This window comes from Ursus maritimus, unplaced genomic scaffold (assembly GCF_017311325.1).
Source record: "Ursus maritimus isolate PB19 unplaced genomic scaffold, ASM1731132v1 scaffold_15, whole genome shotgun sequence".
Lineage (NCBI taxonomy): Eukaryota > Metazoa > Chordata > Mammalia > Carnivora > Ursidae > Ursus > Ursus maritimus.
In genome coordinates this window covers 11,250,857-11,395,035 of record NW_024423897.1, presented here as the reverse complement: position 1 = coordinate 11,395,035, position 144,179 = coordinate 11,250,857, and positions in this window count along the sequence as shown.

Below are 144,179 nucleotides of genomic sequence, written 5' to 3'. Positions count from 1 at the left end.
TGGTTAGTATAAAGTTGAATTGATAACATAAATATCTCCCAGCACAAAATACAAGGAGCAGGTATTTAGATTAGATCTAATAAAGTGTGCAGCTGTTCAGTCTCTTTATGAATCCCAGCTAAAACAATAATCACAACTTTCAATATGGGTTCTCCTTCAGTAGTTCTGTGAAAGAAAAACTCTGTTTTTTCTAAATGAATGGACACATACCTTATTACAATTTGCTTGCCTGTTCTTATCCTAAGATTGTTTTTGCTTGGTCAAGACCAGTGTTATCCAGATTTCATGGGAATTTTGCCTTAGTCAGCATTGTGTAAAAATTATTCCATTTTAAAGTAGAAGCATCATTTATTCATTTGTGTTGCGGAAGAGAGGTGGTGTGAGTTTAATGCTGAAAGAATATACTAAGTTTGTGGCCTTAAGCACATTTTTACAAGTATTACCTTTCCTGGGAAAAGGAGAATTCAAACCTCTGCTCAGAAGAGAGTAGCTGACAGTGCTCGATGAGGTTTGTGGAGATGAGTGCAATGTAGGTCCTTGATGTGGATCTAGCTTCTGGACAAAAACAAAGTGGCAGAAAGGAAGGGGAGGGAAGACCTGAGTGATTTTGGAAATACTCATGCACTCAAAGGAAAACACTAAGATGCTTTTTAAAAAGTGACCAAATTAGGTGACTCAGCACATCTGAGGTCCAGCTACTTCGTGTTGGAAGAGATTTTGTCTCTCAGAATGCCTTTTCTTAATTGTAAAATGAAGGGATTAGACTATAATAGAGAATGCCAAATAGTGGTCTGTGGTCTGGATCAGATTCACAGAATATTGTGTTTGAAATGTGTTGTGTTTTTAAAAAGCATGAATTCGTTGCTAACATAAAAAAAAAAAACCCTTTCATCATAGACAAATATGTATATATCCTACATGGATAAAGGATCAGCTGTTAGGGGAAGATAGATGAGACTGATAGACTCAGTATATTGATGGGAAACATTTTTTTTTTCCTGGATTACTCTGCATGATAATTTTTCAAGAATTCCTTCTGGCTTAAATTTTAAAAGTCAGAAGATTTCACCCAAGAACCTGGATTTGTGTATCTGTTATCTACTACCACGGTAATGCTGCATAGCAAACAACCACAAAGCTTCAGTGGGATGCAGAAATAAGTTTATTGCTCATGTGTCTAGGGTGAGTTGAGGATTAGCTGTGTGGCTTCCTTGATCTTGGTGGGCTCACACATCTGTCTTTCAGCTAGGGCAGTCTGTCTTTTCTCTATATCCTTGGCTCTCATACACATGTGGTCTCATGCTGATGGTAAAAATAAAATAAGAGTATGAAGAAACATGTAAGACCACTTAAGCTCTAGGCTTAGAAGCTCTGGCATTACTGTCACTTGGACTTCATTCTGTTGGTCAAAAAAAAGGCATAGGTAATCCCATAGTTAAGAGTGTGAAGGCAATATATAGTTATAAGCCAAAGGGGATAGACACAGGAAGGGGGAATATTTTTGGTATCTTATCACATTTTGCTTAAAAATTCAGAACATCTCACAGTATTGGAATCACATTTCAGGGGTGGCACTAATAGGTAAGGCTGGGCAGCAGCTGCCAGCTTTAGATTGTCATGCATTTGCCCGTTTGTGACAATGCCTAGCCATGCTTTATTATCTCTCTGAGACTAAGACCAGTATTGCTTTGTCATTTTCATTGCACTTTTATGGTAACATTTCTTAGGGAGAGTCTTTTCTGCCTCCAGGCCATTATGAAAAGTGGGAAAATGAGAGACAGACCAAGATGGCCATACAATTTTTTCCCACACATATATCACTTCATTTGCTTATGCTCTTTGCCTAGATTCTGGGGTCATCTGAGTTTGAGGTTTGATCCAGACGACTTCTAATTTGGAACATTCTTCATTACTTTAGAATAAAGGTAAAATACAGACATTGGAACTCCTGACAAAGCCTGACCAAACGGAAAGTTCATGATAAAATTGCAAAATTGTAAAAAATATTCCTGTGAGAGCTGGGAAGAGCTATTAGCATTTATGTGAACACAGTGCAACCATTCCTAACTGATTTGCTCCATAAGCATTCATTTAATTTGCATCATAGACAAATATCTGTATCTTACATGTATAAAGGATGGGTTACTAGAAAAGGGGAAACTAGTCCAGACCAATATACTCAATAAACATAGAAAACATGTTTTTTCCTTCCCCAATGACTCTGCATGATACTTCTCTAAGAACTGCTTCAAGCATGAATTTCCTCAAAATTTCCAATACCTCCACAAAACATTTCTATTTTTACTGTTATCTAGACAGAGGAAGGTATGTTCCTAAGTCCTCTTGAAGACTATTCTTCATTTCTTCTTCTTACCCCTTCAGGACCTCACTCCATTTACTATTGTTCCTTCTATTCTTCTCATGCATCCTTTTGAATATGTATGAGTATGTATATGTTTGTGTGGGAATATATATATGTATATATATCCACAAATCTATATACAATGTCCTTGCATCATCATCATCACTATGGATTGTATCACATTTGCGTTTTTTGTGGGGTAGAGAGAAAAACAATTAGGGCAAAAGAATGAACTGAGGGGAAGTTAAATTGGTTAAAGAGGCAGTCTCTTGGACAGTTAGCCTACCTTCCTGTCTCAGTTTTCTCATCTCTGTAATGGTGTAATGGCTTGTAATGTAAATAGAATAGAATGCAAATCATTTTCTTATCTGTATAATGAGAATAATGGCTTGTAATATATTTGGAATAGAACCTAAATCATATCATGAATAATAGTCATATTATCCATAATAGCCATGAATATTATGAATATTGTTGTTGTTATTTCTGGACCTGTTGCTATAGAAATACAAAGATAGAGTTAATATGATTTGGATATATGCTTTTAGCACCTTTTTATTCTTTCTTTCTATTTGGACATTCCTCTTCCCTCTGTTTTCCTATTCGGGAATATTTCTTTGTTATGCCCTATATTAGGGAAATTTTTTTTTCTCTTTTTGGGGAGGAGGAAATTTTGCTTTTCATAAGTGAATATCCTTTAAGAGCTATTTTTTTTTCCTTCAAAAATACATATTCTACCACATTACTAGGCTTTGGGAGGAGACTTGTGAGAGGTACTTCCTCTACCCCTCTACACCCTTCCAGAGTGAAGGAGATTGTTCAGTTAACTAGGGCTTATTTTTCTCCAGGAAGGTCATGCTTGTGGTAAGCTCAAGATTCCTTTTTTTTTTTTTTTTAAAGATTTTATTTATTTATTTGACAGAGACAGCCAGCCAGCAAGAGAGAACACAAGTAGGGGGAGTGGGAGAGGAAGAAGCAGGCTTCCAGCGGAGGAGCCTGATGTGGGGCTTGATCCCGGAATGCTGGGATCACGCCCTGAGCCGAAGGCAGACACCTAATGACTGCGCCACCCAGGTGCCCCAACTCAAGATTCCTTTTAATAGTGATGTTTAAATATGATGCCCTGGTAAATCCTGTACATTGCTGAGGACGTTAGCTTTCTCCTCAGATTAAGAGTCATCTGATCTTTGATGGTCTTGGTGCCAATATAGTATTTTTGTGTGGTGCTTTCACCATAATTATCACCATTTTAATGCCCTCTGCGGCAAGAATATTTCGAGAGGGATGTGTTATTACTCCTTGCTTGGTGATTTATGAAGAGTAAATATAACCATGGAAAACACTTTTTGTTCCCTTAATATGTCCACAGGCCCTCCATTATTATCTACAGCAGTGTGTGTTCTGAAGATAACCTGTGTAGTGTGCTGTTTTGCCAAAAAAGAAAAAAAATCCATAGTCAAATGTATTTGTGAAGTGTTGCAAACTGTTCGCCCCAGAGTGAGTTCATTTCAGACAAAGGACCTCTGGCTACCAAGCCTGAGTGGAATTCATAGAAGGATTTGGGAAGCTCAGAACATCCAAGGAAACCTGAATCACCAGACCTTGCAAGTCAGGGGAAGCCCATTAGTAGGAATAGAGCAATGATACTCGAGGGCACCAATTTTGTATCCTTGTGTCCATCTGTTAAAGCAGCCCATTCTCAGGAGGGAGAAGCTGATTGGCCTGGATTTGGTCACTTGTCCACTAATTTGGGAGGGGGATATAACCTGAGCACTCCAATGTGGAAAATCCCAATGCAAGCAGATATCTTGCTCCCCAAATGAAAAGTAGCCAGGTGATGGGGAACAAAGGACAGGTATTTATCACACACCTCCCTTTTGGAGTATCACAGTGCATGGTTAGCTTTCAGTATTCTCAGCAGGAAAGAAACTTATAGAACCACATGTAATCTGGCTGTTTTTCATATTTATTGTTTTTATGTAATATTGATTACCCTCAGGAGAGACTAGTACTCCTTTGAATATTCTCTGGAAATGATGACTTGGGTATCTCTTGGGTATCACACTTTAATCTTCGATTGGGTTCCTCTTATGCTGTATATTACAATTTCCTAATCCTTTCATAATTATCCTGACAATGTCTCATATTTTAAAATATCAACTACTGTAGGTGACATGGGTATTTGCTTCTTAGTAAAACAAATATTTCCAAAGATGCTACTTTGGAGCTATTCATCTTCCTTTTCTCTGTGCCATTATCTTGGTCTGTGATCCGTCTCCCATTTCTGAAGTTGCTTTCCTTTGGAATGTCCTTTGTATTCTTGGCTCACCTTTGAGCCCACACTACTCTGAGCTTTTAGGCTTTATCCCTATATGGCTCCTGACAAAGCCTTCTTTGTTATGGCTTTCTGTTTTTCTAGTTGTTGTTGACCTTGAGCCCTTCCTTGCGCCTCAATTGGACATATTCTGTAAATGCTGCCACTCACAAGATGGCCCACACCTGCCCTGCATCTCACTGCTGTCTCATTCTTTTGTGCATGTGTCACTTTACTTATTGATTATTTAATCTTTCTTCTTTTTTTTTAGTATATGTGCTGCCGAAGCGAGCACTATTTAATCTTTCTTCTATCCAGGGTCCCTTAGTTATACTTTTTCAGGTTGTTTCAGCATTTGACTTGTAATAGCAAATTCTGAATTGGTACAAACTCTGGAAGGAGAGAGAGATGATTCACACAGATTTCAACAGTAATAACTGTTTACCAAATGTGAGGCTACACGGTAGTCTGGGGGATAACTCAAAACATCAGATTTCACAATACAGGGGAACATGTGGTCTTAACTAAAGTTTGTGTAATGGTTGCTTACTTATTCTACGGTTACCATTAAGTAATCATGTAGCTGGTTAATAAGTGGTGATCATCTTTTATGGGGGTGGTTTTTGTGCATATCCATCAAACTCTTTCAAAAGCTTTCCTTTTAGATTTCTTTTCTGTCATTTTCCCACTACCCATCTCCCATTCTGCCCTTGTCTTTCATTTCTTTTCCATTAAAATTGGAAAGAGCCACATGAATTGGCTGCAGGAAATGGACACCTGTTTTATTTCTGTCCTCAAAGCCAAGATAATTTACTACCACACCCACTGCCTTTTAAAAAATTATTTAGCAAAACTCCCAGCAACAGGAAAAAAAAAAAAAAAAAAGGAAAAACAGAAAAGCCCTTCTCACTCTGATTTCTGGCAGTTGCCCAGTGACATTCTCTATTTATTGTACAGTGACAGATGATGAAATTGAAAGGACTTCCTTTAGTCCTATCCTCTGGCTTTATGCCATATGTTCTATCTAATCTTTTCTAACAGACATCTAAGCTTTGTCCACATCACATCAGTAGATGCAGTTTTTCAATGTCACTCTTTATATTCTCTCTGTAGCTCTTCTTCCATTGTGGTTCCTGACTTTAGTTTGGGACAAGGGAGGGGTTGTTGGAAGATAATGGACAAACTAGAAATAGGCACAGAGAATTTGATACTCCTGACTATTCTTTGTGACACTTTAAGCAAATGTCATCTGTGTATGATTCTGAATATAAATGACAGCAAACATTTATTGGATCCTTTCTAGGCTCTTGTTACTGAGACAAGACTGTTACACTTAACTTCACATTTAATCTTCTCAACCAGCTAAAGAGGTAGAGGTGGCAACTCACTAACTAGTTGTCTGCCAGTATAAATTCTCTAGATTCCCCTTTTCTTCCTTTAGTAATAGTAACCTAGCTGTAGCTGGACACATGACCATCCATTGAAAGACTACATTTCCCAGCTTCCCTTGCAGCTACTATGGCCACATGACTAATAAGAATAGAAGTGATATGTGTGGGATCCTGGGTCATAGCATTAAAAGGAAAGTTTTCTTTTTTCTTTTATCACTTGTTGCGTAATAAGCCATCCCCAAATTTAGTGATTTAAACAACAATAATTTAATTTAACTCATAATTCTGCAGGTTGGCAGTTTGGGTTGGGATCAGCTAATGGAGTTTTCTGGAGTTATCTGAGTTTACATCTGTGATTAGCTATCAGATTGGTATGGGGCTGACCATCACCAGAGGCAGTCACCATCAGCTGAGGCTACATGTCTTTCTTTATCCAGGCTAATCTGGGCATGTTTACACAGTGCCAGTCAGGGCACCCAGAGATTAAGTGGAATAACTTAAGACTTACTGAGATCTAGATCCAGAGCTCATATATGTCATTTTTGGCATTTTCTTTTGGTTAAAGTAAGTGACAAGGCACTCATGCATTCAAGGGGTGGAGAAATAAACTACTTAATGGAAATTACTGCAGAGACACCTTGTGAAGAGACATAGAGACAGGGAAGAGTGGAGAATGGTGATTATTTTTGTAGTGTACCTACAACAGTGTACCTACCTTGTAGTGTACCTCCTCTGTTATTCACTTCCACTGGCTGGTGAATGGATATGATAACAAGAGCACAAGCAGCATTTTTTTTTTTTGACAAAAATATTGAAGCTGTATATTGAGGATGGCAGAGCAGCATGATAGAATGAGCCCTGACCCTGGCACTATAAAGCTGTTCTATTAGAATGGAATGCTTAGCTTGTCATTTGAAAGAGAAATAAACTTCTATTTTGTTTGAGTCAGTATTATTTTATAGTCTGTGCTATAGCAACTGAACCAGAAACCAAACTATTACTATACCCATTTTGCACATGACAAAATTGAGCTTTAAGGGGACTGAGGAACTTGCCCATGGTCACCCAGCAGACAAATAGAAGGAACTCATTTGAATTTAGTTTTGTCAGATTCCAGAGCCCAATGTTTAAGCAGTCTTCTGCATTTGAATATTGCAATAATATTTGCTTTTACTTATCTATAGGGAGTAAGACTTGGAAGATCTGTTTTTCATCTTCAGTAGGAATTTATGGCTCTGTCAGATGGGTACAGTCAATTTAAGGTCTCAATCAATTATTTGTAGTTCAAAATGTATTTGTCCTGTATAATTGAAGACAAAGATATATCTATTGGAGGTTATCTATCTGCCTTTCTCTTTAGACATGCAAATATTAGTGTTTTGACCAGTCAGCTTTTGTACTTTATCCCCCAAGTTTATGTTGTATTAGTTAAGCCAAATTTGAATGATCAGCCAATCAAAAGTGAAAATATACAAAAGGTCAAATAATATTGGGTGCTATGTAATTGACGTCTAAAGCCAAGTGACAAGAGATAGAGAGCATTTATCTATTCTTGGGATAGAAATTACAAAATAGGGGCACGTGGGTGGCACAGCGGTTAAGCGTCTGCCTTCGGCTCAGGGCGTGATCCCGGGTGTGGATCAAGCCCCACATCAGGCTCCTCTGCTATGAGCCTGCTTCTTCCTCTCCCACTCCCCCTGCTTGTGTTCCCTCTCTCGCTGGCTGTCTCTATCTCTGTCAAATAAATAAATAAAATCTTAAAAAAAAAAAGAAATTGCAAAATAGATACAAATGGTACAAGCATAGCAGTCAGTCTGAGGCATTATGAATATCTATAGTTAGGAACAACTTAAATATATGGAAATTAAATCATCCCTGGTTTAAAACTGTAATCGCACATTCCCCTACTCTGAGTTTGAGACTAATCATTTTGGGTTGTGTTGAAATTGGAAGTGAGAAGGTGCTTGTTGAGGTTTGATTTTTGTCTGGGTAACAGGTAAAGGGAATTAGTGATCCGGAGCAACTGTTCACCAGTACTTTGCTTCCTTATACCTTAGGCCATTGTATTGTTCCTTTGGTTTGCTCTAAAGACTTAAAACTAGATATTTTTATATTCAAGTGAAGGTTTTTCTATGTCAAGTTATTAGAGGGGAAAAAAAAAAACACCACTCAATGCTGCCCATGTAGAGAACTGAGAATCTTCTACAATTTCTTTCAATCCTTTGTGTACATGATGAGCTAGAATAACCTCACTGAACTGAATTATCCTTCCATGGTATGGTTCAGTGAATACCATTATATTTCAGCACAGCTTGAGTGATTTTTAATGCCAAAAACATCAGCAAGAAATACAAATGTTACAAAAATATTGAAACAATACCATAAAAAAGCCCAGGATCATAAATACTTTACTTTGCAAGGTCTCAGAGGTCAAAATAGCAATACCATGGAAAATTAAAACGCTCTCTGTATGAGTGCCTTTCAGGGGAAGACACACACCCACACACACACCCACACTCACACACACACATATGTACACACACACACACACACACACACCAGTGGTTTACTATCAAAATGCTCAAAACCATTTTCCAACTTTAGGCTGATTATCAAAGAAAAAATAACCACTTTTCAGGATAAAAAAACCTATAAAGTTATTCATCTGCATGCTTCCTTATTTGGTTTTAATTATATTCCAATTAAAGGAGAATTACAGCCTGTGAAAGAAAGATGACTTTTGTATGGATTACGTCTTTTACCACACAAAGGAACATGGCATAGGGGAAGAAGTTGGCTGAGGATTTGGATTTGGATTTGGATAGTTAAGATATAAAAAAGCCTAAGAAAAAAGGCTTTGCACCTGAGAAATCTCCTCTCAGTGGAGTGCTCTTTGAGAGACTATGCTGTAGACATATAGTGAGTCAGGAAAAAGAAAAAAAAATCTTGCAAGAAAAAAAAAACACATCTTGCAAGATCTGTGCACAGCTGTGTACAGCTGTTCTTTATTCACCCTATGGTGTACTGGTTCCTAATGGATTTACCCACCATGGGTTAAATCCTTCTCTCTGTTGCTTTCCCAGGTGATGTGTCAGGTTCAGTTTACTCGGTAAATTCATGGCAAAAGAGTCCAACCTGGTATTTCCAATCAAGAGAAGTGGCCCAGTGGAAGTAGCAGTTCAATGAAGAGGGGTGGCTCTGTGTTACTGTATAGGGCATTGCATGTTTTTAGAGCCTTCAGTGCTCTTTGTCAAGCCTCTCTTTCGCATCTCCTCATGTATTTGTTTGGGCTTCTCATTTCTCATGTGTATTTTAGGTAGCTTGCCTAGTAGAACTATAGTAAATTCCATTGTTTTGTAACGTTTTTTCGTATACAGGATATACTCCTGTATATCCGGGAGTTCCGAAACAGTCCTCTCTATATGGCCAATTAATTTTAGTTAAAGGTGCAAAGGAAATTCAGTGGAAAAGGAAGAATTTTTTCAAAAAGTGGTGCTGGAATAATAGGAGATCCATTTGCAAAATGTGAACCTAGACCTATATATTGCATCTTACATACACATTAACTTAAAATGTTTCCTAGACCTAAATATAAAACCTAAAATTATAAAATATTTAGGAGAAAATATAGGATAAAATCTTTGTGATTTTGGATTAGGCAAATATTTCTTAGATATGACATTGATGACAGTCATAAAAAAGAAAAAAAAAAGACAAACTGAATTTCCTCAAAATTAGAAATGTCTGCTCTGTGAAAGACACTGTTAAGAGAATGAGAATATGTGGGCTGAGAGGAATCTTTACAAAACACATACCTGATAAAAGATATACATTTAGAATACATGAAGAACTTTCAAATTATGATACCAAGAAAATAGCCCATTTGAAAATGTGGGCAGAGGTTTTGCAAAGGTACTTCATCAAAGAAGATAAATGAATATAAAGAAGGACATGAGAAGATGTTCAATATCATTAGTCATTAGGGAAATGCAAATTAAAATGATATTGTGCTACTATATACCTATTAGAATGGCTTAAAAAATCAAATATGACAAAACCCAGCGCTGGTGGGGATCAGAGCATTGGACTGCTGGTGGAAATACGAAATGGAACACTTTGGAAAACTGCCAGTAACTTATATAGTTAAAAACATGTGGTCCAGCAATTCTACTCCAAAATACTTACCTAAGAAGTATGGGTTTAAACTTATATTCACCCATAAACTGTAATGTTTATAGTGGCTTTTCTAATATTTGAGAGAATCTGGAAATAACCCAACATCTTTAAATTGATGAATGCATAAACAAACTGTGTGATGCATCCATACAGTGGAAAACTACTCAGCAACAACAAAGAATGACCTCTTGATACATAGGTCCACGTACGTCGTATGCGAAGGAATCTCGCATGCATTAGGCTAACTGAAAGAAGCCAGAGTCAAAATACTGCAGTCTGTGTGATTCTATTTATAATGCATTCTGGAAAAGGCAAGACTGTAGAGACGGAAAACAGATTAGTTGTTGGCCTTGGCTAAGGGCTGGGGAAAGTGGGGAAGAAAGTGATTAAAAGGGGCACAAGGACATTTTTTTGGGGGTGGTGGAGCTGTATGTACTGTATTGTGATGGCCAGGATAGTTATACAACTGTAGGTTTTTTCAAACTTGTAGACCCCTTACACTAAAAAGATCTGATTTTACAAAGTGTAAATTATAACTCAATAAATGAAGTATATCAGACAATCTGTTGAGTTGACATTAGTGTTAATCATCATGATAATAAAGATTCCAGTCTGTTGTAATTTGTATGTTACCGGATCATTAATAGGTATGGATTGTACTCATTGAATACCTTATTCTGGGCCAATTTTACATTTCTTTTTGTATATTTTGGGAGTGGGTGCATTGAGGCATTGAGTGTTGGAGGAGAACATAATAGCAATCACCTACGGTCTTTTCCTACATGATTAGACACATAGTTTAGGTAGCCACTTTAAATCTCAGAAGCTAAGATCTAATATATATCCATACTCATGGGCATGTACACACCCACACACATACATACACATATAATAGTATCCTGATTTATAATCCAGCATCATCTCTTATTTCTCCTCTTATCCTGTGTAATACTAATAATTCAAAAAGCCCTTAATGGGCCTTACGTTCCAAGCCTCTGTATCTTCTCCTCCCTCGAGGTCAGCCTGGAATGCCTTTGCTCCACTGACCCGTCTGGTGAGTTCCGCCTTACATTTCAACCTCCAGGTCAAGCTTTCTGTCCTCACTGAAGCTTTCTGCCCCTCAAGACAGTGCCCAGTCACCTTTGTTCTAGCATACTGCTCTTCCTTCTTTGTTTCATTTATGGCACTTAAATGTGAATATTTGATTCCATGTTTATCTTTCCTAGTAAATGGTGGATTACTGAACAAAATTTACTGTTTTATAAAATTTTATATCTCCTCAGCTCCTAGTACAGTGTATAACATATAGTGAGCTTTCAGTGCATTTTTCTTTAGGGAACTAATGAACAAAAGCATGCTTTCTTGGAAAAATATAAAATGTTTGCCAGTTGTATTACATGTTTGTGCCCTTTCAATGCTGGCTTCCAAATTGAATTGTGAATATATATACTTAGACTCATATTCTCTCACATGTATTCATATAGGATGTAATTTCTTAAACTTGTATTCTTTACTATCTAATCTTCAAAAACAAAACAAAAACCAAAACAGAAAAGTGAAATGGCCACTTTTAAATAGGCTTGGATTCTGATGTCTTTGCATAGTTGGAACATTAACTTTGCTTTAGTTTAGGATAATAAAGATAGGAACATACTTCTCAGAAGTGGTACTATTTTTGTTAGTGTTAGAACTTGATGATCAGTTTTTTGGACAGTATAAGCAATCGATTGACATCTTTATTCGTTTGTGTGTATTAAGCAGAGCCTGGAAAAAGCAAGAGATATGGTTACTTACAACCACACGTGAAACATGGAATTTATTAATCACGGGTCATATCATTATATTATGCTTGGGAACAAAAAAGAGTTCAACATCTATTTTTGATTTGTGGCCAAGGCTCATGAGTGTACAAAAGGGGTTGACAGCCCTTGACTGGTGGTCATTACTAATTTAATAAGTAGTCTTCACAGCTCTTGCAGATACAAAGGAATCTGAAGTTACATGTGTAATATGCAACGTGCACAAAATACTTAATTCTATTCACTTTGAAACCTAGAGGACAGTTATTAAAATTGTATAGTGCAAATTAAAATTTAAGATTAAAATACAAGATCAAAAGAATCTTTTTTTTCCCCTCAGTGCTATTAAGGATCAGCTTTCTGAATAGAGAAACTCAATGTTCAATGTCGTGTCCTTTCCCTCTGGAGAGCCAGATTAGAGCTAATCAGAAGTGACTAGAGAAACGTAACTTTGTATTTTTTTTCAAGTGGGAACACTTTTTTTTTTATTACTTTTAAATATATAATGTAATTGTAGTCACAGGGTAGAAAATACAAGTCAAATAAGAGTATGGACAATTTTGGAGAAAGAAGTATGATGTGAGAGAAGATTTGCATTCAATGACATTCTTAGAATTCTGAAAAAGTACACCATCTCATTACATAACAAACACCTGCAACATGAGTGATGCAGACTCACAGGCAGGTTCATCTTCTCTCTTACCTACTTATGAATTTAAAAATAAACTGATAGTGATTTTTTGTGAGCCTTTGTAAATGCTGCAGTAGCATGTAAGATAAATTATGAGGAGTGATTAAAGCAATCAATAGCAAATTTCTTTAGCTTGTGGTTGTGAGCTTACATCCCTAGGCCTGATCACATCTCACATTAAATGAAGGTATTAGGGCAGAAGGGCAGAAGTCCCCTTGTAAGTGGAAGAATTCCCATCCTTACTTAGTTGTCTTTTTGGCCACTATATAGGAAGGAGACATGTACTCAAATCCCTTTTCTCACATGGGAAACAGGTAAGTATACTCAGAGGGCAAAAAGCTTCTAAAATTAGCCATGTTTAAAATTTAGTGCTAGTCAATAATTTTTATTTCATTGACAGAAGGAAGCAGTCTTAATAATTAAAGCAACTCTTCTAATTGTAAAACCTTACTTTTCTGAATGTGAAAATACTTAGAGTATTCTACTGAATTTTTTGGGGGGAGAAGTGCCAAAGGGAGAGGGAAAGAGAGAATCTTAAGCAGGCCCCACATCCAGCATGAAGCCCAACATGCGGCTCCATCTCATGACCTTAGCCGAAATCAAGAGTCAGATGCTTAACTGACTGAGCTACCTGGGCGTCTTTCTTCTGCTGTATTTTTGAAAGCAGCACATGACTTTCCATAACATAAACTCGTCAAGTTATAGACAGGGCATAAATTCTTGGCTTCACCATCATTTTTTTAAATTGTTAAATGGTGCATTTGAGTGCCTAGAGTTTACTGGCACTGTACTTGGCTATAGTCTTGTAAAATTAGGTGACTATATAATTTGTCTAAATTAGGACACTATTGGGGCGCCTGGGTAACTCAGTTGGTTAAGCATCTGCTTTCAGCTCAGGTCATGATCCCAGGGTCCTGGGATTGAGCCCCATGTTGGGGCTCCCTGCTCAGCAGGGAGTCTACTTCTCCCTCTTCCCCCTGCTCATCCTCTCTTTCTCACTCTCTCTCTCAAATAAATAAATAAATACATAAATCTATCTTTAAAAAAATAATCTAGGACAGTATTTAAGGTGAAGGTGGGACTATTAATATATTTGCCTCCCTCCAAAATAGGTATAAGCCAAAATAGGTATTGTATCACAGGTAAACTAGAATGGTCTCCCTACAAATAATGATTACTTGTTTAGAATTGAGCCTGAAGCAGTGCAGTGACCCTGAAGCACTTTATATCCTTAAAATTATTACATTATATTTAGTATGTGTTATAGTTTATCACATGGTGTAAGGCAGTTCAGCAGAGCAGTAGATAGTTTAGCTCTGGAGTCTTAGTTCAGATTCCTGTGTGTACAAATTGTTAGTTGTGGAACCATGGAGAAGTTTCTAACCCCATCAAGTTTCAGGATCAACATTTGTATTCTGAAGATAATAAGAGTGTATTGTGTATAGTAGTATGTTGCTGTAAGAAGAAACTGAGAAATCCATGAGAGGTGCCTGGTGTAAAGTCTGCCACATAGACAAATTGGTAATTATTGATGTAGTGTGAGTTCAGTTCAGGTCATCAAGTTGAAATGAGAATTACCAAGCTATTCTCACTGTAGCTGTCTAATCAAGCCAACTGTGTGGAAAATAGGTGCTTAATAAATTCTTTTTGAATGAAAGAATGATTGAAAATGGAAAATAAAAATTAAACAGAAATAATCCATAATTTCTAACTATTCTAGATAAATAGAAGTTTACTGGATATTTGTTTTTAAGTTCAAAATCTCAAAAGTGGTTTAAATAAATAAACCTGATACTAAGATAAAATGATACAATGTTTCTGCTCTAATTCACTAGATAAGGATCTTGCTTTCACCTTAACATCACCCTAGAGTGTTTTAAATACTTACACAGGGGCCCTACCCAGAAGTTCTGATTTAATTGGTGTTGGGTAGGATCCAGGCATTGGATTTGTCTCCCATAGTATCCCCAGGTTATTTTAATGTATAACCTGGGTTAAGAACCACTACTCCTATAGTCTGTGCTAAATATTGTATTTTCTATTGGGTGCCATATTTTCGGAGAGAATGGAGCTAGTACAAAGAAAAGGAGTTGAGATGGCAGGAAGTTGAAAAATTACAACCCAGATGGAACTGTTAAAAGAATTCAATAAGAGGGGCACCTGGGTGCATCCAACTCAGTTGATTAAACATCTGACTCTTGATTTCTGCTCAGGTCATGATCTCAGGGTCGTGGGATCAAGCCCTTTGTCGGGCTTCACATTCAGCAGAAAGTTTGCTTGAGATTCTCTCCCTCTCCTTCTCCCTCTCCCTCTGCCACTAGCCCTACTCTCGCACTTGTTCTCTCTCTCTGCAAATAAATAAATAAATCCTTAAAAATAAAGAAGAATTCAGTAAGAAATTTAGGGGAATAAAAAACCTGGGTCACATACTCAAAGCAATATAAGATTGAAGTAGACCAGATGAGGAGTCCACATTCTATCTAGGGTAGCAAATTATTTCATTGTGACAGTTTTGTCATATGGGCCCATGTTGCCAGATCTTCAGATTTTATAAGAGGAGACAGAAAGTAAGGTTTTTATGTAAATTCTCCTGAATTTTAAATGTAAGATTATTATTATTTTTATTTTTATTTTTATTTTTTTTTTTTAAAGATTTTATTTATTTATTCGACAGAGAGAGAGACAGCCAGCGAGAGAGGGAACACAAGCAGGGGGAGTGGGAGAGGAAGAAGCAGGCTCATAACGGAAGAGCCTGATGTGGGGCTCGATCCCATAACGCCGGGATCACGCCCTGAGCCGAAGGCAGACGCTTAACCGCTGTGCCACCCAGGCGCCCCAATATTATTATTTTTAACTACTTGGTCCAAAGTATATCTGTAGGTCTTGTCGTGTTGTTGTGCTGTCTGTTGGCTTATGCCATGAGTCAGCAAATTTGACATAAGGGCCAAATCCAGCCTTCCATTTAATTTTGTATGGCCTAATAGATAGGGATGTTTTTTACATTTTATTAATGGTTGAAAACATCAAAAGAAGATTAATACTTCATGATGTGAAAATTATATGAAATTTAAATTGTAGTGTGGAATATAGCCATGCTTACTCATTTACATATTGTTTCTGACTACTTTCATGCTACAAGAGGAGAGTTGAGTATTTTCAAGAAAGACCATATTCTCATCATGTTCATTGTACCACAAATTGCAATGATGCTGTTAAGTATAACTTAACAGCATTTCAAAATGCATATTATTATATACTGTCTTATTTATTTTTATTATCAGTGCATACTCATTATATCAAAATGAGGAAGCAAATTGGATTATGTGCAATAGGCAGAATATCTCAAAAGTGTCCATGTCCTAATTTCCAGAACCTGTATGCTACCTCATATGGCAAAAGAGAGCTTATAGATGTGATCAACTTAAAAAGTTTGAGATGGAGAGATTATTATGATTATCTGGGTGTGTCCAGTGAAATCATGAGGGTCCTTATAGGAATGATGTAGGAAAGTCAAACCTAGAAGGTGAAGTGATGACAGAAGCAAAGATTGGAATGTTGCAAACTATAAGCCAAGAAATTCCAGCCCGGTGTAGAAGCTGGAAGAAGCAAGGAATGGATTCTTCCCCAGAGCTTCCAAAAGGAACTGACCCTGCTGATACCTTGATTTTTGCCCTCTGTAAGACTTTTTTCAGACTTCTGACTCCCAGAACTGTAAGAGAGTAAATTTGTGTTGTTTTAAACCACTTAATTTGTGGTCATTTTGTTACAGCAGCCACAGGAAACTAATACAGAATATCATACTTGTGAAGTACAGTGGAGTGTGAATTACTTTATTATTGAAAAGATGCCCCAAATTGTGATTATTATGCAGTGACAATAGAGATATCCTAAAAGACTGTTAAAATATGTGATGATATTACCAGAATAAGCACACATCACAATATCCCCAATGCAAAAGGAAACAATGGGCAGAAACATTTTAAAAAATTATGAGTATATCTCATCTCAGCAGAAATTCTTCACAACAATGATAACTAAACAGGAAGCTGCAAACAAGGTAAACTTTCAAATGGCCCATTTGTTAACTAAGCAAGAAAAGTCACATACTGATAGTTAGATAAATTGATTGAAACGAAGAAATATATTCAGAGAAAATTTGTATAAGATTGTTAGCTTTTCAGCAGGAACTGTTGCTTAAACTGTTGAGGACATTTGGAACAGTATCAATAGTAAATCATAAAACAAGACAAATAATTTTGAATGGACTTCTTTCATTACTGGTGAGTTGACAGATGTTACCATATTGCTAAGTTACTTGAGGAACCAGCACTAAGTTTGAAGAGACTGAAGAATTAGTCAGTGTGGAACATGTACAGGTAAGAATTTTTTCAAAGACTTTAAGAAAGCACTAATCCAGTACTACCTGAAGTGGAATCTGCTAAGATGTATTATAACTAAGGTGATAAAAATATGTGTAGAGCAGGAATAGGATTAGCTGGACAATAAAAATAGGAGGTGTTTAAAGCCCATAGTTATTCATCATGTATATTCATTGGCAGGTAATTTGCAGAAAATATTTGAATCTATCATGTGTTATTGAACTGGTGGTATCAGTGGTGAACTTTATTCTCCTGGACTTACCCATCATTAGTTTTGTGAATTTTTGTCAAAAATAGAAGCTAAATATCGTGGCTTGTCTCACTACTCTGCAGGTTAAGTCTGGTGACTTAACAGGAATAAAGTTTCATTTTAATTGTTTGGGTTTAGGACGGAGATCGAAAGTTTTTTGAATAAGAAAAACCGTCTTCAGTTGTTACGGAACACTGCACATTTTGGAAATTAATTTGATTTTAGTGAAGACTTGATAATTTATATAAAAAATTAAAACAAATTATAAAACAAAACAGCACTTAGCATTTGAAATTTATACTGCAATAAAGGTATTTTAATAATGAACATCGAATCAAAGTAATGTCAAGCTTCTTTATATACTTCTTGTACTATTAAGAGTTAAAACAAGAAGTAAGCTATTCAATTCCACACGTAATTATGATAGATACACTTTTTAAGCTAAAAATAAAGATCTAGCAGGATTTTTTTGGACTTCAATGCCAATGGAAATGGAATTCCATATTGCAAAATCCATTTAACTGTACAACTGAGGAGCTTCCACTTAACCTTTGATTGGAGTGATTCATCTGCATTGTAATGACATGCTGAAAGACAAACACCAAGAGAAGAATCTAATAGAATTTATAAATGTATTACAAATGGCAAATATCCTCAATTAAAATTATATGCTCATGAATTAGTATTGGTACTTGACAATACCCATCTGTGTGAAAAGTCATTTTGGGAAAGATGAAATTGGTATAGAATGTCATTACAGATCAGCATTAACAGATAAACATTTGCAACTGATTTTTATTATAGGGGTGCCAACTTTGAACACCCTTTAAGTGAAATGTTTTCTCTCCCTCATAAGAAAAGAATTCTGTTCTTTTCTTTTGTAGGCCTCTATTATAAAAAGTATACTCAGTGATTTTTCTATTTTGAACTTTGTAAAAAAAAATGTGTGGAAATTTTTTTCCTCTTATTATATTACTGCCTACATAATGTTCTTAATTTTGCCTCTTGCTTCACAAAACCTAAAATAATCATTATCTGGCCTTTTACAGAAAATGTTGATACTTGCTGTAGTTTTTTTTTAAAACACTTAAATTAAATTGCTTGTGCATATCCTGGTTCACATGGACTGGAAAATATGTATGGGGATGGGGGGCAGTGGGGTGGGAGGGGAGGTGGGGTTAGCTGGATTTGGAAAGTTTAGTGATTGCCAAACTGCAGGCCTTTTTTACTTTCTGCTTTTATGAACCCTCCCATTAAATGAGTACACACAACTAGGCATTTCAATATATGGAAATAAATAGAAACATCCAGTTCCCCTGTATAAGCTCCATGTCATTAGGTCCATGTTATCACATAGGGAAGAGGAGTAAGGTCATCATCCAGGTGTTCTTGAACAAACATCTCAGCTTCCATTTTCCATCATTTTTTGGAAATCATTTTTCTCAATTACACATTTGCCTCACTGGACCATATTAACTGTAACTTTTCTCTCATTACTTGAAATATCTGATGAAAAAATTTCCATGAGCTTTTAAATCAATTACTAGACTCAATTCTGTTTTATTTATTTTTCTGTTTAGCCCTAGATTGTATTGGTACCAATCTCTTTAAGTAGAGCTGCTATCACATTTTTCTCTGTAATGTCTGGTTTTCTTTTCTGACCCATATTTCTCAAGTATCTTCTTTATATGTTTGCATGAATTTTTCCTTTTAATTAATTAATTAATTAATTGATTTTTAAGGAGGCTCTGTGCCCAGCATGGAGCCCAGTGCGGGGGTCAAACTCATGACTGAGATCAAGACCTGAGCCAAGATCAGCAGTCAAGCACCAATTGACTGAGCCACCCAGGCACCCTGAGTTTTTCTTTTTTATAAATGGCATTGGGTGTTCTTGACCAAGTCTGATTTCATTAGTATGCATGCACAGAGAAAGGTCATGTGAGGACACAGAAAGAGGATGGCCTTCTGCAAGCCAGGGAGATCTCATCAGAAGCCAATCCTGCACCACTTATCTTGGACTTCCAGCTTTAAGAACAGTGAGAGATAAATTTCTGTTGTTTAAGCCATCTAGTCTGTGGTATTTTGTTATGGCAGCCTGAGCAGACTAGTGCATATACAGACATACCTCATTTTATTGTGCTTTGCTTTATTGTGCTTCACAGATACTGCATTTTTTATAAATTGAAGGTTTGTGGTAACTCTGTGTTGAGCAAGTCTCTTGGTGCCATTTTTCCAACAGCATTTGCTCACTTTATGTTTCTGGGTCACATTTTTGTAATTCTAGCAATATTTCAAACTTGTAGTATTCTACTTGTTATGGTGATCTGTAATCAGTGATCTTTGACGTTACTATTTTAATTATTTTGGGGTGCCACAAACTACACCCATGTAAGAAGGCAAACATAATAAATGTGTATGTTTTTAACTGTTCCCCCATCTCTCTTCCTTTCTTCAGGCCTTCCTATTCCCTGAGACATAACATTATTAAAATTAGGCCAGTTAATAACCCTACAATGCCTCTGAGTGTTCAAGTGAAAGGAAGAGTCACACATCTGTCTCTCACTTTAAATCAAAAGCTAGACATGATTTAGTTAGTGAGGAAGGCATGTCAACAGCTGAGATAGGTCAGAAGCTAGGTTTCTTGCACCAGCTTCCCAAGTTGTGAATGCACAGGAAAAGTTCTTGAAGGAAACTAAAAGTCCTACTCTGATGAGCACACAAATGATAAGAAAGCAAAACAGCTCTATTATTATTGCTATTACGAAGAAAGTTTTAGTAGTCTGGATAGAAAATCAGACTAGTCACAACATTCCCTTAGACCAAAGAATAAGACTAGAGAGAAAGGCCCTAACTCTTCAATTCTCTGAAGGCTGAGGGAGGTGAAGAAGCTGAACATGAAAAGTTTGAAGCTAGCAGGGGTTGGTTCATGAGATTTAAAGGAAGAAGCCATCTCCATAACATCAAAGTGCAAGGTGAATCAGCAAGTGCTGATGTAGAAGCTGCAGCAAGTTCTCCAGAAGACGTAGCTCAGATAATTCATGAAGGTGACTACATCAAACAACAGGTTTTCAATGTAGATGAAACAGCCTTATATTGGAAGAAGATGCCATCTGGGACTTTTATAGCTTGAGAGAAGTCAATGCCTGGCTTTGGACCTTCAAAGAGGGAGCTGACTTTTTTGTTAGATGCTAATGCAGCAAGTGACTTTAAGTTGAAGCCAGTGCTCATTTACCATTCTGAAAAGTCTAGGGCCCTTAAGAATTATGGTAAATCTACTCTGCCTGTGTTCTATAAATGGAACAACAAAGCCTGGGTAACAGCACATCAGTTAACAGAATGGTTTACTCAGTATTTTAAGCCCACTTTTGAGATCTGCTCAGAAAAAAAGATTCCTTCCAAAATTACTGCTCATGGACAATGTGCCAGGCCATCCAAGAGCTCTGATGGAGATGTACGAGATTAATGTTTATATAAACTTAGTTGATAAAGCAGGGACAGTTTGAGAGAATGGACTCCAATTTTGAAAGAAGTTCTTCTGTGGGTAAATGCTATCAGTGTTGCATACTACAGAAAAATGGTTTGTGAAAGAGACAGTCAATTGATGTGACAAACTTCAGTGTCTTGTTTTAAGAAATTGTCACAGCCACCCAACCTTCAGCAAACACCACCCTGACCAGTCAGCAGCCATCAAAATTAAGGCAAGTCCCTCCACCAGCAAAAAGATTGTGATCCCTGAATGCTTAGATTATTGATAGTTAGCATTGGTAGCAATAAAGTATTTTTCTAGTTAAGGTACATACATTGTTTTTTTAGCTATAAGACTATTACACACTTAATTGACTACAGTATAGTGTAAACATACATTTTATATGCACTGGGAAACTAGAAAATTCATTTGACTCCTTTTATTGCCGTATTTACTTTATTGTGCTCTGAAACTGATCCCACAATATCTCTGTGGTATGCTTCTAGTCGGTGCTTCTTTAGAGTTAGCAATCCACATATCACTTTCTTCTCTCATCACTCCTTCCCACTATTCATTCCTTCTGAGTTTAACTTCTTCCATGAAGTACATCAGTGGTTCTTAAAACAAACCCTTTCTCCCCCCCCTTATTTTTGGCTGTTTCATTTTTTTTTCTTATTCTGGAATAGTAGTTAATAGTAATAGTTGTCCATAATTTCTTTTAATACTTTAATGTAGTTTGAACTTCATTGTTGCTATTGAAATTTTTATTAAAGATATCATTGTCTTTTTTTTTTTTTTTAAGGGTAGTCTGTTTCTTTCTCTTTGGCCACTTTTAAGATGTGTTCTTTGTCTTTATATTCAATATATCCAACTGTGGATTTTGTTTTACTTTTCTTCTCTTGTATTCTGTATATTTTCTCAGGCTAAGAATTATTGCATTTAGTCAGTTATGAGAAATTCTTAGTTGTAATCTTCAGTATATCACCTTTCCCCATTCTTTGGATTCTATTCTTTATATATTCCTATTAAATATGTATTAGATCTTCTCATTTTATCCTCTACATTTCTTAACTTTTTTTTCAGATGTTCTTCTATTTAAGTGTGCTTACTCTTAGATAAATTTTTTTTTAGCTACACAGTTTACTGAATCTGTTTACAGTGATTTTATTTTATTTCCAGAACTTAACTTGTTTCTTTTTCAATTTTGCCAGGCTTTTTTTTGTTGTTGTTGTTGTTTTTTTGTTTTACAATTTTTTAAAAATTATGTTGAGTCTACTGACTTTCTTTGTGGTCTGTTTTTCCTCGAGTTTTCTTCAACTTTGTGTTCTACATGTTGGGTTATTGCTAGAAGGCCTTTATCTGTGATAATTCATCTTTTAAGGAGATTTGCATTTGCTTCTACCAAATGCCTTTAATGATTATCATTGTCCCTCTGATGTTAATATTTCGTCTAGGTAAGGTCCATATCAAGCAAATAGTTTTGTTTTGTTTTTTGGCTTATATTCTAGTTAGTTGACAAACAGTCCTATATTGGTTTCAGGAGTCGAGTTCAATGGTTCATCATTTACATAAAACACCCAGTGCTCATCATAACAAGTGCCCTCCTTAATACCCATCACTCATCTATCCCATCCCCCACCCACCTCCCTCTGTCAACCCTCAGTTTGTTCTGTATCCTTAAGAGTCTCTCATGATTTGTTTCCCTGTCTCCCCTTTTCTTCCCCCTCCAATAAGTTCATCTGTTTTGTTTTTTAAATTCCACATTGAGTGAAATCATATATTTTTCTTTCTCTGATTGACTTATTTTGCTTAGCTTAATACACTCTAGCTCCATCCATGTCATTGCAAATGGCAAGATTTCATTCGTTTTGATGGTTATTCCATTTGTGTGTGTGTGTGTGTGTGTGTATACACACCACATCTTCTTTATTCATTCATCAGTTGATGGGTATTTGGGCTCTTTCTATAGTTTGGCTATTGTTGATTATGCTGCTATAGACATCAGGGTGCATGTACTCCTTCTAATGTGTATTTTTGTATCCTTTGGGTAAATACCTAGTAGTGCAACTGCTGTATTATAGGGTAGTTCTATTTTTAGCTTCTTGAGGACCCACCATACTGTCTCCAGAGTGGCTGCACCAGCTTGCATTCTCACCAGCGGTGCAAGAGAGTTTCCCTTTCTCCGCATCTTCACCAACACCTGCTGACTCATGTGTTGTTAATTTTAGGCATTCTGACAGTCATGAGGTGATATCTCATTGTGATTTTGATTTGTGTTTCCCTCATGATGAATGATATTGAGCACCTTTTCATGTGTCTGTTAGCCATCTGGATGTCTTCTTTGGAAAAATGTCTATTCATGTCTTCTGCCCATGTCTTAACTGGATTATTTGTTTTTTGGGTGTGGAGTTTAAGAAGTTCTTTATAGATTGTAGATACTAACCCTTTATTAGTTATGTCATTTGCAAATATCTTCTCCCATTTCGTAGGCTGCCTTTTAGTTTTGTTGATTGTTTCCTTCACTGTGCAAAATCTTTTTGTCTTGATGAAGTCCCAATAGTTCATTTTTGCTTTTGTTTACCTTGCACCGGGCAATGTGTCTAGTAAGAAATTGCTATAGTCCAGCAATTGTTCACAATAGCCAAACTGTGGAAGGAGCCGAGATGCCCTTCAACAGACGAATGGATAAAGAAGATGTGGTCCATATATACAATGGAATGGAATGGAATATTACAAATGGAATATTACTCAGCCATCAGAAAGAATGATTACCCGACATTTGCATCAACATGAATGGGACTGGAGGAGATTATGCTAAGTGAAATAAGTCAAGCAGAGAAAGACAATTATCACATGGTTTCACTCATTTATGGAACATAAGGAATAGCAGGGAGATCATTAGGAAAAGGAAGGGAAAAATGAAGGGGGGGTAAACAGAGGGGGAAATGAACCACGGGAGACTATGGACTCCGGGAAACAAACTGAGGGTTTTAGATGGGCAGGGGGTAGGGTGATGGGCTAGCCTGGTGAAGGGTATTAAGGAGGGCACATTGTATGGAGCACTGGGTGTTATACACAAACAATGAATCATGGAACACTACATCAAAAACTAATGATGTACTGTATGGTGACTAACATATAATAAAAAAAAAAAAGAAAGAAATTACTATAGTCGAGGTCAAAGAGGTTGCTGCCTGTGTTCTTCTCTAGAATTTTGATGGTTTCCTGTCTCACAGTTAGGTCTTTCATCCATTTTGAATTTATTTTTGTGTATGGTGTAAGAAGATAGTCCAGTTTCATTCTTCTGCATGTTGTCCAGTTTTCCCAACACCATTTGTTGAACAGATTGTCTTGTTTTCATTGGGTACTCTTCCATGCTTTGTTAAAGATTTGTTCCCCATATGGTTGTGGGTCCATTTCTGGGTTTTCTGTTCTGTTCCATTGATCTGTGTGTCTGTTTTTGTGGCAGTACCATACTGTCTTAATGATTACAACTTTGTAATATAGCGTAAGTCTGGACTTGTGATGCCTCCAGCTTTGCTTTTCTTTTTCAGGATTGCTTTGGCTATTTGGGGTCTTTTGTGGTTCCATACAAATTTTAAGATCGTTTGATCTAGCTCTGTGAAAAATGCTGGTGGTATTTTGATAAGGATTGCATCGAATGTGTAAATTGTCAAGCGAATAGTTTAAGTCTGAAGCTCTGGCCCATGAATTTTCAAGAAAGACTTTTTTTTTTCCATCAGAATTAAACCTTTAATTTCCTTCTCACCTCCCTGTATCATTTGTGGGATAGTAACTCATTTAGTAGCACTTTACTGATTTAGTAACTATTTAAGTGATCTGCCTTCATCTGAGAATCTGTGTGATAATATTTCTTCCTCTTCTCTACCATCATGATCATTAAATTCAAAGTCCCTTGGTCTTGGTTATGAGAGCAGAAACACTCCATACATTTTCTGTGGCGTTAGCTCATTTGCCAACCCCTCTGCGTTCTAGTTGTCTTTTAGTTTTTGTCCCTGGGATATCCAAATGCGGGTACAAGACATATACACGTAGGTATGCGTTTAAAGGACTGCTTGTTATATTTCTTCCAGAGTTTCTTTGTATTTTATAACCGAAGATTTTCAGTCAATAGTACTATAGAAGTGAAAGTCTGTGGTGGTGGCCACATAAATTCCAAACTGAATGGGCTACCTTGCAAAAAGCAAGTTCTTAGTCAAAAGAGGTATATGCAATCAATAAATTACATGGGACTTTGCTGCAGTTTTCATTTCAAAGCAGGTGAATGTTTACCTTGCATTATTCTTCCTGGAAACTGCACATAGAATTTTAATTATTTCCAAAAAGAAGATACTGCTTTCTTTAGCGGGAAAATTATCAGCTTCTCTTTTTCTATGCAGAAACTTATCTATAAATAAAAATAATGTCTTTGCCAAATGGGAATGCTAACATTTTCTGTAGAATGCATTTCTACATAAGCATGGGGGTAAAGTAGTAGGTAATGCAACATCTTTGTAATTTTCGGAGAAGAAAATGTTTAAAGGTGTGAGTGCAATTGTTCCAACTCTACTGTTAGTATTTAACAGATAGGTTTTTTACTCAAATCAACCTTGAATAATAAATGATAGCTTGAATCCTTTTACTACTCCAAAAAAAAGAAAAAGAGGTATATGCAAAAGGTAAAGGGCCACTTCATTAGAAATATATAGAAAGTTGACTATGATAATTTAAACTCTGAGATTCTTTGTCAGAAATCTTACTTTAAAATTCATGTAAAGATATTCTGTCACTGGTATGCTAAAAAACAGACAAAAATAAATGAACAAAACCCTCCAAAAGCCCTATTTGTAGTGCTTGCTAATTTCTATGGTATAGATACTGTCATAAATGGCTGATTTCAGACTATCAACAGTTTACCAACTAACTCACAAAATTCCTGAAAATTTAGTAATTGGATTTTGGAAGCCACTGTGAGCCAGCTCCAGCACATCTCTGCATTTAATCAGTATTCTTGGGTAATTTCTGTGGCAGATACGGCATTTTCACTTTCGCTTGGTTCTAGCTCTCTTGTCCTAGTTTGTTGCTTTTCTGGTAAAGGAAAAAGAAATAATAAGTTTAAATTTCAGATTATGCTTCGGAATAGGGAACAGCAAACTTTTTCTGCATAGTGCCTGGTAATAAATATTTTAGCATTTGCTGGCTGCATACCTTATCTTTTGCATAATTCTCTTCTTTTTCCTTCTTACCTTTTTTTTTTTTTTTTAAACAACCCTGTAACAATGTAAAGACCATTCCATAGCAGGCCTTTAGCTGGATTGGATTCAGGACGGTAGGTTGCTGACTTTTGCCTCTAATCTACAGGCTTGTGATTATTGCTGCCTTAAAACACAATTTGTTGAAATTTCTAAGAAATGATAAGAGAATCACAGCTCTTTTTCCTAGTTTCTTGAATCATTTCTACAAATATCAAACCAAGAAGTTTTCTCTAGCATCATTGTGCTGAGACAACTCTATTTTGATTCTGATTCTTTGAAACTATCCTTACAATAATTGAATACATATGCCACTGGAGGGAAAAGATTTAATTTCCAGAATTTTCCTTTCAAGGTATCTTTGAGTTATTTGTTTTTTTCTTTTTGACACTTTTGAAGGCTCCCCAAGTAAACCAAAACGTTAGAGTATGTGGATTATTTTGTCCTTATCCAAATGCTTGAGGTTATTAATTTTTCTTTGTATAAAAATGTTTTTACATCCTTCCACACAGGACTTAAGCTTACTTCCAGTGGTAGGTAAGCTTGAAACCCCATGGCTTAACTACTTTATATTATTTTAAGGACTGAAGAAATTGATGGATTATCATCAAGAAAATGAAAACAGTTTTCACAGAACTACTTTGCTTAGAGAATTGAGCCTTTCAAAGCATATCCCCTCCTCAAACACCCAAGTATTATGTGGTTTAAGCTCCTGTTATTTCTGCAAAGAGCTTAAAAGACTGACTGACCAGCGTGAAAAAGCAGTAGAGCATTAATTGAACAGATTTGAAATAATTGAGTTCTACATTTGTTAAGAACATAATAAAGGATGTTATCAAAGTTTCACATGTGGATATACCATTCCCAAAACTGCTTATGAAAATAATAGACTTTGATGCTAAGAATGAAAAAAATATATGCTTAAAAAATTCATTAGGAAACCCCCATAAAAATGAATCATAGAAATTTCTGCCTTATTATAGAAATACCTTCTGACAGGCTGCAGTTATCAGTTTCTAGATGTGTGTATCATTGAAGCAAAATTGACGAAGATACAGGGTATTATAGATTGAATACAGAAAATTCCATTTCCTAACAGAAGTCAAAAATAGAAATGAGATCAAATGAGAGAAAGAGGGCAACTGGGAGAAGGAAAATGGAAAAGAAAAATGTTTTTCTTTTATCTGTAAAATGAGTCTAGGCAGCGGAATGGAGATGGTTGTCAGGATAAACAACAAGAAATCAGAGTTGAAGGCACATTATATATACTCTTTGTTAACTGATCGCTGTGCTAGCTTATTTTAACTCAGTAATGTAGTCATCACAACTTTTCAGATGATAACTATTTGGTGTAAACTGCTATTTGAGCAGTTGAGAAATTTAACTATTTTTTTTAAATGAGCAAGAGCTTTAAGGTAAAAATCAATACTTCCATAGTTCTGATAATTATACTGAATTTGGTAATCTCTTAAAAGCTCATCAAAAGATTTTGCTCCTGCCTTGGTGAATACTGAGGAGTAAGCATCTATTTTTGAAGAGTGGTGGTGATAATTCACCTAATGTGTATATTCTAAAACAAATAGCAATTTTTACATCTCACCAATGGCTCCCTTCCTTATGGAAGGTTGTCTCTAGGTTATCACACATGGATGACTAAAGTCCATGGTTATTACTCCTATTTATGATAAAAGAGCAAGCTAGTTTACCTTTTAAATAATATGGCAGGTAAGGAAGTTATTCATCCATTCAAAGAGCAAATATTTAATGATTTTCTCTTTGGTCTAAGCACTAGAAATAAGCAGTCCATGCTTTCATGGAGCTTATAATCAAATGTGTTGGGGGTGGTAGGAGGGAAGAGACGGTGAACAGAGGACAGATATGAAGTACATCAGTTGGTGATAAATGCTAGAAAGAAAAATTAGAGTAAAGGATATAGAGACAGAATATGGTTATGACTTCATATGAATTTTTAGAGATGTCCCATCTGATAGACTATTTCAGAAAAAACTGTGAAAGACTGTGTGGTGATTAATTTTATATGTCAGCTTGACTGGGCCATAGGGTGCCTAGATATATGGTCAAAGATTATTTTGGGTGCTTCTGTGAGAGTATTTTTGGGTGAAATTATCATTTGAATTAGTAGACTGAGTAAAGCAGAATACCTACCTTAATGTTGGTGGGCCTCATTCAATCAATTGAAGGCCTGAATAGGACAAAATGCTGACCTTTCCATGACTAAGAGGGGAATTCCTCATGCCTTACTGCCTTTGATCCAGGACCTGTTTTTTTTTTTTTTTCTTGCCTTCAGACTCAAATGAAATATTGGCTCTTCCTGGGTGTTGAATCCGCAATTTCTGTATATTGTGTATACATCCTGTTAGTTCTGTTTTCCTGGAGTAGCTTGACTAACAGAGACTGTGAGCAAATGAGACATTTGTATCTGGACAGTAAGAGAGCACTTCAGGCAGGGAGAAAACCGTGCTGAGGCACTGAGTGAGTCAGGAGGCAAAGAGGAGATGTTAGGTTGTGTGAAGGTAGCTGAGGCAAAACTACATTGATTCCATAGGTCATGGTAAGTGGCTAGGTTTAATTTTTAATAATAAGGTAGGCCTTTGGGGTGTTTTGAGTAGAGAAGTAATATGATTTATGTTTTTAAATGGATCCCTATGGCTCTTATTTTCTGAGATGGGGAGGACTGGGAGAACAATAGATATGAGCTCTTATGAGTTAAGTGTTTGGTACTGCATATGTTAATTTTGAAATTTTTAGTAGACACCCAGTCACTATTATGTAACCAGCTGATGAAAGTATTTCTGAGTGTAGGGGAGGTTGAGGCTGGAGAAACAAAGATGGTATTTAAACAGTGAAACTTGATGATGATACATAGAGTTTACTGTGGACCAGAAACAGTTTTAATGCTAGGAAAAACCTTACAGGATAGGCATTATTAATATTTCCATTTTATGGAAGAGGATGCTGAGGCACACGAGGTTATGTTTCTTCCCTATAATCTATTTACACTTAGTAAGTAGTGCTGTTGGAATGTAAATTCAGGTAGAATGACTTCCAGAATTATGCTATATAATGCATTCCATGTGAGATTCTCTGGAAACTATGTATACTTAGAACTCTAAGAATTTTCTTAGGGTAATCCAGGGAACAAAGGTCAGGAAAATGAGGAAGAACCTTCAAAGGAGACCTAGAAGGAACACCAGTGAAGTCAAAAGAGAACTCAAAAAATGTTGTCTAGGAAGCCAAGTAAGGACTAGAGTTCAAGTGAGTGAATCAAATCCTATGTTCCTGCTGGGGCACATGTGATGAGGACTGAGGAAGGATCATTTGATTTTCCAATATGGAATCTCTTATTAAGACTGAGTATAGGTATTTCAAAAGAAAATAGTCTTTGTCTTGATTTCTAAATACCATTTTCCGCTAAAAGGAACAAACCAGGACTCTTTAGAGAGATACCTGATTCCAGGTACAAAAAGTAAAAGATGAACCTGGAATATCATGTAGCAAAAAGTGATGATGTACTTAGTGATTGATGTTTTCAAAAGACACAGGAGCAAGTTTGAAGAAACATTTACAAGCCAAATCTTGGACAATTTAAGCATCAAAATAACGAATGACAGTAAAGGATTTTAACATATTGAATAACATGAACCCATGAATCCAAACTGTTGTAATTAACTAAATAAATAAATGAAAGAGAAATCTCCTCATAATTAGCAAGTTATCATTTGGCCATTGTAATAATAATAATTTATTCAGACAAGAATTATTCATGGATAAAAAAGCCAATGGGTGAAAGTTTATGGAGTAATAGAATATTTACATTTATCTCCTCCTAAGAGACTTACCAATTACAAAGGGTAAAACAACTAACTTTGCAGTAGAGAATCCTGGCAGACACCACTTTAACCAGCTAGTCCCAGTTATGGGAATAATTAGTAGCATATACCTCCTGATATGATGTATTAAGAAGAGCTTTATATCATCTTGTCACCTCTGAGGTGTTCTTGCCAAAAGTCCATAATATGAATATAATAATGAAGAAACATCACATGAATCCAAATTGAGGGACATTCTACAAATAATGGACTGTACTCTAAAAATATCAAGGTCTTGACATATATAAAGACCCGGTAACTGCTCAGATGAAAAGACTAATGTGACATGACAGCTGAATGCAGTGTGTAGTCCTGGATATTCTTTTGGTAAATAGTATTACTAAGATAATTGGCAAAATCTGAATAAAGTCTGTGGGTTAGAGAATAGTCTTATGTCACTATTAATTTTCATGTTTTAATAATTTGATATGCCTTAAAACATTTGCTATGCTTTAAAATAACATTGAAACTGAAACTGGCATTGTTTCTAGGCACATACTCTTTATATTTGCTAGATGTCAAATGTCAGTATTATAAACTTATTGTAATATCTGTTGAGAGTAACTGCAAATGAAAGACTTCATATTATCATCAAGTTTATTGAATATCTGCTTTTTAGATCTGACACTGCCTTGGACCTCAAAGTTACAAAGATATGATGGGGTCATTACTTTCAAGGGCTTTAACACTTTATTTAGGAAGATAGGATATACGTAGGAAATTTAAATATCAGTGCAAAATAACGTATAATAAGTGCTGAATGAATGGTGCATGCACACAACATGGTAAGAATTTAGATAAAAGAGTGAGACAAAGGAATGAGGAACAAGTGGAAAAAATGAACAATGAAATCCAACTCTGAATAGTGTGTGGAGTTAGCTAAGTTACTTGTCTGTTCTAGGCCTGAGTATGTCCATCTGTGACACTGAATAATAATAATGCCTACTTTATTTTTTCTAAAGATTTATTTATTTATTTTAGAGAGAGAATGAGAGCATGAGTGGAGTAAGGGGCAGAGGGAGAGGGTGAGAGAGAACCCCAAGCACATTCCCTGCCAAGACAGAGCCCTATGTGGGGCTCGACATGAGACTTGATCCTAGGACCCTGGGATCATGATCTGAGCCAAAATCAAGAATTGGATGACTAACTGGCTGAGCAACCCATGCGCCCCCCAAACGCCTGCTTTGTAGTTACTTGTTTCTCTCCTCATCTGCCATAATGCCCTCTATGAGGGCAAGGTCCCCAAGAGCTTCTGTCAGCATTATGTTATCACACTGTAGGCATTTGATATGTGTACTGAATGAATGAAATTTATGAAAATTAGAAATGATTTTTAAAATTTGATGTTTTAATACTGAGGATGAGAATTGTTATATAATGAGGATATTCTAAGCACAGTATCTGTTAGATAATAAGAATAGCTCTATTTATTGAGAAACTGATATCATTACCATCACCAAACTCTGATACCATCTGTGGAAATCTTGAAGAAAGGGTGATGCTTCTAAACGCCGAAGAGAGGAGTGAACAGGCAGGAAGAATGGTATAAGCAGGGTTCCCAAGGGAATGGTGACATCTTGTTCTTGCAACAATAAGAAGTTTTTGACTGAGACAGCTTATCCAGTGTAGCAATAGAGGATAAATTTAGAGAAGTAGGTGGGCTAGACTTGTCAAATCTTGTGTTCTGAGTGAGGAGAATGGACTTTATCCAGTGTCTAGTGAGGAAACATTAGATTCTGAGGAGGAGGTGATAAATCCTGAGCATTAAGAAGATTAATTTAATAATAAAATAGTGACGTTATCAGAGGTACAACAAATAGCTAGGGTATTATTGAAATAATATTTCATTATTTTAATGTAGCTACAGCTACCGCCTGTTAAATATATGTGAAATTTTTATATTTGCCAATAACAATTTATTTTTAAAAACTCCTTATTATATATAATTATCTTGTCAAAGACTGAGGTACATATGACAGAAAGTATGCCAGGCAAATCTTGACAGTGGTTTATCCTAAAGGGTAAGGTGGATTATGTGTAACTCCTAGCATCCTTTTATTTATTTTAATTGCAACTGAGACATTCAGGACATTTCCACCAACCACTATATTGATGACCATCATAGTTATGATTACCTGGAAGCAATAGATATGCCCAAGGAAACTTATTACTTTATAAAAAGTTCATCTCCGAGTGTCTTCCAGACATGATGAAACATTTGGGGTCTTGGTTATGTCTCAAGAATATAGCAGAAGTATAGTAAATGGACTTAGAAAATGCAAAATTGCTACATTTCAGATGGTTGCCATAAGTCATCTGTTACATGCTGACTGCACCCATAAAATACCTCAATTTTGTGTATATCCTTAGGGAATGCCTCCCTTCCACATACAAATAAGAAAGAGATTGGTTTGGGAAAGTTGTAACAGATGATCAAGCAAGGTGGTAAATGCGAGAAGGGTGCAGAAACTGGGAACTCTATATCATACAAATGTTTTCCTATTCTTGCCCATTTAGAGGGTGGGGCCAACAGAAGTCCTGTCAGAAACACCTATCTGTTATGTTTCCAAGGCCCTTAATAGCTTTTTTAAAAAATAAATGCCTATTATGACCTAAAATACTTAGTTGGTTCATTTTTCTAAACTCACAAAATTTCTATGACCTATCTGTGTTATGTCGCCAATGAAATAACTGGACTGATTGGATATTTTGATGTGAAATTGTTTAGACACAAAGTCAGCTGAGCCACATACTATGAAGAATATGGAGAAAATTAATAAAAACAACAAAAACAAAAATCCTAGCAAGATTATATTCATACTACTGACTGCTTCTACATTTTAAATCTCAATTCGAGGAAAAAGTTTCAATTATGGCATCTCCTTCCCTTCCAACACTATACATGTACCAGAAAGATGTCTGATAGAGCTCTCTTTTCTAGAACTATGTATTCACCTTGAGTTTTAATTTTACATTGATCATTTAGAAAGAATGTTAGAATTCTGTAGTTTTAATTAATTTTGATTCATTTCCTGCAAGGGAAAATAACATATAGTAAATTCATATTTTAATATGCATTTTCCCCTCTATGAGAAAACCCTTGTGAATATAGTTTAAAGACTATCTTATACTGAATTCTTCTGTGAGACAGAGCTGAGGTGGTAATGGGGGGTGGGGAAAACACAGATATTTTATGTTTATTTTAAAGGCCTCTTTCAAGGAAGCCGATTGCAGAGGGCTTTGGAGGCAGAGGTGAGAATTCCTGGAAAGCACATTTTGGCTTGGTAGAGAGTGATACTCTTGCAGAGAACTTAAATTTCAAGTCTGCAGTAGGTGATTGGTGACTTAAGAGCCTTAAGGGAGGCGATTTGTCACTGAATGTCAAGTGCAACTCTCAAAGAAACTAGCTTTGAAGTGGAAAGATATCATATGATGTGCCATCTTTGTTCAGAAGGTTTCTAAATGAGAAGTTGTTCTGAAGTCGAGTTGTGTATTTAGGAGTGGTTTTGCCACTTACCTGGAGTCTTGCTGAAACATGGCACAGTGGTTATGTTTTTATTCCCTGGGAAGAGAATGATAAGAAAGCTGATAGTTCGTCCCTCTTTTGCAGGCATGTTTTTTTTAGGAAGCTTGATTTTGCCAGTGCTGTTATTTTTGCCTCTGTTTTTATAGAAGGTGCCATGGTGGCAGACGTCTGAAGAAAGTCTGACAATTTGGCACTTATGGTATATTATATTTCTTTCTAAGATAATTTATTATTTTTTATATCTTAGGGGGAAAATTAAGATTGAAGGAACAGTGTGCTCAATTTTCTTCTACTAATTCACATTAGTAGTTACACACATGTTTATATCAATGGCCACTTAACAGCAATTTGTTTTACCTATCTCATTAACAGTGTGCATGAGTCTATAATCATATAAAGAAAAATATGTAAGTACATTTTAATAACTATTCAGCCTGTGTTTGTTGATGGAGGAAATGGATATTCAAATTGTGTACTTTTAGTTGAGGAGGTATGGAGTTCCTATAAAAACTTTATCTTCTTTATCTTCTCTACTGTCGTCTTGCAAATACCAGGAATTATACCAAGAGGTACTTTCATTTGTGATATTCAATATTGTTTTCTTAAGATGCCTTGAAAGCAGTAATAAACACCAGAACACTTCCTTTAAGGGAGGAGTGGAAGAGTCCACGCAAAGGCACTGGCTACAAATTTTATGATATATTAAACATGTCATTTCTCACTGTACTTTGAATTAATCTATATCTATCTATCAGTCTATCAAGAGGGAGAATGTTTGTGTCTCCAGAATTTATATTTTGAAACCTTAATCCCAATGTGATGGTATTAGGAGGTGGGGCCCTTTGGAGGTAATTAGGTCATGAGGGTGCAGCCCTCATGAATGGGATTAGTGCTTTTACAAGAATAAGCAAGAGAGCTAGCCAGCTCTTCTACTGCCATGTGAGGACACAGCAGCAAGAGTAACTTCTGTAAACCAGGAAGAGGACCCTCCCCAAGAACCCAACCATGCTGGGCCCCTAATCTTGGACTTCCAGCATCCAAAACTATGAGAAGTAAATGTTTGTTGTTTAAGCCAGCCACCCAGTCTATCATAATTTGTTAGAGCATCCCAAACTGACGAAGGCAACATACATATATATTAGCAGTACCTCAATTTTATTTTATTTTTTTAAAGATTTTATTTATTTATTTATTTATTTATTTATTTATTTATTTATTTATTTATAAGATTTTATTCCCATAATGCCGGGATCACGCCCTGAGCTGAAGGCAGACGCTTAACGACTGAGCCACCCAGGTGCCCCTAAAGATTTTATTTATTTATGGCTTTATTTATTTGACAGAGAGAGACAGCCAGCGAGAGAGGGAACACAGCAGGGGGAGTGGGAGAGGAAGAAGCAGGCTCCCAGCGGAGGAGCCCGATGTGGGACTCGATCCTGGAACGCCAGGATCACGCCCTGAGCTGAAGGCAGACGCTTTAATGACTGCGCTACCCAGGTGCCCAGTACCTCAATTTTAAACCTACTCCACTCTATGTATACATTTTTGGGCCTTCTCCTGTAATTCTTTCTCTCTCTCTCCTTTTTTTTTTAAGATTTTTAAAAAAAGATTTTATTTATTTGAGAGAGAGAGAGAGAGAATGTGCATGAGTGGTGGGGAGGGTGAGAGAGAGAGGGGGAATCTCAAGCAGACTCTGTGCTGAGTGCAGAGCCTGATGCTTGGCTTGATCTCATGACCCTGAGATTATGACCTGAGCAGAAACCAAGAGTCAGATGCCTAAGTTACTGAGCCACCCAGGTGCCCTGCTTCTCCTCTACTTCTTAATGGTTTGGCAATGAGCTGTATTACTTTTACTTTTAAAAGGGAACGGATTATTTGAGAAGTGCACATGGGATGTTTGGAGGAATGTAATTCCCTATAAAAAGACACCTATTGTTCTCTAGGGGGCCTGTACTATGGAGATCAAAAATCAGCTTATGGTTAAAAGCAGCAATGTGCAACATGAATAAGTAAGATTTTTCTTTTTGCCTACCTTGAAGACTAAGGCAAGATGAGTAAAGTATAAAGAGTCAAGAGGGAAATAAGTCCTCCTTTTATTTTTTATTTTGGCACTAAATGTTTGCTTAAACAAAAAAACAGTTTAAAGAAAAGTGAGAACAGAATTATTAAGATTATCTCTTTCAAGTAAATGCTCAGCCAGATAGAAGAACAAAATGTAGACATTGGGCATAGATTTCCTGCAATCCTGGGCCAAGTGTTGGGGCAATAAATCATGTAAGTGGCCACATAGCAAAGCAGCATGAAGCCCAAGTATGTTTACAAAGGAACAGTCACACCAGGCACTGGCATCTTGAACTTAATTTCTACTGAGACCTAACTGATTGATGAAAGATGATTGCTGGAAGGTGTTATTTCTTTATCTTTAAAGAGTGACATACTGTACTGCAATGCAAGATATTCAAAAGGCCAGGTCTTACTTTGCTGTCCAAACTACCCGAAGCTGAGTGTGCAGACCTGGTTTATCAGCTCCCCAAGCAGATTGGCTCCATAGGGCATGCATCTGATTATGGCTAATGTAATTATTGCTTCCAAGGGGGTGTGAGATTTGACAAACCATGTGGTGCAATGGGCCTTACTGCAAGGGAGGGTGTGACTGCAGTCTGACTTTATGATTCCCATCATTTCTTTTCTTGCTCCTGAAGCAGCCTGAAACTTAACCTGCTTTTTTTTTTCAATCTATGTCCAAGCTCTTCTCCATCCCTTTCAGTTTTTTCTCTTTTTCCTTTATTCCCCCTTTCTCTTTTTCCTTTCCCTCCCTCTCTCTTTCCTTCCCTCTTTCTTTCTCAATCTCTCTTTTCTCCTTCCTTCCTCCCCCCCCCCTTCTTTCTTTTGAGAAAGGAGAAGCAGGAGCTAAGGATTCTTTTTCAGGGGTAGAGATGACTACTTGATGTTTATGCTGCAAGTACTACAAGAACACTCACCAAACAAAACTGATAAACTTTAATTCTGTAACAATTCATCAAGAAAGCAGGATGTTTTGTTTCTCTTGCTCTGAAAATACTTTACTTAATTTTTTGTTATTTCAGTTATAATAACAGATTTCCATTGTGAGCAACAATTTGCTGTCCCTGTCCTCTTTCTGTTTTTACACTGCATGTTGAAGAAGAGAGTCTATGTTACAACCAATTTTATGAATATTTTACACTAGAATAATCACACATAACCATGAAATAAGATTCCTTCCTTCCTTCCTTCCTTCCTTCTTTCCTTTCCTTTCCTTTCCTTTCCTTTCCTTTCCTTTCCTTTCCTTTTCTTTTCTTTTCTTTCTTTTCTTTTCTCCACAGCCAGCGTGGAGCCCAACACAGGAATTGAACTCATGAGCCTGAGATCGAGACCTGAACTGAGATTAAGAGTTGGACGCTTAACCAACTGAACCACCCAGGCGCCCCCATTAAATAAGTTTATCTTGTCATTCTTACAGAGGAGAGCAGGTCCTAGTAGATTCTTAACAATATTCAAGCTGAGCATAACTATAGGGCATTTATTTTTAGGGATATGTAAATGTTCAAAACGGAAATGAGTCCTATGTACTCATAAACATTAATAGTGTTTATAATACTAGCTAGTAAGGACTGTATCAAAGTCTTGATTATGTTTATAAAGATATTGGAGGAAAAAGAACATAGCCTTGTGTTTGAGTTTTATGTTTATGCTGATCGGGATTCTCAATCATCATATAGGTTATGGAATAATTTTACATTTTCTCTTTTGTCTGGGCTTTTATTTATAAGTATAGACTTCCTTTTCCTGTTTCCCTGTCAAAGTAACTTACAGTCTCATTGTAATACAGCAAGCGGAACTAACTTGGAGGCAAGACAGTTTTCCTAGTAAGGTATTAAGCAACACAACATAACACATTTTGCAAACTCTTCCAACTGTCAAATCTCCTGTAATGCATCAAAATGAGAAATACACAGTGATTTTGTTATTAATTATGAAGAATAAAATTGCAATTGCTGAAACATAAAATGCTTTTACATCTTTAGGAAAAAATGTCTCAGGAAGAAATGATAGTAAATTTCAATTAGAGAATAAATCCCACACTATAAATTTGGTTGTTCTAAAATGAAAATATACCTAGCATGACTGCTACTTTATTGAATGCAGCCATATGTTGAATGTTTAACTCATGATCAAGGAGATAACTGGTTTCAGGAGGGTACTGCTGTGAGTAAGTCAAGGGTTGTTGTATACACTGCAGATTTCCTATCCTAGGGCAAAGTTAGGAAAACAATTTCTTGAGGATCTATCAAATTGAATGTTTTGATAAGCATTGGGTTGAAAGTCACTATGACTTTGAGATGTGTCACAGGGGTTAGTGTTTGCTAAGCTCTTCTCTGTGTTCATTTATCACTGTTTGGAAAGCTCATGTCCAAATATCTTAAGCAAGCTTGGACTGTCATAACATAATACCACAGACTCTGTAGATTTAGCAACAGAAATGTATTTTCTCACAGTATTGGAGGATGAAAAGTCCAACATCAAGATTTTTCTCTTTCTGGCTTGCCTTTTTGTTATGCTTTCACATAGGGGAGAGAGAGGGATGGGGGGAGCCCAAGAGAGGGATGTCTTTCTCTTTTCTTATAAGGCCCAGTCCTATCAAATTAAGATGACATTCTTATGACCATGTTTAACCTTCATTACCTCCTAAAGATTCTGTCTTCTGATATGGTCATATTGGGGGTTGGAGCTTTAACATATGAATTTGGGGGGACACAGTACAGTCCATAACACCAGGAATTGATTGCTTTTGTTCTGTTTCTGTGTATGTACGTATTTATAGGAGAGGTGTTGGAACTTTGAGTAAAACTGTGAGACTGATATTAAGTCAAGCAAAAAACACTTCTTGCGTATTAGACAAAAATGCTGTGAATTTTTTTTTTAATTATTTACAGTAAGCAGGGTTTTTCTCAACATTGGCATTATTAGCATTTGGGCCAGATGAGGCATTTCTCTGGGGGTTGCTGTGCATTGTATGATGTTTAGAAGCATCCCTAGCCTCTGTTCTCCTGTTGCCAGGATCTTGGACCTGCAACAACTAAAAATATCTCCAGATATTGCCGAATGTCCCTAAGGGACAAAATCCATGCCCCTTCCACCATGTGAGAACCACTGTTTTACAGGAAAGTTTAACAGTTTTTGAATTTTGAGGGTTATAACAAACAATTACAACACAAACTTTTTCCTTCCTTAGGGCCTTTGCACAAGCTATTCTTTCTTTCTAGAATGTTCTATACCCAGTTTTTGTATACTCCCTCTCGTCATTCAGGTTTTAGCTCAAATGTCACCTGCTCTGAAAACACATTTTTTACCACTCTATTTAGATGTCAAATTCCCACCACTTACTGTCGTTTCCATTGTTAGATTCCATTGCTACTCCTCACTGCATTAACACTATTTGAAATTATGTTGTTTGCTTAGTTTTTTTCTATCTTCCCCCTCTCCAACTATCTGTATCTCTTTTGAATGTAAGCTATATGAAGGCAGGAGTTTTGTCTGTCTTGTTTACACTATTGTCCTCAAGATGCAGGACGTGGCTGACACAGAATGGACACTTCCTCTACATTCGTTCTCGGGGAAATATTTGATTAAAGACACCTGTAGAATATCTCCTAAAGTCTATTGTTACTAAATGTAACATATATTCAGATATATGTTTGCATACCTCCCTTCTCTTTGGATGCCATTCCAAGGGAAGATGAGGAAGCACAGTACCCCCAAAACAAAGTATTGGAAATATATTTGTACTCCTTTATCTCAAACCAGTTATTAAAACCAAAGGGGGAGGCTTAAAACACACAAATCCCATTGTTTTCCAAAAAAAAAAAAACATGTACTCTAACACCTTTGCGAATGTATCACCTGAGATTTCAGACTTCAATGAGTAATTTTTAGCTATTAACTATTTTATTTTCAAGATATGAAAATATTTTAAAGGAGAGAATATCCACATCCCCCAGCCTGAAAGCATTACTGATACCACAAATACTTGCAAAGCAGAGTAATAGATAAAAACTCCACAGAACTAGATTTTATTTGACCGTCCTGCGGCTTTTTTCAATGACTGCACAAAAGCGTTAAATAGAAATGGCCTAGGGATAGGCATTGAATCAATATGCACCAGTAAGTTTGTGAAATCAATTTTTTGCTCCTCAGATACAGGAAAATTGATGTAACTGATGCTGTGTAACTCCTATTAATTGCTCACAGTGACAGAAAATTTATCAATTACTTATTGACTTCTTTGAGACCATGGGAAAATGGCAGTAACTCCAAGGTTAAGTGTATGCTATAGAAGCCTTCCGTAGCTGAATGAAGGTAACTAGAAAACAATCAGATTTTAAAGTGTATATCTCTGTGTTTGGTTTCACATTATTATAAGTCTCTGCCCTGCTCATGTCTTGCTTTCAGCCGTTAGGTATCTCAGAGATGTCTATCAGTTAAGGTTTATGATAGAATTCCTGATAATAACATTAATATTAGACATTTTCTGGCATTTACCATGTGCTAAGCATTGTGTTAATCAAAAAACATAGGGATTGGTACAATTATTATCTCCAGATAGTTATCAGAAGAAGAAACTATTAGAATGGGGTCGGCTGCAAGCAGTGGTAAACTTAGAAAACAGGAGCTTAAGCAAGTGAGATTTAGTTTGTAGGTATGTGTCCAGAGCTGGTGCATTTGCTACATCGTGTTATATGAAGTCTTTTGATCTTGCTACTTGGCCATCCTTATTGTATGATGTACTTCCTCATACACAATATAGCTGCTGCTCCTCCAAGTATTACGTCTGTATTCTAGATAAGCTACACAGGAGAAGGGTGAAAAACAGAGGATCAAAATGGAATGCCAGCTGGCTCTGACCTTATTTGAAAGCTTTCTCGGAGGCCCCACACAGAAGCTTCCTCTTCTCAATGATGAAAGCTAAAGTTGAGTATTAACTGGGAACATCGATACCCAAAACTAATTGGCATTTATATCTAGGGACAAGGGGAGAATAGATATTGAAAAGGCAACTTATAGCCATTTGTGATTGAAACCGAGACCAACTAAGGTAAAGTAACTTGCCAGAGTCACAAGACAAATGACAGGAAGGGAGACCTGGGCTTTGGGAGGGGTTTGTCAAATTCTAGAGCATGGCTCTCTGCAAGTTGTGTTTGCTTTGTGAGTTGAAAATGAAGTTGCTTGGCAAAAAAATATGAGAATTGTTGAATTCAAACACTCTTGGGGAAAAACAAATTTGACTTATTTGTTATTGATCAGGACAGGACCAGGAAATAAAATATTTTACTTAAAATATTGGTAATAGGAACAAAATTAGAAATGCAACTTAGGAATTTGACACAATCTCTTGTTCTGCTATGGGCACTCATTTTTTTCCACTGTAGTATATGCAAGTATGGCAAATATGTTTATATATTCTTTCCTTTTGTATTTTAAAAATATATAGACTAATGAAATGGGTTAAATTTAATTTCTAAAAGTTCTATTATTTTAATTTAAAAACTATAATTGTCAGAAACATTAAATATAACCCAAATGTTGTAGAATGGAAGGCAGGTTGGAACAATCTAGCTGTTCTTGCTGTGCAGATGGGAGTTAGCTGAGCCAGGTGGCGTTTGGCTGAGGGAGGTTAAGTGTCCAGTTTGAGGTTACCCTGCTGTTAACTGATAGAGCAAAAATTTGACCTAAGATCCCCCATATCTCTTTTCTACTCTCTAGATTTACTTGGGTTTTTACTTCATTTTTTAAACCTCATTATTTCCTTTATTATTTCTACCATTTTTTTTATGTTTAGTATTTCCTCTTGTTTTTCTAGGTGCTCAGTTAATGTTCGTTGGATAAATAAATTTTAATCTGGCTATTTTGGGTATATGGAATATATATATGTGTGTGTGTGTGTGTGTGTGTGTGTATGCACATATATATCTCATGCTACGTTTTACTCTTTTTTTAAACATAACACCTTGGCATATAATTCAGTTATCATATAATTCACTCATTTTAAAGTATACAATTTGAAGTATATTCACAAACTTGTACAGCCATCGCCACAATCAATTTTAGGATATTATCATCACTCCAAAAAGAAACACCCTTTCCATTAGCAGTCACTTCTCATTCCTTCCCCCTCCCTGTCCCCCTTTCCTAGGCAACCACTAATCTACTTTCTGATTCTGTAAATCTGCCTATTCTGGATATTTCATATAAATGGAATCATACAATATGTTGTCTGTTGTGACAGGCTTCTTGCATTTAGTATAGTATTTGCAGATTTAATCTGCAATAGCATGCATTAACACTTCATTCTTTTTTTATAAACAAATAATATTTCATTGTATGGATATACCACATTTTATTTATCCATTCTCAGTTGATGGGCATTGGGATTGTTTCCACTTTTGGGGTGCATTAAATAATGCACTCACAAGATTTTGGGTAAATGCATGTTTTTATTTCTCTTAGATTTATACTTAGGAACGGAATTGCTGGTTCATATAGCAATTCTATACTTAACTTCTTAAAGAGCTACCTGATTGTTTTCCAAAGTTGTTGCACTGTTTTCCATTCTCACAGTGAATGAAGGTTCTATTCCTCATTGTTTTAGTGTTGTTTATTGTTAAATATGTGCTTTTCAGGAAACACTGTATAACTTTTGGAGGAAGTCTTCCTAGGAAGAAAAGCCATTTTCCCTGCAAAAAAAATCTTGGTTGGTCACAGTTTGGTCAGGAAAGGATTCTGACTGATGAGATCACTCAGTGAACATCAGGAATGACTGGAATCTTTTCCAAAGAGAGTCTGAGAGGAGAGCTGTGAAATGCCCAAAGATATGTTTGAATGGCCAAGGACAAGCATTCATGGATGGAGACTAGCTAGGTGATGCTCATGTTTTCAAGAGAGGTAGAGTTTGGTTTAGTTATCTTATGTCAGAATACTCCCTATGGAAAACACTTTGGAGTTTTACAGTGTTTTTTAATAGCCATTAACAAGTCTAGAAATATTATTGATTGAAGTTAAGCACAGATGGGGCCTACAAGTTTATCTTTAGTGATGACTCCAGATGTCCTACAAAGCCTCAGCATTTTGACCATGGTTGTCTGAAAATTTCCTGGGCAGAATACCTTAAAATGCAGGCCACAGTACATTTTCCAGATCCATTGTTGGAAGCTTGAGCAATTGGATTAACTTAAAAGAGTGTTGGACCAAATGACATTAATGAAATTCAACATGCAGAACATAGGCACATTGCTTATTTTGTAAAAGCCCACAAGGAAAGAATAATTTTATCTCTAGGTGCCCTGAAATCTGGCAGTGACCAAATTGTATGTTTGTTTTCTTTGAAGATGGAGATGCCACAAGGTTACTTTTGTTGCAAGATAGAAAAGAGCAGAAGCAACAGCAAACAATAAAGAAAAATGATCTCCAAATAATTCTGTAATAAATGTATAAACAGATACTGTGAAATGGTGTTTATTTTTATCTATAAATACTATGTGACACTATGCTAAAGGTAGATTTCTCCTTTGGAACATACATCTTTTCAGGAGAGAATCTCCTTAACAAACAGAGATCAGAAGTTTTCTTTGTTGTTACTTTTGCAAATCTTGCCCCCAATTTTTCTACTGGACTACTACAAATTCAAGGAGTGACTTAAATTTGGATAGCACCTTTTCCTTTCTATTGTTGTCTTAAAAGACATTTACAGATTCTTTTTTCTTTCATCAGAAGACAGGAAGATATCACTTATAATTTTATGTCCAACTAGTCTTCCTGCTTTAATCTGTGGTCTCTTTTGAACACCTCTTTGAAGCACTAAATCCATTTAATACCTTTTCTATGAATGCACACTAACACCTTGTTAAGTAAGACCATCAAGCTTTTACCATTTGCCAATTTTTCATGCCTTCTAGTGTGTATAGGCTAAATTTTACAAACTGATTGAAAAGTAATCCTTATAATACGATTTTAATGGTAACAAATTATATCTGTGACACTCCTGTATAACAGTAAAAATCATCAACACTTGAGTTTGGGATCCAGGATATATAATATATTCAAGAAAAAATTAAAAACAGGTATTTCAGGACACAGTTCATTGGTGATGAATGAAATACATAATGTATGTAGAAATAATTGATTAAAGTAGTGCTTAGAGGGGAGATGGAGATGGAGTTAAATGTGAGTTACTTAGGGGAAAAAATCCTTTTATTTAAAAGTCTTGGGAATACCAAATAAATAGCACAATCAATAATTTAAAACAGCATCAATAATAAATGCACTGAATAGAAGGAAAATAGCCAAATCAAGTCTAGTTGTGAGATGTTCCATAGTAAATAGAACTTTATGAAGAAAAAAAAGTAAACATGTGGATGTTACTGATGATTTCAGTGAAATGTTGTGATGTGGGTTCTATTCTCTTGGGTTTGGAGTGTATAAATGAAATGAGTAAGCCACAGGGAGAGAAAATTAGAAATGTGACTCTCCCACGGCACCTGGATGTCTCAGTTGGTTAAGCATTTGACCCTTGATCTCAGCTCAGGTCTTGATCTCAGGGTTGTGAGTTAAGGCCCTGAGTTGGACTCTGTGCTGGGCATAGAGCCTACTTAAAAAAAAAAAAAGTTTCAGAAATGTGATTAATTCATAGAACTCCTTAAAAAATGGTTTGGTTAAGAAATTGTTCTGTTGGGGCGCCTGGGTGGCACAGCAGTTAAGCGTCTGCCTTCGGCTCAGGGCGTGATCCTGGCGTTATGGGATCGAGCCCCACATCAGGCTCCTCTGCTGTGAGCCTGCTTCTTCCTCTCCCACTCCCCCTGCTTGTGTTGCCTCTCTCACTGGCTGTCTCTATCTCTGTCGAATAAATAAATAAAATCTTAAAAAAAAAAATTGTTCTGTTGCCTTTGATGTGATTTTTATTTATATACTATTGTTCTTGTGTAGTCTTAAAAAGGTAATTTCAATCATCTGTGTAATAAAGTTCTGAAGTTATTCTCAAATAAAACACTGCCCATTTTCCATGGTCATAATGGATTATGTAAGATGACTGTATAGTACATGGAATTCTTAGAAGTTCTTCTGATTAAATTTTATTTTATAGATCCAGTCAACTGCTGTAGTAAGTGGTGAATATGCTTGGTCTTTCATTTCAGAAAATAATGTATTTGTAGATTGTATAATCTGATTTTTACTTAGGTTTACCACATAATATATCCTATAAACCATGTCACTTTTTAAGAGTAAAATAGAAGGGAGCACTGTTAATAATTATGCCAGGAAAATACGTGTAGAGTGGGAGTTAGGCACTTAACCCTATGTATGAAGATTTTAGTCCTAATGAAAATCCATATTTAACTTGATTTGTCCAGATTGAAAACCACAAAAATGGTCACCAGTTGTGGACTGGATACATAAGTTGTGATGTATTTATATAATGGAATACTATACAAAAAGAAAAAGAATGAAGTACTGCTACATGCAGCAGCATGGATGAAGCTCATAGGTTGAGTTAAAGAAGCAAGTTTATACTTACATGATACTCAAAATGGACAAAAAGAGTATATAGTAATAAAAGTGAGCATAATGTTTTTTGTAGTAATACTTATAGGCAGAGAGTATAAGAAAGTTTTCTGAGGTTCTAGACATATTGACCTGATTGGTAATTACACATTTATACATTATAACAATTTAGTATCTTACGACTTAATGCTATACTGAATTTAAATTATACCTCAAAATTTTTGAACAAATATAGGGGATAGATCGTATTCCCAGACATATTAGAATAGAACACTCTCATTAAAATAAGGTAAATTGATGCTGGTCAGACAAAAATAGCAAAAGTGAGGCATACATATGCTTACTCCCTGGGCCTCTGTCGGGTAAAGTCCCCACACAATACCTCCCAGAGGTACTTTTCCAGCTAACCCTAAAGTTTTTGCAGTCAGAGATGCTCCCTGCTCTTTTAGTTTTATTCTTCCCCACATTATAGGAATTTGCTTGTGCTGAATTCTGTTTCTTTCTTTCTTTCTTTCTTTCTTTCTTTTTTTTTTTTTAAAGATTTTATTTATTTATTTGACAGAGAGAGAGAGCACAAGCAGGCAGAGTGGCAGGCAAAGGGAAGGGGAAAAGCAGGCCCCCCCACCGAGCAGGGAGCCCAGTGTGGGACCCTATCCTAAGACCCTGGGATCATGACCTGAGCCAAAGGCAGACACTCAAACAACTGAGCCACCCAGGTGTCCCTGAATTCTGTTTCTTAAGTACCCTCTCCCTCAATAACAACCTGTCAAATCTTCCTTATTCTTCCAAAAACCCAGCCCACATATTCACTGTGTGATTTTTTTTCCTCAGTCACACTTAGAGACATTTCCTCTGTTTTTTATTTTTTACCCAGTTTTGATTAATCTTTCCTTTTTCCAGTTTTAAATTAAAAATGCTTCATTTAACAGTGACATGGGACCGTATGCTTGGAGAAGAGAATACATTGGTGCATGAGACCAAGGCTTTTTATCTGGAGAAACCCATAGCTTAGATAATGGTCCTTTCCATATTATGTCTTCTAATATAAGTATTTTGTGCCCCTATCAAAAGTCCCTCTAAGCTCTACCTAACTAGATTAAAACTCTTTAAAGGTGAGGAAAAGGAGGAGCCAAATCTTACTCATTTGTGCATGACCCATAATGCCTCAGCAAGAATAAAAATAGATACTCAATAAATGCAGTGAATTGAAATAACTTCATTTGGTTGAATTGCTTAAATTTTCTGTGGGAAAATAGAAAGGATTTCACACTTTAGCTAACAATACGTGGCTGATAAGATTAGTTAGTGCTTTTAATAACTCATAATCGTACAGAAAATAAGCCACCTATAATTTAAGCCTTTCCCCAATAAAATGACTTCACAAGGTTTCAGCAGAGCATGTGCGAATTACGTTAATGTAGTGTGAATGATTTCTGCTTCCTTCAGTTTTAAACATGAATTCTTTTACCATTTGGCATAGGGTAGATAGGATCTGTCACCAAGACGCCTAGGAGGTGAACTTTTGTACTCCATCCTGCTTCACATCCAACATGCCCATGTGTTATCCTGAAGTCTTGGGCCAAATACAGTTTGAATTAGATTCAAGTCACAGAACACTTTGGGGGAGATAATTTATAAATTTTAAATTAGATGGTTTTGTTCCTATTAGACTTTTTCTGAATTATTGAGATTTGTATTACTTTATTTCAAGGATGATCTGTCAGATACCATGATGTTTTATTTTGTTGTATAATACTTGAGATTTAAAAAACTATTTATAGTCAGTGTTACATTTAGAAAGAACCCCAAGTTCTGTACATATAAAAACTCATGTATGGGTATGGAACATTACAAATAAGAACAAGTTTAGGGGTGCCTGGGTGACTCAGTTGGTTAAGCGTCCAACTCTTGGTTTCGGCTCAGGTCATGAGCTCATGGGTCGTGTTGTTGAGCCCTGCATCCGGCTTCTGCCATTCTCTCTCAAATCAATCAATCAATCAATCAATCAATCTTAAAAAAATAAGAACATGTTTACCTACACTTCTGATTCAATATACAAATCGTTTAATGAGTGAACTAAAATTCATCGTTCCTATATATTTCTTCTTTTGTAGACACAACTATTCAGTGTATTTTAGGACAAAGTATAGTTATGAAGATGATCTTTATCTGGGACATTGATGTTCTTCCCTTATGAAAATATTCCCTATTTTTTAAAGCAGGTGAATGCAAACAAAGAATACGTAGTTCAATGAATATATTCTAGCAGAGATTATATAACCGTCTGTCACAGAAGCTATACAAATAATTGTTACCTTGAATAAGAGGTTGGTCTCAATGATCTCCAAGAATGTTTAAAACTCCAAGTATCTAAGAAAAGAATAGATATGTGTCATGGAATTTAGATATTTGAACAAGAATGGCCTATACTGATTAGGATAAAAATACTAATAAAAGCTCCAGTTTATTTAGCACATGCTATTTTCCAGGCACTTTGCTAAACAGATTTAAATTTCTCTCTGATGATCTTCATAAAATAAACACCAAGTTATTTTTCTACGCAACAAATCTAAGTTGATGGCCCCACTTCCAACATTGGCCGGAAGTCCAATTTCAGCCATTTTCCATTCGTAATCTTTTTTCTTCCTGTGTAGTGCATGAAAATGGGAAGGGTTTTGTTTTTATTTGTTTTTATTATTTTTAAGGGTATTTATTTATTTTAGATCTTATTTATTTATTTATTTATTTATTTGAGAGAGAGCGCATAAGCAGGGGAGAGGGAGAAGCAAGATCCCTGCTGAGGGCTCCATCCCAGGACCTCGGGATCGTGACCCAAGCCAAAGGCAGACGCTTAACTGACTGGGCCACCCAGGCATCCCTTAAAGGGTTTGTTTTTAAAACCAGACTTGCCACTTTGGCAACTTTTCTTTTCCCTGGGCCAATGTGGTCATTTAAGGGTAGACTTTTCCACTGATCATTACTTCCTGTAGGACTACTCTGCAACATGGGTTTCAAAAAGATGCCAAGACTACATAGTCTAGTCTTTATTGCTGCATCAAACTTAAATCTTTGCTACATCTGGTACCTTAAGGAAATAGCTTTTAGACTGGTTCAGCTTTTCCTCTGTTCACAGTGTCGGGTTCTAGAATTGATGCCTCTATTCTTTCACCTTTGATTCCCTAAAAGAACATTCCATTGCCAGTGGGCTTAAAGGCCTGCTAGGGTTTGACTTCTTGGCCTAAAAACAACTTTAAAAAAATACCCTCTAGAGATAAGGAAAAACTTAGAACTTGGAGATATAGGCCTGAATACTCTCCTGAATATTGGAGGGAAGATATAGATAGATAGATAGATGATAGATAGAGAATGAAAAAGGAAATTAAACATTCTGTTTTGTTCCTTCCTACTACATCTTTAGTAGCAAGAAACAACTTGTCAACAAGTTGTTGAATTTCTCAAGAAATGTCCTACTACATGAATTTCTCAAGAAATGTCCTACTACATGAATTTCTCAAGCAAATTTTTTTCTACTGTGTTTTACAAATATTGAATTTAATACTTACAACTGTATTATTACATAGGAATTATTGCCCAGTTTCATACATGAGGAGGCTAAGGCTTAAGAAATGGAAGGAACAGTCCAAAGTTCACACAGCTAATAGGTGGGGGAACCATGATTTCAAATATGATCTGTTAGTTTGGAAAGCCTGTGTTCATTGTTACCATAGCATACCACCTCTACAGTGTCAGTATTCAGATGGTGAACATTTCACTCAGAATATTCTGAACACCTGTATAGGAGGTTTATAATTTTTTCCTTATATGAACATAAGAGTAATGAACACATTTGAAATCATATGGCCTGGCTTAGATTAGAGTTAACGAAGTTTAGATAATTCATAAAAAATTTATGAATAGGGTAATTTGTCAAGGGCTCTGAAGGGTCTGAGATTCTATCTTATTTATAAGGTAACAAGTTAGCCACACAGTTCCATGGATGTTTGCAGAAGACAGGCAGGAGCAACATAAATAGTCCCCAATTGATGTCTGCACACACAGCACACAGTGGGTTGTTTTAGAAGACAGAAACTCTTAGCCGAGGGAACCTGTATCTTTTATAATAGGCATTGAGCCTAACTCTTTTTGCTCTGGATGAAGATATTCTATCTTCACAAGTTATTCACTATATAAATGTTTTTGATGTGATTGTCCAGAATGAAAGGGCAGTCAATGCCTTGCTCATATGATGTGCAGAGATGCAAGAGATCCTTGGATAATTATTGCTTACCTTTACCACTTAGAATGAATTGCTTGGAAAAGGGAGATGGGTAACTTAGGTTTGGTTAGTTTTCAGATTTTCTAATTATTTAAGAGAAGTCAGAATCCAGTGGATATGTAAAATCTCCTGATTTTTCAAAGTGGGCAACTTAGTGATTTCAACAACAACCTCAATATTATAATAATATTGATAAATACGTACGTATATATGATGTACAATGTGTATAGACCAGACTTGGCCTATAGATTCCTAATTTTCATCCTCTGATTTGGCACTTTCTACAAGGAGAAACAGGAGAAGAAATGGAATACAGTTTCTGGGTCCCCTAGGTCTGAGAACATTCATAAGATTTAATGAGATTACAAATGATTCAAGTAAATTGAATGTTCCCAGAGATATTCATTTTCATTTCTACTATTCATTAATTTTTGTTCTTGTTAAGCAATACTATGAAAAGGACCCATGTGTACGTTTTCTCCTGTAGTGTTTGAATAACGGTGGCTTAAAAAATACTGAATGCAGTGTTGTTACAAGAAAAAGTAAAGATCATCTAATGTGCCATGCCATTTTTTTCCTCCATTTTTTTTTTGACACCATCACCTAGTCATGTTTTTCATAGTGGTCTGTATTTGAGAAGTCAAATTCAAACCTCTGGTTAAAAATGACAGGGCATCTGAAGGAATCTATCAGTTTTGACTTATCCAAGTAATTTTACAGAGCTGTCAGAATTAGCATTCTTCTACTGTGATTTAAATAGTGTCTAAGTGGGGGCGCCTGGGTAGCGCAGTCGTTAAAGCGTCTGCCTTCGGCTCCGGGCGTGATCCCGGCGTACTGGGATCGAATCCCACATCGGACTCCTCCGCTGTGAGCCTGCTTCTTCCTCTCCCACTCCCCCTGCTGTGTTCCCTCTCTCGCTGGCTGTCTCTCTGTCACATAAATAAATAAAATCTTTAAAAAATAAAAATAAAAAAATAAATAGTGTCTGTATTTCAGGCAGAGAACTTAGGAAGGGCCTGGATGTTGTTCTTAAGAATGGGGAATGTGATAGAGGTATTATCCTATGTGGACACAGAGTTGAAGATTTTATGAGGAGAACTCACATTGTTAAAAGTCTCCTTGTGTGTGTGTGCTCGTGCATCTATATAAAATAAAATAAACTTCATGTAATATATATAAAGTGCATATAAATCATGAATGACATTTATATTATCATTTATGTATAATTTGATATTACATGGTAACTTTTATGTAAATGAACAAGATGAATAATGTACAGAGTGATCCTAGGAAAGGTAGCTCCATAAGTGAGAAATTTATGTTTGCAATTTGAAAGCATGGAATTTTTCTATCAATCAGACATATTGAAAAAATGAGGGGGAAGGCTAGAAGGTACAGGAATTTTACTGGGAAGTGTGAGACTTGGATTCTTGTTTCAATTTTTTTTACCAATTTGCCATCTGATCTTGGGAAAAGGTATTTCAGTTATTTAGATTTAAGTTTACATACACATAAAATGAGTAGTTTGAACTAACTGCCAATCTGTGAGATAGTTGGGTAGTTGCAGTTTTTTTGCTGTTCAATTTTAATTGAAAAAAGTCTTAATTTAGAATCATAGACAAGATGGCATAAAAGTGATCATATGTTATGATTTCACAGGTAAGGGGTCATCTTCCTCACTCACTGGTTTAACAAATGAGGAAGCTAAGGTCTAGGTAGGTTAAATGATATGCCCCAAACCATACAGCTCAAGAAAAAGATGGGATTTGAATTTATTTTTACAATTTCTGGTCCATCTCCTTTTGGACCACTCCTTTTCCCCTTTTTCAAGTAGACATCTAGAAGACACTCACACCCCCGTAGAGATTACAAACTGAGTGCTGGGCAGCTCTATGTATCCAAAAAAAAAAAAAAAAAAAAAAAAAAGTCTATAAGCCCTTTTAGGGTTGAGCTCTATCTAGAAAAGATAAGCACTCAGAACAAAGTGCCTGGAATAGAAATGGCACCCTAAAGGCATTTTTCCGATGAAGGAATCATTATTTACCTCAGACAAGTTCCAACATTTCATTTTAGACTGGATGGCCCTCCTCTGATGTGTGAGAAAGGCAGACAAGCCTCATTATATGCCATTTGAAAGATGTATATAATGGTTGAGGGTGGATAGAGAGGGGAGATTTGTATGTGACCATAAGGAAAGCCACAATTAATTACATTAAATGATTTCATTTAATAGGAAGAGATTTTAAATTATGGGACAAATATTGGCTTAAGTTTAGGTGACACATTTCTCATTAGTTACCCAAACTATTAACATTAGCTTCCATTTTTCATTATTTATTCTCTGTTTTGGAGTTCAGTCAGGATGGAAGGCTATATATAATGTTCTCCAGAGTTTCATAATATTTAAGACTGCTTAATCATGCATGGTACATATTCTTTTTTTTTTTTTTGAATAAAATAACTTATGTTACTGAAACATGAACTTTTATCAAGTGACTTGTAATGATAATGCTGTAAAACCACGTGCTGTTTTATCAAGTTATTACATCACATGGTTGACATCAGTTTTATTGAAAACAGAGGACTGCCATTTTTAAACAAATGTAATGGCATGAGGTGAGCAAAATTATTACACATTAGGGGGTTTGGAATTGAGCTATTTTTATCCATAAACCCAAATTTTAGGATAAGAATTAAACATATTGAATTTTACCCTGGAAAACCTGAAATTTAAAGATGGTTTAATCCATTGTCAGAAATGAGCTAATTTCTCTCTGTGACAGAGGCAAGAGGATTTCTCTCTGACTTATAGATAAGAAGTAATATTGCAGATATGGGATGAGAAAGTATATATGCAGCTCCTAGTATATATTTCACAGAAACAATAACCAGAATTTAATTTGTATGATTGTAATGATCTTTCTGTTATTATGTACCAAAAAAATAACTGCTACCTCACACACTGTCTGAAAGAAATGTACATATGGAAGAGAACATATTTCATTTATAATTTCAGAGAACATCTTGCACAATATTCTTTCTTGTAATCTTATTTTCAACCTAGGGTAATCATCATCATCGTCGTCATCATCATGAAAAGCTAATAGGATTCATTATTGTTATTGCAGGCTATTATTAGTCTCATTGCCATTTTCAAGGGAAACAGTCGAAGTATCTATTAGTGCAATAGTTCTCTCATTCATTTCTTGTTGGCTTTGCCAATCTAAGCCCAAAGATGAGAAATCAATCAGTGTTTGAACATGCCTTCTGTTGTAGTTGCTGTTTTTCTTATGGATTTCAGTGGGACTCTTTATAGAGCCAGAAGATTGAGAGGAAAATGTTTTTTATTTTTTAATTTCATTTAATGAATTTCATTTAATGAAAAGTAGGCTATAAAACATAAAGGTTTGGAATCAATTTAGATTTATTTTATAATAATTAAATGTGAAGTTAGAGGCATTTCTGATTTGAAAATATTGGTCGAGTGCTACTAGCATATTCTGAGAGCAGATATCATGGCTAAAGTTTATTTGTTGGATATTGGATCCAAATCTCTTTTGGTATATTTTTAATAAAAATATATGCTGATGGATGTTTTGTTATATGAAATCAACCCTAAAATACTACCTGTTTTCATATTTGGGAATTTACTTGAAGTTTGTTCTGTTTTGATTTTTGTAATTTAATTAAAATATCATATTACACCTATTCTTTGCTCTTTAATAGTACCAAAAATTGAATTCTCCTATGATCCAGAAAGCTTCTGTATACATTATTAAAATATAAAATAGAGATCTGGATTGAGTTCAAGATGGTTTGATTAAATTTGAATGAATGTTTGTGATTTTTCAAGGTTTTTTGTTTTGTTTTATCTGAGCTTTTTTACCAAATCTTACTTTGTATTAATTTATTTTGTTTTACTGTCATGGGAATGTTTCTCCCCCTGTCTTTTGTCTTTTGAAGTTTGAACATGTTTTGTTGAAATCACTTTTGTTTTATATGGTTTTCATTACTTAACACTCTTCTACTGGAGTGTATGGCTTCTGTTCATTGTTGCATTGTTTTCCTTCATATTATTTTTCAGTTTTCTTAATTTTATATTTATAGATGACTTGCCTTTGAAGTTTCGTTTTGGTATTTAACAGAGTACCTCTGTGTGCTTTATATTTTAACACTACTGTATGTGAAATATAGTTTTCTTCAAAGATATAATAGATATAAGCTAATTGTGATTTCAAATACTAATTGGCTACTTATATTATGCCTGTTATTTCAGTAGAGATACTCAGTGAATATATCTTTCTCACTTTCTGCCAAAATAAAAATTATCAAATATACTTACTTATCATCTTCATTAGATCTATCTTTTATCCTGTATTTCTTCTCACAATAAGAAAAGTAAAACAACAAAGAAAGTTAAAGTACGGGGAAGAAGAGAGCAATTAATTATAAGAGAGAGAATTAGAAATATTGACTATTGAAAGGCAAGGATGTTTCACATATAAAATGAAGATAGGAAATGATGAGATATGAAATGTGGAGGAGACCAATAAAATTCTCTACAATTTTGATGAAAACACAGAGAGGAATAAAGCAGATGCATTACTCCTCTTAGATCCTTTGTCGCTATGCACAGGCTTCTGCATAGAGATGTAGCCCCTGATTATAATTAGTCGAAGACTTTATTCCCAACTTCCCATCTTTCAAATGCAAATTAATGGTTTCTATGACAAAAATAAAAGTCCTTGACACCCTCTTGAAGAAGGACTCAAGTAAAATGAATAATCAGTTGAGATGAACAGCCTAAAATTATCAAGAAAGGATTCACAGATTCTGCTTTTCCAATAAAGCAGAAGGAAGTGTTGGAAGATAACACTTGTTTCAAAAGAACCATTTTATTACCGGCAGGTAATATATTAATATCTACTCAGGATCTAGTGAGATGGAATGGCTGTGTGAGGTTGGACTTCTTCCACAATATTTGATTATGCATAGGTCTACTTTCACACCAAACATTCATATTTTCATATTTATAAACATTTCCAGAAAAAGTAAATCCTAAAATATTATGTTTTCAGAATTAATGTTTCCACTATTTCTTTCTAACAACAGCATATGCTGTTAAGAAAAAAAAAGGACAAAACTTCAACTTAATTGCTTTTCTAGGCAGGTAATTATCTTCCCAGTCTCATCTAACTTATGCTTGATGTTAATTTGATTGAAATATTTGCAAGTTTCTTCTACCCCTCCCCCACAGTTTTTCTGTTTTCATTGCATCTGTGGCAGATTAAATTTCTATGATTTATCTCTGTTTACTTTCTCTTCCTGTATGTGAAGTTATTTTTCACAAATGTTTCAAATAAGAATGAGGTAACTTTAAAATGTTAAGTGATTTCCTTCTGGTAGAACAAGATATATTTGGGAATGACTGACAAAATTTCTCAAACTTATTCTAAATGATCTAAAAGCAGATGTAAAAAGTTTGTACATTTTAATCCTCTTTGCCTGTTTCACCCAACCCCCAAACCTGCGAACCACATGCTGTTGATCAAGGGTAATGACTTTCCTGTGGTAGGTAGCAGTGTAGATGATGGTTGAACTTGAGCTACTTTGCCAAAACTGCACTAAATATGTTCATATGTCAGGAGAAATGGCCCCAGCAGTAAGAGTCTGAGTTGGGCTGCCTCATGGCGGGTTGAGAATGGAAGAAGAGCTGAGATAGGAGCTCTCATGTCAGAGATTTGTGCAGTAAGGGAGGCCCCCTACCCACCCTTCAAAGTTGACAGTAACCTGCCCAGAGAAGCAATGGCAACCAGCCTAACATCAGACCATATTTTTGTCCAGTTAGGAAATGAGGTGTCACCCCTGGACCCTTATCTACATTAGCATTCCATGCAGGTGAGCCAGCACGTAGTTAGGAGAGGTACAAACCATGACTCACCCCTTCCCTCTAGCTTCAAGATCTTATGTGCTTGATTTACATATACTCATTTTAAGTTAAGAAGTTATAATGATTGAGTATATATTTCATATATTATAATGCATATTCATATTTATGTATTATTTATGACATATATGAATATAACTCATAAGTTTTATATATATATATATATTTAGTTCTCTACTCTGACTTTTTCAGCTCATGTAACTGAATAAAGTCAGATAAGTGGATTTAGCTTCTTACTGTAGTTATTAGTCTGAATTTAGGAAATGACATAATCTCTGGAAATACTGTTTTTTGGAGCAGGTTTTATTTTGCAGAGTATGGGGGAGGAGGCATGTGTACAGAAAGAGCCATTTCATGAAGAAAATCAGGTAATGGAAGCAGACGCAGGCTATATGAAGGCAGGAAGAGACAAGATACCAGATAGATGACTAATGTCTGGTTCCTAATTCTCAGCCTTTATGAGAATCATCCTTATTTCTTGACCTTGACCTCCATTCGATAATCATATATTTTTAAATGTACTTCATCTTTTTCCTCAGTTACATGACAGTAATGACAATTAGGAACACCTTGAGCAAGACCTTAAGATGTCTGTTTGAAATTTCTGATTGACATTTCTCTAAAGATATATTTGGTTTGAGGCCAACCTGCTGCCTGAAAGCAACTTCTCTCAAAGACGTATGCCATGGCCAAACTACTACTACATCTAAGATCATGTAATATCTGTAGAAAAAGAAATATGTCATTTCCCAGAAATTATACCTATCAGAAAATGCTCTCTTTTTCTTCTTTTAGGCCCCATGTATGTATGATTCAAATGTACCAAAATCTACTGAAGATAATTCTTATATTTAATGTAATTGTGCTAGCCAATGAAGGAGCTAGAAACAAATGGAACATATCATTGACATAAGAAAATCAATCTCCCAGCTCTCTAAGCTGTTTTCCTTGTTTCTTTCCATTTGTTCTTACTTACCATTGCCTGTTGACTTTCAAGGGCAGTGCTGGTATTTATCTTCATGATGAGGTTACTTTATTTTAGACCCAGAGACTGGAACAAACCATTATTCACTAATAAATATCATTTATTTTCATTCGGGGTCTTGGGCTCTTACTAGGTGAATACTTATTAAATTGAAATAATAAATACACTTGAGGACTGACATATAGCAAAGAATTTTTTCTTGGTGTTTTTGAGATGAAAACATTTATTATAAGAGCATGGGACTCCTATATTTGATTTTCCCTACTGCTGCTCAAAGTAACCTTTGGCAATTATCTCTCAGATTCCATGACTGTGTGTCAATTGAACTCCAGCTGCAGCCATAAGCTTTTGAGCCTTGGAGCTCTTTAGAGATTCTTAGATTGAAACCGTTAACCTTAAGCGACAAAATCTGAACCGTGCCTCCATTTAGTGACAACTAGAATGTTGGTATTATTGACCATTTGTAGTATTAAAAAGGCATATTCCTATATATTTGACTAGCTTTGAGTTATCTTTTAGGTCAGCAGTTCAGTTCCAAATGAATATTGCATGCTCTTTATTATATTAAACATAGGCTAATTCATATCATGTAAATAGAATATGAAAATAAGAGAGCTTTTTTTAAAGAGACAGTAATTTAAAATAAGTGAATAATAAATCCATAAATTCATTTGATTGGGCCCTGGATTTGATTTTTCAGGCATTTGGTGGACAAATCTTTGATTAAAGTTTTGGCATCTCAAACAGGATTTTGGCATCATATACATGTTTTGCCTTCAATCTGCCATCTGGAAAATGGGCTTATACATTTCAAAGATTAAAAATGTTTTGAAGTCTTATGAGAAAGTTGTTATAAAATTATAGATTACTCTCTTGCTGCCCTTACCCCATTCATATTTCTATTCTAAATAATATAATTGGTGAAAATTAATAGAAAAATATTCATTTTTGAAACTCATATCTCTATAGCTTTCTAGCTCTCTAGCTATCAAGCTATCTACCTCTCTTCCCATGCTTACTTAACATTCCATTCATGTTGAAGTAGACAGTATAGACTAGGAAGAGGCTAATATCCTAAATTTAGTTAAATTATGAAAAATTACAGTTCTTTTCCTGGTAATTGTATTATACTAAAACAAAAGATAAAGTCTCTTCTTTTCAATACCTGGTTAGAGGAGAGTAGATTCCTTTCAAATCATTTATGTCTTTCGCTCTCTTACTGATTATAAATTCATTTATAATTTGTATCATGAGAATTCCTGAACTGTAATTTTTTCTAAAAAGATTGAAAGAAAGAAGTCCTTGGAAAACCCAGGTGTTTATCGTAGTTCCCAAGAACAGCATGAACAGGAGTTATCTCAGCCAATAATGATTGATCTCTTATGACTCAGAAAGTTCTTGATATTTACAGAAAGACTAAAAACAACTAAAAGAAAGGCACCTGGGTGACTCAGTCAGTTAAGCATTCAACTCTTGATTGCAGCTCAGGTCATGATTTCAGGGTTGTGAGATTGAGCCCTGCATTGTGCTCTGCACTGGGCATGGAGTCTGCTTAAGAGTCTCTCTCTCCCTTTCCCTTACCTCTCTCTCCCTTACCCTCTCCCCCTTCTTGCACTCTCTCTTTCAAAAAAAGAAACAAACAAACAAAAAAAAACCAAAAAACCCCCCAAAACCCTCCAAAACTAAGAGAGTGAGGCTACCATACTAAGATGTATGGCATTCCATTTGAGTATCTTCCAGGAAAAAAGTCAATTAAATACCTTCCAAATGTGTGGCATCTTAAAATTGATTTGAGAAATATGCTTTTGCAAGTAATTTGAATACTTTTCAATGCATTAGCATACATTTAGTTTACTGGTGCCTTTTAAAATTGTGATTTTTGAGCAACTTAGTGAATATAATTAAATCTTGATACTTAGTAAACAATGATATTTTTATATAAGGCTTTATTATAAGTGGATATTCAGTTATATATGATGGGTTTTGCCATGTGACTTTTTAAACTTTTGCATTTAATATTTTTATTAGCAATTTTTAATCTTTTAATTTAAACCTGGGATATTCAATTTTACTTGAAGCTCTGAGAATTTTTTTTTTGAAAACTTGGATTTCTTCCTTTTGTGTCTCTAATTACTATTTCTCACTTGGAATTCTCTTTACACAGTAGAATGTGACGAGACTATGGATTAACAAAATTTTGGAACCTGGCACAAAATTGTTTCAGAAAGATTTGAAGCCAGGAAAGGATTTGTTCCTCCGATTTAGAAGGAAAAGTAAAAGTGGGAGAACTGTAATGTATATGCAGCCTAAGATGGTGAGTCAGTTTTATGATTCAGTTGGATAAAAAATGTATTAGATGCTAGAAACATTTCCCAAAGTATGATCTGTGGAATTACAGTCCTGCAAAATACTTTGAGAAAAAAGGTTCTGTGGTCATATAAATTTAGAAAATGCTATATCTCTTTTCTGGGGAAAATATTAAATATTAAATATTTTGAAAAGTTTAACAAAGATAAAAAATTATGCAAATAAAATTTATTTCCCAAACCTTTTTGAAATAGAATTTAAAAAATACTATTAACATCTCAGAGAATAATTCCTAAAATCTACTTTTCTAGAATACAGTAGGAGGGGATAGCATGAGATAGCTGTCTAATATACTAACCAATTTTGAAGTTAGAGAGACAGAAAAAGAGAATATCTCTTATCACTATCTTTATGTCTCCATAGCGATATAGATATATAGATATCTATGTATCCATATATCTATATAGAGAGATAAAGATATAGATAGATAATATGATGATATTTTTAAGCCTTTAATAATCTTCTTCAAAAAACTTTGAGATCTTTTTGAAATGAGATTATTGGGTTAATATTGATAAGAATTATGGTAAAAATAGCCAAAATTAGCATTTGTGCCATGGCTTGTTGATGGATATTCTGAATTCATTAGATCTCATCCCCATTTTAAAGGTAAGAAGCAAATCAGAGAAATTAAGTACCTTGCCCAAAGTCACTCACTATTAATGTCAGGGGCAGGTTCTGAACTAAGGCTGGCTTAGTCCACAGCCTGTGGGTTTTCATTACACCACAGTCGCTTTAGCTACTGAACTTCCTACTGGTGTGTCTCAGGAGTAGATGGAGAGGTAGGAGGGATTAGATATGCAATTGAAGTAAAGGTCAAAGAGCATTGAAAAAGAAAGGAAATTTAAATAACTCAAGGATATGTTAACTAAGACTATCTACAAAATAATATTTTAGAGAAAGAATAATGTAAGTTTGTGGAGGGGTTGTTATGATAACAAGTAATTCGTTATGTGATTTTCCACATGGGATTACAAGCAATTTGACAGAGGACTGTGGATATTGAAAAGGGGTAGGGGAACAGAGGCTATGTCACCATTCTCCTATTTGTTTGTAGTCCAAATGTACATATAGTATTTAACTAATGTGTTAAAAAACTTTAGAATTATTCCTTAATACTATTCCATAGCAAGTATTATCTAAAATTACTGCTGTTATAATGAGAAATTCAAATTGCTATATTACAAACTCAGTTAAAGCCTGCATTTCTTGGCCTGGTATAATTTAATAAATGTACTTTCCTCCAACAGCTTTTATATGGTTAGTGTTTTAGTGAAAATGCAAGGGCATCTAATTTCCTGATATGTCAAGCCACTGGACTTGGTAGATTATTGGATATGCATCTAAACCCTCATTTTACTTACTCTCAGTTGTCCACATTTGTTGGACCTATTTATTTCCCCAAATAGTTCTCAGATTGTGTTTTAGACTTTTGAGATTTTGATTTCTCTTAATGGCTTTCCATGTCGAGCGTAGTTGAGAAGGGATGCAGGGAGAGAGTAGATACGTTGCATTTGCTATGGCACACTAATTTTCAAAGAAGGAAATTGTCAGAGGAAGAGCCACTGGTGACTTCAGAACTGTATTGTTGAGGGGTGCCTGGGTGGCTCAGTCAGTTGAGCATCATACTCTTGGTTTCAGCTCAGGTCGTGATCTTGGGTTGTGAGATCGAGTGCCGACTGGGCTTGGTGCTTAACGTAGAGTCTGCTTGGAATTCTTTCCCTCCTCCTCTCCCTCCCCTTCTGCTCCTACCCCCACTCATGAATATACTGTTGAATAAGAAGCCATTAGCATGGTACGGCTGGCCTGAGTTGAGACATGCTCAGTCTACAGTACATACTGGATTTCAAAGACAGTACCTAAAAAAAGTAAAACATCTCATTAATATCATATTGATTACATGTTGAAAGTATAATATTTTGAATGTATTGAGCTATGCAAAATATATTAAAATTACTTTTACCTGTTTCTTTTGACTTTTTAAAAAATCTAGCTACTAAAAACTTAAATTACACGTCTTATATTTTTATTGGAGGGTGCTGCTTAGAAATATATTTATTTAATGAGTCAAAAAAAGTCATAATTGGGGTTAAGTTTGAGGCTTGAACCATTTGAGAGTTAGACTAAATAAATCCTATTATGTGATTAAAGAGGAAATTCTAAAACTATGATTTAAAAGAATCCCAATTGTGTATATGTACTTATCTCCAAACTTACCAAATTGTGTACATTAAATATGTACAGCTTTCTGTCTGTCAGTCATACATCAGTTAAGTGGTTTACAAAAATGTAAAGATTTTCAGTTTTATCTGTCTGTGGCTACTCAGGAAAAAATGCATATGTGTGTGCGCACACATGTGAGTGTATATATGTGTGTGTGTTAAAAGTCTGAATATTCGACAGTCCTAGCTTGGTTAATTCAAGATCTTCCTTAAAACAACCTAGTTTTTTAATAGAATCATTTTTGTAAAATACTTAATCTAAACTGAAATATCATCAGTTTGATTCTTTTATTCTCACAAAATTTCAAGTTATTTTAGCAGGGTTAAATAAATCCTACTATCCCTGCATCATTTTGCTTGTATTCATATTTCTTTTTTTTTTAAGTGATATGGCCAAGACTAAAAATGTACCTTGTGATGTTTCCATTTGAATGTCCTGCTATGCTTCTGAAATTGAGTTTATAAAAAAATAAATTACAAGAATTATTATAGTGTATTTAACTAATTCTCGTGTTTGAAGTCCCAGAAACATTTTTGTTGGCATTGCACACATAAAGTTTTAAATTTTCCTAGGTGAATTATAAACATAGAAAAAGGAGACCATATCTACTTTTTTTTGAGGTAGTACAAAACCAAGTACTATTAATAGCTAGATTTCAGCAATTTCAAATTTTCCTTCAAACACACATGCTAAATCTTAATTCAAAAGCATGTAAGTGAATTTTCTTTCTTTTTTTCCTAGTCTCACTACATTGATTCTGTGATGGGATTGACCTTATTTATGAAAAATAAACCCGTAATGCAATTTAAATTCTATAGAACTTCAAAATATCTTCAAAAATATCTTTAAATATAACAGTATTTTAAAATAAACACATTAAACTGCTGGTTATCAAATTATGCACCAGAAGGAAGTAATTAGAATAATTTATGTCATCATTAATTTCTCTCTACAATAGAGAGGTGTGAAAAATAGGCCACAGAACTACAATGAAAAGTCCCAAATTACTTCCGTTGGTGTTATTTTCAAGTCATATGTTAGCTTTACACAGTACAGTTCAGATTAGCCTGATTGTGCCAGAATAAGTTTTCCTGAAAGACTGACTGTGGTCCAAGTGATCTATTTTGTTTTCTTTTGTATGTCTGAGGCTTTTCGTTTGAAATACTCTACTTAGGGATGTGACAGTGATTGACGTGAATGGACATGACCTAACTCATTTTTCCTCCCTGTTCTTAGCCTTGTCACTTCAGACTCTAAACTAGTTTCTCCAGGCCTAAGGAAAGAGAGGAGCTGTAGGAAAGCAAGGTTATCACACTCTCTGGCCCCGTCCTCTGTAGCACTTCTGTTTGGCATCTGTATGAAGGGGGATTTCTGAACTCTCAGTTCAGCTGGTTATTGTTCAACAAATACTTCCCCAGTCAACCAGTAACATATGCTGGGCCCTAGGCTGAATCTTTTACATATATTATTTTATAAAAACTCACAAAAATCTTAAGAAGTAGATAACTTATCTAAGGACATGCCAGTGGTAATTAGCTGTATTAGAATTCTTGGTTGCAAGTCATAGAAACCAAAGTTAAATTTATATTAAGAACAAAAATAAGGATGTCATTTATTGATTTATATAATCAAAAACTCAGGGGTCACTGCTGGGTTTAGAAATGGCTTAATTCAAGGAGCCCAAATGATGTTCATTAGGACTTTGTTTCTCTATGTTACCTATCACTGCTTCCTCATGTGTTGGCTCCGTTCTCAGGCAGACGGTCTCTCCTGCAGTAGAATGATGGCTGCCACAGACAGACTGAAACAATACCCCTAGTAAAAGTGAAAACTTCCATTTCTAGCAGTTTCCTGAAAAGTCCTGGGCTTGCCTCTGATTGGACCAATTAGAGTAACATAGCCATCTTTGATGTTCGCAGGATAGAATATTCTGAGAGGGTTATGCTTGGGTCATTGAAATGGGGGTCAGGTACATCCCTTTCTCTAAACACAGAATTTAGAATAAAGGTGAGCTGATCAAGGTAAGATTGGAAGGCTGTTACCAGAAAAATGGTGAGTTGACACAGGAAGGCCAGTAATCACAGATGTGCAGTAGGGAGGCCAACCAGGATCTGATCCCAGGTTGTTTTATTATTGTTATTATTAATTCAAGCTCATGATAACAATACTATAGTATATCCCTTTCAAACTAAAGCGCTCCCTTCTCTAAAAGTTTTTATCCATTGGCTAATATTGCTCTCTCCTCAATAAAAAATAGCATGTATATAGTCTGAATCATTCCTTTCAGCAAATTAATATGCATTTTTGCAGTTGGTGCCTATTTCTTAAATTCATTAAAAAGTGAGCATCTTAGGAGCAAAGACCATCTTTTCTTTCTCTTTTGGGTAGTGCACATTGCAGGTTGACTAATGTGAATCACAGCACAAATATCCTCATGTACGCGATGTTTTATATACTGCTTCTGAATTTAGTAAGTACATCTTGACTTCAAAATAATGAGAATCGTTTCTTTTCTAATAAGTCAACAAACAAGCATCCTTAGTCTTCATATGATACCACACACTAAAAAACTGCTTTGATGCTTAATATCACTGACAGATGTTCTCAGAATTTAGGTGGTATTCTCAGGAAAATTATGATGGTTGTTGACGTTTATGAACAAGTCTCATATCTTATATATACTTGCTGTTTAATATGTGTGGCTTTTTAAACAAAGAATACATTAAGTATTTGAGAAATAGTCTAAGCATAGTTTCTCTGTTTTTAGTGGTTAGAATAAAGGTCTGGATTCAGAAAGGCTTAGATTCCAATCTTTTTTTTTTAAATATTTTATTTATTTATTTGACAGAGAGAGAGAGACACAGTGAGAGAGGGAACACAAGCAGGGGGAGTGGGAGAGGAAGAAGCAGGCTCCCAGCGAGGAGCATTTAGCCTGACGCGGGGCTCGATCCCAGGGACTCTGGGATCACACCCTGAGCTGAAGGCAGACACTTAACAACTGAGCCACCCAGGCGCCCCGGTTAGATTCCAATCTTGATAGATATGTGGACTTGGAAAATCTCAATGTCACTGAGCCTTAAATTTTAAAATTTGAGGGGATGTGGTAGGATTTATAAAATAATATATGTGAGGTGCCTAGCTCAGAGCACAATGCATTTAGCTGCCCAATAATAAATGGCTCCTTCCTTTCCTTTTCTCTCTTTACTTTTCCTGTCATGTAATTGTTATGGCCATTTTAGCATACTTACTTATACCTTCAAGCATCTGTCTGGACAGCAAAAGATGTCTTACAATATCAAGGCTACACATGAGTTCAGTGCTCACTTTGTAGAATACATTGCTGTTGCCATATTTGTGTCAAATTACCATGACCTTGCTTAGTTGGGAATGAAGAAGAGGAAGGCTACCCAACCCTCTTTAATGTCCCTGGTTAATTACTTATTCAATATGAGTTACTGACCTCCTCTTTGAATACTGTCTTGAAACAGATTTTTGTTAAATTACTTTGATGAACATTTACTGAGCATCTGTTTTTGAGAGTCAGTCTGTTTGGGCTCACGTCCCACTTCTGCCCCTTACTATAAGTCTGTGTCTTGAGCAAGTGATTTACTTTCTTCATCTGTAGAATGCAATGATCATAATGCCAAAGAATTAGATGTGTAGGGGGTGCTATGAGCAATACTCAATAAAACTTAACACGTAGTCGTCATTATCAAGTGTAGTATGAAGATGAGTGAGAATTTGTCTTTATTCCCCAAGTATTCCCATCTAATAGTGGAGGGAAAGAGATAACTCTATTGTGATCTAAACTGTATGCTAAAACAGAGGAAAGGGAGTTACAAAAATGGTGAAGAGGAAATTAATTTTACCACAATTACCCTTATCTACTTGAGGCACAGTGATCTTTTTCTACTGTTGAAGGATTAATAGAAAGTGATGTTATTACCTGTTTATTCCACAAAGTTTATTCTGTAGCATGTAGTCTTGAACTGTGTCACTTTTTGCATAGACCTGTTAATTATCCCCAACAATATAGTAGTTTCCTTGTCATCAGGAACTGGTAGACACTTCAGTGTTTGTTGAATTGAGTTAATAAAACTCATGTTTTAAAAAGCCTAAACAAGGAAATCTTGAATTTAGTAATAAGCTGGAGAGCTAGTCTTAATTCATGGGATATACAAAACCAAATATTTGCAAGGAGACCCTTTTGCATCTGGATGGCTACAAATTTTGGGGTTTATTTTGAGCTGAACTATTAAAATAAGCAGCAATTGTTTCTGAAGGCATGCAGCAAAGTTATTATTGAATTTGCCCATAGAATTAATTTTTTGGATGTTGCTAAGAAAATACTCTGATGTCATTTACATATAGGCAGAATAGCCTAAGTTTGAATCAGGTAGCCCCAAGATCAAATTCTGAGTCCTCCTACTCCTCATGTGTGAAAACTTTTCTGAGCCTCCAAATCTTTTTCTATAGAATGGGGCTATAATAACCACTTTACTTGTTGTGGGAAGTAAATGTGATTATGCACATAAAGGATTTATGTAGCAAGTGCACAATAAATGGAAGTCATAATAATGATAGTCCTTTATTGTTTGAAACAATCACATCCATATTGTTTATCAATTCAGAAACAGTTTTCTCTGTAGGTTGATTAGACACCTTTTGGTCCTGAGAACAAAGAGTATGTCCACAAGGGGCCGTTTTCCCTAATGTATTTCTAACTGTCTTTGAAAATTACAGAATGACTTACGTACTCTGAGGGGATAGTACCATCTGTTCAATTTTTAGATCAAATAAGGAATGAAAAGAATGTATGGAGCACGGGGGACCCAGCAATGTCTCCTCTGATGTCTTATTGCTTCTCTTCATTTTTATGATTAGGCATTAAATTTTACAATTTTTTTTAATCCTTCCCCAGTGCATTGACTATTACTAAAAACTATAAAAGAATGAAATCTAGAAGTTAAAAATGAGGAATCTGGAGCCATATTTCCCATGTGACCTTTGGCCAGTCACTTAGATGAAATGTGTGCCTCAGTTTCCTCATCTAGAAAATGAAGACAATAATGTTATCTATCTTTTAGATTTGTTGCACACACTAAATAAATTAATGGACACAAGGCCCTTAAATAGCACTTCACACATAGCAAGTGTCATATACATGTTAACTATTATTGGTACTCTCTCTTCCTGAATGAAATCTGTTTCCTATTCCTACATCTACCCCTAAATTTTTTTTTTACCACTTTCACAATTTTTTCCAATACCTACAATATTTCCTTAAATTAAATTCAGTTTTTATTTAGCTTTATATTGCACATTTATAGCTAGATATAAAATCATGAATGTTTTGTGCTTTGTATATTTTTATCATTATACATGAAATAATATATATAACCTTATAAAAACAGTTGTCTGTGTATCACAATTCCCTCATACTGCCAGTATTATATATACCACATTTATTTACAGTTCTGTGCCATTTGCTTGAAGATTCAAATCCAACCCCAGAATATCTATTTTCAATAATATGCAAAACTAGGAATATATATTAAGAGAGAGCGAGAGAAAGAAGTGTTCTATAAATAAAGCCATACTGATTATAGCCATTTATTATTAAAGTCAACCTAGGTTCATATTGCTTATCTATTCAGAAATAATTTTCACTGTAGATTGATTAGACACTTGGCCCTGAGAACATAGAATGTTTGTCCTGAGAACATAGGTCCTGAGAACATAAAATGTTTGTCCATGAAATATAGTTCATATAGAGAAAACATATACATATGTGTGTGTGTGTGTGTGTGTGTATATGTATGTATACACGAGTACATATATGTGTGTGTATGAGAGGGAGACAGAGATAAGCTCCAGTGAGGCCTTAAAGACATGCAAAATGTGAATAAATTGTGGTGTATTTTTCTTAGTAACATCACATGGTTCATACTGGAAAATGTTTAATAGTAGCGTCTATGTGATGAGCTTTAGCTGTAGCCATGAAAACACTCTTTAATGGTGGTAAGTGACAGATTTATCCTCTTAAATAGCACTATGGTATCCCATCTGACCTTAAGAAATTACCAAGAAATTCTCTAGAAATAGAACTATTAAATGGTAACCTCTTAGAATGACAGCTAAAGGATCTGCTAATCATTTAGATCTCTCAGTAGAAATCCATAGATAACTATTGTTTAATTGGTGAATGTGGTGTGACCTACTCATCCCGATGAAGTCCTTCTTCCCTAAGGTTCATCTGACCTTAAGAAATTACCAAGAAATTCTCTAGAAATAGAACTATTAAATGGTAACCTCTTAGAATGACAGCTGTCTCTGTAAAGGATCTGCTAATCATTTACATCTCTCAGTAGAAATCCATAGATAACTATTGTTTAATTGGTGAATGTGGTGTGACCTACTCATCTCGATGAAGTCCTTCTTCCCTAAGGTTCATCCCTTGGGATAATAGGAATGAGCCTGAGGAATAAGGAATTAATTGCAGAAAGATAATGAGCATGGTTTCAATCAGGCTGAGGGGAGAGACGATGGAATAGAGAACTTAAATCTCAAGATTCTGATTTATCTACTTTATTATTAATTAGAAAAAATACTAAGCATGACACCAAACTAGGTACTTGTATAAGTACAGAGTTAAAAAGAGACAAACTTAAAAATGAAACCTAGTCTCAGTGCTTTCATTTAGAATCTGAGTAGGAAAAGCTCCACGCAGTGTGCATAAAGATTGGAGATGCTTTCAGAATCCTTCCTTTCTATAGTCACTGCCTTCTACTCTTCTTTGGTCGAGTACAAGTTCATACCTTTATGTCAGAAAACAGAGTTAGACAATGTCTTCCCCCAAACACCTTCAGCTTGCTTATGCTAAGAAACAGAACAAAACAAATAGACAACAACAGAAGAACTAGTCCTCTGATGTTACCAGTTCCTTTTTGGCCAAGTGGGTACATGCATACAATATATGCTGCCACTTAATTGACATGGTTACTTAATGGCCATGGAGTTTTAGACAAAGCATTTAATCTCTCTAGGTCTTAGGTTCCTAATAAGAAAATGATAATACCAATGCCTTCCTCTTAGCAGTTTTTTTTTTTTTTAATTTATTGTGGTAAGAACACCTAACATGAAATCTACCCTCTTAACAAATTTTTAAGCATACAATACAGTTTTGTTAATTACAGGCACAATATTGTACAGATCTCCAGACCCTATTCATCTTGCATAATCGAAACTTTGTGCCCATTGATTAGCAACTCCCTATTTCATCCTCCCCTGCCCTCCCAGTCCTTTAGAATCTACCATTTTACTCTCTGCTTCTGTGAGTTTGACTATTTCAGATACTTCATATAAATGGAATCATGTAGTATTTGTCCTTCTGTGACTGGCTCTTTCACTTAGCATAATGCTTTCAAAGTTCATCTATGTTGCTGTATATGGCAGGATTTCCTTTCTTTTTAAGGTTGAATGATATTCTGTTGTATGCTATACCACATTTTCTTTATCCATTTATTATCTATCAGTGGACATTTAGGCTGTTTTCACAATTTGGCTATTCAGAATAGTGCTACGGTGACCGTTAAGGTGCTAACATCTCCTCGGGATCCTGATTTCAGTTCTTTTGGATATATACCCAGAAGTAGAATTGTTGGATCATATGGTAATGCTATTTTTAATTTTTTGAGGAACTTCCATAATGTTTTCCTTAGCGGCTACACCATTTTGCATTCCTACCAGCTGTGGACAGTGTTCTCTTTTGTCCACATCTTCACTAACATTTGTTATCTCTTGTCTTAATGTAGCCATTCTAACAGGCATGAGATAATATCTCATTGTAGTTTTGATTTGTTTTTCCTTGATGATTGGTAACGTTGAACAATTTTTCATGTACCTGTGGCCATTAGTGTGTTGTCTTTGGACAGTTGGGTTTGTCATAAATGGCCTTTATTGTGTTGAAATACATTTCTTCTACACCTTGTTTATAGAGCCTTTTGTTTTTTTTAGTCATGAAAGGATGTTGAATTTGTCAAATGCCTTTCCACATTTATTGAAATTATCATGTAATTTTTGTCCTTCATTTTGTTAATGTTTGTTAATTAATTTCACATTAATTCATTTGCAGATGTTGAACCTTCAGACATTCCAGGGATAAATCACACTTGATCATAGTGTATGATTCTTTTAACATGCTGTTGAATTTAATTTGCAAATATTGAAGATTTTTTATCTATATTCATCAGGGATATTGGCCTGTAATTATCTTTTCTTATGGTGTCTTTGGCTTTTGTATGGGTAATGCTGGCCTCAGAGAATGAGTTTGGAATTGCACCTTCCTCTTTAATTTTTTGGAAGAGTTTGAGAAGGATTGGGGTTAATTCTTATTTTAAATGTTTGGTAGAATTCACTAGTGAAGCCATCTGGTATTGGGCTTTTCTTTGTTGGGAAGTTTTTGATTACTGATTCAATCACCTTGTAATTTGGTCTGTTTAAATTTTCTGTTTATTCATGATTCAGTCTTGGTAGGTTGTATGTTTCTAGGAGTTTATTCATTTCTTTTAGGTTATCCAGTTTTTTGGAATATAATTGTTCAGAGTATTCTTGAGGTCTTTTTAAATGTAATTAATTAATTTATTTTATTTCTGTGGCATCAGTTGCAATGTTTACTCTTTCATATCTGATTTTATGTATTTGGATCTTGTCTCTTTTTTTCTTAGGTAGTCCAACTAAAGGTTTGTCAATTTTCTTTATCTTTTCAAATATCCAGCTCTTCATTTTGTTGATTTTTCTGTTGTTTTTCTATTCTCTATTTCATTTATCTTTACTCTAATCTTTCTTTTTTTTTCTTCTCCTGCTAACTTTGGGTCTAGTTCATTCTTTTTCTAGTTCCTTGGGATATAAAGTTAAATTGTTCGAGATCTTTCTTCTTTTCTAATATAGGCAAATTTACCACTATAAACTTCCCTCTTAGTACTACATTTGTTTCATCCTGTAAGTGCTGATATTTTGTATCTTCTTTTCATTTGATCTCAAAATATTTTCTAATTTTCCTTTTGATTTCTTTGACCCATTATTTGTTCAAAAAGTGTGCTGTTTTGGGGCGCCTGGGTGGCACAGCGGTTAAGCGTCTGCCTTTGGCTCAGGGCGTGATCCCGGCGTTATGGGATCAAGCCCCACATCAGGCACCTCCGCTATGAGCTTGCTTCTTCCTATCCCACTCCCCCTGCTTGTGTTCCCTCTCTCGATGGCTGTCTCTATCTCTGTCGAATAAATAAATAAAATCTTAAAAAAAAAAAAGTGTGCTGTTTAATTTTCACATAGTTATGAATTTCCAATTTTCCTTCTGCTACTGATTTCTAATTTTGTTCCATTGTGTTTGGAAAAGATACTTGGAATGGTTGCAGTCTCCTTTTTTTTTTTTTTTTTTTAAAGTAGGCTCCACGCCCATCATGGAGCCCAGGATGGGGCTCAAACCCACAATCCTGAGATCAAGACCTGAGCTGAGATCAGGAGTCAGATGCTTAATTGACCAAGCCACCCAGGTGCCCTGATTATAGTCTTCTTAAATTTGTTAAGATTTATTTTGTAATGTAACATGTGATCAGTCCTGGAGAATATTCTGTGCTCACTTGAGAAGCGTATATATTTTGCTGCTGTAGAGCAGAATGTTTTGTGTATATTCAATTCCAAAATGTACAGGAAAAACACTGTTTTTTGTCTAGTCACAGAATACTCTGTACTGCAAATGTGTATATGTGTGTGTGGGGGGGGGGGGGAGTTCCTCACACCGACCACTTCTATGATGCTATTTGGGTGTCCTGCAATTCGGCTCAATTTTGACACCATCTACCTGGAATTAGCATCAGATCCCACAGGTTAAGGGCTCAGTCCTACAAGCCTGCTCCTTCCCACTTCAGATGCCCATCATAAGTCTAAGTGCTTCTGACCTACCAGCTATAAGTTCGAGGTTCCCATGACTCCGTCCTCAGGTTTGATTAATTTGTTACAGTGGCTCACAGAACTCAGGAAACAATTTATTAGCAGATTGCTCATTTATGTTAAGAGGATGTAACTCAGGGATAGTAATATGGAAAAGAAGCGTAAGGTACGATATGGGGAAAGGAGTATGGAGTATCCATGCTCTCTCCAGGTGTGCTAGCATCTCAGCACCCCCACATGTTCACATGTTTTCAATGCAGAGTTATCTAAACCCTGTCTTTTTGGGTTTTTATAGAGGTGCCATCAAATAGGCATGATTGATACAGGTGATTAAATCAACTCCCAGACCTTTTTTCATCCCTGGAGTTTGGGGGGTGGGGCTGAAACATCCAGGCTCTAATCATATGGTTAATTCCTTTGGCCACAAGGTCCCATTCTTAGAGGATGTCAAAAGTGACATCATTAACATAAACTCAGATGTGATTGAAAGGGGCTTGTATTCTTCAGGTACATAATTTCTGTAAATTTTTTTTTACTGAAATTCTCATTTTGTTCTTGCATTGTTCTCCTGATCTCAGTGAGTATCTTTATGATGATTATTTTAAATTCTCTGGGAAGTAAATAATACATTTTTATTTTTTAGGGCCATTTTCTAGAAATTTATTTTGTTCCTTTGTTTAGAACAATTTGCCTGTTCCTTCATTTTCCTTGACTCTGTATTGGTATGTGCATTACACAAAACAGCCACTTCTGGTCTTTGTGGCTTGAGTCATGTAGGAGAGGACCCTCAGCGATTAGCCTGGCCAGAGATTCTGGGTCTCTCAAATCTTTTTGCTTGTCCAGTCTGCTCTCCTTTTTCTTAGTGGCCCCAGGAATCTAAATTTTGCTGGGACCCATTAACACTCTTAGATAAGCAAGACTGAAGCCAATTCAGGCAGCCCTCAGATAACTTGGGTTATTGGATGCTCTGTCCAACTCTTTCCCTCTTCAGGGAAGAAGCTATGAGCTGTTTTCAATTTTTAAAAAAAATTTTATTTATTATTATAATTTTTTTATCTGCTCACACTGAGCTGCGCCTTGGGGAGTAGGCACAGTGACTGCCAGACCAAACCATCATCACTCTTACTGGTTCCAGATGACTCTGGTATGCCATAGTCATCAGTGCTCTGAGAGAGGTGAGACAGAGGCCAGTCATCTGGGTATCCCCAGAAGGAAAAGTTGAGGCTGAGTGGAAGAAATCTTTTCCTTATAGGAGAGACTTGTGATATTTATAGACAGAAAGGAAGAGATGAGAGGGAGTTATGAAGTTAGGATACAAGGGTAAGTAGCTAATTGATGAAGTAGGTTTCAGGAGAAGTAGAATAAAACCAGTGACGCACGTGTCAGGCAAGGACTTGAAAGACATTAGGATCAGATTTTTCTCTGATAGTAAAGGAAAATGATTGAAAATGTTAGTAAGGTTAATCTTACTGACCTCCCCTATTCTTTCGCTGTTTGTTTCTTTTGTGATAAAATTGACTTGATAAAATCATAAATTTTGAACATATAAGGCAACTCGTCTACAGAGTCATTCAGATATGGGTAACAAGGATAAATATGTTTTAGAAGTGAGCAAAAGAAACGGTGTGGATCACGGCTTGTGTTCTTCTTGTACTGTCATCAAGAAGCATCAAGTCGTGTGTTAAGTCCAATTTCAATTATATAAGCCCCAGGAAGTAGTGTATTTACATGTTCCACCAATCTATGGTCTTGCATTCCTTTAATATTTTATTAAAATTATGAGGTTTATCTCACTTATTATAAGGATACCTCAAATCTCTTTTATAAAGTAGTAGATGAACCATGAGTAAATACTGAGGATGTTTAGGAAATAATTCAGTTATGAGAGAGATGGGACCATATTACTGATTATTTAAAAATGATGAAAAATTTGAAGAGTTACCGTAGGCCTTTGTGTACAGTTTGGATATCCTGAAGATGAGAAAAGGCCTTTAGAATAGCAGGTGTCTGCCACAGACCAGTGGCAGCCTGAGAGAGCACAGAGAATCCTGTGGCAGTCACAGAGTTGAAGCCTTTGTGTGTCATGGTTTGCTTCAGCAATTCAGTAAGCCAAGTTCAGAATCTCCTAAGACCATTAAACTCTCAGCCCTAATTTGTTCCTCTCCATGGTGAAATTACCCATAATGCTAAAAGATACAATCCCCCCTTGATATGGTCATGAATTGACTAAATCCAAAAGCCAACATAACTGACATGAAGTTTAGCACTGTCCTTTCTAAGAGACGAAGCACCAGTATAAATCTCTAGACATGAAAAGACACAAGAAAATTATTTTTTCAGAGTCTGTGATTAAACATAATAAATTAGTTAAGTGCCACCGCTGAGATTTGTGCTGTAGGAGTATAGTTCAGAACTCCAGTGAGAGCTTGTTGGAGATCTTAGTAAGGAGGGCATGTATTGCATGGTGCACTGGGTGTTGTACGCAACTAAAGAATCATCGAACTTTACATCAAAAACCAGGGATGTACTGTATGGTGACTAACATAATATAATAAAAAAATATTATTATAAAAAAAGAAATAATTTGTTTTGGAGAGGCCTTACATTTCTGCAAAGAAATAAAATAGACTACAAGTATTTGTAGAGACAAGAGAAGCTATAAATGGGATTTTGTTGTTGTTCTGAAAATGTAAGGGGAGGGTCTTTATTTTTCAGGGAGACTCAAGATAACATTCTAAGGGCTGGAGAGAAAGTTCGACCGTTAAGTAGACAATAGCATTCTCCCGGTATGAACCCTCCAGACAGGAGTCTGGCCTATTTAAAATAGAGGAATCACAACACTCTTTGGATACAGTCATGTCATGTAATTTCTTTTGCTTTCAAACATACCTTTACTGACTTACTACAGTCACTAACTGAGAATAAACACTCCCTACTCATCTTTTCTTCCCCTTTATCAATAGTATTGAGGTGGTTCTTTGTAGCTCCCTTTAGTCCAAACTTTAAGTGTTCCTCCTCCCCTAACTCAAGTCTTTTATTCCCATAATAATGATATGGGAAGACACTCCTTTATTAACTTTCTATAGGAGCTGAAGTTCCCATGGGGCCATAATTGCTAACCAGAGTTGAAGGCTTAGCAATTAAATCCCCCATGAAAATATATGAATAAAAGTAGAAATGTTATGGGCTGATTTTTTGACTAAACTTCTGCCAGCTCTTGCTATGTTTTATGAAGAAATGCCGGCATGTTCAATAAATCTCAGCTGGCTGTTGTCCAGGAGAAATTATCACCAGCCCTTTGAAGGATCTCTGGCTTCTCCTTAGGAAAGGGAGGGGAGGAAGAATCATTCTGGTTCATTCTGAGTTGTGCATTATACATTAAATTAAAATATATGTTTCTCCCATTTAGCAGTCTGAATAATAAAAGCTGTATACAGCTGCAACAACTCTGCTCTATGCATTTTAATGACTGATTTGTGAATATACTAGAATTATAGCTGCTATTCAAATATTTTCCTTTTTTAAGAAGTCACAAATCCCTCCCTTTAAAAATGCACAGACAAACACTTTATAATCTTTTAATAATTTGTACTAAAGGGTTTTAAAGCTTAGAATATGTGGAAATTATTTGTTTTAGGACCAGTAAATATAATGGGCTTGTCAATATGGTATTCAAATAACTGTCAAAATATTTGGAGTATCTCCAATGAAAGGAAACTAACTCGATTTCTGCATTCAAATGAATTCTAAATAGAAAAAGTGATATACAGTTCAAAAGGAAGCATTAGACTATAAAGCACCTTTCCATTTCTCTAAGGAATTGTGATCTACTGCTCAAATAGACTTTTAAATGGTTGCCGAGTTTTCAGACTTCTCAGATGTTCAGACTTAAATCAGTTTGAACTAGTTAAGTAGAGTCACAATTAGAATTGTAATTTCTTTTCTTTCCATTTTTAACCAGTTGCGAAGAAAGCTAATAAAATTGGGAAATGAACATCTGCAACCTTTAATATGGTAACTAGGTCTTAGAAGGGTGAAACAATGCTTTCTCTACCTCCAGAGGTTATTTTGCTAAGCGCAATGCCAGGTTTGACATAGGAGCTCTGTACTTTTTGTATAATGACCCATTAAGCACAAACCGAAAGTTTTCTCTGATGGGTTCTAAAAACCAGGAGATTTAGAGTCAACTTATAAGAAAAAAAATGACATGTTATGACGAAGATTAATAATATGATATCCTTAATTTCTCATAGAAACTTAGAAAGTGTCTATTAGCTAAGCAGCCAAGAGCTTAGGATGCTTATGATCAATGTAAGGAAATTCCTGGTAATTTGCCATTAATTCAGAAGTCCATTCTTATGTTGGAAACATGAGAGTAAAGCATGAAATTCTCTGGGATCTTTGGCAGAGCAAATGAACAGAAGTAGCTCCCCTTAGCATTTGCTCATTTCAGCCTCAAATAACCCCATCTCTTAGTGCTGCCCCCAGAATCTCATTTTGTAAAGCTTAGTTTCAAAAAACATTTTTGAGTATTTTTAAAAGCTGGAAAATAATGTTTTGTTTCTGAATGTGTTAGTGGTATATAGCACTGATGATTCAGACTTCTGTCTTCCTAAGAAGTCTTTTGTATCTGTAAAGTGATCTAATTATCTGTTTTGAGGATTCATTTAGAAATGCCCATTTGGAATTGTTGTTCTGGAACAGAGATCATTAAACTTTTTCTGTGAAGGACTGGAGAGTAAGTTATTTGGGCTTTGGGGACTCTGTCTGTGACCATAACTCAACCCTGCCATTTAGTGCAAAGGGAAACATAGACAATACGTAAACATGTATATGGCTGGTGTATTTGGCCCATAGGCTGTTCTAAGGGCGATGGTTCCCAACTGGTGCTTGTATGTGATGGGGAGGGAACTTTGGGAAGTTCATTGGATGATAAATGTTGAGTGAATCTGTACTGGAAACTTTCATCTTTTTTCCTAACAAGAGTTAACAGGAAATCCTTTTTTCCCCCCCCAGAAATAATAATTTGGTGGGGTTTGTAGTTCATTAAAAATTGCACAAATAATATAAATGAGAGTCAGAAATCACTTTTAATATTACTACATCATTAACATGTATAATATAAAATAGTGATATCCAATAGAAATGTCTTATGAGACATATATGTTTCAAATTTTCTAGCAGCCACATTAAAAAAGAAAAAAAGAAAAAGGAGTGCCTGGCTGGCTCAGTTGGTGGAGCATGCGACTCTTGATCTCAGGGTCATGAGTTCAGGCCCCACACTGGGCATGGGGCCTACTTAAAAAAAAAAAAAGTAAACTTAACTTTAATAATATATTTTATTGAACTCAATATAAAATATTATACTATGTAATCAATATTAAAATGTATTATTTTTCAAAAGATTTATTTATTTGAGAGAGAGCAAGTGGTGGGGGGGAGGGATAGAGGGAGAGGAAGAGAGAGTCCCAAATGCACTCAATGCTGAGTGTGGAGCCCAACATGGGGCTTGATCTCATGACTATGAGATCACTACCTGAGCTGCAATCAAGAGCGGAACTCTTAACTGACTTTGCCACGTAGCTGCCCCAATATTAAAATTTACTAGTGGAGTATTTTATATTATTTTTTGTACAAAGCCTTTGAAATCTGGTGTATGTTTTATTCTCACAGAAGATTTCGGCTTGGACTAATCACATTTCCAGTGCTTAGTAGCCACATGTGGCTAGTGACTACCATATTGGACAGCGCAGGAAAGGAACATACATGTTACTTCTTGAATTATTCACTGGATTATATTTTGAGAAAAAATGATGTAGGACATAGGACAGATTGATGCTGTCTTTCTCCTCCTCTAGAGCATTGCGCCTGGCAGCGGCCTAAAACATCTTCATAACACAGCATTTTGGGTGGTCACTGCCAAATCAAGAAAGCTGGCTGTTAGGAAGAAACCTCTCTGCCAGTTTGCATAGAGACCATAAGATGGGTTCACCACGTAATCGATCATTTGAAATCTCAGGTCTCATTTCAAAGAGTTATTTTCTTTTATTTGCCAATGAGAAGTCAAAACTTCCAATGCCAGGAGAGACCAGGGAGATAGAAAGGAGAGAATCCAGCTGGGTGAAGACAGTAGATAGTAATGGGATGGACCATCTGTGGCAAATGGCAAGTATATGCCCTCCTTGAAGTCTCCACAATCCTAAAACCAAGCACTGTGTCACCAAACAAAACACGTCCATAATGCCACCACTGGTGTCCAGACCTACTGGTTTGCAGTCTCTGGCTACACACACTAGCCTAAAGATGTGTGGCTGTTCCAAAAGAATTAACATTTTTGGATTATAACAGTTTAGTCTTGTCTGATCTTTGCCAGTCTTGGGGATCAGGTGATATATAAGTCTGGCCTCACTCTCCTTCTGCCTTTCTGTCCATGGGGGGGATCCTGCTTGAGTCTGTCACAATTCCCTTTGCTGGCAACTCTACCCTTGTTTACCAACCAAGAAAAAATGCCCATATACGAAGCCTTCCCAATCTCTTGCAAGTGTTCCTAGTCATACAGATCCACAAAGCCAAAACTCAAAAAGCTCTGGAAACCAAAAGCTTTTAAAAACTCATCTAGTAATAAAATTTTACCTGATTTGAATTCATTTATAAGTGAAATTGGACTTTGCTGGATGTGAGTCTCTTTATAGGTGTTTACTTAGCTAACAAGTGTGGAAATTCATACTGCAGTTATATTAATGTTTTTGAATATAAGTGCTGTCAGAGATCCCACTGGGATGGTTGTGTAGTATATCAGATTCATACCATGTTATCATTCTAATATCAGAAAAGTTATGAAACACATCTGGCTCCAATGGTGCCTTTATTAGTGGACCTTTATTACTACTAGTAGAAGTAGTAGTATTAAATAGTTATTTAATAGTAAGTAGTAGTAAATATGCTGTAGGTACTTTACATATTTTAACTGCTTTATTCTGTACAACAATCCTATTAGTTATGTAATATTATTACTTTCTTTTATAGCTGTGAAAAGGAAGGTATAGTGGAATTAGGTAACTTGCCCAAGGTCACACAGTTCCTGAGTGGCCCCACTAGGTAATGTCAGTAATCAAACCCAGGCAGTCTGGCTTAGAGTCTTTGGCACTGTGCAGAAGCCTAAGTCTTTGTTATGGGACCCCCTTACTTGACATTTAATCCGCAAATATTCTGTCTCCTGAACTAGAATTCCTGCTCCTTTAAGGCAGAGATTGTCTCCCTGATGCTTCCTACCTGGCAAAGGTAAACATAGCAGCCTTTGTAGCAAAGAATCACTAGGTTAAAGAGTTAGGAATTCCAGGAACATACCATATAAATTCTGTAGATTATATTCCCTTTTGTTCTGTCTTCTACAAAACTTACTGAACTTTGCATGACTTGACAATTTCTAAACTCTGCCTCCATCAGTGAAAATAAGCACAGACACAACCATGTATGTTATCACTTCAACTACAAAGAAGATGAGTTTTGCTTTCGGATCCCATGCGTTGAATGTTTACTCTGAGCTATGTAGTATGTAAAAGCTATGTATGTCTTACCTCAGTTTATCCCCTCTAGTTTCTGGGGGGATGCTGCTATTATTCCCATATTACACATGGAGATTGGGAGATGTGTGATCCTGATGCTAGGAAGTGGTGAAATCGTTTTAAAATTTACGTGGTTTGACCCCATAGCCCACAATCTTCCTTGTTTTCCTTCTTTAAAGGCCTCTCCCTTTCTTCAGGGACTACTTTCTAGGATGCTGCTAGAGTTACATTTCTAAGACAAGTCACTTTCTAAATTCAGTCTTTCTTTCTTCTCACATCTGTTACCCCTCCACTTTACCTTGGAGGACTTGAAAGTCTCTGAATATTTTATCCCCTCGCCATAGACAATACTCATTAATTCTCATAACAATATTATGGATTTGTGCTATTGATGTTTCAATTTAACAGATTACGGACAGAATTGAGACCCACAGACATTAAGTAATTTACTCAGATTCACATGGATAATTTGTGGCTGAACTGGAATTCAAGCACAGGTCATCTGATGTAAAATCTCACAACCTTATAGCCCATATTATCCTGCCTCTTATTGAATTAGTTTCTATGATTTCATTGCTCTAAGAGCAAATTATGATTATTCAAAGAAAACCCTAAAATAACCCATGGAACTTTTAATTGAACTTCCTGCCTGACTCAGTGAAGAAACGTGAACTTAACTGAATATTCTTCTCAGATTCACTAGGGGTATTTTTTTAGTCTTTGCATAAGGTATTTATTGTGTGCCTCTGTTCAGCCTATACATTACATTTTCAAAGCCAGAGTCAGTTTCCATTTAGTCATATTTATCAGCAAAACACAGTCCAAGTCACTAAAATAAAAACTAAATGAAATAAGAGGACAAAGGTTGAATAAAAAAGTCCTGAACAAAAGCCCTTTGACCACAAATGGATGCCAGATTGGGGATTTGTTTTTCAAAAGTGATTAATCATAGCAATCATTAGTAAACAGTAGTGCACATTTGCATGTCACCTCTTTATGTATTAAACAAAGATTTGATCAACCCAGCCCCAACTCATTCTGTTGGACTGTTGGAACTTTTTAAAGAACATCAGTGTAGTTTATAAAAGACTCCATGAGCTCTCTGATTGATTGGAAGTTTAAAAGAAGAACAGGAAGCTTTTTCCTTTCCTTGGGCTTAAGTCCTGTGAGGATGTCTCCAGATCTTCAAATAAGTTCCTCCAAGGGAGAAAAACTCCAGCACTTACAACATGTAATCTCAGTGCCTGGGGACTCCCTGTCACCTCATGTTGGAAGTGTTTGGCGAGCTATGCAAATCACGAAGATTGGGTAATAAAAACCCACCACCATCCAACCAGGGAAATCTATTACTCACCTCTTCTATTAATAGAGTTAGAGGTTCGATTTCACACTGCAAAAAGCTCAGATTTATTTTGCTTACTTGAATCTCAAAGCTTGAGTGGGCTCCGATTTGGGAAATGTAAATTCTGCTTCCCTTTAAACTAAATAATAGTTCTATTTATAACACTTGTCATAGCCTTTATACTCCTTTTTCTGCATATAAAATGCTGCAATACATATACCTACTCTAATGTTTCTAGTAGGGGATGTTTAGCCCACTGATTTATTAGAAAATAGGAAAAAAAGAACCATGCTCACCTGGGGGTAGGGGGAGGTGTTGGAGGACTGTTGCCCATTCCACCCACTTATAAATGAGAGGTGAAAATCCATCCTGTTCATTTATCAATTCACATGGAGCCTTTTTTTGTTGTTGAGCTGTTTGATTTGATAGCAGAAACGTGCTGAGGGTTTTGTTTTAAGACAATTCCATTTCTCAGGATGCCGCCTACCTTTTGTGTATCTATCATTTAGAAAAACGGTGAATAGAAGCTAAAGCAGCTAATAGCCAATTCCAGTTCCCATTTTTTTCTGTGGAAGACAGTTTCTCTGTTAAAATGGTAACAGCTAAATGCAAAACTAACCTAACCAGCCATTGGGTGGCACTGTTGCTCCACTGAGTTCTTAGTTAAAGAACATTTTTCTTTTACTAAAAAAGGAAAAAGAATGAAACTTGATTGCACCTTAAAGAAAGCAGTGTTAAAATAAAAACAGTTGGAGATCTCTGCTTCTTTGATTCTTTTTGTCCACTAAACCACCCTTTGACCCAGGAATGACCGGTAGGTTTCAACTGAAATGCCACTATCAACCGTTTGATGGGTGCTACCTAGAGACTTGTGTTGAGAAGGATTCTGATGCTTTATCCAAGCCAATGGGAGAAACAGTGTCTGCTGTGGGCAAAGAATTTTGAAATAGCGATGTACTTGCTATTCTTGCTTTAGCCTACATTTTAAATTCTACATACTGAGGACTTAACGATAAGAATAAATTCTGTACTACTGTTGGGACCAGTTACAGAAAATATGAGTGAAATATTAAAAAATGTTAGAGTAGTGACAGGTGATATGTTGAGAGTTAGAACATTGGAGCATATTGTTCATCCTTGATAATGTGTGCATGGTCTGAATCGTAAGTGTCCTCTTTTCTTGCCTCCCCTAAACTAGCCAGAGTTTTAAAGACTGTGAGAAAGTGGTGTCATTACCACAAGAAGGTTAATAGTTTTTGGCTGGCTGGTGCTAGAGGGTGGAGGAGAAAAAAAGATGTCTTTATCACAATATCAGAACCTCAGAGCCTAGTGTGTGTACTCATCTTAGAGTTTAAAAAAAATGCTGTTTATTTGACTTCAGATCTATTGTGTCTTTAAGATTTACCATGAAAGAAACTATGACTGCCACATGTTTGATTCTATAAGACACTGAACTTTTCTCTACCTCCCCTAAAATATCTTGTAATACTCTCTGACACTGAGGTATGTATTGAATGGGTTATGCAGTAGTGTTTTCTGTGATGATGAAAATGATCTATATTTGTGCTGTCCAATAAGGTAATCACTAGCCACATGTCGCAACTGAGCACTTGAAATATGGCTAGTGTGATTGAGGAACTGGATTTTTAATTATTTAATTATTTTATTATGTAATCTTAATTAATATGAATGTAAGTGTAAAGAGCCAAATGTGGCTACTTGCTGTTGTATTGGACAGTGAAGTTCTAGCCATTGCAGAAATTATTAATTCTGGGATTTGAAGACTATGCAACCTATTAAACCAGGTGGCTATCGTGTAATCACAATAATGCCCAACGAGGGTAGTTAAGGATTATTAAGCATTCATGATGTGTATGGTGCTGTTGTAAACATTTTACATATTTAATCTTCCCAACAACATATGTTTAAAAGCTTTTATCCCCATTTTATAGATGAAGACATTTATAGCAAAGTGATAAGCACTAAAATATAGATAGGTCCCCATCTGGGGTGTGTTGGCCCTTCACACTGGCTGATAATTTGGTTTCCTGTCCAACAAATATTGTTTAAATGTGTATTCATTTTTTTTTTTTAATTTAGAAAGGGGGTTGAGTTTGTGGTTGGAAGAGGCAGAGAAGGATAGCCTTGGCATCTCAGACCGCACTCTGTAAACAAGAATCCTCTTTAGAAAGCAGTGTGATGACCAGTATGTTACTTTGGAGCCCAATCATCTTCTCTCCCTTCTAAGTAGCTTATTGAGGTACTCCCTCTAAACAAACTCCTTTTTGGGGAAGTTTTCTGGCAAATACAATTTCCTCCAACTTACTGCATTTACAGTGTTGTTCTAACATGTTATATATATCAGTGTCCTGGGCAATCATCCGTACTTGACTCAGGGGAATGCACAGCTAAGATTCTGCTTTACCCGAGGATGGCAAAGCTTTACTCTATGGCAGGAAATTATCGAAGGTTTCTGTGTTAGACAGAATAATGCCTTTCCCACCAAAGATGTTCATGTCCTAATTCCCAAAACCTGTGAATATATTACTGTACATTGCAAAAGGAACTTTGCATGTGTGATTAAGTTAAAGATTTTGAGATGGGAAGTTTAGTCTGGTTTACATTGGGTGGGCCTGTTATAATCACAAAGTACTTTATAAAACAGAGGCACAGATCATAGAGGAGAAGGCAGTGTGATGATGGAAGAGAGAGAGATGAGAAGATGTACCTTGATGGCTTTTAAGATGGTGGAAAGTGCCAAGAGACAAAGAATGTAAGTGGCATCAAGAAACTGGAAAAGGAGGGGCGACTGGGTGGCTCAGTCGTTAAGCGTCTGCCTTCGGCTCAGGGCGTGATCCCGGAGTTCTGGGATCGAGCCCCACATCGGGCTCCTCCACTGGGATCCTGCTTCTTCCTCTCCCACTCCCCCTGCTTGTGTTACCTCTCTTGCTGGCTGTCTCTATCTCTGTCAAATAAATAAATAAAATCTTTAAAAAAAAAAAAAGAAACTGGAAAAGGAGAGCAAAGGGATTCTCCCCAAAAGCCTGCACACGTGTTCTGGACTTCTCACTTCTAAAACTGTGAAGTAATAAATTTGTATTGTTTTAAGTAATTTGCTGCAGCAGTGTTAGGGAACTAATGCAGCTTCTTAGAGAGGGTGACTTCTGAACAGTCTTGAAGAATTGATGAGCATTTTCAGATAGAGAAAAGAAGGGTGTTCAGCCAGAGGAAACAGCAAATTCAAAGGCACAAAGCTCCAAGAAAGCATTTAGTGCACTGGAGCAGTGTGTATCTCAGGTAGCCTAAAGCTTAGATTTATCTCAGGGAAGTAAGAGGCGGAGTGCTGGTGTCATTCCTGGAACTCTGTGGTACAGACAAGGGAGGCTTCTGGTTTCAGTGCTAATCACTAGCATTATGAGACTAATACCGGCGCCATGCTTTCCTCTTCTGGACCACACATGGACCTCTGGAGTCTCCTGTGGTTTTGCTCCATGTATTTCTCCAGCCACAGAGATCAAGAAAAAAATCCATAAATATTTGCTACAGGATAAAGGATTCAGAATAAAGGTCACCATTAAAGAATGTGAATGAAGCACAAAGCCTGTTGCTCAAACAAGAATATCTCTTATTTGTATCTGAGTTGGTGATATGATTTATACAAATAGGATGGCAAATTTGGGCCTCGTAAGGATTGTTCAGTGGCTCTGCTCAGTGTGATTCTTCTCTAAGGTCCAGGGAGTAAAGCTGTCTCAGGATTAGAAAATTATTTGCTTTTACTGCCTGGAATATGTACTGTCACATTTGATCATTTAAACTTTCATGGTACTCAGGTGCTGATGTGAGTATTTAAGATCTTAATAGCAAAAGTAAAAAGAATATTTGCATAGTTCATAAAAGGATACCCTGTACTTCCTTCGTGCATTTTACAGCTCTTCATCACAATGCAGAGTGAATTCCATGATGCACTAAGTTTTATATTATCTCTGACTTGCACCACAGTCAGATGACCACCCTGGCTTTAAAACTTCTTGAAGCAAATCACCCATTGCCACTGATACTAAAATGAAACTTCTTCCTTAAATTTCAATAAGTCCCCCAAATGTTATGCAAATTGAAAAATATCCCTGTCAAAAGACTGTCAGATAATACCTCTCATTCCCAAGGACTATTTGTAAGCATATAGAAACATCCAGAAAGAAGTAATAAATTGTTCTAGTACACTGTTCTGGCAGCCATTAATAAATCAATATGAAGGGGAGTTCTGAAGGGCAAAATGTTGCTGTCGGTGGGTGTCCGATTTAATTTTTCTCTAAATTAATATTTCGAATATGATAAGTGAGCTGGCAGGAACAGATTTTATGATTAATTCTATGGAGTCAAAAATGCTTTGATGGCACTTTAATAGCTGCTCCACTGATCTAAAAGTGCCTGAAACGGGCTCACGTGGGCAAGCTCACAAATTGCATGATAATGTGGATCCCACCCAAGGAGGAGATTTACTTTTTATTTTCAAATCTCTGGCATACCTTGGGATAGATGTGTTTCATCATCCAAGCAGAGACATTTTTATAGCATTGTGAGCCATGGCTGAATGATACGTGTGGTATGAGTGAGCAGAAAGTGCGGTTAGAACCCTTCTGTAAGTCCTGCCTCCCTGCAGACACATAAATTAAACCTACAGTGGAGTCATTGCTCCCCTGAAAATGAGGGTTCCTACAATAAAACTTTTGTATTTCAAAAGGGCAAATGAGATACATACAACCTGAGCTCACCAATGAGAAACAAGAACGGAACCTCAGTGCTTACTTTAGGGTTAACACGGACATGTAATTGTTGCTAGCATGGTAGGCCTATGTTCACATGAGCTGGGAGGCTACTAGTGAAATTCTGTATTTGTTAAGTTTATTGAATGTATCAAGAGTTTTGCAAAATGATGCAACTTTAAGAATATAGGCGGCAGAGTACCTACACTCATGGACCTTGTATTCCTAGCTTGTGAGGCAGATACATTAACACACCATATGCAGGAGGGCTGAATGGAGAATTGAACAAGATGTTTTGGAACCATATGGGAGAACAGAATTAGCTCTGTCTGCGGCTTCTATGTTTTATCTTAGTCTTAAAGAATGAATAAGACTCTGATGGGGTTATACCTGTATTTTAAGCAGAGAAAATAGAAGAGAAGTTCATAAAGGTGTAAAAATTGTTGGCGTATTTGGAAAATGGTAGGTAGTTCAGCATGATGAGAGCACAGGGGTTTAGAGGAAGAAAGGAGGCAGAACTAGAAACTTAGTTTGAATTCAGTGAAGGGTTTTGAATGTGATGTGAAAGTGAACCATATTCTTGGGCAGTAGAGATTCACAAATGGGTTTTTAAGGAGGGAGAATCATGATACATACTTCAGAAAGATTACTATGGAAGCTTTAATTATGTGGGGGATTATATTGGAGAAATCTGAGTCTCATCATTAATCCAAATTTCTGCTTTGGACAACTGATTAGAAGTCCCTTTACCTAACATAACTGGAAAGGGTGCCTACTGGCTTATTCTGTTAAGCCTCTGGCTCTTGATTTTGGCTCAGGTCATGATCTCAGGGTCATGACATTGAGCTCTACATCAGGTTATGTGCTCAGCAAGGTATCTGCTTGAAATTCCTTCAATTCCTTCTCTCCCTCTCTCTCTGCCCTCACCCCCCCCTTTCTCTAAAATAAAAAATAAAAATAAATCTTCTAAAAAAACATAACTGGAAGAGTAAGCTTGTGGGGAAGCTGATAAATTTCACCTTGGCTAAATTGTATTTTATGGGCTTATAGGACATTAGAGGGACCTCAGAATTCATTAGACGTGTGGATACGTGGATATGAGGCTCAGGTGAAAAATCTTGGCCGTAGACATAGACATAGGTTAGAGATCAGCAGCATGAATGAGATCATGTAGGTAGAGGGGAAGAGGTCTTGGCCTAAGCTTTGAAGAACATCAATATAGAGATGAGCTGGAGAACAAAAGATTCAAAACGGAAGGAAAAGAAAAGTGAGAGAGTATTTCAGAAAATAAGGGGTCTGCAGTATCAAATGTTATCTAGAAGTAAAGTCTGAAAAGAAATAAAATGTATATGTTAGAGTTAGCCACAGAGGGAGTGAGGTGGCATACCCATAAAGCTTTGGTAGAGTGTGGGAGCTAAAGAAATTGTGAATATAGACAACTTTTTAAAGATTTTATTTATTATTTTTAATTTTCTTGAGAATTTTGTTTTGTTATTTATTTTAGTTTAAAATCGTTTTGTTTTGGGGTGCCTGGGTGGCTCAGTCATTAGGCGTCTGCCTTCGGCTCAGGGCGTGATCCCGGCGTTCTGGGATCGAGCCCCACATCAGGCTCCTCCGCTGGGAGCCTGCTTCTTCCTCTCCCACTCCCCCTGCCTGTGTTCCCTCTCTCACTGGCTGTCTCTCTCTCTGTCAAATAAATAAATAAAATCTTAAAAAAAAAAAAAAATAAAATTGTTTTGTTTTGAGTAGAACACTAAAGATTTGGAGATTTGTGTTTATATTTGAGAACTTTGTTACAAACTTAGATTAGAGTCTTTTATAATATAAAATGTCACCAGCTTGTTGGCTATTATTAGTTCAAGCTCAATTGTACTTTAAAAAGAATATTTGTTCTTGACAATTCCATAGGGAACACCTCCCATAGGATAGAACTTGCATTACAGTTTTCTTTCATTAAGTTCCAAGTAGATCACAACCACCACCAAATACATGTTTTATTATTGAAGTATGCATCTCAAGGCTCCCAATGTAGAGACATGTCTTAGGCGTACAACTAATTTTTATGAGCATGTGTTCATTCTATATGGATGAATAAAAATGATGAGAAAATGATAAATCGATTCCTTTACTTAGATTATTTTGAATTATAGGCTAAACTTTTGAAGTTAGAGGTATACTTGGTCATTCATATCTTACCAGTGCCGCAGCAAAGATGAAGGAAAAGCATTCCCATGTCCACTGTTCTGAATTCAAGAAATCTATGTACTATTAATTTATATGATGGGCAAATTTGGGTAAATATAGTCTTATATCTTTTTTATAGGGAGAATTAAAGAAAAATTAATAGCTTTGATTAGGTCACCCACACTGAATTTTCTTTCAGTCTGCTGATTTACCTGTTACCTTTTCCTTTCTTTGCCTTTGCTATTTCAAAGTACACATCAGTGATGTTTTAAGATTATTTATTATGCATTGACATTAAACTTTTGCTATTAATATTCATTGGGATCCTTGAAAATTGATTAGTTAATTAAGTTCAAAAGATTTGTGTGAGAAGCCTTTGTTCACTCTTCTTTTGTTTAATATTCTTCATATACATAGTATAATTTACTCATTTTTTCACTCCTCTCCCAAGGACCCCCAATAAGTTATTACTTAAGAGTTTTCTGTATTTTTGGTTTCACTGGCATTTCTAAGCTGTCTGGCTACAAATCTAAGTTTGTGTGTGAATTAATGAGTAAGGGAAATATCTAGACTCATATGAATGAATCTTTTGTCATTAGTTTTAGAGGTAACAAAAGTGAATTTTACAGATGAAAATTGTTTTTGAACTGTTTATTCAAATTGGTCTTGCCCATTGATGATTACCTGCCTGGGATGCAGGTAATGTAGGGTATGTTCCTATTTTTCTAACTCACTTTGAAACCTCTATCCAAGCTGAATAAATTCAAATGTTATCTATAAGACATTAAACCCAGCCACCTCTGTCTGGCCATAGGCTACACAGAACCTGTTTCTTCAGTTTTCCAGAGTTGTTCAGACTTACAGATATTGATTTCTTCTGAATAGGCTCATAAGAGACTAAAGTGTCAACTGGAATGCTAATTTACTAATTTACCTTTAGAAATGGAATTGTCAGGAGGTCCCGATAGTGTTCTGATTTAGCACGTTCTCCTAATTAGGATTTGAAATAGCAGGATGGTCTTCACAGTCACCCCCAAAATCACATGAAAAATTGCATGTGTACATGCAAGCTTTTTTTTTTTTTTTTTTTTTTTTGCGTTGTGGAGTGGACCAAAATTTTCTTTCAATCCTGAAGTCAAAAACCCATAGAATAGGTGACTTGAAGTGAAAAAAAGTTACTGAAAGATTTCTTGACAAGCCTAGAATCAGAAAAAAAGGAAGGTAGTTAGAAAAAGTAAATGTTTAGTGGTACTGGCATCAGGAGGTACATCTTCCAGGGCAAACAGGACAACTGTGCCTGGCAAGGAACCCTCCCTCAACAGGTTTCCATGTATATATTCCCAAGTGTTTGGTTTTGAGATACATCTTCTGTAAGGCTTACATGGTGATCTTCAGTCTAGTTATATTCAATTTTTATAAGCCTGAGAACTCTTTAATATCTTAACGGTGATGTTATTAGCTAATTTATTGAATATTGATTTTATATTTTCAATTTCAGATGACAGTCTTTATTGTCTTATTTCTACAATTTGGCAGAGTTAGGAGAAGTCAAATCATCATAATATCAAGGTACAGGCAGCATGAATATCAAGAGTTTTATTATTCTTTTGGATTATGAGGCAGTCCTTTTGAAATTAATTTGTCCACAAGGAAAAAAAAAGTACAGCTTTGATTAACTCTACTCTTCATTTTGAATTTATGTGTCCAATTGCACCTAAAATAGTCCTGCCAGATGGTTGTAAATTTTAATTGTTTTTAAAATGTTCTTCCTTGGGGTGCTTGGGTGGCTCATTTGGTTAAGTGGCTGGTTCTTGGTTTTGCCTCAGGTCATCATTGCATGGGTCATAAGGCAGAGCGCTGCATTGAGCTCCTCTCTCAGCAGGGAGTTTGTTTGGGATTCTGTCTTCCTCTGCCCCTCCCCCTGTGCATGCTCTCTCTCTCTCTCTCTCAGATAAATAGATAACTCTCAAAAAAAATAAGAAAATAAAATGTCTTTCCTTCAAAAGAAATTCAGATCCAGGAGGCACATATATATCCCCCAACAAAATCAACCCAAAGAGGTCGACACCAATACACATAGTAATTAAAATGGCAAAAAGCAATGTTGAAGAAAGAATTTAAAAGCAGCAAGAGGGGCATCTGGGTGGCTCAGTCGTTAAGTGTCTGCCTTCGGCTCAGGGCGTGATCCCAGGGTTCTGGGATTGAACCCCACATCAGGCTCCATGCTCTTCTGGGACCTGCTTCTTCCTCTCCCACTCCCCCTGCTTGTGTTCCCTCTCTCACTGGCTGTGTCTCTCTCTGTCAAATAAAGAAATAAAGTCTTTATATATATAAAAGCAGCAAGAGAAAAGAAAATAGTTATGTACAAGGGAAACCCCATAAGGCTATCAGCAGATTTTTCAACAGAAATTTTACAGGCCATATAGGAGTGGCATGATAACTAAGTGCTGAAAGGGAAAAATCTCAGGCCAAGAGTGCTCTATCCAGCAAGGGTATCATTTGAAATAGGAGGAAAGATACAGAGTTTCCCAGACACGCAAAAATTAAGGGAGTTTATAAGCACTAAACTAGTGCTACAAGAAATGTTAAAAGGGACTCTTGGAGTGGAAAGGAAAGATCATAAGTAAGAAAACTAGGAAGCACAAAATCAAAATATCTGTAAAAATCAGTCAAGAGACATGCAAAAGGATGTAAAGTATGACACTGCATACCTAAAATATGAGGAGAGGAGTAAAGAATGGGTTCAAACTTAGGTGACCAGTAACTTAATATAGGCTGCTATATGCATAATATGTTATATAGAAACCTAATGGTAACCAAAATGAAAAGCCAGTAATAAATGTATAAAAAAAAAGAGAGAAAGGAATCTAAGTATATCACTAAAGAAAGCCAAATTATGGTGAGACGAGAGCAAGGGAAGAAAGGAGCAGGGAAAATCCAAAAAAACAAACCCAAAACAAATAACAAAATGTCAATAAATATATACTATCAATCATTACTTTGAATGTAAATGGATTAAATGTTCCAGTCAAAAGACATAGGGTGACAGAATGGATTAAAAAAACAACCACAAGACCCATCTATATGCTGCCAACAAGAGACTCACTTCAGACCTACAGTCACATGCAGATTGAAAGTGAGGAGATAGAAAAACATTTATCATGCAAATGGATGTGAAAAGAAAGCTGGGATAGCAATGCTTATATCAGACAAACTATAACAAAACTCTTAACAAGAAACAAAGAAGAACACTATATAGTCATTAAGGGGACAAAGCAACAAGAAGACATAACAAATATTGTAAATATTTATGCACCTAACATGGGAGCACCCAAATATGTAAAACAGTTAATATCATTGCTTCGAGCAATGACTGAGAAAGGAATATTAAAAACTCTTAACGTGACTGTGAATTTGTTTATTTGTAGGTCTGTCAATTTTTGTGTGATGAATTCTCAGATTATGATATTAGGTACATGTAAATCTAAAATTTTAAATCTTCCTGGTGTATTTATACTTTTTTTCATCATGTGGTGAAACTCCCCAGTGATTTTTGCTTTAAGATATATTTATTTGTTATATGTATAGTAATCCCAGGATTCTTTCAGTTATTATTTAAAAGATCTATCTTTTTTCTGTCATTATACTTATATTTATCTTTAGGTTTTAGCAAAATGGTATGATTTAGATTTTTTTCTTATTTTACGGTTGTCTTTTAACTGAGCATTTATCCATTTAAATTTACTGTAATTGATAATATTAAAGTTATTATTGTTTTTTAACATAGTAGACATGGTGTCCATGAAAATAGAAATCCTATAAATGATTGCAGTTGTTTAAGTGATATATTATTTTTGTATTTTAAGATAGTAATTTATATATTATAAAATATTATGCTATAATTATGCCTTTAGATGCTTTATTAATAGTTAAATATTGCGCTAATTTTGATTATTTCTAATAATTTCATTGTAAGATTAAAATTACATCTTAAACTAAAACATTTAGGAGTATTCATAGAAGTGGAATTGAAGTTTGCATTATATAAAAGTTTTGAAATTGTATTTCCATTTGTCAATTTTTAAAAAATTAAAATAGCAAAGTTACATAAAAGGCAAGGAAGAATTATACAAATACTTCATTTTTAGGAATAAGTATTTTTTGGGTTGCCTGGGTGGCTCAGTCAGTTAAGTATCTGCCTTTGGCGCAGGTCATGATCCTGGGGTCCTGAGATCAAGCCCTGTATCTCAGGCTCCCTGCTCAGTGGGGAGTCTGCTTCTCCCTCTCCCTCTGCTGCTCCCCCTGCTTGTACTCTCCCTCTCAAGTAAGTAAATAAAATTAAAAAAAAAAAAAGGAATAAGCATTTTTTGATCTTTTTCTCATATGCTGTTAAGATACTTATCTTGGATCCTAAAATCAGATAGAGGGAAGGCAAATGCTTCTATGAAGTTTCTTCACATTTATAAAACTCTCTCTAATCTAAATAGTGTATCACGGGATAGGGCAAATGATGAGATAAACACATACCCCATGAGTCCTAATGCTAATTCTACATTGCTTATCTCTTCAAGCGAAGGTATTTTCCACTGCCTAAGACTTAAAAATATTTCCATTCTTGCATCTAGTTTTAAGATATTGGAATAAAGATTGACAGTTCCCCAATTTTCGTACAAACATTTTTAGAAGAAAAAGAAAATATATCTTTAATAAAACCAGCAGTTGAACAATATTTGAATGTTTCAGGAAATACTACCGGATACAGTAAGTTTCACAGATAGCACGAGATAATGGTGAGAAAAGAGGAAAATGGTTGCAGAACTCAGAGAAAACCAAAACTGGACCATTCTCCAAGTAAAGTGCATACTCTATAAGGACAAAACCCATTAGGAACACAAAGGGCATGATGGAATCATTCCAGTATATCTTCTTAGTCTGGAAGTCCCAAGAAGCTGAGTGTGAACAAGAATTTTGTAGGAAGCAGTGTATCAGTGACAGAGGGAGGAGGAATCTTGAATTGTGAGAAGTGCTAACTGCCACTATGGGGTTGTTGGGAAATATTAAGGAAACTCAGAGTGTTTACTGTCTTAGTACATAAGATCTGCTTCTAGCCTGTAACATATCCCTGGTCTCCTTTCCCATTGGATCTCCTTTAAATAGATGCTCCAAGAGGTCGTCTCACCAAAAGAAATCATAAGAATGAAACTTTAGTATAAAAGCTGTCTATATGAAAATAATATAAGAAACCATGAAGAAAGAGGAAAAATGACAGATGAAGAATATTCCTTATAAATGTGTTGCAATGGGGAATGTAATATATTTACATTTAAAAATGTATGCTATCAGTCAGTAGTGTAAAATAAATACCCCAACTAGAGTTTCAAGAATTAAGATAAAATGTATCAAGATAATAGAAGGAGATAAAATGTGAGCTTTTAAAGCTCAGGAAATAAGGGGAAGGAAAAAAATCAAACAGATAAATGCAGTTTGAAAAGAGTGCAAAGAAGAGAGACTGCTGGAACTCTGTAAGGAAGAAACAGCATTTTTATAATTGGTGTTCTGGAAGAAGAGAGTAAAATAATGGGGTAGAAAAAATACATATAACATGAAAATATTCTATAAATAAAAGGACTTAAATTTATAATTTGAAAGAATAAAAATGTATGTCAGAAAATATTTATCTAGGAAAATTAAGACCTATTGGATTTCAATGAGAAAGAATCTGTTAGGCAACCAGGTAATGATCAAGTCACGTATGGGGGTAGTGAGTAATCAGATGTGCCCCATACTACTAATTGCAGGTCTTTTTTTTCTTCTTCTTCTTCCAAGTTTTTATTGAAATTCCAGTTTGTTAACATACAGTGTAATATTAGTTTCAATTGTAGAATTTTGTGATTCTTCACTTACATTGAACACCCACTGTTCATCACAACAAGTGTTCTCCTTGATACCCATCACCCATTTAAGCTATCCACCTGCCCACCTCCCCTCTAGTAATCCTCAGTTCTCTATAGTTAAGAATCTGTTTTATGGTTTGTCTCTCTTTTTCCGCCTCTCTACATTTGTTTCATTTCTTAAATTCCACATATAAAGGAAATCATATGGTATTTATTTTTCTCTGACTTATTTTGCTTAGCATTATATTCTCTAGCTCCGTCCATGTTCCTGCAAATGGCAAGATTCCATTCTTTTTTATGGCTTAGTAAATCCATTGTATATATCTACCACTTCTTTATCCATTTATCAGTTGATGGACATTTGGGCTCTTTCTGTAATTTGGCCATTGTTGATAATGCTGCCATAAACATTGGGGCGCATGTGTCCCTTTAAATCTGTATTTTTTTTTAAAGATTGTATTTATTTATTTGAGAGAGGGAGAGAGAGCACAAGTGGAGAGGAGAGGGAGAGGGAGAAGCAGACCCCCCACTGAGCAGGGAGCGAGATGGGAGTGGGGGTGAGCTCAATCCTAGGACCCTTGATCATGACCTGAGCAGAAGGCAGACACTTAAACTGACTGTGCCACCCACGTGCCCCTTGAACCTATATTTTTGTATCCTTTGGGTAAATACTCAGTAGTGCAGTTGCTGGATCTTAGGATAGTTCTATTTTTAACTTTTTGAGGAAGCTCCATGCTGTTTTCCAGAGTGCCTGAACCAGTTTACGTTCAACCAACAGTGTAAGGGGGTTCCCCTTTCTCTGCATCCTTGCCAACACCTGTTGTTTCCTGTGCTGTTGATTTTAGCCATTCTGACAATTGTGAGGTGATATCTCATTTTTCAGTTAAGAAATGGGCAGAAGACATGAATAGACATTTTCCAAGAGAAGACATACAGATGGCCAACACATGAAAAGATGTTCAACATCACTCATCATCAGAAAAATACAAATTAAAAATACAATGAGATACCACCTCATTGTGGATCTTAATGACAGAAATCAGAGGAGTAAAGTCTAAAAGCCCACAGGAGGCAAAATGTGACCCCAAAATTTTATATTCATTTAAAATGTCACCCAAGTATAAAGATAATTTAAAACTTATTTGAATATTTAACAACTCAGGGACTATTCATTTCATGAGCATTTGTGAAAAAATAAACTCAAGGAAAAATTTAAGCTAAAGTTAAATTAATGAAGTAACTGTAGTAAAATGACTGCTGGTTAGAATTGATTTGTCCATTTAATTCTAGGACAGAGAGTAAAGAATTGTTAAGATTATGGTTACAAACAGAATGTGAATGTTAAAAACCCTAACAAGATAGAAAATGAGCTTACCAAATGTTATCTGGGAAGGGGGTGGAGAAGATGGTCATTAGAATACCATCTTTAATTTTTGTTAATATTCATAGAGGGGATAGTAGAGAAAATGGTAGTCAGAAATGAAATTTGAAAGTAATCAAAGGATGGAGCTATAAGTATATAAAAAATATGAAGGTAAACATGAAAAAGATATCTACTAAAATGGTACAAGAGAATTTGGAAAAATAGTAAATTCCTCATTATATATTTGAGGAAATAGTAAATATTAAAAATAGCATATATTATCATGTACTTAATATGATATAAAGCTATACTTATAAAAGTAAGCATGAATACCTTGTAGTTATAAACTTTATATTAGCTATAAACTTTAAAAATCATCAGAAAGATAAATAAAATAAATATTTTTTACAAAACAAATATTAACAAAATATGCATGAAAATGGAAAGCATTTGACGAAGTTTGCTGATACATATGTCTTATCAAAAATTATAATTTCACAAAATTTAGCTATTAAAATGAAAAGATACTCCAGTTACATCAAAAGAAAATTAACCTGTAAACTAAGTATAAGAAATATAAAACTGCTGCCTCGAAAAGATTAAAAGTAAAGAGATAATAATGGATATACCTAACCAAGGCAAGCCAAAGAAAGCAGTGTCATGATACCAATATTAAACAAATTGAATTAAGACCTAACCCTCCTCTCACACACACACAAAAAACCCCCACAAAACAAAAAACACTGAAGAGAGACCAAGAAGACATTTTATTATGAAACAGGGTTTAATCCAAATGAAGATTTATCACTTGTAAACATCTACATACAAAATACCAAAGCATCAACATTAATATAAGAAAAGGTACAGGAAGTACAAAGAATAGTCAGGAACACATTAAGATTATGTCATTTTAATTTGCTTTTCCCATTCTTTGACATACAAACGGCCAAAAAATAAGGGTATGAGAGCCCTAAATCACATAAAATTTAGTAATATAGATCTAATTGATATTCATTGGACTTCATACCCAGGAATCTAAGAACATACTTTCTTTTCAGATACACAAGAAAGCAATCATAAAAATTGATTTTATATTAGGCCTCAAAGAAAAAGTTAAGTGTTCAAAAAAAAAACACAGAAAAATTCTCTGATCACAATGTTGTAATAATACTAAAAAGTAGTATCTTCCCTTACCAGAAGAAAATTAAGAAAATTAAAAATCAAAAAATTTTGAGTCACAGAAGCAATTGAAATCAAGATTACAGAGTATCAGTCAGAGAAAGACAAATGGAGGAAGGGAAGAAAAAATAAAATAAGATAAAAACAGAGAGGGAGGGAAACGATAAGAGACTCTTAACTCCAGAGAACAAACTGAGGGTTGCTGGAGGGTCAACCCTCAGTTGGGCTGAATGGGAAGATGGGCTAAACGGGTGATGGGGATTAAGGAGGGCACTTGCTGGGATGAGCATTGGGTGTTATATGGGAGTGATGAATCACTAAATTCTACCCCTGAAACTAATACTACAGTATATGTTTACTACACTATATGTTAACTAACTTGAATTTTTAAAAAATGATATTGAAGATACCACATGAGAAATAACAAAAAGCCGTGCTCAGATGAAAATTTATAGCCCTAAACTATACATTAACATAAGAAATAATTAAGACAGATTCAATTAAGATAAATTAAATATCTAATTTAAGAATTTAAGAAATAAACAAGGTATATCAATCCAGAGAAAGCGAAAGAAAGCAATAAGCATAAAAGCCAAAATTAGTCAAAAACTGTAATATGAAGAAACCATTAACTTAAGTAAAGATAAATAGAAAGTCAAAATAAGATGTAGAGAAATAATACATATGCAGGTAAAAATAAAAGAATTTAAAAAAAAATTTTTTCTTGAAAGGGCAAAAAGAGCATGGAGAAAAATCTCAAACTTCTTTAGCTATAAAATACTAAGAACAGATCTTGTTAAATAGGTAAAATAAAAACAGGTAATAACTAATAAAATAGATAAGAAGTCACATTTTCTGTCTTAGAACCTTTCTCTGCTTAAATGGAAATAATATGTCAGAGCCATTATAATACTTTCATTTGTGTTGTTATTTGCAACTTGAATGTCAAATTTTAGTATTTTCTTTTTGAGATCTTAACCAGATTTATGGTTACAAATAAACTAAAAATATACACACACACACACACACACACACACATATATATATATATATATAAATATATATAAACACAATATACATACACACATAATGTTATATAATTCAGAGAAGTATCCTTTAATACTACTGTTCTTTATCCATGCTCTCCAGGCTCTTGTATTATGCCATTTCTAGGACTTCTAGATGTCTCATATTATACTACCAATGGCTTCTCAACAATAATTTAAGAATAATTCTAAATCATAACTTCAGCACCAAACTGATCTTTTCTATTCATGTTATAGGTTATACCTAGTGTGACCAAAAATAATTATGCTGGGACAACAGGTATAAATGGAGACTGCCCTGGTTTACCCCATTTATACCTGTTGTCCCAGCGTAATTATTAATAGCCACCTCACCCCTCTTCATTTTACTTTCAAAAATACCTCCATTTGTTTGGTAGATTGTATGATTATTTCATTTATAATACTGCTGATCAGGATAAAACCACACACTGAACAGTGGAGAAATTTCTTAGAACTTAACTGCTGTCTCATTAACTGAGATTGGAAAATGCTTTGTCTGTTTTCCACTCTTCTACCCATGACAGACATAGTTAATCAATCACAGGACTCTTTTCCACTAATCCTACATTAAATTTCAAATTCCTATTCAACACATCATTGTGTAAACAACTACTTTTGGTCAAAGATGGAATGAGTTTAGAAATTCTTTTGTCATCCTTGTGTGGTATATTATGTTCTAGTGCAGTATCTTCAGTTAAATGGAGTTTAGTCCAGGCTATTTAAATCAAAGTATTTATTGAAGACAGACCGTATTTTAGACTATAAGAAACTATTTTATTACCGATTTTTACTTCAGATATTTAAAATTAGTTCTTGTGTTTATGAAAGGATATGCATATACTTTAAGGTATTTAAATCTACGTATAATTTTATCAAGTATAAGAATTTTATGGAAAATAACTGTCTTCTTATCCAGTTCACTCAGTTATTTTCTACTCTTCAAGGTAATTATTTTCCATCTGTTTAGCTCATTCTAAATATTTCTAAATAATATTGTTTCCCATTTTAAACATTATCTATTGAATTTCCTCTAAAGAATATCAACATTTCATCTATTCCTTTTTCTCTGCTCCAAACTGTTCTGCCTATATGCCTGCACACTTACACACATATTCCCCCTTCCCAAATACAGATTTCCAATCCTCCTGGCTTCCCCAAACAGCTAGGTCATAAATTTCATTAGATCGATATAAAGCATTTACATTATTTGACTACACAAATGCTATTCTCAGTTGAGCATGGTAATGATTGATTGTCCTTTCTGTCAAATTTTTGTTTCCCTGAAATTAATTTTTTATTGCTATTTGTTTAGCTCTCTATGAACTTACCACAAACTCAACTACAAATTCTTCCCCTAGTTGTGTGTGTTTTCTCTTAATATGGAAGAAGGCACCAGGTAATTTATCTGTCTCACTGTAAAAGCACTTCTCCTGGTTCTTCACGTGTTCCCGTTTAGACTTGTTTTCCAAGCATCTACTCAGCTGTGGTCTTGAGTGTTTCATTTATGATTTCCTGGGGACTGATTCCTTTTTTTCTCTTTTTGTGTTGGACCTTCTGTTTCCTGGATTTCTTGCCTTCCTCTTTCTTGAATTATATGTTCTTGGAGAAGCCCATTCTAGTAGTTTTCAGAGAATGAGCTAATGAGAAGTGTTTTCTTCTTCTTCTTCTTCTTCAATTTATCAATTAATCAGTTTGGTTATCGCATATCTTTAGAAAACATTCTTCCACCTTTATACTTAAATTTAGTTCAGCCAGGTCCAAAATTAGAAAATACTTTTCTTTCAGAATTTTGAAAGCATTCTGGCTTTGTCACCTAACATGGCTGCTGAAAACTCAGATGTCATTCTGACTCTTCCTATTATCAGCACTCTGTTTATTCTCTGCATAAGGATATTTGGAGCATCTTCTTACAATTCCTAGAGTTATAAAATTTCATGATCATGTTATAGTGAGTGTCATCAATGCCAGTATACTGTGTCCATTAAGCTGGTTACTTAGTGGATCTTTACAATCTCAAAACTCAAATCCCTTGAAATTTTCTTGATTTTTAAAAATTTCTTTCCCTTCTTTCTCTGTTCTTTCTTTGTAGAACTCCAAGCATACAGATATTGGGCCTCTTGCTCTAGTTTTCTAATTTTGTTATCTTTCCTATGCTATTTTTCCCTTTTTTTTTGTGTGTGTGTGTTTTGGTTCTACTATTAACACTTCTGATGAATCTGGTATTTCTGCTATCATAGTTATTTACAAGAGTTTTTTCTTATGAACATTTCTCCTTTATAGTAGTCTGTTGTTTCATCTAATAAATATATTATTCATTTATCTTTCTAAATATGTTTTTTTAAAAGATTTTATTTATTAATTTGACAGAGAGGGAGCACAAGCAGGCGGAGCGGCAGGCAGAGGGAGAGGGAGAAGCAGGCTCCCCACTGAGCAGAGAGCCTAAAGCCAGGCTCAGTCCCAGGACCCTGGGATTTTGACCTGAGCCAAAGGCAGACGCTTAACCCATGGAGCCACCCAGGCAGGTGGCTATGTTAATATATGTTAATGACTTTCTAATTTTAAAAATTTCTCTGCGTGATTCTGTTTCTTTCATATTTTTTGCAGGCTTGTTTGGTTCTCTGTGTTTCCTTATGAAAATTTCCTCGTATCTGGTAATCCTTGGCTTTCTGCTGATTTCAACAGTGGGAAACCTAAAAGCTGATTTGAGATTCTGAACTTTTGAGGATTTATCAAATGAGGTTATAACATGAGGTCAACAGCTGGGCAGTTATAATGGTGAACATAAAATGTCAGTATTGTTACATTCTCTCTTTCTTAGTCAGAATGTTTAGAGTGATCTCTTCTAACTCCTCCCTAGAATGCAAATGTTCTGAAAGTTTTGTGTGACAAAAAAGCTAGGGGATCTGATTTTCTCTGTATGAACATGTACTTCACTTTCCCTTCTTCTTTTCTCAATATGATACTCCATCCTAACTGTAATTAGTGTTCTTTAGAAAGAACTTTTTTGGGGCGCCTGGGTGGCTCAGTCAGTAAGCATCTGCCTTTGGCTCAGGGTGTGATCCTGAAGTCCTGGGATCGAGCCCCATATCAGGCTCCTCTGCTGGGAGCCTGCTTCTTCCTCTCCCACTCCCCCTGCTTGTGTTCCCTCTCTCGCTGGCTGTCTCTCTCTCTGTTAAATAAATAAATAAAATCTAAAAAAAAAAAAAAGACCTTTTTTTCCCCCCCTCAGAAGAGGATAGCCCTCCAGACTCTGACTGGTTTAAGGGAGATTTGGCAATTAACTGGCTCATAAGCAGCTTCCTGTTTTTGATGCCACCTTTATCCCTGTTTCCAGGAGTACGTGGTACAACCAATTCTTGAGGTTTTGTAGTTGTGAAGTATGGTTGCTTCCTAGATTTCCTCCATGACTGCTCAGTAATCAGTTAATTCCATGTCACTTAGCGCACATCTACCTGCCTTTTAGTTACCAGAGTTGGGGCTGCTTTCTCCTTTTCCATTGTCTTTATCTTTACGGTATTAGGCATTAAAAGTCATATGTTGTCATTCTACTGGTTCTTGGAGAGAGAACAGAGGTAAAAGTGTGCATTCAATCTACCATCTTATCTGCAAATCTCAACCTTGATTTTTAAACCTTTATAAAGTTGTAAAACCCTTTAAAAAATACAGAAGATTAAGATGCAAAATAGATATAAGTATGGATGGTCTGTTTTAGGGGAATGAGCCATGGATATGATTAATCTTGCTTTATATTTTTAAATACTGTATATGTTAATGTGTTAACAAATCCCACCCTTTTCCTTATATCTCTAAAAAGCTCCATTGGGCTGAGTGCAATTTATATATTTCAAACAAATCAGCAATTTTCAAAAATAATTAAGCAAATTACCCATAGTCTTAAAGAATTTACAGTTTACTAGGACTAGTAAAATAAGTATATACATGTTTATAGTATGAGATAGAGTAATATTAAGTCTCATTAAGCAATGAAAAATAGATTCCAGAGTGATATAGAGATTCAGTGCAATCCCAATCAAAATCTCAGCAGGTTAGCTCATCTACGTTGACAAACTGATCCTAAAGTTTATATGGAGAGGCAAATGACCCAGAATAGCCAAGAAAACATTGAAAGAGAAGAACAAAGTTGGAGGAATGGCACTACTCAACTTTTAAAACTTGCTCTAAAACTATAAAAATCAAGACAATGTGGTATTGGTGAATAATAGACAAATAGACGATTGGAACAGAATAGAGAGCCCAGAAATAGAACCAGGTAGATAAAGTCAGCTGATCTTTGACACAGGAACAAAGGCAATACAATGAAGCCACAATAGTCTTTTTTAAGAATGATGCTGGAATATCTGGTTATTCACATGGAAAAAAATAAATATAGATACAGACCATACACTGTTCACAAAAATTAACTCAAAATGGACCGTGATATAAATACAAAATACAAAACTATAAAACTCTTGGAAGATTATGTAAGAGAAAAATAGATGACCTTGGGTTTGGCGATGGCTTTTTAGATGTAACACCAAAAGCATACAATCCATGAAAGAAGTACTTGATAAGCTGGACTTAACTAAAATTAAAAATTTTTGCTCTGCAAAAGAGAATGTCAAGATGAGAAGACAAGCCACTGACTGTGAGAAAACATTTGCAAAAGACATTTGATAAAGGACTGTTATTTAAAATACAATGCTTAGAACTCAAGAATAAAAAACAAACTGGTTTAAAAATGGGCCAAAAACCTTAACAGACACCTCACCAAAGGCGATGTACAGATGGAAAATAAGCATGTGAAAGGATGATCCATATCATAAGTCATTATGGAAATGTGAGTTAAAACACAGGAAGATGCCATTACACCCCTAGTAGAATGGCCAAAATCAAGAACACTGACAATTCCAAATGCTGACAAGGATGTGGAACTCTCATAAATTGCTAGCAAGAATACAAAAATGGTACAGCCACTTTGGAAGACAGTTTACTAGTTTCTTATAAAATTTGGAGTTTACCCAAAGGACCTGAAAACTTACCCTACAAAAAAGCCTGCACACAGATGTTTATAACCGCTTTATTCATAATTGCTAAAAGTTGAAAGCAACCCAAGCTGCCCTTCAGTAGTTAACTGCATAAATAAACTGTAGTATATTCAGACAATGGAATATTATTTGGTGCTAAAAAAGAAATGAGCTATCAAACCAGGAAAAGACATGTGGGAACCTTAAGTACATATTACTAAGTAAAAGAAGTCAGTCTGAAAAGTCTGCATTCTATATGATTCCAACTATATGACATTCTAGAAAAGGCAAAAGTATAAAGACAGTAAAAAGATCTGTGGTTGCCAGTGTTTGGAAGGTGGGGAGAGATGACTAGGCAGAGCACAGAGGACTTTAAGGGCAGTGAAAGTACTCTATATGATACCATAATGATGGAAACATGTCATTATACATTTGTTCAAACTCATAGAATGTAGAACACCAAGAGTGAGTCATATGTAATTTGGGTGATTATGATGTGTCAATGTAGGTTCATGAATTGGAACACATGTACCACTCTGGTAGGGGATATTGACGATGAGGGGTTATGCATGTGTGTCTGTACCTTCCCATAAATGTTGCTGTGAACATAAAACTGCTGTAAAAAATAAAGTCTTAATAAAACAATTATAATTAACTGTCTGAAGGGAAAAATATGATGGTTTAACTCCTGTGACTACCTGATTAATAACAAATGACTAGCATATCAAAGAAACATTTTTTAAAAGATTTTATTTATTTATTTGACAGAGAGAGAGAGCACAGTAGGGGGAGTGGCAGACAGAGGGAGAGGGAGAAGCAGGCTCCCCACTGAGCAGGGAGCCCAATGTGGGGCTTGATCCCAGGACTGAGCTGAAGGCAGATGCTTAACTGAGCCATCAGGTGCCCCCATAGAAGCATTTTTAACAATAACAACCACCAAGAAAGAGCTACCTTTATAAATATTTTTTATTCTTTGGTACTATGCTTATATGTATAATATTATATGTACAGTATATTATATTACATATAATTATGTATATGTATATTATTACATTATATATATGCTATGTATATTATATGTATATTGTCTTTGTGATATTATATATACTATATATAAAATATATACCAGCATATTATAGGTATTACTTATACCGTTTATATATTATATGTTATATAGGACATATACCATATTATGTTATATACTATACACACATACTAGCATACTACTAATAAAGCACCATAGTTAACACACAAATATTTCTCATTAAGACATTAACTTTAGGTTAAATTAAACAAGATAGGAGTTCAGAAACATAACTTTTGACTGTTATTTGGATGTGCACCATGCCCCCAAATACTACCAGCACAAGAAGAAAAAGCACCCGACCCATTCAATATGCCATCTTCAGTTTCCACAAATTTCCTTAAGTGATAATCTGCATACTCTTTTTTACACTTCTTGTCTACTAAGTATAGCAACATTTTTAGAACGTAGTAGTTGTAACATCACATATAATGAAAAGCATTGTTCAATTTTCATAGGATAATCTCATAATTTGCATCTAGTTATTTATACCACAGAGGGGCAGATGACTAGGTAGTATACTGTATGAGAAAATAAGCTGCCTGCAGATATTAAAAATGGCTTGCTTCTCATAGAGATTCATTCCACTTAACCACAAAAGAAAGCCTATTAATTAGACTTTTGAATCCCATTAGGAAAAACAAATACCAATACTTAACTGCTCAAATATGACATGATGGAAAATTGCTAACATAATTAGATTTTTAATAGTGTTAATGACTCTTGTATCTTATTAATAAGAATTAAAACTAATGTAATATTATATGAAGAAAAATTGCCACTGTATGCTCTTCTACAGGGAAATGTAGCACGATTATGTCTATTTCCACATGAAGGGGTTTTAATTTTTATTCCCTTGCAGTTGTAATATAACTCACATGTTCCTTGGCTTAATATATTATCCCTGACATTATGTGACAGAAGGTCCTACAAGTACACCAGTTAGGTCTGCAGTCTCATTAGATATCCTAAGTCAAGCATGATGCTGATTCTGGATGTAAAACTATACACATTGAAGGTTGAAATGTCTTTTCCCTGCCTTCTTTCTCTACCTTTTTATAGATTATCACTTTTTTCAAAGCCTTGTTTCAACCCTTCAATTTTCCCGTTTATTAGCCAAATTACATTCACTGTTTATGCCATGCATTTTGTCATTTTTTTGCATAGTCTCTCCCTCCTTAGTTATTTCATGGGCGTGAAAAGCATGTTTTGTTGTCCAGTATGTCTCATCAGTTTGTTGATATACCAGTATTCATTTAGCATCTTATTTATGTCTATCATGTTGAAGACACTGAGTGTAATAGGAGACATTATTAAGAAAAGACATACTCCTTGTACTCAAAGAGGATGTTTATTTTCTCAAATTAGATAAATCTTTTAGAAATTATTTTTTAGAAAATTGAAAGTACAAAATTAATACTTCTATGAATTCCTCCAGCTAGCTAAATTCACCATCACAGCTGCCACAAAGACAAATGGATGTTGATTTCCAAACCAGGCACCAAGAAGAATATCTGAGAAAATAGCCAATATTTGAGACAGGTGGCTTGCCAACCAATTTACAAGTACAGAATATAAAAGAATGAATCGAATGACATATGATGTGACCAAGACAGTGTTTGTTCTCTTTCTCTGTCAGTACTGGCATGTCACTAATGTGATTCTATCAGCAGGTAGACATCTACTACTCAAAGAATGGTTTTTGGACCAGCAACATCAGCATTATGTAATGGCTTCCTGGAAGTGCAGAATCTTGGGTGCCATCCCAGAGATTCCGAATCATGACCTATAGTTTAACAAAACCCCCAACTTACTCTTAATACACAGTGATGTCTGAGAAGTATTGGGCTGCATTTGCTTAAATAAGGTGTAATATATGTGATCCACCTCAGGCCATCAAGAGCACAGTGTTCTTCTGAGAGCAATAATTTAGGCAGTGTTACTAGAAACTGAAGTTACTTAGGAATAAAGTAAACATCATAATGAGATAATTTGAAAATATATATACAGTGGTTCTCAATCATGGCTGTATATCTAGAGCTGCCTGGGGAGCTTTTTTATTTTTAAGTTTTTATTTAAATCCAGTTATTTAAAATACAGTGTAATATTAGTTTCAGGTGTACAATATAGTGATTCAACACTTGCATACAACATCTGGTGCTTATCACATCAAGCGCACTCCTTAGTCTGCCTGGGGCGCTTTTAAAATACCAATGCTTTGGTCTCACCTCCAGGGATTGCGATTTAATTTTTCTGGTGGGTTTTTTGTGCATCAGGATTTTTTTAAAGTTCCATGTGAGTTTTATGTGCAGCTAGTGTTGAGAAGCATTGATAAAATATGAGAAGTTGTTGAGATAACTTGGGTTAATTAGTTTGAGGAAGAGAAAACTTACGTGGATGATCATAGGACAGATTAATTTTATGAGTTCTAGGAAGCAGAGTGGGACTAAGGAGAAACACTTAATGATTGAAGACCAATGTAAGAAGAATTATGGTAATTTGAGCATATGAAACAAAAATGGGCGTCTTTAAGGGCAACTATTGAGTTCAGGTAGAGACCACACAGCCAAAAGGCCTTCAGGGATACTCTAGAACACTCATGCATTTATCACTGTGCATTGATTCAGTAGGGTACAGGATTGTCAGATTGTGTAATAATAGAAAAATAATAAGTATGTTTAATGAGTACTTTCTGTGCTGGGCACTTTACATGATTTACTAGATTTCATTGGACCACAATTCTATGAGGACAAGTCCTTTGAAACCAAGGCTTAGAGAGTTGAAATAAATTACATGAGATTACAAGCTAGTAACAGCAGGAATAGGTTTCAAACCAGGATTTATCAGATCCAATTTCCCATAATTTTAACCCCATATAGCTTCTACCATGATGGTCATGGATACTCAATTCTGTGATTCTTAGCTGTGCCATGTGTAGGGATCACTATACTGTTTACTTGAAGATCAAATTTAATGACCAGGGGCTTATCTGAGCAAACTGCCATAAACATTAAGAAATATTTTTTAAATCACTTCTTCAAAGTTTAGAAAATAAAATGTCATTGAAAGAACAAGACTGGGTTAAAAGACCTAGAATTTTAATTAAAACAAATAAGTAAAGAGATAGATATAGATAAGAGAACAAGTAATAACACTAGGTAATTTGCAATATCAACACATTTTGTTTCAATTCCTTTTGTCCCCCTCTGCTGTGATTGAAAGCATATTTGTTTTTACTCTCTTTTTAAAAACTGTAATCTATGTTTGTATTGCAGAAGTAATTATGAGTCACCCAAGTGTAACCAAGGAGTGCTGAGGGCTCCTGAAATAGGACAAAGGAAATTCATTAAAAAATACTGTTGAGCTTATAGTTTCAAAAGGTCATTAGAAATGCTAAACCACAGAATACTGTTGCCTGAGCTGATACCAAATCCAATCATTTATCAGTTCCAGGGTTCTGAACATTTGACCATCATCAGGCTCCTTAACTGCCAAATAGAAGAAGTCATTTGATTCTACAATGTGAGTCTAGGGTTAGTATGCCATCCTTTAGCTAGGATACACCAGCCCTTTCCTCCGTCTCAGAGTACTATGCTCAGTAGCACCCTGGGCACATGGCAGTCTGGAGACCTTCAGTTTTCAGCTTAGGTGTGAACCTAAGTCATCATCTTTATTCTTCTTTTCTCTGTGGAAAAACACGGTGAGCTGACTTTTGTCAGACTTTCATATGAGAACTTAAAAACAGGCATGATGTAAAAATCTGTAATCAAAAGGTGAATACTTCAATGTTGTATTCCAATAATTCCCAGTTTTCTTTTTCAGAGACCTAGCATAACATAGCATAGCACAGCATAGTCAACCATTATTTTAGGGAATTTGCTGGGTGTTTGAGGGGATCAGAAGACATTTGTTTCAGCATTTCTTCTGGACAGTCCAGTACCACTAACACTAAGATGCAGAGGCAAGGAAAGCAAGAAACTTTTTTTCTGTAAAAAGCTAGATAGTAAATGTTTTAGACTTTGTGGGTCATTAGAGTCTCTGTCACAGATACTCAACTCTTTTGTAGTGCAAAATAGCTATAGTCAGTATGTAAACTAATGGACATGACTGTCTTCCAGTAAAAGTTTATTTATGGATCATGAATTTGGAATTTCTGGTAATATATACATAGCACAAGATGTTCTTCTTTTGATTTTTTTTTCCCCATTTAAAATGTGAAAACTGCTCTTACCTCATGGGTTTCACAAAACTAGGTGGCTGGCTGGATTTGTCCCACAGTCTATAGTTTGCCTATAGCTACTTTACTCTTCTAAGCACTCTTTGATTTCTAGAGAAGTAGAATTATCAATTTAATTCATTAGATTGATTGGTTGATTTGTTAATTTATTTGTTTATATCAAGGTGCTACCCATATTTCTTTCCAAAGGTATTTAGAAGTAAGAATTGGCAGTTAAATTCTCACCTCCCTTACAAATTTTAGGATGTTTTGTTCTAGTTTTGTGAAAAATGCCACTGGTATTTTGATGGGGATTGCATTGAATATATAGATTGCTTTGGGTAATATAGATGTTTTAACTATATTAATTCTTCAAATCAATGAATACATAATATCTTTCCATTTATTTGTATTGTCTTCAATTTGTATGGAACCTGCCCCCCCCAAAATAACCAAAAACAAAAACAAACCCCCAAAACCCTGAATAGCCAAAGCAATCTTGAGGTGAAGAACAAAGCTCGAAGCATCATGCTCCCTGATTTCAAACTATACTACAAAGTTGTAGTAATCAGAATAGTATGGTACTGACATGGAAACGGCTACATACATCAGTGTAACACAATAGGGAGCTCAGAAATAAACCCATGCACATATGATCTTGCACACATAATCTATGACAAAGGAGGCAGGAATATACAATTGGAAAAGATAGTCTCTTCCATAAATGGTGTTGGGAAAATTGGACAGCTACATGCAAAAAAATGAAACTGGACCACTATCTTACACCATATACAAAAATAAATTCAAAATGGATTAAATACTTGAATGTAAGACCTGAAACCATAAAACTCCTAGAAGAAAACATAAGCAGTATGCTGTTGGACATCGGTCTTCAGAATATTTTTTGGGCTAATCTCCTCAGGCGAGGGCAACAAAAACCAAAATAAACAAATGGGATTATACAAGTTAAAATGCTTTTGCACAGTAAAAGATAGCATCAATAAAACAAAAAGGCAACCCACTGAATGAGAGATGATATTTGCAAATTATACATCCAATAAGGGTTATTATCCAAAATATATAAAGAATTTACACAACTTAATATAAAAAAAACCTCCTCATTTAAAAATGGGCAGAGGACTTGAATAGACATTTTTCCAAAGCAGACCTACGATGGCCAACAGACACATGAAAAGATGCTCAACTTCACTAATCACCACGGAAATGTAAATCAAAACCACAATGTGATATATCCTTGTACCAATCAGAATGTTTATTATCAAAAAGACAAAACAAGTGTTGTTAAGAATGTGGAGATAGGACAACCCTTGTACACTGTTGGTGGGAATGTAAATTGGTGCAGCCACTCTGGAAAACATATGGAGGGTCCTCAAAAAATTAAAACTAGAACTGCCATATGATCCAGCAGTTCCACTTCCAGATATTTATCTGAAGAAAATAAAAACACCAATTTGAAAAGATACATGCACCTCTCTGTTTATTGCAGGATTATTTACAATAGCTAAGATATGGAATCAGTCTAAGTGTCCATCAATAGGTGAATGGATAAAAGATGTGGCATATATGAAATGGAATATTACTCAGCCATAAAAAAACGAAATCTTGCCATTTGTGACAACATGGATGGACCTAGAGGGTGTTATGCTAAGTGAAATAAGTCAGACAGAGAGAGACAGATATCATTTCACTTACATATGGAATTTAAAAAACAAAATGGATGAACAAACAAAACAGAACAGAAACAGACTCAGATACAGGAAATCAACTGTTGGTTACCAGTGATGGGAGGAGCTTGGGGCAGGCAAAATAGGTGAAGGAGATGAAGAGGTACAAACTTCCAGTTGTAAAATAAATAATTCATGTGGATGTAATGAACAGCATAGGGAATATAGTCAATAATATCATAATAACTTGGTATGGGGATTGTTTCATGATGTATAAAAATATTGAATCACTATGATATACATCTGAAACTAATAGGATATTGTATGTCAGGTTATATGTCAATTAAAAAAAAATTCTTATCTCCCTTGGGAGGGACCTGGTTTTGATTCTTGGCCAAAGTAATATGACATATAAATGACAGTAAATGGGTTTGGAATATAAAGCCCTGAGTTTGAGGCACTCCTTGCCCATATGACTTCGGAAAATTACTTCATATTTCTGATTCTTAAATTCCTCATCGGCAAAATGGGAATAATGATTATAATAAAATAAGGAACAAAGAAAGATTCTCTGAGTAGTTTCTTTGTCCTCTCTGGAGTGCTGTACAAAATACTTTGTTATTTTTAAATGTGGAAATGATACTAGCCTACCTTTACAATAATAATAATTACAGTTTTCCTATCGACGAGGCATTGTTTAGGGCTTTACCTGTATTGATTCATTTGACCTTCACAACAACCATATGAAATGGGTGCTTTTGTTATTTACCATTTTACATCTTTGCATATTAGGGCACAAAAACGTTAAGTGATTTACCTATGGTCTCACAACTAGTAAGTGGCAGAAGTAGGATTTGAATCCTGCATTTTTGCTCCTGACTCTAAGCTCTTCACTGCTATCTCTTCTGTTTCATATCCTGGTCTAGTCATGTGCCACACACTGTACTAACCATTTTACATATGCAGTGTAATGAAATGCCAACTATTTTATGATGTGAATATAGCAGCTTGGGGGTTAAGTGTGTAGGCTCAGAAGCTGGGCTTCATGGACTCACTTTTCTTCTTCCTTACTCTGTCCTTGAACAAGTTACTTATCTTTAAGTCTGCTTTTACTGGGAAAGATAATAATAATAAGCACCTTTTCAGTTTTGTGAAGATCAAATGAAATAATGCATGTAACATACTTAGCATAGTCCCAGCTTACAATTTTATATCTGTTCATTCACTCACTTGCTTAGTCATTCATTCGTTTCTATTTCTTTGAATAGTGGAGTTGACTAAAAATTTAAATAATGCAAGCATATATTTCCATTTAAATATTAAAATAATGCATATATTTTGTTTCTCAAAGGGTGGTATATGAAATATCTGTATTGAGTTAATACGGAGCCAATCAATAAAAATATACTAATATGGAGACTGACATAGATATTGGCTTAGCTAGTTTGATGTTGTGGTACATGCCTGAAAACCCAGTGACAGCATGCATGATATCTAAAACAGTTTTTTGATTTTGACTTTGACAGAGCACTTGAAAGATGCCTGCCTTGAAGTTAAGCACTGAATGTATTACTAAAGGCTTTCATTAATTGGCTTATACTTGATGATGTTATTTGGAAAAAATAGAATTATGTAACAAGAGTTTCAGCATCTTTTGTTTTGACAAAGTAACTATGAAAAGGCAAGTCCTGCAGTATATAGGAAAGCTTAGAAGTATTTCTCAACATCTTTCCATAGATTATTCTTTAAGATGATTAGAATTTGCTACCTCTTGGAGAAAGCTTTGGAGTAAAATATTTGGAAGACAGATCTTGGTAGGTAATTAGAGTAGCATTAGCTGTGTGATCTAGCTAACAGTGTAATATTTTGCACACTTTAATTTGAATCACAAATAGGAAGTAAACTTAGAAGGATATGATTTATATCTCTCATTTTACAAATGAAGAAAGAAAGAAATACAGACAAAATAACTTGCCTACAGTCAAACAAGCAGAGAGAAAAAGTAGAGCTAGAGTCCAAGGATCTTATCTTCTAGTCCCAGTTGTTTTCTGCTGCCATGTGCTCTCTTCTGCATTTAGTGATCCTACTTCCTTGCAAGCCTTCAATAATTCAAATTTGAAAATCAAACTAAATGAATACATTATTAAAATATTATAGGGTTGCTGATATAAACAGACCCATGAGGTTTATCTTTTTATCACATTTTTAAAAAAAGCTTTTATAGGGGTGCCAGGGTGGCTCAGTCAGTTAAGTGTCAACCTTTTGGTTTCGGCTCAGGACTTTATCTCATGAGTCATGATTTCATGGGTTGTGAGATTGAGCCCTATGTGGGGCTCCACACTCAGCAGGAAAGCACACTGTGCTTTCCACAAAAGCAGGAAAGAATATACAATAAGAAAAAGACAGTCACTTCAACAAAATGGTGTTGGGAAAACTGGACAGCCACATGCAAAAGAATGAAGCTGGAGCCCTTTTTTACACCATACACACAAAAAAAATTCACAATGGATTAAAGACCTAAATGTGAGAGAGGGAACCATTAAAATTCTAGGAAATAACACAGGCAGTAATCTCTCTTGACATCGGCTGCAGCAGCTTCTTAGGTATATCTCCTCAGTCAAGGGAAACAAAATAAAAAATAAACTATTGGAACTTTATCAAAATATAAAGCTTCTGCACAGTGAAGGAAACAGTTAACAAAACTAAAAGGCAACCATGGAATGGAGAAGATATTTGCAAATGGCATATCTGATAAAGAATTAGTATCCAAAATATATAAAGAACTTAAAAAACGCGACACCCCCCAAAATAATCCAATTAAAAATGGGTAGAAGACACGAATAGACATTTTTCCAAAGAAGACATACCGATGGGCAACAGACACATGAAAAGATGCTCAACATCACTCATCAGCAGTGAAACACAAATCAGAACTACAATGAGATATCACCTCACACCTGTCAGAATGGCTAAAATCAAAAACACAGGAGACAACAGGTGTTGGCAAGGATGCAGAAAAACAGGAGCCCTCTTGCACTGTTGGTGAGAATGCGAACTAGTGCAGGCACTCTGGAAAAGAGTAAAGAGTTTCCTCAAAAAGTTAAAAATAGAACTGCCCTATCATCCAGCAACTGTACTACTGGGTATTAACCCAAAGGATACAAAAGTACTGCTTTGAAAGGATACATGCAGCCTGATGTTTAAAAGCATTATCTACAATAGCCAAATTATGGAAAGAGGCCAACTGTCCATGAACTGATGAATGGATAAAGAAGTGATACACACACACACACACACACACACACACACACACACACACAATGGGATATTACTCAGCAATAAAATGAATGAAATGTCATCAGCAGCAATGTGGGTGGAGCTAGAGAGTATTATGCTAAGCAAAATAAGTCAGAGAAAGAAAATACCATGTGACTTCACTCGTATGTGGAATTCAAGAAATAAAACAAATGAGCAATGGGGAGAAAAGAGAGACAAACCAAGAAACAGACTCTTAATTGTAGAGAACAAACTGGTGGTCATCAGAAGGGAGGTGGGTCGAAGGATGGGTTAAAAGGTCATGGGTATGAAGGAGGGCACTTTTTGTGATGAACACCAGGTGATGTACGGAAGCCTTGGACACTATATTGGACACCTGAAACTAATTTTGCCTTGTATGTTAACTAAGTGGAATTAAATAAAAACTTAAAAAAACAAAACTAATCAAATCTTGATCCTTTGTTGGCATTTGGCACTTGGTGACTGCTTCTACATCTGAAATTTTTGCTTCTACTGATAGGAAATAAAAGTTTTAAAAATCTAAATATTAGTTTGACCACCTGACCTCTTTAAGATGAGCTTCTACCAATTGCAGCTCTTCTAGCCAATAGTTGTGCTAATCCCAGATTGGATGAGAGAGTAACAAAGGCAGTCTGTGAAGTAGTGAGAAAGAAAAGTGTTTTGCCAAGACAATGGATAGTGAGAGAGAAAGGAGGACTTTAGATACAAAATTGCAGACATTTACAGGTTATTCCTCAAGGGAATGGTGGAAGTTATTGTCAAGGAAAGATAGCAGGCTTTGGACAAGGTACAAATATTGATCCTTTAACTGAAACAGTGACTGAACCTGTAGCCTTGCTCGTTACAACAGTCACTCCGAGCATTGAGAATTCTGATGCTGTCCCTGGTGTTGTAATTTTCAGATTCTGAAACTGCAAGTGGAAGCATCATCAGGAAATATAAAAGTGAGATGGATTAAAGAGAATTAAATTGGGAGCCTGAGGTCAAAACTAGAATGTTTAATGCATCTTTGGCAATATTACCCCGACTTTTTTTTTTCTTTTCATAAATGTGGTTTTTGGTATCTAGATTTTTTCAAAGTTAATTAGTTTGATTTGTTCATCTCTGTGACTGTTTATGCACAACATAAATTGAAGTAGGATTATTGCTCTATTACCAATTAATTTGGTCAAAATATATAGTGGCGTTGAATAATCATTCAGGCTGGAATAAACACTTCAAAGCCCTAGTAGCTTGTTTACTGATGATATAAGTAACAATGCAAATGTATTGTTACAAATGTGGAGGAGACATATCCATATTTTTGTTGTTTTTGTGTTAACCGGTTGGAAAAGACACAGGAGCATTTCTGATCAGTACACCTACCCATCCCTTCGTTCATACAGTACTTCTTAGAAGGTTATTAGGTGTCTAGCTCTTCTGTGGAAGGTGCAATGAACATAATAATGAATTATGTGATAGATATAATCTAGTAACTCTGATAGATGTTAAATATGACAAAGACAAATATGCTGCTGTAATCACAAGTACAGTGAATGTTATGTAAGAGGAAATTCTGGTTGCTATGAAGGAGTTTGTGGCTTACCAGGTACTCATAGGAGGAAGTTAATTTCTTTTCTACTGCTCTCTTTGGTGGAGATACCTTGATTTTCCATATTCTGCATATCTTGGAGCTGGTAGGAGATGCAGACCTTCTTCAATTACCCATTTCCACTGCCTTTCCTAGTGTTTATTTAGCTTTTGGGGAAAGCCATTCTCACATGAGTCTCATGCTATCTGGCTGGTCTCTTATCTAACACTGCTTCCCTATCTAACACAGCTCCCCAACCATTTATATGTTTTTGAATGGATCCTGCCTTAGTCTCCCCTTCTACTCCAACTGCTGTCAGGTACTTTAGGTACTTTGAACATTTGAACGGTCATTTACCCAAATTTCTGACCTTTTCTTCTCCAATGACCTTCATTTCCATTCTCTGTGACTCAGTCTGTGGCAAGATGCTTTGATGGTATAATTACTCAGGGATGTCTTATTTCTGGAAGATTAAAAGTTAGAGGCACTTATTTTCACCATAACCATCCAGTCTTTCAATTTCCTTAGTAGCTTGATGATGTATAACTTCTGTCTTTAAGTTCATCACAACCTCTAGTTCCTAGGCTCGATCTGACTTTAATTTCTTTTCTAGCCCCTGTAGACCTCATGATGCATCGGTTCAGCCCCTCTATTGCCTAGACACTCAAATCTCTTTCCCCTCTAATTGTAGTCTGACTTCTGCCCTACAGTACAACGAAATTTGATCCTTCAAAGGCCACATACAGACACATTTGGGTCCTTATTGAACTTACACTGTCTATTATTTAACACTGATGACATTGCCTATACTCTAAAATGATCCATTCCACAATTTTTTTTTTTTTGCTTCTATCTCTCTTTACTGGCCTTTCTTCTCAGCCTCTCTAATGGGATCCTGTTTTTCTTGATATCTCAGCCAGTTTATCTTCTCCTTCGATTTATCCTCCTGATTGATCTTGTCAACTGACATAAGTTCAATAGTCTATAAATTAGTTACACACAAATACACATTTGGCCTCAACCTCTCTGCGTCCAAGATCACTGCCATGATACTGTCTAGAGGTATTTTAGCAATATAATTCTCGAAAGAGAATCCATCATTTCCCTCATTCTATTTCTAAATGTGTCTTCTTTCCATATTCCCTATCAGCAGAAGTCATTACAATCCAGTTATTTCTGAGGCTAAACATGTGAGAGTCATTCCAGGTTCCTCCTTTTTCTGCCCTTCTCCACACATACAACATATCAAAAAAGCTCTGTGGATTATTTTTCATCAGTATCTCCTGAATTTGTCCATTTTTCTTCAACTCCCATTCATTCTGTTCAAGTCACCATCTCCTGCTTGAAATATTGCCATAGTTTCTTAAGTTAAAGATTTAAGATAGAGGTAACTCCTAACTCTAATGATACTTCTCCTATCTATCTTCTGTACTGGTTATTATAAAACTAATAAATAATTAACTATTTTAAAACTAATATGTAATTTTGTCCATCCTTCCTTTAAATCATACAATGATACCATATAGTCAACAGGATAAAGTCCTAACGTAGTATTTTCATATAAGAAGACCATCTTTTTCACACTTTCATTTCTGGTTTGTGTCACTTCTTATAGCTCCCTCCACTCCCAAATACTACAATATTTTAATCATGGAGAAAAATAAGGTGTTTCTAGAGCTGCCATGCTATCTCTAGTGTCATACCAAATGGGCTCTGGAATCAGACTCTCTGAGATAAAATCCAGTATGTTTGGCTTTGGGCAAATTGTCTATTTTTTACCCTTTATATAAAGATAATAATAGTAAATGCCTCACAGTTGGTTGGGAGAATTAAAGTAGGTGTCCTCCTTAAAGCATGTAGCATAAGGCCTGATTTATAGTTGCTCAATTAAGATAGAAATAACAAAGAAATATCTTCATATCTTGATCGCAAATGCTCTTTCATCCTGGAGTGTCCTAACCAAATTCTGGGAGACTCATTTTAAATGACTTTTTCTCTAGGAAGTCTTCTATGACCACTTCCTTCTTATTCCCAAATTCATATAAATTCTCCCTCTTATACACACCCCCCCCTATTATTGTACTTGTTACACTGTATTATAAGTATTGGTTTGGATCTTTACCCACTCTTAACTGGACAGTACCCTTAAAGTGGAGATCTGCATCCCAGTTGTCCAGCATTTTACCAAGCATGTTGTAGGTGGTTGAATAAATGAGTATGGATATAAAAAATAGAGCACTTCTTTTAGATAGTCCAAATCAATCTGTCCATATGGACTACACTTGAATGTGACAGAATAAGAATACTTTATGTTCTTACTTTCATGTAAGAAACATATACATGTTGTTATGTATATGATCCTAAATTCTTTTAATCCTTATTAAAAAGAAGTAAACCTAAGTTTAATACATGTTTTAATACTCTGTCTGGGATACTTTAGGCTTAATGAAATCTTGAAAAGTAATAATTGATAAAATAAAACAGTCTGGATTGTTAAAAATAAAAGAATAACAGTTTGTTGTAATGTGGAATTGCATTAATAAACTATTTGTGTTATTCATGATTGGCCAGTAGTTTTCTTGGATATTTCTGTCATCATCAAAGGATATACTCTCTGAATCCCTCTTTTGTGTTTTGGTGATGCTGAGACTTTTTGGAAAGCCTAAGAACCAAGGTGACTGAAAATGGGATGACCTTCGTGTTCTTGCTTTTATACTTTGGTTCTTCCTTTACACCACTTTTTATAAATTTTCTGTAGATGAGCAGATGCTAACTAAAAGACAGCCTTAGTTTTAATATCCTCTTATTGTTCTATTTTCTTTTGTTTAATTGAGAAGGAAGCTGAGAAAACAGGACAGGTTCTTTATTATTTCATATGGTATATCTGACAGCTGGAGAATAGCAGTGGTTGACAAAATGTTCAGTTAATTGAAGCCATGTAGTGGATATTGATGATCTCTCTACATTTAATGGAGAAATAAATCTACTGCTAGAGAAAAAAAATACAAATGGCTCTTTGGCTGATATATGTCCACACTATCCTCTTCAGGCAAATCAAAAAATAATAATTACTTTCCCAGATGTAATACGTTAATGCCTAATTGCACTCTACAGAGCATCTTAAGTTTAAGAAGAATAACAGTGTATCTCATTCCTTGATTTTTAACTGTTAGATACAATGAAAACATACTGAGATAAAAACATTTAATTCACACAGCAACCTGTTGGTGACAGCAAAGTTACACAGATTCTAGCAGGGACCTATATATTCAAATGAGCCTATTCAAGCTTTCAAAATATTTGTAAAATAATGGACAATACAAGGGATATTTATTAAATGGGGCTATTATAAATTTATTTTTATTTTTTGTAGTTTATTTTAAAAAATTTTTAATTTAAATTCCAGTTAGTTAACATACAGTGCCATATTACTTTCAGATGTATAATATATGTCTCTATAAATATATTTTAAAACTCTGGTTACTCCTATTTCTACATTACTTTCGACCTATTGAAGTTTCAAATGTAATGGTTTGGGTAAATAAAAATTGTGGATATTCCTGGAAAATATCCAGTTCCTCTCAAAAAAGGGAGGCATTTAGTTGCTCGTAGCTAATGCCATTTACCAAAGAAAAAGACTTTACAACGACAATTAAAAAGTGCGGTCGATAGGTCTTAGTATTAGTTCTATTAAACCCATTATACCGAAATTTTAAAAACTCAAGAATTCTCAAAATTGTCTTAAATTCCTCAATTTTAGCCAATTTGGAAATACTATTTTTTGCTTAACTGATTTGAAAGTATTTATTTGCCTCCTCTTTCCTCTTCAATAAGACCAGTTAGGAAAATTTCTATCATTTTACTGTATCAAAACCAAGTACTAGGTCCTCAAGTAAGGGCTCAATACAGTTTGTGAATATACATTAATATGATTGAATTTAAAGTTATAGTAGCTAAAAACTCATTCTGGACTCCTTTCTACCTATTACACCCTGTTAAATTTCCTGTTTATCTGGTTTCCTCTCCACTGATGCCTCCAAAACATTTCCCTTCATTTTAGAGAAGTTTTCCTCCACACCATCTCTTTTGTTCTTTCCTTTCTCAAGGGTATCTTAAAGTTCATGTCTTCATACCTGACCCTCTCTCCTCCATTGCTAAACAATTTTCTATGTGCTGAGAAATAGTATGAATCCTATAGGAAATCACAGTAAGAATCACAGAAAGATTTCACTTCAAAGTATAATACCGATTGACTACCAATATTTCTTTTTTGTTCTTCCATCAATTTTTTTCTTCTTTTTTTTAGTTTCAGGTGTAGAATTTAGTGATTCATCACTTACATAGAACTCCTGGTGCTGATCACAACAAGTGCCCTCTTTGGTACCCATTACTTGTTTAACCCGTTGTCCCTGCCCACCTCCCCTCCGGCAATCATCAGTTTGTTCTCTATAGTTAAGAGTTTGTTTTTTGGTTTGTTTCTCCCCCTCCCCTTTGCTCATTTGTTTTGTTTCTCAAATTCCACATGAGTGAAATCATACAGTATTTGTCTTTCTCTGACTTATTTCTTTTAGCATAATACTTTCTAGCTCCATCTACATTGTCTCAAATGACGATTTCATGCAAAAAAAATTTCATTCTTTTTATGGCTGAGTAATATTCCATTATATAAATCACTTCTTTATCCATTCATCTGTTGATGGACACTTGGGCTCTTTCCATAATTTGGCTATTGTAGATAATGCTGCTAAATATCAGGGTGCATGTATCCTTTCAAAGCAGTACTTTTGTATCCTTTGGGTAAATACCCAGTAGTACAGTTGCTGGATGATAGGGTAGTTCTATTTTTAACTTTTTGAGGAAACTCTTTACTCTTTTCCAGAGTGCCTGCACTAGTTCGCATTCTCACCAACAGTGCAAGAGGGCGCCTGTTTTTCTGCATCCTTGCCAACACCTGTTGTCTCCTGTGTTTTTGGTTTTAGTCATTCTGACAGGTGTGAGGTGATATCTCATTGTAGTTCTGATTTGTGTTTCACCGCTGATGAGTGATGTTGAGCATCTTTTCATGTGTCTGTTGCCCATCTGTATGTCTTCTTTGGAAAAATGTCTATTCGTGTCTTCTACCCATTTTTAATTGGATTATTTTGGGGGGTGTCGAGTTTTTTAAGTTCTTTATATATTTTGGACACTAATTCTTTATCAGATATGTCATTTGCAAATATCTTCTCCCATTCCATGGGTTGCCTTTTAGTTTTGTTGACTGTTTCCTTCACTATGCATAAGCTTTTTTTTTTTTTAATTTTGATGAAGTCCCAATAGTTGATTTTTATTTTGTTTCCCTTGCTTCAGGAAACATATCTAGTAAGAAGTTGCCGTAGCTGATGTCAGAGAGGTTGCTGCCTATGTTCTCTTACAGGATTTTAATGGTTTCCTTTTCTCACATTTAGGCCTTTAATCCATGAATTTATTGTTGTATCTGCTGCCAGAAAGGGGTTCAATTTCATTCCTTTGCATGTGGCTGTCCAGTTTTCCCAACACCATTTGTTGGAGAAACTTTTTTTTCCATTGGAAATTCTTTCCTGCTTTGTTGGAAGTTTATTTGACCATATGGTTGGGGCTCCATTTCTGGGATTTCTGTTCTGTTCTGTTGATCTGTATATCTGTTTTTGTGCCAGTACCATACTGTCTCAATCACTATGGCTTTGTAATATAACTTGAAGTCCAGAATTGTGATGCCTCCAGCTTTGCTTTTCTTTTCAAGATTGCTTTGGCTATCTGGGGTCTTTGTGATTCCATATACATTTTAGAATTGTTTGTTCTAGTTCTGTGAAAAATGCTAAACACTATACTCCATGAAGGGAAGGGACAGTATTACAGTTAATATTCAGTATATAGCTTGAGTCACTTCTCTTGTTCATTTCAAAGCACTAAAGTTCAACTAGTTTTTCCTCTTTCAGATCCCTGAGTTACTCAGCATCTAGAAGCTGAAAATATGTAAGCCGTTCTTTGCTCTTTGGGGGATTGTAACAGAATTTATAACTGGTTACCAAAGAGAGATGACTGGCCCTGATGATTTCATCTGCCTGAGTCACTTCTCCATCAAATACAGCACAATGCTCTCTTTACATACAATAATCTGTGTGATAACAAATATTTGTACACTGCATAATACTTTCCTAGGCATTTTTCCATATATTAGAAGAACTTGTTTTTCATATAAAACTGTAAATGTATGTAAAATATCGTTGCTATTCAACATATAAAATGAAAATACACACTATTCAAGGATCTTATCCACAGTCTCAGGGTTAGATAATGGCCTAGCAAGGCAAACAAACCAGACCTCCTCCTAGCCTATAACCAGAGCTCTATCCACAAAGATGCCTTTTAACGTTGTAAAGTAAGCATCTGCTTTTGCAAGTTCCAAATGAAATTTTAGTTTAGTTATTCACGTTCCTGCTTTTAAACTAATTGAAAACTAATTTAAAATTAATATACTCTTCTAAAGCTGATTTTACAAGATGCTTTTGGGAAAGAAAAAACTGTGATAAATCTAGGCACCTGGGTTTCTCCCTCTCTGTAGCAATAATACAAGAATTTATCAATATTGTAATTATTTGGTCACAAGTGACATGTAAAAGTAATCTAAAGAGGATGTAGAATTTACTACTATGTTTCCTTTCCTTAAAAAGGAAAGGGAATATATGACATGAAGGGGAACAAAATTTACACAGGTAGAAAGCCTGTGACAAAATGCCAGAAATGAGCTAGACAGATTCCGTAGCTCTTGAATTACCAGCAAATCCAACCCATCGTCTTGCATGCAATTATGTTGAACTTCATCTCATTCTGTTGTGAAGAAGCAAGGTCCTATACAATAGATACCACACAATATAATTTTACCTGTTGAATTGGGAAGTGTTGAAATCAATGTTTACTGTCACTCAATCTGGATTCCAAGACATTTAACAGCTGTAAAGCATTTGTAGGCAGGTTGCAGGGTAAGTGTTCATGGTTTGTCAGTTCAACATGTCTCTGATGATAACACAAACTAGGCTACCTATCTGAGGTAGATACAGACTTCTGGCAGCCACTCAGATATTAAGAAACCAGAGAATATATGAAGTACTTGAATAAACATCAAGAAAATTCATATTTCTTAAATGTACAAATATTTCTGTGATTCTCAGTATAATCTGAACTGTACTAGGCTCATAAATTTAATACATCATTCTAATATTAATATTTTATTCTACCCCATTCACTAGAAGGTTAAAGCAGGAATTACCACAGAAAAATAAAAAGTTCATGGTTGGGATCACTGATCTACAGATATCCTTCTTGGCTATGAAGGGATAGGCGGCAAGTAGAATAAGTTGTCAGAATATGATTTCATATTCATTCAACAACAAAAATATCTATTGAACATTTGCCATATCTCGGACACTGCAGTATATAGTGGTAACCAAAACAGACATGATCTTTGTGTTGATGGAAGTTAAAGCCATTCTATAGCCTTTGGACCTTTTAAAATTATCTGAAGGGTAAGCCTTTGAAAACCAATTACCAGCATCCTACTACAGGCTAAATTACACCTGCTGGAAAACATTTTTTATTTAATTATAAGAGCTAAATTTGATTTTTCCTCGCATTTCAGTAGTGATCCAGAAGATCTACAATTCCTCAAATTAGTATTCAGATTTTTTTGTGTATACATTCACAAATATACATACAAAATACATTAAAAATATATACATAAAAAGTGTATGTGAGCACACATATATAAACGGTATATACGTAAAAGTACATATACACATATATATGTATATATGAAGTATATGTATCTACGATTATATACACGAATATATATATACATAAAGATATAGATTCATAAAGCATACATATACATACATAAAATGTATTTATACATAAAAAGTGCACACATACACACATGCATCTATCTCTGTGTACTTACATAATCATGGTAGTTTGAACAATGTTTTGAAGAATTATCAGTTATTCTCTTTGTTCTTATATTAATAGTACTATGGCTATGAAAAAGTGAAAAAATGAGTATCTTCAGATTATGTACAGACAAAATCATATAACATCTGGATTTTCCTGAAACCAATCTTGTATTGGGTATGATGGATAGAATTGGGTGGTGTTATAGACATAAAATGTGACTGGCCATGAGGTGATAATTATTAAAACCAGTTCATAAGAACACAGAAGTTTAATATACTGATATTTTACATTTCTGTAAATTTGAAAAGATATAACAAAAGTTTAAAATATTCCAAAGTGGGAAGGAAACAAATTAGGGAAACTTGCTTTAGTGAAGATCAAATCTTGATTAAAGCTATGGTAATTAATCATTAATTTAAAAATAGAGTAATATACCAATGGAAATAGAATAAAAGCTCAGAAATAGGCCATGCCTATATGAACACTTGTTTGACAATAAGGTGTTATTACAAGCCCCATAATGTACAAAAGAATCAATTATAGGTGAATTATGAATATAACTGTGAAAGTCAAGACAATGATTTTGTGGGTGATAATAGGCTATCTTCTTGACTTCTAGGAGAATTTCCTAAGTAAGACAAAAGGGCATTAACCACAAAGGAAAATATTTCTACACTGATTGCATTATGCCTAAGAATTTCTATGCATTGAATGACCCAATTAAAAACATGAACATTGAGGGGCACCTGGGTGACTTAGTCGGTTAAGCATCTACCTTCAGCTCAGGTCATGATCCCAGAGTCCTGGGATCTGCCCGTATAGGGCCCCACACTCAGTGGTGGGGAGTCTGCTTCTCCCTCTCCCTCTGGCACCCCTGCACCCCCCCCCCACCTCCTGCTCTCTCGAGTGTGCTCTGTTTCTCAAATTAATAAATAAAATCTCTCTAAAAAAAAATCATGAACACTGAAATTTAAAATACATTACCTGACCGCTTATAATGGATGGTGCATGGAGGAGTAAATGTTGTTCAGAGTGGGTATTTTTTAGGATGAGAGAAATTATATCGTTCTTTGCATTGATAGGATTTATTCATGGAGCATTCCCCTTTACAAAGAGATATAACCAGGGATGTTCAAAGGGCTCACTTTTATACATCCTCTGTTAGACTACATGAATATGGGAATGATATGGTATCCTGAAGCTGGTTTGACATAGTCTTCTAAAATAACTCTTTAGATGGATTGTGTTTTGATATATAAATTGTCACTAATATCTTTTCTTTTAATATTTTTCTCCACAGTACGGGGAATCCAAAAATAGAGTTAAGTTGGTGATTATAGAGCTATAGATATGGTTCTATAACTGTAGCATGTTGTCTAAGTAGATGGAGTGGGATGGTTGGCCACATGGAATTAATTTCCATGGCAGAAAATGCAACTCCTTTGCCCATTAATGGACTCCCCTGCCACAAAAAGGAAATGGGAATTCTGCATGACCTGATTTGATGTCTATTAGCAAGATGACCTTGTAAAACCTTTGAAAATGAGAAAAATAAATGATTCACATAAAAAAGCAAAATTAAAAAATAATGAAAATATAAGGCTTACTCATTTAGTCTGAAATACTTGGTGATGAACGGAGTGTATGCTGTATTTTTCTTCATCCTTTCACTCTACTGTAGGAGCTCATCCTACACAGAGTTCTTACGTGATTCCAATTCTCTTTTTGCTTACCTTAGTGTAACCTCCTCCTTACGTCTTCTCTTTTTTGAACATTCTTCCTTTAAATAGTCAAAATTACCTCCTTTATTGGTGTCAGCACATCCTCTCTTCCCTCACTGCTCAGAATTCACATGCATTCAATGCCTCAAAACAGTTCCTAACATTTACTGGGTCATATTTAAACATTGCAAAATTTCTAACATCTCCTCGCAACTTTTATAATCCAAAAAAAAGGTGTGTCTGTATTTGGAATAGTTTAAGACTCTTTACTAGGGCCTCCTGTGGTCAGATTCTTTGACTTTCATTTTCACCTGTGTTTTATATTATTTCCCATGCATATCCCTCGATGTAATATTTGGAAGGATACCACAGTTCTTCCTCCTCCAGTATATTCACAGTATTGTTTCCCTTTATTACTTAGAAAGGCTCAGTAGCATTGGCAATGAGATATCTCTTATTTGCAAAGAATCTTTATTTAAAAAAAAACAAAACAGTTTCAGATTGGGTTATAATGACCACATGGGACAGCAAATCTTTATCAGAGTAGCAAGATTATTTTTATCTTAATCACATGAACAATTATGAATTCACAAAATACTAGGGAGTTAAAATTTCTTTAAAGAAGGAAAAATGTAAACTTCCTAAAAATGAAAGGAGTATTCATAAAAGCATTGAGAATATTAATTAATATTATTAATAATATTAATATTAATATTATTGCATTTCCAATACACTGACTATCATTTATGTTTGATTATACTAGGATGGCTACATGTAAACAGAGCAAACCTTGATATGATAAAGAGAATATTGCAACCCAGTAATGATGAGTTATATGAAAAATAAATAGGTCTCTCCTGAAAATAGCATAGAGACTGGCAGTATTACCCAAAGGTAACCCCAGCAAAAGAGCTCATTAGTTTCTCCTCTTTATATTAATATTGTCTCTTTTAACATAAGATCCTCAAGCAAACCAAGTAAAATAAAAGATTTCCTCCTTTTACCCTCCGCTTGACTCTCTAGTGAGCTGAGTAGTAAAATCTAAGCATTAAAAAAATTCCAATGGGGATGAATTGATCTACCTCTGACTGAAACTAAAGTCACTTTCACCATGTCAGCAGATTAAACGACTGTTTATTGAATTTGGGGTCACTTCACAGAAGCTGTTTGACCTCAGGTCTTCTCTAGCTGACTGACAGAAATGTGGAAAATGCCAAGATAGGGTCTGCAATTGGATGATATTTTGGGGGAGATAGGGTTTATTTTACCTGATGGTACATGCTGGGTAAACCAAGGTGCATTTTTTTTTTTTTATAAGCGTTAGTGTTTGAATCAGACAGCTGGTTTTATATCTAGGTCAGTCATTTCCAACAATTATGACCAGGAACAGTGACGTAATCTGCCTAACTCTGTTTTCTCATCTATTTAACTTGAATCTTCCTCAGCCTGGAGGGTTATTAACGATCACATGAAACACTATATGTAAGGCTTATAACTCAGTGAATAAGAATGTTGATTTTCAGGACACCTGGGTGGCTCCATTGGTTAAGCCTCCGACCCTTGATTTTGACTCAGGTCATGATTCAGGGCAGTGAGATAGAGCCCTGAGTTGGGCTCTGCACTCAGCCGGGAGTCTGCTTGAGATTCTCTCTCTCCTCCCTCTGCTCCCCCTTCTAATTGCTTGCAACTCCGCTCTCTTTCTCTCTCTCTCAATCACCTCCTCTCTCAAATAAATAAATATATCTTGAAAAAATGAATTTGATTTTCATTTTCTTGTATTTTTCATCCCATTTCCTTAATACAAAATATATATTCCTTCTCTTCCTACACTAAACACTACCCCTTTCAGTAGTAACATGGCTCTTTCTGTAGTTAATACTTTGGCCCACTTCCTGCATTCAGTCTAAATGTCTAGCTTCTCACCTTATTCAGAAAGACTAGAATTAATTCCAACTTCTCCCATCTGCCACTGGTTCTGTGTGTGATTGTATGTATTACTATCTGGCGTGTTAGAGCCTGAGTAACAAATCCACATACTGGCCTGTGATAGTCTTGGCTCTACTTCTAATTACCTCTGTGTTCAAAAGGAAGAAGTTATTTTTTTCCTTAAGGCTTCCTATATGATTTTATTGGCAATTATTCCCCATTATGCAATGAGCTTGATCAGCTTCCTGTGACCCAATCCACTAATTGTTGTCATGGATCAATACATTAGAAAATTTCCTTACAAGTAACAACCAGAAAGCTGCTTACAATGGCATTATCTCCAGCCTCAATTTAGTGTGGGTGGGATACTTTTCCATATACATTGCAATGTGAAAATCTGTATCATTGATGTGGCCACTGCTCTAAAATCACTCCAAAATCACACTATTGAATACATTTATTGCATCCTACTAATGTCAGTAGCTCTTCATATGCAAAATGAAACTACAAATTCCCAAATGATTAGCATGTACTTCCCTTCTTCCCATTTCTATCGAGCTGGAAATGGAAACCATTCCAATAATAATCAGATGCATAAAAGCACAGAGTATATTCCATAGCTACAAATCAAAATTATCACCCTCTTCTTCCTATGTCATTTGACCCAGGCAAATGTAAGTAGAGAATGCTTTGCCAACTATTCTTCATTTTCGGTTCCCTTCTTTGGGTTGGACTCTATCGTTTGCCCTTCTTTTTAAACTCTCTTGGGCTAGGTCTCTTGCAAAGGAAATTGCTCTGTGCCTGTTAGAAATAAATAGTTTTAATTTTACCTCTTAATCTTCACTTTAACTTTCATCTTGAATTTCCCATTTTCAAGTATCTGACTAAATTGATTTGATGCTTAATGCTTGCCAAATAAATAATGAGGCTCTGAATGAGTCCATATGTAATAAGGCAAGGATTTCATTACTTCTAACATCGCTATAATCAGGCAATGATTAAATTATTTCTAACATTCTTAATACCAATGTGAAAATATGCTAAAGACCCAGAACAATTTAAGCCTTTCCACCATGTTTTGTATCAAGCATTTCTATTTCCAGCAGTTTATCACAATGTTGCAGAAATTGGCCTGTAAGGGTTTATGCTAATGATAATGGAAAGAACTCACCCACAGGTGTCCCCCTTTATCTAAGCTACATCTTTAAAATAATTTACAAGTTCCATGGTAACAACCCTAAGGACCACCAGCAGGAATGCTGATTAACATTTAGTAGGGGAAAAGGATTTAGATAATCACACAATTTACAAATTGTAGAAACTTAGACAGATGTTCAACTCATGGTTATTTTGGAAGGGGTCGGGGGTGGTTCTGAACTGAAAAGTGTCTGCCTGTTCTCATTTGGAGTGGAGAGAAAGAGAGAGAGACTCAGGCTTACCTTCCAAACAAGGGCATTCAAATCTATCTCTGGCATGACTGGCATTATTTCCAGTTTGCAGAAATCAGATTATACCCATTGCATCCAAGGGTGATGCTTAACTCAGACCTCTGAGTTATGTTTGTAGTACATTTGGAATCTGACAGTAACACCACCCAAGAAATGATTTGCAGCTTTAATGCATGCCTGTAGGATGGTGATACTGATGAGAAATCTGTATTACAGCACTGTGAATCATCATTAAAAGGCATTTAAAATTGGCTTGTAAAATGTGGCTTTCATTGCACTCTATGTACTCTCTTGGAAAGATAAAGTAGGGTATTAAAATGATGATATGGATATTAATAAATATGGCTACTCTATTAGATCAGAATGTGGCAGTTTACTCTCAAAGCTAGAGGTTCTGTTTTTATTATTCCATCCATAAGAAGCACTTTACAATGGTCTGGAGCCAAAACATAACTTTTCTGGCTACTAAGCTAGCCACTGGTCCAGAACTTTAGTTTAAAAGAACAAAATGTTCTATTATTGTTTCTGTTGCTTATAAATTCCATTTGTGGATTTATTATAGGCTGGGAGATTGTTGAATCTGGACATCAAGTAATTTCAGGCTGTCTGAATTCATAATGTAAGGACTTACTGAGTTGCAAACAATCCTGGGTTTTTCAGTACAAAAACAGTGCAGAGGTGTGAGGGTGGAGTGAGTTGGGGGAGTGGTAAAAACCTGGTGTCATTCCAGAGGATAGATCCAGTGAACTGAGATATACCTAATTCTTATTGCAGTCATTGTACATCAAGATAATTTACAATATATGTATATTCAACCTAGCATTTAGTATGGAGCATTTATTTTGTTAGAACTACCAATTTAATTATATATGAAAACAAATTAGCAAACACATGAAGGAAAACTGCTTGTGTATGGAAGAAGATAAGCCTATATTATGGTTGATGTATTTATCCATTAATATAATCATTACCTAATTTAAGACATTTAGGTTCAACCAAAGTATCTCACTAATGTGGGTTAAAACATCTGTGGTTTTCAGAACAGTTTCTGAATTCAAGCATGCTCTCTTTCCATGGTTTACATTATCGAGTTCTTATATACAGTTGTTTAAACATTTTCAACTTCTCCAGAGTATCTATTTTAAAATTATATTCAGTTAGAATATGGTGCTGATTGTCATTAAAATGTTTATTTTTTTCTGAAATAAATGGCATTTCTAGTATATGTAATAGTCTTAAAAGATGCTGGATGTCAACTTCTGAGTATAATTTGGCTTCAACAAGCAGCTGAGCAAATCCATGGGATTTTAGAGAATGACCGTGTAATATTTCAGATAACATTTCATATTGTGCTCTCTTCAAGTTGTTGCTTAGGTATTTTTTTTTCTCCTTTCTGTCTATCGATTCATTACCCCAGCTCTTACTTAACATGTCATTAAGAATTACTTTTTGACAATGAACATTACCAAAACTAAAATCTTAAACTTCTGCCAGAGATACTTGTATCCATTTCATATTCAAATTTATATACATTTATAGCCAACATATAGTACATCATTAGTTTCAGATATATATCTTCTTTATATACATCTATTAATTTGTTAATCCAAGTCCTGGGTATTTCCAGGGGTATTCTCTTCTTGTAACTTTGCACTGTAAGGAACTAGGATATGATATTGGATTTCTTTGAGTCAGTCCAGAAGAACCCTCTCATGTAATTGAAATTTTCTGTAGCATTTGATATTGTGGCTACTCCTCGTCCTGTTCCTTCTAGTTTGGACAGTACTTTTCCTGTGACTCTTTTTCTATCGCAGTGAATGCACATCTAGGCATTCTTTCTGCTCCTTCACTGGATGGTGTTCCCGAATCCTCTTGTCTTTCTCCCTTTCTTCTGCATATAGTCCTCACTCACAGGGATAATTGGTGATTCTCCACTGGATCCCCCTTTTTTTGACTCCTCCTCTGAGCTGAAGATCATTTTTCTTCACTTAGCGCTCTACTTGGAAATTTCAGTCATTCCTAAATTTTAACAATTCCCTAATTAAATGAAACATCCCTCTTCTTCCTGACTCTGTTTTTTCCCTCATCCTTCATTTCTAAGTCTTGTCATCTGTAATTCCCGAATATATCCAGATCTGTAAATCTTTCCCTTGCTAATAATCCTATTACTATTGAACTAACTCAGATCTCATCATCTCTTGCTTGAACAAGTGCATCAGTTTGATAACTGATTTTCTTACCTTTATTCTTGATATTTTCTTGACCATTAGTCATATGTCTGTAGTTATCCATTTTAAATTATATTTTCAAAGCTTAGTTAAATTATCTGTAACTCATGTTGGTATTGACTTTTTTCTCTCCCTGTTACCAAAGCACAACTCCCCTTTCTGAGATCCCCATCAGAATGCAATAATACTCTTCTGTTTTCTTCTTAACTCTCTGCCTGTCCCTGTCATGTCTTTTTGTATGCTTCTCTACACTTGCCAATTCCATAAACGTTGGTATTTCAAAGTCTCTGTCTTCATACCTATTTCCCTTCCACTCTATTTCTTCTACCTCAGGCAATTTCAAATAGTCCTAAGGCTTCTGTGACTACCTCTTTGCTGGTGAATCCCAAATTTGTATTTCTAGAACATATTGAGTATCACTTCATCCTAGATTCTTTATCTATCTCTATTTCAAGATTCCATAGGAATGTTTCTTCCAGTTTAACATGTTCAAACTGAGCTCTTCATTTTCTTCCAAAGCACAATTCCTTCTTCTGAGAGCCTCATCAGAATGAGAATATAATCAGACTTTGACTGCCAAGACAGAAATCTTGGCATTATTCTTAATTCCTCCTTATCCCTCACTTCTCATATCAGCAAGTCCAGTCAGTTCTATCTCCTAAATAGCTTTCCAAACTATACCCACTACCACTATCCTATTTAAGAAACTCTTACTTTTACCAGGATTATTGTAGCAGCCTCCTATCTGGTTTCCTTATTTCTAGTTTAACCCCTCAAGCACCTGAGTGATCTTTCCAAGGTACAGATATGATTATGCTACCTTTATGCACAGATATTTTTTGTAGATATGCAATGACCTCAGAATAAGGTCCCTAACATGGCTTAGAAAGCCCGTCACAAAATGTCTCCTTCTCTCTCTTCAACCCAGTCTCTTCCCATCTCCTGCTTTCTACTCTAAGCCCTAGTCAGACTGAACTACTTTTGGTGCCTTGAATTCCTTATGTTCTCTCCTGCCTTGATACAATAGATTTGTATATGCTACTTCCTCTGCCTAGTGCATTTTTTTTTTCTATCCATATTCCCTTAATGTTTTACTCTGCTGATCTTTCAAGGCTTAGTTTAGAGAATACTTCTGGAGCTCTTTCGTTGACCTTGCAAGACTTGGTTAGGTGCCTTTTGCACCTCACAGAGCACCTTCCACTTCTCTAACAGTACTTAGTGTGTCGTGGTGTGCTTATATGCTCATCCACCCACTCTTCACTTTTCTGTGAGTGCTTTGAGAGCCAGGGCTCTGTCAGTTATCAGAAAAATCACCTGACATAAAGTAGGTGCTCTATAGGTGTTTATGGAAAGAACGAGGTGAGGTAGGAAATATGATTCAGACTTCTAATTATTTAAAAGTATAATTACTCCTCATTATCTCTGAGATACAGCTCCTCATTTATCTTGAGAGAAGCCAAGGACCATAGATCTAGATTGGCTGTTGTCAGTCTTATCTCTTGCCACACTCACATGGGTATCTGGCTGTTGCATATAAACCAAACATGCAGGTCCCCCAACCATGCTGTGCTCTCTCCTGTGCATTGAACCTCATCTTTCCTTTCTTCCTCTTTGTGTTTTATGTATGATTCCAGATTCTTCTTAAATGTCATTTCTTCTGCCTTTGCAGGGTAGAGTTAAGTGCTCATTTTTTACGTACTTCTCCTACTGCCCTGCACACCCTGCTAATATAACCTTTATTTGATCATTTAATAATTTGCTTATATGTTTATGCACCACTACACCATAAACTTCTGGGATATAGCATGGAACCTAGCACCCTGGGAATGGTAAGTGTAATAAATGCTCACTGGATCATCGAATGAGGAGGGCAACATTCTTCTTCTTCTTCTTCTTCTTCTTCTTCTTCTTCTTCTTCTTCTTCTTCTTCTTCTTCTTCTTCTTCTTCTTCTTCTTCTTCTTCTTCTTCTTCTTCTTCTTCTTCTTCTTCTTCTTCTTCTTCTTCTTCTTCTTCTTCTTCTTCTTCTTCTTCTTCTTCTTCTTCTTCTTCTTCTTCTTCTTCTTCTTATTATTATTATTATTATATATTAGTCACCATACAGTACATCATTAGTTTTCAATGTAGTGTTCCATGATTCATTGTTAGGGCAACATTCTTCTAAGGGAACTAACCCTTCAATCGAGGTCTAATCTCAAACCACAGAATTCTTATCTTTAAGATTAAAATAAAAAAGAACTCCAAGAATATGCCCTTAAAAATAATGGAAGACATCTTATAGAGAAGAAAACCTGAAACTGAAGACTACATAATATTTGTATTAAATCTTCTAGCCTTGTAACCTGGTAAGTAGGATATCATTTCTGAAACACTCATAAGCAAGACATTATGCTAATAGCTTAAAATAATTAATCTCATTTAATTCTCATAATTGTAAGAAGTAGATTCAAGAATTATCCTTTATTAAGAATGAGGAAAATTAGGCCTAGTAAGTATCTTGCCTAAAGTCTCTCTGCTATTACTAGCAGAACTAGGACCCAGATATGACTATCTCTATATGCACCACACCATATATAGAATGTCTTGGCTCAAAAAGGACATTATGTTTTCTAAGGGACAGAATTTTTTTCTGGCAAATAGTTTGAATATGATCCTCTGTGACTTAAGCCCCAACCATTATGATAATGGTCTTTAAAACAACCAGCGAAAGAATTTTCTATGGTTTGTACATACTCCAAAGCCTGGTAGGCAGCAATTATGCTGATAAATAAAAGTATAGACCAAGTAAATTACTAATACTTATCTCCTTTATAGCACCTAGAATAGTGTGTCATTTCCCCTAATTAAAATTTGTTGAATTAATGCATAAATAAAACAAATACTATATAATATCTCCCTAGGAAACCATATTGCAAATGGAAAAGGAAATCAGTGGAGTAATGGATAAAATACAAGCAATTTTTATAATATTGAGAGGAGAGTGAACTGGAAATCCTGTCCCACTGTCAATATAGCAGAGAGTTTATGTTTTATAGATAAGGCTTCTGGAGATCACAATTGTCCGCCAAGTATACCTAGGAGGACAGAGGGTTAAATCCACTGATAAAGCAAGGCTATATATCAGGCTATAGAAATTTGAGTTAGATAGGAAGGCAGCTCTTCCCGTGTAATTGCCTTCAGAGCTTTGTCTGCTTTCTTTGGCTGCTGATTGGTTCCTAATATAGCACACAAAGGGGGAATTGGCAGATATTTTCATTTTTAGGCCACCGTCTGGCAATTAGATTTTGCCGAAATCACCTCAATCTAGTAATAGAGAAAGCACTATCATATCTCCAAACATTTTACTATGGCACAAGTAATATTAGTTGGAATAGTAAGTAATAAAAAGTTCTGCATTACACAAAGTAGATTAGAGGTTACCAAGGGCTGGGAGGAGGGTGAAATGTGGAATTATTACTTAATGGGTATAGAGTGTCTATTTTGGGTAATGTGAAAATTTGGGAAATAGACAGTAGTGATAGTTGTACAACATTATGAATGTAATTAATGCCACTGAATTGTATACTTAAAAATGGTTAAAACATTATATATATTGTAAGACAGTATAAAAAATTAATTATGTAATATGCCCCCAAACCACTGAATTGTAGACTTTAAATGGATGAATTATAGGATATGTGAATTGTAATTCAGTAAAAGCTGTTTAAAAAGTAGCTCTGTATTAGTTTTCCTGGGCTTCCATATAATAAATTATGACACACTGGGTGGCTTCAAACACAAAAATTTGCTCTTGCAGTTTGGAGACCAGAGGTCTGAAATTAAGATGTCAGTAGGACAGTGCTCCCTCTGAGACTGCAGGAGAGTATCTTTCCTTCCCTTTTCCTAGCTTCCGATGGCTCCTGACATTCCTTGGTTTATGGCTGCATCACACCAATCTCTGCCTCCATCTTTACATTGTCTCTTCCTCTGTGTATCTTCTTTTCTGTCTCTTATAAGGGCACTATATTTCATTTTGGGGCTACTTGGATAATCCAGCTGATCTCATTTTGAGATCTTTAGTTATATCTGCAAAGATCCTTTTTCCAAATAAAGTCACAGTCACAGAATCTAGGACATGGATATATTTGGAAGGGGTTTACCATTCAACTCACTAAAAGTTCATACCTACTGTAAACATTTACTATGGTGGCAGACACTAGTTACTGAGCATTTCCACCTCAACTTATTTAATTTTCAAAACAAGCCTAAATGAAATAGGTACTGTTATTATCTACACTTAACAGATGGTGTAACTGAGACTCAGAGAGATTAGATAATTTGCTCAAGATCACACTGAAAGGAACCAGAGTTGAGATGAAACACAGGGTGATCTCTGAGTCTATATTCTAGTACAGTAATGTGATTTTTCATTGACCAAGGGGAGCACATTGTGGGGGACCTGATATCTGTCTTGTTATTATTTACCCATTTGTCATCTTCCTGTAAGGTTCAAGAATTATTGCAGCAAATATGAAGACCCTCTTTCTCTCTCTTATGTGCTAAGGAAAGCCTTCTCATATGTATAAATTCTGGTTTTTCTCCGAGAGATAATAATTTAGATTTGGATTTGTCCAACTTTGATCTTAACATCTTTCTTAAAGTTTTTCTCAGTAAGGGCATAAATGTCATCCAATGAGATTTATAGAAGATGTATAAACAGCTCTAATTATGCAATCGGAGGTGGGGGCATGTCTTATGTCAGAAAATCCTCAACCAAGCGCAAACCTTACACTCTTATTTCAGTTTTAAATGACATAGTAGCTCTGCCCCTCTAAAAAGAAGTTCAAAATCAAATATATTTAAGTGAACACTGCGTAAAAAAAATATAACTGGAATAACTAGATTTGGGTACTCTTTTGTTTTTCCCTAAATCACTTTTTATTAAGACAGCTTTTGAAAGCCATTTCTGTTAAAATTTACTGCAATGGAGAAACACAATACGACAATTTCTGTATATAGAAGTCATCTTCAATCCTGAGGATAATACAGGATATTCAGGGCTTAGGACCATCACAATTTGGTTACTCCAAAGTATCTTGTCACAAAAGATTAATGATGGCTCTGTTTATCAATAGAGCACTTAGGAGCTCAGTTTCCACCATGCTAATATCCAGAGGAGCAGTACTTCATACTGTGGTTTTGTATTTCCTCTGTAAGTTTCATTTCCTTGCCTTTTCAATTTTACTTTCTGACTAAGTTAATTTTCATTGCTTTGTTTGGTCTTTTCCAGTTTAAATCTCAATTTTATGATCTGTCTCATGTCATAATCCATTGGAGCATTATTTAGTAGCCAACAGATGCCCGCCCCTGCCCCCCTGCAGTTCATGGCCACAAAAATAGTGACAAAATGTCTTTTTTCCCTTACAGAATACAAAATGCTTGCTACACAGTATCCTTCATTTAGCTAGTTTTAATATCTTTTCCTAAACATTTCTTTATAAGTAATGGTCTTCTAAACTTGAAGGAAGAAATCGGTTTTACGTAGGAAATGTTTACACAGGAAACAAACAAAAATAAGTGAGAAATCTTTTTCAGAGCAAAGAGAAATAATAAGTGATTAAAGCATTAGAAATTGTGCTGTGGCAACCTATACATGTAATCTAGAGGATTTGAAACTTCCAGATAATCCAGTATCACCGATTATAGTCACCGTATTTTACATTTTATCTTTTACAATTACATTTTTTAGATTAGGATTTCTCAACATGGGCACTATTAACGTTTGGGACTGGATACGTCTTTGTTGGAGGGATGTGTGCTGTGCTATATACTCTGTAGGGTGTTTAGCAGCATCCCTGGCCCCTAACCACCAGATGTTCATAGCCCTCCCATTTCCAATTGTGACAACCAAAATGTCTCCAGACATTGCCAAAAACTGCCCGAGGAGCAAAATAACCATAGTGCTAAAGTGGCAGGACTTTGATGATAAGGTATGCTTTCAAGTGTGTGTTTCTGTGGAGGTTGAAATTTCTGGAGCCCAGGCAAAGATCATGTAGCTCTCACAATAATTCAAGTTCTTTTCGTCTATATTGGTTGCTTCCAACTGTTAGAGCAAGTAGGGACTATACCTAGTCCAGCAATACTATCAGGTGTTAAGTTTTAATGATATCCAGTTTTAAGTCAAAATCTGGCACACAGACAAACATTGTTAATAACTAGGTGCATAACCAGTCACACAGCCTGTTTCTTATGCTCAGTAAGTACTCTCCATTCTTTTAGACCCTTCGAAAAACCCCACTGTGTGAAAGATTCATTTACGTGGGGATGCATGCAGCAGGATCAGCAAGACTACTGATTGGATCAGGCCACAAATTCCTCCATTTTCAGGGAAATAAACTTCTCAAAGCACTTCCATATCCAGAGTAATAATCCAAAAACATTCAGTAGTGAGCTTATCAACAACAGTTTTCAATAAAGTGTTCTCCACAAAGCCACCTTTGTGGCTTTTCAACAATAAAAAATAATTTTTAATATCCTTTATGTTAACCAAAAAAACACTGTGACAAATTTATATAGTGATGTTTGAAGTACTAATGCAGCTACCTCTGGAGTGTATACAACTGATTAAGAACCTTTAGGTGCTAATGAAACACCTGGAGTATGGATTCCTGATTAGGGTACTTCAAATGTTGTTCAACTACTCTTACAGTGTAGACGAAAGTTATTTTAAATAAATGCTCATCACACAGTTGCTGCTGATGCACTGGAAAAAAAATTAAAATCCTTGTACCCAAGCCTGAATAAAAGGAGTAGGGCTGGGCATACTGGGCCAGGGAGACCAGAAAACCAGAGGCCATTCCTTGAATTTTTTTGGAATGAATAAATCCTGGGATTCAAACACATCTAGATTTCTTCTCAGACCTAGAAGGTAGGACCTAAGTTATATTTGAAAAAATTAAGAATAGTATCTCTGTGTATGGAAAACATATGACAGTTCTCATCTCTCCAAAGTGGCACACCATGTCTACACTTGTTACATGGGTCTTCTTATTAAGTCTAGGTTCTTTTTAGACCTTGGTAGTTTCCAACTTCATGCTGTCTTTTTTCTCTTTATGATAATTATATTCTTTTGGCTATTTTTTAAGTGGAAATTTTGGTAAAATTCTATTTTCATTGCAATGAGTAACTGGTAATAATAGAGAATAGAAAAATTTTCCCCCAAAGTGGACAGTACAACAAGTGATACATTTTTGTTTTGTCTCTCATTTTAGCATCCAAGGCTGCATCTACATATGCCCTAGAAAGGCCTATAAATTGTGGTTTTTGCACAGAGCATGAAAGATTCACACTTTTTCAGTAGCACATATTTTGTGTGTCTCCTCCACAGATGTCAAGATTTCATGAAGCTCTTATCGTTGATTCAGTCTGTTTATTTTAAGATATGACAATAAACCTGAAATTTGACGGCTTGCTTTTACTCCAATTAATAATTCTGAGCTAGACTTGATCATTAGTTTTTTGAAATAGTACTCAAATAGTACTTTTCAATTTTATTTTGTTTTTAGGAATATTTAATGGAATAGAGATCTAAGCTCTGTCTAAACTGAGCTCTAACTACAATGAATTATTTTCTGTTCCCCTAAAATATCTTGCTTCTAAATTTTTGGCTGTTAGTTTGCAAAGTCTTTTCCTCTACCTGAAATTAACTTTCTTTTCCTTCCTCCCCCCTTCCTTCCTCCCCGCTTCCTTCCTAACTTCCTTCCTTCCTTCCTTCCTTCCTTCCTTCCTTCCTTCCTTCCTTCCTTCCTCCCTCCCTCCCTCCCTCCCTCCCTTCCTTCCTCCTCTAACTTTCTTTCTTTTTTCTTTTCTTGTGGTATCTTGTTTTCATAGCACAGTATCTCATTACCCTGCTCTGCCTTTTTCACACCTTCTCCAGAAGTGGGGCCTTCATCCATTGTTGTTTCCTTGTCTCCCCTGAACTCTTCCCTTCACTGATGAAGCTATCCTGAAAGTATTCATTTTCCCGGCTCTTTCTACTCCTGGCTGGCAGCTCTTTGGAGGCCAGAAATATGTTTTAGTTATTACGGCATTCTAGAAACCAGCATAATCTGTGGCATAGGATGAACATCAATAAATATATCCTGAATTGACTTGGAATTAAAATTCCAGTTTTCTTATAATTTAATGTTTTGATATGTTAGAATTACTTTTTAGTTTACAAGAGAAGACATTTTGAGGGAAGGTGGTGGAGGAGTCCCTTTAGAAAAGCAGTTGCAGTTAGGGGGTGTTAGATTACCTTCCCCAGCCAGGTCTGTGTGACAGGGCAGATGGCATGTGGTGGGACAGGCTTTGGGGAGGCTGACAGTGGTGAGGTGTGGCACAGAACAGAAGGTTGAGGGAGTACAGTAATAAGTGACTGTATGTCATGATCTTCAGTAAAGTTACTAAGATCTTTACTAAGATCGAGCCTACTCAAAGTGATGAGGTTTCTTAGGAGAATAAAATGGAAACAGAACTTTATGTCCAGATTTGATGCAGGAGTTCCTGGGAATGCCCATGAAACTGAGGCCTGGAGATAGGGGGACAATGAGAAAGTAAGATGGAAGTTTGCAGAAATTGTATTGGTGTGTGTGTGTGCATGTGTGTGTGCATGTGTTAGTAAAATCTTAAAATTTAGATCATCCCACTCAATTTTACTTAAATCTTCAAGGGACAGAAAGGCCCCCAAGTCACATCAGGTTACATATAACTTTACTTCCATTATCTCCTTTTGATTTTCTCACATTAACATAATAAAGTGGGCACAAAGTATTTATTGTTAGCATTTTATAGATGAGGAAATGCAACTTTGAGAGGTTAAATTAAACTAATAATAGCAGCAACAGAGGCAGAATTGTGTGCCAGACATTTTATGCTTCACTGCATTATCTCATTTAATTCTCTCAAATAAAACAAGAGGCTGCTACTATTACTATACTCACTTTACAGCTGAGGACATGGAGAGGTTATTTCCTCAATGTCACACAGGAAGTAGTAGACTGAGAACCAGATCTGACTATTCTAAATCTGTTATAATTTCTCACTATGCAGTTCTACCTTTCTAGCTTATGTGTCTTAAAATCCAGTGTTGAAGAACACTGTTTTCTTTCCTAGTCCATTTTAAACAAATAAGTAAACCAAACATGAAAAGAAAAAAAAAATCTAGGAAATGATTTCACCCTCCAGTTTAACATTTGCTCATTCATTTTAATCATGCTTTATTACAACAAAGGAGTGTGGGGGTTCCAAGTACAGCCGGTAGCTTCCTCCATATTCAGAACTGGGCCCTTGCATTCCATCAACTAGCCACCTGCTCTGTTTATTCTGTGTGATCACAGACACAGCCAGAAACCCTGCTGTTCCTTCACCTCCTCCCTCTTTGCATTTCAAGAGTTTCAGGGTGCCAGCAGACAGGGACTCCTTCTTCCCACCATGTGCTGAGAAGGTCACCATCCCATCCCTCCCAAATGGTGAAAGTGAGGTATTTGAAGGAGGAACAGTTTTCTAAAGGTCATACTGTGGTGGGAGAGGACCCCTGGGGAACTGGGTACCCTTCCCACCAGGCCCACCTGCCTCCATCTCAGCTCTCCTATTGACTTTCTAGTGAAGAGATCCAGTCGTCAGGCACAGGGAAGACAGGTTGTAGCATTTGAGGATAATGGTTAGCACTGGGGGAAACTGTGATAAAAAAGAAAATTTTTATCAGCTAGTTGATTCAGGACTAAAAATATTTCAGAAGGACCTGTTAGAAAGAATTAGGCTCACCCTGTCCCCTTCAAAACTGATCTCTAGCAAAAAAAGGAAGTTTGAGGGAATTCCTCAATTTAGAGCATTTTAAATAAATAAAAACCTAAATTGAACATGGCTAGATTATCATTTCAGGAACTGTTTTTTTTTTTTTTTAACAGCCTTAGAATTAAAATCCTTTTATTTAAGAAGATGGGATAAGGTCTATATCCTACTCATCTATATTATCTTAAATTTCAGTTATTTCCTTTCCTTCCATATTATTTTTGTCATATCCAAGTATAGCCTCTGTTCATTTTTAAGTTACTTAATGTTTTTTCTTAAATTGATAATTTTTAAAAGCATAAATACTTTCAGTATGTTTCTAATTGCAGGTAATAGAATTTTCTAATACACATTAAATAAAAAATAGTTATTAATATTAAAACCTGTTTGTTTATGTAACACCTAAAACATTTCACATGAATGTGTACTTCCCACCTCTTAAACACTCTTTTCTCATTATCAAGCTGGGACAATAGGGATAATATTCTATTGGTGATAAGGAAATATATTAAGGATTTGTGTAGCAGCTGTGGTCTCTGATGGATGTTATTTATAAATACTATATGTATGTGTGTGCATCTTCTTCAATCTCCTGACTTCAATGCCAGTTATTTTTATAGGAAGGCATCTTCTTTCACCAAAGTAGAGAGGTAGATTTAGGAAGTAAAATCAGGCTTCACCTAAAGACTAAGTGCTCTTTTTCCTGTTGGCAGTTTTGAAAACTGAGAAGGAAAGCCATTTCCGTTCCATATGTATTCATTCTACTGAAGATATAGGCAATGCTGCTGATTCGTAAATATGGGATCATGTTACCCTATTTACTTAAGATATCTTCTCTTCCAAAAAAGAAGTGTCTATATCCTTATTCACAGCCCTGTTTTGCTCCTAGTGCTGGAACTGGTATAGTAAATAACATTTCCCAAAGAGAGGTGTGGCCTTTGCCATTGGCTCCTGGGAAGTGATCTCTAGGCTGTTGGAATGTCCTGCCTGTTAAGAGTGTCTTTGTTTACTTGGGACATCAGGCCATACTCATCAGTCTAACAATGTGGTTAATGATAAAGGCTTTGGGCCACATGGTATCTACTCTACTTCTGGAGGGTCTGGAAACTAAATGTCAGGCACACAGGCAGTCAACCATGTCTACATGATTGAGTTCCAATAAAAACTCTGAACATCGAAGCCTGGTGAGCTTCCCTGGTTGGCTATACTCTGTGCATATTGTCAGACATCATTGCTGGGAGAGGTAATTCTGTGACTCTCTTGGGAGAGATTAATTGGAAGTTTCACATTTGGAAACTTCTTGGACTCTGCCTCTACGCATCTTTTCCCTTGGCTAACTCTAATCTGTATCGTCTCACTATCGTAAAACATAACCCTGAGGATAACAGCTTTTGGTGAGTATTATGAGCCCTTCTAAGGAACCATTGGCCTGAGGTTGGGCACTCTATCCCTTAAAATCACAAATATACAAAACACTCAATAAAGATGGAGAGGTGCTGTAACATCATAGACTAAGAGCTTTGAAGTCAGATACACTGGCTCTGCCATTAGCCAACTATGTGACTTTGGACAAGTGATTTAACTTCTCTGAGTTTCTATTCATAAAATCAAAGTAATACTATTTTGTACCTTGAAGGGTTGTTATGAGAGATCTGTGACAGTACTGTGCCAAACCATATCAGAACCTGAGGCAAAGAGAAAAATCAGTAATGATGATCTATTCTTTATTTAAAATTTTTATATTCTGTTCTTCATGGATATTTCATTGAAATTGCATATTTCATTGAAAATATGCACTAAAATATTATTTATCTTGATTGCTAAGATTTTATGGCCCCTCAGATTTTGTACCCAAGGTAAGAACTTGATTCACCTCACCTTTGACTTGACTGTGATAAGGATTAACAATAATAATTAAATTATACAGCTGAGGGCAAGTACCATAGGTAACACTGAAGAATATGTAATTATTGCTGATATTACTATTGTTGCTATAATTACTTTCGAGAAGACTATGGAAATTTACCACTATATTAATATGGATTAAAAGAAAAACAAAACTATGACAAGGGATTGGCAATATTTTTAGTTTAAGAGGAAAGATCAGGAGCTTATTCCCATATGCGACCTGTGAAGACTGGACAGTGCATGTGAATGTGAGTGCATATGTGCTCGTCTTCTAAATTATTATATGAGAAATGTCAAATGAATAAATTGGAGACTCTTTATGAATGTTAACATTTATAAAAAGATGTTGAATTTGTAAAGATTATCTTTAAACAAATAGCACATTCAACATTCAATAAATTGAAATGCTCATGAAGTATGACATTCTAGTTAAATAGATTTATCCTGAGAATTTCTTTCAGCTTTGGCTTCTGCTATTGAAAAACCTCTGTAGAATGTATTCACTGACTTTCTTACCATAGTAACTAGAGTGGATGGAGCATAATAACCTTGTGTCATTGGTGTGGATGCTCATGGTCTTTGGTTCAAACTATGTTTATAGGTGTTAGAGATTAAGCTGTAACTTGAAACTGCATCACTGGTGAAAGCTTTTTCTCCCATGACTTGTATCTTTTCTTTGGGGAAGATAAATGCAAAATAAAGTACTACTGTAGTGTAAAAAAAAAAATAAATATATGGTCTTTGTTCTAGGTTCCTGGCACACAACTCCTAATATGCTTGGAATTTATTCTCTTTTGCTTTTGTATGTGAAAGACATGGCTATGGCGGGTGGGGTGAGGGGCTGTCTAGAGAGCTTCAGGATGGGGGTATTGATCATCAGAAAAATCAACCAAATGCTTAGAACTTGGGTTAGAACTTGTAGCAGCCCCCATACCCTTCAGAAGTGAAGCTGGGGGAGATTAAGTTAAATCACAAATGGCCAATGATTTAATGTCATGATTATGTAATGAAACTTCAGTAAAACCCCCTAAATGATGAAGTTTGGGGAGATTACAGGTTGACAAACCCTTCAAGGTGCCTGGAAAGTGGTATGCCTGGAGAGGAAATGGAAGTTATGCATGCCCACTCTCCCCATACCTTGTCCTATGCATCTCTTCCATTTGGCTGTTCCTGAGTTATATCCTTTATAATAAACCAGTACATGTACATATGGTATTTTCCTGGGTTCTGTAAGTCATTCTAGCAACTCCAGAACCTGAGGAAGGAGTCATGCCAAATTTGTAGCTGGTAGGTCAGAAGTACAGGTCGCCCTTTGGACTTCTGAGACTGGTATCTGAAGTGGAGGCAGTCTTGTGGGACTGAGCCCTTAACCTCTGGAGTATGCATTAAATCCTGACAGTGTCAGAACTTGTTTGACACCCAGTTGGTGTCAGGAAGTCACAGATGTGCTAATATAACTTAGTTGAGATTTCCCTTACTGAGATTCTTCAAACAGTTTGTGGTTATTCCAGTTTTATAGTTGTATAAACCCATTGGCTATGGTCAAGGCTTATCTCTGTTTTCCTATTATTTCTATTAATTTCCCAAAGTGAATTAGCATTTTGGTAAGACTTTACAAGTGAAATAACCAATTGAATTCATATAAACAAATTCATCACATCTTTTAATGTTGTATAAATAACCAGTTTATTGGATAAGTTTTCCATAATTATATTGGCATCATTTATGCCAAGACAGGACATTTCTATTTTTAAAAGACCTATGCAGTCTGTTCATGCATATACCCTTGAAAACTCAACTCAAGGACATGGGAAGAAAAACTGGGAAATGAAAGGGATATATGGAGTTAGAACCAGTGTTATTCAAAATGTGATGCTTGAACCAACAGCATTGGTATCACCTGTGAGCTTGGTAGAGCTGCAGATTCATTGGCCCCACTTCAGTTTATGGAATCAGAATCTAAGGGGTGGGGCCCAGGACACACTGTGTTTTAATAGCTCTCCAGGTGATTCTTAGGTACCATAAAGTCTGACAACACTATTCTCTATATGGGTTAGTCATATGTAAGTTCAGGTGAGTAAATCACCAGTAATGAGATTCTCAGGTTAAATGGGAGGGTGATCAACTCTCCCAGTTTTTCTGGGATTGAGGTTTTCTGGCATGCAGGACTTTTGGAGCTAATGCCAGGTAAGTCCCAGGCAAACCTGGACAAATTGGTCATTATGGTGACATGATTCTGTGCTTATTGTAGAAGCTAGACTATCTTGCATTTCATTTTGTCTCTGTCAGATATTCTTTATTCCCTGACTGATTTCCCTTAGGCTCTGGGCATGACCAAATTAATATGGCTATCTTGTGGGTCATAGATTTGGGGAATTCAATAAGGTAGTTAGTTAGAGTTGACATTTTGTTCTTGCGGTAACTGCTGGAGTTTGATTACACTGGAGTGTGTGATCCATAACTTGCTTCTCTGCTTAATTCTTTCTCACTTCAGTGTTACATGTGCAATAGGGCTCAACAAAGGCAGAAGCTGGGAATCATTTTAAAGTTCTTGAAAGTCATTTAAATTTGTTGACTTGACTTTATTTTTTGATGTGTTACGCTATTTGCTCTTATCCAGGTTATTTTGAATCCCTCCTTTTGTTTCTTGACTGAGCACATATCTTCATTAATAGTTTAAATTTGCACTTATGTCAAAATTTTTAAAGTGTTTGTTGGGCATCAATTTCAGTTGTAGAAGTTTTGATTGTACTGTTAATGCTCCTGAGAGTTGATTAATAGAATTAACAGCTACTAGTAATTACAGGTGCTGTGTTTAAGTGTGGCTTTATTTTAATGCATACTTTGAAAGTTTATTTCTAAGGATATAGTGTAGAAAATGTTTCAAAGAAATGAGTTTCATCTTTTGTGAAGTTCAAAGCAGATACAAAACAAAACATTTAACAATTTGTGTCTGTCTCTAATGAAATCTAATGGGTTGGTGGGTGTGTGTTTCTTCAAACATAATAACTCCGTACAAATTATTTGTTTTTAATGTCATAAAACCCATGTTATATTACTTGCTTTTCTTAAAGCTCTTAAAATGAAGACTCAATTATGTTGCATTCACAAACAATTAGGTTTGACTATTTGAATGCAAACTATTGTTGCCAACATTTTGCAGCGTTTTTTAACCAGTAAAAACATTATGTTTTGTCTATTTAAATGCTCATTTTGTAAATTGTTTTTCATGTGATTTAGGCTGTAGCACAAATGCTTTCTCTCTCTCTCTCTCTCTCTCTGCAGTTAATTTTTCCCTTTTTATCAACACAATTTGCTGGATAAGTACTGTGAGTTATCTCTGAATTATGGGCTTTCTCTACTGAATCAACAACACAATTTTAAGTATGAGACAGATAGCTCTAGAACCCAGTTAAATGGAGGAGCCATTTCTAAAGACTGTAATATGCCCATTTGATGGTCCCTGAGTCACTTTAATCCCCAGTGTGTGTCAGTTTGTATTCTCTGATCCATGAACATTCTAGGGTACATTCTAGAGTTTGGTCTGGCCCAGAAATGTGGGTTCTCTGTTATTCTGGGTAACATTTTAAAGTCATCACATATGATGAAAATTAGGTGTAGTCTAATTAGCCACCAAAAATCTCTTAGGAAAGTGATTCTTTGGAGACCAACATATTACTATTTCAAGTATAACGCAGTCTTTCTCCTAAGGACGGAGAAGATTGCTTGTTTTTGATTGAGAACAGGTGAAATACTGGTATGTTCACTGGTCATCATGAGCAAAACTGTACATCCTCAGATATTAGGATCATGCTTAGCATGGTGATCTAGGCCAACAGTAGGTGAGAGACTCAGTGTATATTAGGACCATCTGAGAAGACAAGAAAGTCAAATCTCCCATTTACCATCTCACTTCCATTCCTTACCTACCTGCTTTGAGGCCAATGGCAGGCAGACCTGCTTCCTACTTAAATTGTCATTCATTCTCCTCTTCCCTTTGTGTTTCCATCCTTATTTCTCACTATCGACCTTTAAGAATTAGGTCGTAGATCTTTGACAAGTACATTTAAATAAGGTTTAATGACACGCCTGTGGTCATTCAGAAGGTAAGTAGCAGTGACAGCTT